At 54.7% G+C, this 134,629-nt stretch overlaps 2 protein-coding genes, 1 long non-coding RNA gene and 39 other non-coding genes across 46 annotated transcripts; 26 read left to right on the forward strand and 16 right to left on the reverse strand.

Moving 5' to 3' along the window:
- Positions 1-3,222: 3,222 nt before the first annotated feature.
- Positions 3,223-3,293, reverse strand: TRNAG-GCC (transfer RNA glycine (anticodon GCC)). The gene has a single exon. It is a non-coding gene; the product is annotated as a tRNA-Gly (tRNA).
- A 1,600-nt stretch (positions 3,294-4,893) lies between these two features.
- TRNAL-CAG (transfer RNA leucine (anticodon CAG)) lies at positions 4,894-4,976 on the reverse strand. The gene has a single exon. It is a non-coding gene; the product is annotated as a tRNA-Leu (tRNA).
- A 640-nt stretch (positions 4,977-5,616) lies between these two features.
- On the forward strand, positions 5,617-5,688 carry TRNAD-GUC (transfer RNA aspartic acid (anticodon GUC)). The gene has a single exon. It is a non-coding gene; the product is annotated as a tRNA-Asp (tRNA).
- Positions 5,689-6,449: 761 nt separating this feature from the next.
- TRNAG-UCC (transfer RNA glycine (anticodon UCC)) lies at positions 6,450-6,521 on the forward strand. The gene has a single exon. It is a non-coding gene; the product is annotated as a tRNA-Gly (tRNA).
- Positions 6,522-6,813: 292 nt separating this feature from the next.
- TRNAE-CUC (transfer RNA glutamic acid (anticodon CUC)) lies at positions 6,814-6,885 on the forward strand. The gene has a single exon. It is a non-coding gene; the product is annotated as a tRNA-Glu (tRNA).
- A 3,874-nt stretch (positions 6,886-10,759) lies between these two features.
- TRNAG-GCC (transfer RNA glycine (anticodon GCC)) lies at positions 10,760-10,830 on the reverse strand. Its single transcript has one exon. It is a non-coding gene; the product is annotated as a tRNA-Gly (tRNA).
- A 1,600-nt stretch (positions 10,831-12,430) lies between these two features.
- Positions 12,431-12,513, reverse strand: TRNAL-CAG (transfer RNA leucine (anticodon CAG)). Its single transcript has one exon. It is a non-coding gene; the product is annotated as a tRNA-Leu (tRNA).
- Positions 12,514-13,153: 640 nt separating this feature from the next.
- On the forward strand, positions 13,154-13,225 carry TRNAD-GUC (transfer RNA aspartic acid (anticodon GUC)). The gene has a single exon. It is a non-coding gene; the product is annotated as a tRNA-Asp (tRNA).
- A 761-nt stretch (positions 13,226-13,986) lies between these two features.
- TRNAG-UCC (transfer RNA glycine (anticodon UCC)) lies at positions 13,987-14,058 on the forward strand. Its single transcript has one exon. It is a non-coding gene; the product is annotated as a tRNA-Gly (tRNA).
- A 292-nt stretch (positions 14,059-14,350) lies between these two features.
- On the forward strand, positions 14,351-14,422 carry TRNAE-CUC (transfer RNA glutamic acid (anticodon CUC)). The gene has a single exon. It is a non-coding gene; the product is annotated as a tRNA-Glu (tRNA).
- A 3,828-nt stretch (positions 14,423-18,250) lies between these two features.
- On the reverse strand, positions 18,251-18,321 carry TRNAG-GCC (transfer RNA glycine (anticodon GCC)). Its single transcript has one exon. It is a non-coding gene; the product is annotated as a tRNA-Gly (tRNA).
- A 1,600-nt stretch (positions 18,322-19,921) lies between these two features.
- TRNAL-CAG (transfer RNA leucine (anticodon CAG)) lies at positions 19,922-20,004 on the reverse strand. Its single transcript has one exon. It is a non-coding gene; the product is annotated as a tRNA-Leu (tRNA).
- A 640-nt stretch (positions 20,005-20,644) lies between these two features.
- Positions 20,645-20,716, forward strand: TRNAD-GUC (transfer RNA aspartic acid (anticodon GUC)). The gene has a single exon. It is a non-coding gene; the product is annotated as a tRNA-Asp (tRNA).
- A 761-nt stretch (positions 20,717-21,477) lies between these two features.
- On the forward strand, positions 21,478-21,549 carry TRNAG-UCC (transfer RNA glycine (anticodon UCC)). Its single transcript has one exon. It is a non-coding gene; the product is annotated as a tRNA-Gly (tRNA).
- Positions 21,550-21,841: 292 nt separating this feature from the next.
- On the forward strand, positions 21,842-21,913 carry TRNAE-CUC (transfer RNA glutamic acid (anticodon CUC)). The gene has a single exon. It is a non-coding gene; the product is annotated as a tRNA-Glu (tRNA).
- Positions 21,914-25,739: 3,826 nt separating this feature from the next.
- On the reverse strand, positions 25,740-25,810 carry TRNAG-GCC (transfer RNA glycine (anticodon GCC)). Its single transcript has one exon. It is a non-coding gene; the product is annotated as a tRNA-Gly (tRNA).
- A 1,600-nt stretch (positions 25,811-27,410) lies between these two features.
- Positions 27,411-27,493, reverse strand: TRNAL-CAG (transfer RNA leucine (anticodon CAG)). Its single transcript has one exon. It is a non-coding gene; the product is annotated as a tRNA-Leu (tRNA).
- Positions 27,494-28,133: 640 nt separating this feature from the next.
- On the forward strand, positions 28,134-28,205 carry TRNAD-GUC (transfer RNA aspartic acid (anticodon GUC)). The gene has a single exon. It is a non-coding gene; the product is annotated as a tRNA-Asp (tRNA).
- A 761-nt stretch (positions 28,206-28,966) lies between these two features.
- On the forward strand, positions 28,967-29,038 carry TRNAG-UCC (transfer RNA glycine (anticodon UCC)). The gene has a single exon. It is a non-coding gene; the product is annotated as a tRNA-Gly (tRNA).
- A 292-nt stretch (positions 29,039-29,330) lies between these two features.
- On the forward strand, positions 29,331-29,402 carry TRNAE-CUC (transfer RNA glutamic acid (anticodon CUC)). Its single transcript has one exon. It is a non-coding gene; the product is annotated as a tRNA-Glu (tRNA).
- A 3,824-nt stretch (positions 29,403-33,226) lies between these two features.
- TRNAG-GCC (transfer RNA glycine (anticodon GCC)) lies at positions 33,227-33,297 on the reverse strand. The gene has a single exon. It is a non-coding gene; the product is annotated as a tRNA-Gly (tRNA).
- Positions 33,298-34,897: 1,600 nt separating this feature from the next.
- On the reverse strand, positions 34,898-34,980 carry TRNAL-CAG (transfer RNA leucine (anticodon CAG)). Its single transcript has one exon. It is a non-coding gene; the product is annotated as a tRNA-Leu (tRNA).
- A 640-nt stretch (positions 34,981-35,620) lies between these two features.
- On the forward strand, positions 35,621-35,692 carry TRNAD-GUC (transfer RNA aspartic acid (anticodon GUC)). Its single transcript has one exon. It is a non-coding gene; the product is annotated as a tRNA-Asp (tRNA).
- Positions 35,693-36,453: 761 nt separating this feature from the next.
- TRNAG-UCC (transfer RNA glycine (anticodon UCC)) lies at positions 36,454-36,525 on the forward strand. The gene has a single exon. It is a non-coding gene; the product is annotated as a tRNA-Gly (tRNA).
- A 292-nt stretch (positions 36,526-36,817) lies between these two features.
- On the forward strand, positions 36,818-36,889 carry TRNAE-CUC (transfer RNA glutamic acid (anticodon CUC)). The gene has a single exon. It is a non-coding gene; the product is annotated as a tRNA-Glu (tRNA).
- Positions 36,890-40,763: 3,874 nt separating this feature from the next.
- Positions 40,764-40,834, reverse strand: TRNAG-GCC (transfer RNA glycine (anticodon GCC)). The gene has a single exon. It is a non-coding gene; the product is annotated as a tRNA-Gly (tRNA).
- A 1,600-nt stretch (positions 40,835-42,434) lies between these two features.
- Positions 42,435-42,517, reverse strand: TRNAL-CAG (transfer RNA leucine (anticodon CAG)). The gene has a single exon. It is a non-coding gene; the product is annotated as a tRNA-Leu (tRNA).
- Positions 42,518-43,157: 640 nt separating this feature from the next.
- TRNAD-GUC (transfer RNA aspartic acid (anticodon GUC)) lies at positions 43,158-43,229 on the forward strand. Its single transcript has one exon. It is a non-coding gene; the product is annotated as a tRNA-Asp (tRNA).
- A 761-nt stretch (positions 43,230-43,990) lies between these two features.
- TRNAG-UCC (transfer RNA glycine (anticodon UCC)) lies at positions 43,991-44,062 on the forward strand. The gene has a single exon. It is a non-coding gene; the product is annotated as a tRNA-Gly (tRNA).
- Positions 44,063-44,354: 292 nt separating this feature from the next.
- TRNAE-CUC (transfer RNA glutamic acid (anticodon CUC)) lies at positions 44,355-44,426 on the forward strand. The gene has a single exon. It is a non-coding gene; the product is annotated as a tRNA-Glu (tRNA).
- Positions 44,427-49,925: 5,499 nt separating this feature from the next.
- TRNAL-CAG (transfer RNA leucine (anticodon CAG)) lies at positions 49,926-50,008 on the reverse strand. The gene has a single exon. It is a non-coding gene; the product is annotated as a tRNA-Leu (tRNA).
- A 640-nt stretch (positions 50,009-50,648) lies between these two features.
- On the forward strand, positions 50,649-50,720 carry TRNAD-GUC (transfer RNA aspartic acid (anticodon GUC)). Its single transcript has one exon. It is a non-coding gene; the product is annotated as a tRNA-Asp (tRNA).
- A 761-nt stretch (positions 50,721-51,481) lies between these two features.
- Positions 51,482-51,553, forward strand: TRNAG-UCC (transfer RNA glycine (anticodon UCC)). Its single transcript has one exon. It is a non-coding gene; the product is annotated as a tRNA-Gly (tRNA).
- Positions 51,554-51,845: 292 nt separating this feature from the next.
- On the forward strand, positions 51,846-51,917 carry TRNAE-CUC (transfer RNA glutamic acid (anticodon CUC)). Its single transcript has one exon. It is a non-coding gene; the product is annotated as a tRNA-Glu (tRNA).
- A 4,447-nt stretch (positions 51,918-56,364) lies between these two features.
- LOC135364698 (uncharacterized) lies at positions 56,365-64,846 on the forward strand. The gene is made up of 3 exons (XR_010412177.1): positions 56,365-57,821; positions 62,756-62,956; positions 63,985-64,846. It is a non-coding gene; the product is annotated as an uncharacterized LOC135364698 (long non-coding RNA).
- Positions 64,847-65,437: 591 nt separating this feature from the next.
- On the forward strand, positions 65,438-69,802 carry HSPA6 (heat shock protein family A (Hsp70) member 6). Its single transcript, XM_064593572.1, is given in 11 exon segments — positions 65,438-65,460; positions 67,313-67,481; positions 67,542-67,826; positions 67,829-67,880; positions 67,883-68,038; positions 68,041-68,172; positions 68,175-68,195; positions 68,198-68,254; positions 68,257-68,561; positions 68,563-68,617; positions 68,620-69,802. Coding segments are annotated over 11 exon segments (1,839 nt in total). The 3' UTR covers positions 69,204-69,802.
- Positions 66,912-66,982, reverse strand: TRNAG-GCC (transfer RNA glycine (anticodon GCC)). The gene has a single exon. It is a non-coding gene; the product is annotated as a tRNA-Gly (tRNA).
- Positions 69,803-73,926: 4,124 nt separating the features above from the next.
- Positions 73,927-74,009, reverse strand: TRNAL-CAG (transfer RNA leucine (anticodon CAG)). The gene has a single exon. It is a non-coding gene; the product is annotated as a tRNA-Leu (tRNA).
- A 578-nt stretch (positions 74,010-74,587) lies between these two features.
- TRNAG-UCC (transfer RNA glycine (anticodon UCC)) lies at positions 74,588-74,659 on the forward strand. Its single transcript has one exon. It is a non-coding gene; the product is annotated as a tRNA-Gly (tRNA).
- An 842-nt stretch (positions 74,660-75,501) lies between these two features.
- TRNAD-GUC (transfer RNA aspartic acid (anticodon GUC)) lies at positions 75,502-75,573 on the forward strand. The gene has a single exon. It is a non-coding gene; the product is annotated as a tRNA-Asp (tRNA).
- A 7,640-nt stretch (positions 75,574-83,213) lies between these two features.
- On the forward strand, positions 83,214-83,287 carry TRNAN-GUU (transfer RNA asparagine (anticodon GUU)). The gene has a single exon. It is a non-coding gene; the product is annotated as a tRNA-Asn (tRNA).
- Positions 83,288-85,664: 2,377 nt separating this feature from the next.
- Positions 85,665-91,295, reverse strand: LOC123845882 (low affinity immunoglobulin gamma Fc region receptor III-A-like). Of its 5 annotated transcripts, XM_045876779.3 has the most exons (6): positions 91,145-91,276; positions 90,437-90,484; positions 89,821-90,075; positions 87,704-87,820; positions 87,377-87,469; positions 85,665-86,207 (listed from the first exon to the last, which is right to left on the reverse strand). In XM_045876779.3, exons 1-6 carry the CDS (start codon positions 91,182-91,184, stop codon positions 86,032-86,034), a joined length of 729 nt encoding a protein of 242 aa, XP_045732735.1. In that variant the 5' UTR covers positions 91,185-91,276; the 3' UTR covers positions 85,665-86,031. The 5 variants fall into 5 exon arrangements, with proteins under 5 accessions (XP_045732735.1, XP_045732731.1, XP_045732734.1 ...); XM_045876775.3 differs by having other exon boundaries at positions 87,377-87,820; positions 90,437-90,457; positions 91,145-91,295; XM_045876778.3 differs by lacking the exon at positions 87,704-87,820 and having other exon boundaries at positions 87,377-87,631; positions 90,437-90,457; positions 91,145-91,291.
- Positions 91,296-134,629: the final 43,334 nt, after the last annotated feature.

The following is a 134,629-nucleotide window of genomic DNA, read 5'->3' on the forward strand; positions in this document are numbered from 1 at the left end:
CAGCTTCCCGGCCACCACGAGCAGAGAGCGGCACGGTTGCGCCGGGGATGTGGAGTTGGGAGAGCGAACGTGGACGCGTGCACGAAGCAGAACCGACGGGCAGTGCAGGAGAGACAGCAGGAAGATTCGGGAGGCCGGTGGGGAAAACCCAACAGCCAAGCAGGGGGAGGGGGTGGAGGCACACCGGAGACAGACGGTGGACTTGTAGCCAACAGGTTCTTGAAATCGCATCACCCATCCCTTGAGTCCCACGGCAAAGTGGCAAGCGTGTTCCCTGGAACGCCTTCCACCTCCCCCAGCCCCGACCGCCACCGCGCAGGCCCACGGCCGAGTTTGCCCGTTGAAGGTTTTCCCACTGGCGCCTTAGCCGACACCTAGCCAGGAGCTACTCCAGCCCTGTCTCCAGCCCTGTGCCCGTCGTCTTGTCCGGGTGCTCCTCCAGCTAAATCGCAGACCACGGTCTCCTTCCCAGAAACACTTGCACGCCTCTGTCCGCCACGGGTCTGCTGTCTGTTCAGAGATTGTCTCCTTCAGGAGCCCAAGCGGACAGCCCGTGCACCGGCCAAACCTGCCGCGGCACCACACTGGCTGGGTTGGGGCAAGGTCGTCCCAGCGGTGGAAAGGAGCCGCTGTGGGCAGCCGGGCGCTGACCATCACCACGGGAACTTCCCTCAGCGCCATTGCTTCTGTGGGTGTGTGGGTGTGTGTGTGTGTGTGTGTGTGTGGTGTGAGCGTGTGGGGGTGTGTCTGGGTGCGTGTGGGGTGTGTGTGGGGTGTGTGGGTGTGAGCGTGTGTGGGGGGGTGTGTGTGGAGCGTGTGTGGTGGGGGATGCCGCGGGATGAAGGTGTTTACTCACGTGGGTGGCCTCCCACGGGGGTCAGGGCATAGAGCGAGGAGGATCCCAGAAGGAGGGGAGGGCCGGGGGCAGCCCGGGTGTGTGGGTGGGGTGCCCGGCGCGGGGAGGTGTGGGGCTTGCGGGACCGGTCCAGAGTGCGGCTGGACAGTCGGGCAGGGTGTCTGCAGAGGCTTCGGTGGGGCGGGGGAAGAGCTCCTTCCCCGGCGCCATGCCAGGCATGGACGTGAGCACCTGTGCGGGAGGGTGAGCTCTGAGGTAGGGGAGGGGAGAGAGCACGAGTGTGCCTGAGGAGCGTGTGGGAGGCCGGGACTGCCAGCCGAGAATGTGAGCGATGGGGGTGGGGGGTGGGTGGGAGGGGTCCAGCCTGGAGGCTGGCAGGAGCTGCGCGTGGCAAGTGCTGGGGAGCGGGCCCCGGTGCAAGAGAGCTGGAGGCCCCCGTGGCGGGACAGGACCGTGGCGGAGGAGGTGCGCGGGGGGAGACTGCTGTGCGGTGCTGCAAGGTGGTCAGGCCAAGGGGTGGGGTGTGGGGGGCGTGGGTGGGAAGCAGGCCGGCGGGCAGGCCGAAGGGAGACACAGAGAGAGGGCGGGCCCGGGTCTAGGAGCCGTCCCAACGGGGTGAGGGATTCCACCGCCCCCGAGACTTCGATCACCTGTCATCGGGACAGCCAGTCATGCGTCAGGGGGCGTCCTGGGCTTGAGATTCAGAGAGGCCAAAGGGACAAATGCCACACAGGATCATTGACCAGTGAGGACTTGGAGAGGAGGGGGCGTGCAGGCAGGGGAACCGTGAGGGGATGTTGGGGCAGGAGGGGCTGGTGGGGCTGGAGGTGCAGGCTGTGCTGGTGCTTGTGTTGCTGGTGGAGGACGACTTGGTGCTGCTGCTGCTGGTGCTGGGGGTTGACCTCGGTGCTCTTGGTGCCGGTGCGCGGGCTGCTGTGGCGATGGTGTGCACGGTCCCGGTGGCGGCGGCGGTGGTGATGGACTCCAGGAGTGTTGGCGATGGTGCCCGACGCGGTGTGGTGATGGTGGACTTGGTGGTGGAGCTGGTGTTGGTGGAGCTGGTGGAGTTGGTGGAGGTGGTGGCGGGGGTGGCGGGGGTGGCGGGGGTGGCGGGGGTGGTGATCGTGGAGGACTTCGGTACCGTTGGCAATGATGCCCATGCTGCTGAGCTGGCGGTGGACTTGGTCCTGCTGGTGATGGTGGTGGTGGTGGTGGTGGAGGTGGCGGTGGTGGTGGTGGAGCTGGTGGTGGTGGCGGTGGTGGCGGGGGTGGTGGGGGTGGTGATCGTGGAGGACTTCGGTACTGTTGGCAATGATGCCCATGCTGGTGAGCTGGCGGTGGACTTGGTCCTGCTGGTGATGGTGGTGGTGCTGGTGCTGGAGGTGGCGGTGGTGGTGGAGTTGTTGGTGGTGGCGATGTTGGAGGTGGCGGTGTTGGTGATGGTGGAGGTGGCGGTGGTGGCGGTGGGGGTGGGGGTGGTGATCGTGGAGGACTTCGGTACCGTTGGCAATGATGCCAAGCTGGTGCGCTGGTGGCGGACTTGGTCCTGCTGGTGATCGTGGTGGTGGACTTGGTGGTGGACTTGGTGGTGGGGTGGGTGGTGCTGATGGTGGAGAACTTCCCTGCTCTGGGCGATGGTGCCCGACGCGGTGTGGTGATGGAGGACTGGTGGTGGTGGTGGTGGTGGCGGCGGAGGGGGAGACTGGTGCTGCTGGTGCTAGTGCTGGCGCGGGCGTTGGTGGACCTGGTGTTGGCGGGGGTCCTAGCGTGGCAGGAGCGGCGGAGTTGGAAGGCCACTGCGGCCAAGCGGGGCCTCAAGAGACTATAGGGCGCGCGTCGGGAGCATGTGGTGCCATGCATCGGGTCTTCCTGGTGCAGCCCAGTGAGTTTGTGAGGGTCCCTGGAGGAGAATGGGACGGATCAGGGCTCGGGGTGGCAACTTGGTTGCCCCTGGTTGTGCAAAGAGAGGAGGACTCTGGCAGTGTGGGTAGAGTGAGACCGGGAGGGAGGAACCGTGATGAAAGGCGTGGAGGTGGGGCGCGGCCCCGTGGGCTCTGGTGCGGCGCGGCGCCGTGCGGGTGTGTGGTGGTGCGGGGGAGCCTCGCTGGAAGGGAAGCGGGTGAGCGAAGCGGGGTGCTCAGGGTCCTGAAGAGAAAAGGGGCAAGGGAGGCGTGTGGGCGGGCCAGGGGCCTCGGGCGCTGGGTGGAGTTTGGTCCGCTGGGCGAGAGAGACGGAGAGGAAGGGCAGGGGCGGGCTCCGGCCTGGTCCGGAGCGGAGCTGGTTTAGGCCAGGCGCCTTGAGCGTGGGCCAGAGGAAGCCGGGGGGCGCGCTGGGGCTGCAGGGCCGGCCAAAAGGGGACGGCGCGCTGCATGGGCCGGGAATCGAACCCGGGCCTCCCGCGTGGCAGGCGAGAATTCTACCACTGAACCACCCATGCACCGATGGCGCCGCTCCCCAGACGGCTTCCCCAGCGGCGCTCCCCAGCGGCGGCCAGACCCGGGTCCGGGCCTGTTCGGAGCATCGGCTTCGTTTGAGCAGGAGGCGGACGCGCGGTGTGGGACAGAGGCTCCAGGCACGTCCCGAGCCCTAGCGAGCGGCGCAGGCGGGCCGAGCGCGGCGGGGACGCACGCCGGCCGACTAGGCTCCTGCGGTGCTTTCTCCTCGGTCGAGGGCCGCGGCGAGACGCTGCCCTGCCGGGGTGGCCAGGGGCAGCCGGGAGCCGGACCCAGGCTGGCCAGCGCCCGAATCCCACCCAGCGCGGGGGAGGCTGTGGCAGGCGCGGCTGAGCACGGCCGTGGCCTTCCGCGGCTCCTCTCAGCCGCCACCCAAAGCCCCTTTGGCCGAGGGCTTCCTGGCCGGGGCAGAGGGTGCGAGGGCGGGCGGGGCGGCGGACCGGAGCTCCGGTTGTGTGCGCACGTGCGGTGCCGTGGGGTGGGCTGTCGCGGGGTGGGGTGTGTGGGTGTGGGTGTGGGCGGGCGCGTGTGTCGTGTGTAGGAGATGGAGGCCCCGTAGCGCCGCCGGCGCCGCCGAGTAGCCGCTCAGGCCAGGAGAGCGAAGCGAGGTGTGTGAGCTCGGGCGCGCAGCGCTCCCTCGGGGGCCAGCTCGGCGGGGGGGCGGGGGGCGTGGGGAGGGCGGCGGTGGTTGTGAGGCAAGAGCGCGACCTTGGCTGGCGGGAGCGCTCCGGCAGAGTGGCTGCTGGCTAGCTGGCCGACAGCGCGGTGAGGGAGCGCGCTGGGGTCCTCGGGTCCCGGCCGGGCAGCGGCTGCCGGCGCGGAGATGCGCTGGGGCGCCCAGGTGGGTGGCCTGGGGATCCAGGGCTTCCTTGGGCTCAGCGCTCACGGGAGCCACCTGCCCGGGCTGGACTCCCGGGCCAGGCCCACTGAAGGGAGGGCCCTGTCGTGGGCCGGCGAGCAGGTGGCTGGGCAGCCTGGGTCCCGGGAGGGAGGCAGGCAGGTGTGGGCAGGGTAAAGCGTCATCAAGGTGGCAAATCGTCGTGGGCACCTCGGGCCACCTGAGGAGGGTGTGGAGAGAAGGGAATGGGGGCCGGCGGAAAGGACGGACGGGCTCTCTGTGGGACGGTGTGCTCCTGGTGGCGGGAGTGCACGGCTCTGAGAGCGAGGCGCTCTTCAGCAGGCACCAGTCTGGTGGAGAACGGAATGCGGAGGGCTTTGGGCATTTGCGCCGCCGGCTGGTCTGCAGGGGGCCGCGGGAGTGGAGCGGGAGCGGGAGCCCGAGGGAGGAAGGAAGGAAAACGCAGCCCCCGGAAAGCAGGTGAGGAGAGACGTGCTGCCAAGTGGCCCAGGCCTGCGGGGGTGGGCGTGGGATCGGGCGGGAAAGGCGCGTGACCTGGTGGGGGAGGGCGTGTGTGCGCCAAGCCTGGGGCCAGGAGCGTCGAGGCGTCAGGGCTCGGCACTGGGCCCTTTGTGCTAGGGCGCAAGGCCGGAGCGGCGGGCCAGGCAGGAGCGGGCTTGCGATAGGGCGTGGCTCCAGGCCCGCCGGGGTCCGGTGCCCTGGTGGGGCGGGCCAAAAGGTGGGCGTGTCAGGAGTGGGATTCGAACCCACGCCTCCAGGGGAGACTGCGACCTGAACGCAGCGCCTTAGACCGCTCGGCCATCCTGACGGCGGGCCTGGGCGCGTCGCCGCTCGCCTGGCTGGGACCCGGCGCGAACGCTGGCGGCGGCTGGCGGCTGTGTGGGCGCGCAAGGGACGGGACGCGCGCCCCGGCCGACCAGGAGCAGCGCCAGCCGCCTCGCCTGGCGCCGCGCCCGCCGCGGCCGCCGCCGTCGCCGCCGCCTCGCCCCGCGCCGCCCCGCCCCCTCGCACATCGCGGCCCCGCACCCAGAGACCGGCGTCGGCCCAGCCTGTCTGGCCGCCGCCGCCGCCCCCCACCCCCCACCCCCCACCCCCACTAGGTCCTCGCCGCCCTCCCTCCTCCGCCCCTGCCCATCCGGGGCGCCCGTCCTCCTGCTCGCATCCTTGCTTGCCCGCTCGGGCCTCTTCTCCCTGCGCGATCCGCGCCGGGCAGGCCCTAGGCGCCGGCGCACTCGGAGTGTTCCGCGCCGTCCGGGTCCGGGGCCCGGGCCTGGGGTCCACTCCGAGTCGGGCTGGGAGGGCTGCTGTGCGGGCTGGCGCGGTTGGTTTGGGGTCCGGTCGGGTGTGGCACGTGGCGGGCGCCTGCGTAAGGCAGGGCGTCGAGGGCAGGGGTAGGCGTGGGCGGGCAGGCGGAGAGGGGGCGGGCGCCCGGGTGGCCGCCGCCGCCGTCCTCGTTAGTATAGTGGTGAGTATCCCCGCCTGTCACGCGGGAGACCGGGGTTCGATTCCCCGACGGGGAGGCAAGACGCCCTTTTTGGTCGCCGGCGCCACCGCCGCTCTGTCCAAACGCTTGCCCCCAGGGCCCTTCTCCTCCCTCGCGCGTCCGGCGAGAAGCGCGGGGCGACGACGGGTGCCCGGCTTGCCCACCGTCGAGCGCCCCCACCCCTTTGCCTTCCTCGTGACCCCGGGCGCGCGCGCGCGCGCGTGCGGGGTCACCACGGCCCAGCCAGGGCCTCCTGTCGTGCCCCCGGCGCCTGACGAGTGACTGGCCGCAACGGGCTCCTCGGCGACGCGACGCTGCCCGGTGCTGGATGGGCGCGGGGGACGGGGTGGGCGGCGGCTGGGTCGGGTCCTCTGTGGGTGCGGGATGTGGCCTCGCCGGGCACTCCGCGGAGAAGGGCCCGGGCGAGCGGGTCGCCGGAGGGCAGCGTGTCTCGCGGGGCGGGGAATGCCCGGCCGGCAGCCGAGGGCCGGGGGAGCGGCACGGCGGCCAGAGCGCCCCCCAGAGGCGGGCGGCGGGCGGTCGGGCCTGCGGAGCCGCACAGCGGCGTCGTGCTGGCGGGGCTGGGCCTGGCGCTGGGGCTGCGGCTGGGGCTGGGGCTGGCGCTGGGGCTGCGGCTGGGGCTGGGGCGGCCGCTGCTGGCGCCTGCGGCAGCGCAGAGCTGCCGACCGGCGGCACGTCGGGGCAGGGCGGCGCCAGGCGGCCCAGGCGGCGGCGAGAAGGCGTGAAGGCGCCTCTGCGAAGCGTGCGCCGGCGTCTCGGGGCGGCCGGGGCTGTGCAGCGTTGGTGGTATAGTGGTGAGCATAGCTGCCTTCCAAGCAGTTGACCCGGGTTCGATTCCCGGCCAACGCAGCTGGCCAACCTTTTGCACGGCTCCAGGGCCCTCGTGCCCAGGCCCGATGGGAGCCGGGAGCCGGGAGCCGAGAGCCCGGAGCCGGAGCGTGGCCCGAGGCTGAGCGCGTGTGTGAGGGAGGGAAGGAGGTGCGCAGCGTTTTGAGGGTGCTGCCGGCAGGGCGGGTGGGTTGGTAGGGCGGGCGGGCGGCTGGCCGTGGCCAGGCAGGGGCCTTGGAGCCAAAGCGGAGGCGACGGGGTGGTCTGGAGGCGCTGCGCCCAGGGCGCGCGGGCCAGGCGCAGAGCCCGACGCTCCCTGGTGGTCTAGTGGTTAGGATTCGGCGCTCTCACCGCCGCGGCCCGGGTTCGATTCCCGGTCAGGGAAGCCTTTCTTCTTCCTCTCGGCCTCCCGACCTCTCCCCAGCGCATCCGCACCCCTTTTAGCCGAAGCTGGCTGGCTTCTCCCTTGCCTCGCGGCTAGCCCCACGGCCTCGGGGCCCAGACAAGGCCAGGCGCACGGCCGAGCCCAAGCCTTGCCCTGTCGCCTCGGCCAGCCCAACCCTTTTGGCCTCGCCAGCGGGCCGGCCGCCCAACGGCAGCGCGTCGGCGCCTCGCCTGGGCGCTCGCATGGCTCCCCCTCTTCCTCCGTCCCAAACCCGAGAGGCCGCGCGCACGCGCGCGCGCGATACCCTCTGTCCTCACGCGGGGCCACCCACAGACGCCCGCACGTCCGGCCACCGCAGGGGCTTGGACTCTCCGGCTGCACTGCTGCCGCCAGGAGAAACCCCGCCACCCCTGACAAGCCACCCCTTGCTCCTTCCGGAGGTGCTACTGAGTGCTGACGGTGCGGGGAAGCGGGCCGGGGGGGTGGGGGGTCGGAGGGGGAAGAGGTCGGGGCAGGGTGAGCGATCTGCCTCTTTGCGTCGGGACACCTGCTGGAGCCCCTGGTCCCTTCCCTCGCCCTCGGGCCAGCCACCGCTCGGTCCAGCTTCCCGGCCACCACGAGCAGAGAGCGGCACGGTTGCGCCGGGGATGTGGAGTTGGGAGAGCGAACGTGGACGCGTGCACGAAGCAGAACCGACGGGCAGTGCAGGAGAGACAGCAGGAAGATTCGGGAGGCCGGTGGGGAAAACCCAACAGCCAAGCAGGGGGAGGGCGTGGAGGCACACCGGAGACAGACGGTGGACTTGTAGCCAACAGGTTCTTGAAATCGCATCACCCATCCCTTGAGTCCCACGGCAAAGTGGCAAGCGTGTTCCCTGGAACGCCTTCCACCTCCCCCAGCCCCGACCGCCACCGCGCAGGCCCACGGCCGAGTTTGCCCGTTGAAGGTTTTCCCACTGGCGCCTTAGCCGACACCTAGCCAGGAGCTACTCCAGCCCTGTCTCCAGCCCTGTGCCCGTCGTCTTGTCCGGGTGCTCCTCCAGCTAAATCGCAGACCACGGTCTCCTTCCCAGAAACACTTGCACGCCTCTGTCCGCCACGGGTCTGCTGTCTGTTCAGAGATTGTCTCCTTCAGGAGCCCAAGCGGACAGCCCGTGCACCGGCCAAACCTGCCGCGGCACCACACTGGCTGGGTTGGGGCAAGGTCGTCCCAGCGGTGGAAAGGAGCCGCTGTGGGCAGCCGGGCGCTGACCATCACCACGGGAACTTCCCTCAGCGCCATTGCTTCTGTGGGTGTGTGGGTGTGTGTGTGTGTGTGTGTGTGGTGTGAGCGTGTGGGGGTGTGTCTGGATGCGTGTGGGGTGTGTGTGGGGTGTGTGGGTGTGAGCGTGTGTGGGGGGGTGTGTGTGGAGCGTGTGTGGTGGGGGATGCCGCGGGATGAAGGTGTTTACTCACGTGGGTGGCCTCCCACGGGGGTCAGGGCATAGAGCGAGGAGGATCCCAGAAGGAGGGGAGGGCCGGGGGCAGCCCGGGTGTGTGGGTGGGGTGCCCGGCGCGGGGAGGTGTGGGGCTTGCGGGACCGGTCCAGAGTGCGGCTGGACAGTCGGGCAGGGTGTCTGCAGAGGCTTCGGTGGGGCGGGGGAAGAGCTCCTTCCCCGGCGCCATGCCAGGCATGGACGTGAGCACCTGTGCGGGAGGGTGAGCTCTGAGGTAGGGGAGGGGAGAGAGCACGAGTGTGCCTGAGGAGCGTGTGGGAGGCCGGGACTGCCAGCCGAGAATGTGAGCGATGGGGGTGGGGGGTGGGTGGGAGGGGTCCAGCCTGGAGGCTGGCAGGAGCTGCGCGTGGCAAGTGCTGGGGAGCGGGCCCCGGTGCAAGAGAGCTGGAGGCCCCCGTGGCGGGACAGGACCGTGGCGGAGGAGGTGCGCGGGGGGAGACTGCTGTGCGGTGCTGCAAGGTGGTCAGGCCAAGGGGTGGGGTGTGGGGGGCGTGGGTGGGAAGCAGGCCGGCGGGCAGGCCGAAGGGAGACACAGAGAGAGGGCGGGCCCGGGTCTAGGAGCCGTCCCAACGGGGTGAGGGATTCCACCGCCCCCGAGACTTCGATCACCTGTCATCGGGACAGCCAGTCATGCGTCAGGGGGCGTCCTGGGCTTGAGATTCAGAGAGGCCAAAGGGACAAATGCCACACAGGATCATTGACCAGTGAGGACTTGGAGAGGAGGGGGCGTGCAGGCAGGGGAACCGTGAGGGGATGTTGGGGCAGGAGGGGCTGGTGGGGCTGGAGGTGCAGGCTGTGCTGGTGCTTGTGTTGCTGGTGGAGGACGACTTGGTGCTGCTGCTGCTGGTGCTGGGGGTTGACCTCGGTGCTCTTGGTGCCGGTGCGCGGGCTGCTGTGGCGATGGTGTGCACGGTCCCGGTGGCGGCGGCGGTGGTGATGGACTCCAGGAGTGTTGGCGATGGTGCCCGACGCGGTGTGGTGATGGTGGACTTGGTGGTGGAGCTGGTGTTGGTGGAGCTGGTGGAGTTGGTGGAGGTGGTGGCGGGGGTGGCGGGGGTGGCGGGGGTGGCGGGGGTGGTGATCGTGGAGGACTTCGGTACCGTTGGCAATGATGCCCATGCTGCTGAGCTGGCGGTGGACTTGGTCCTGCTGGTGATGGTGGTGGTGGTGGTGGTGGAGGTGGCGGTGGTGGTGGTGGAGCTGGTGGTGGTGGCGGTGGTGGCGGGGGTGGTGGGGGTGGTGATCGTGGAGGACTTCGGTACTGTTGGCAATGATGCCCATGCTGGTGAGCTGGCGGTGGACTTGGTCCTGCTGGTGATGGTGGTGGTGCTGGTGCTGGAGGTGGCGGTGGTGGTGGAGTTGTTGTTGGTGGTGGTGGTGGTGGCGATGGTCGAGGTGGCGGTGGTGGTGGAGTTGTTGGTGGTGGCGATGTTGGAGGTGGCGGTGGTGGTGATGGTGGAGGTGGCGGTGGTGGCGGTGGGGGTGGGGGTGGTGATCGTGGAGGACTTCGGTACCGTTGGCAATGATGCCAAGCTGGTGCGCTGGTGGCGGACTTGGTCCTGCTGGTGATCGTGGTGGTGGACTTGGTGGTGGACTTGGTGGTGGGGTGGGTGGTGCTGATGGTGGAGAACTTCCCTGCTCTGGGCGATGGTGCCCGACGCGGTGTGGTGATGGAGGACTGGTGGTGGTGGTGGTGGTGGCGGCGGAGGGGGAGACTGGTGCTGCTGGTGCTAGTGCTGGCGCGGGCGTTGGTGGACCTGGTGTTGGCGGGGGTCCTAGCGTGGCAGGAGCGGCGGAGTTGGAAGGCCACTGCGGCCAAGCGGGGCCTCAAGAGACTATAGGGCGCGCGTCGGGAGCATGTGGTGCCATGCATCGGGTCTTCCTGGTGCAGCCCAGTGAGTTTGTGAGGGTCCCTGGAGGAGAATGGGACGGATCAGGGCTCGGGGTGGCAACTTGGTTGCCCCTGGTTGTGCAAAGAGAGGAGGACTCTGGCAGTGTGGGTAGAGTGAGACCGGGAGGGAGGAACCGTGATGAAAGGCGTGGAGGTGGGGCGCGGCCCCGTGGGCTCTGGTGCGGCGCGGCGCCGTGCGGGTGTGTGGTGGTGCGGGGGAGCCTCGCTGGAAGGGAAGCGGGTGAGCGAAGCGGGGTGCTCAGGGTCCTGAAGAGAAAAGGGGCAAGGGAGGCGTGTGGGCGGGCCAGGGGCCTCGGGCGCTGGGTGGAGTTTGGTCCGCTGGGCGAGAGAGACGGAGAGGAAGGGCAGGGGCGGGCTCCGGCCTGGTCCGGAGCGGAGCTGGTTTAGGCCAGGCGCCTTGAGCGTGGGCCAGAGGAAGCCGGGGGGCGCGCTGGGGCTGCAGGGCCGGCCAAAAGGGGACGGCGCGCTGCATGGGCCGGGAATCGAACCCGGGCCTCCCGCGTGGCAGGCGAGAATTCTACCACTGAACCACCCATGCACCGATGGCGCCGCTCCCCAGACGGCTTCCCCAGCGGCGCTCCCCAGCGGCGGCCAGACCCGGGTCCGGGCCTGTTCGGAGCATCGGCTTCGTTTGAGCAGGAGGCGGACGCGCGGTGTGGGACAGAGGCTCCAGGCACGTCCCGAGCCCTAGCGAGCGGCGCAGACGGGCCGAGCGCGGCGGGGACGCACGCCGGCCGACTAGGCTCCTGCGGTGCTTTCTCCTCGGTCGAGGGCCGCGGCGAGACGCTGCCCTGCCGGGGTGGCCAGGGGCAGCCGGGAGCCGGACCCAGGCTGGCCAGCGCCCGAATCCCACCCAGCGCGGGGGAGGCTGTGGCAGGCGCGGCTGAGCACGGCCGTGGCCTTCCGCGGCTCCTCTCAGCCGCCACCCAAAGCCCCTTTGGCCGAGGGCTTCCTGGCCGGGGCAGAGGGTGCGAGGGCGGGCGGGGCGGCGGACCGGAGCTCCGGTTGTGTGCGCACGTGCGGTGCCGTGGGGTGGGCTGTCGCGGGGTGGGGTGTGTGGGTGTGGGTGTGGGCGGGCGCGTGTGTCGTGTGTAGGAGATGGAGGCCCCGTAGCGCCGCCGGCGCCGCCGAGTAGCCGCTCAGGCCAGGAGAGCGAAGCGAGGTGTGTGAGCTCGGGCGCGCAGCGCTCCCTCGGGGGCCAGCTCGGCGGGGGGGCGGGGGGCGTGGGGAGGGCGGCGGTGGTTGTGAGGCAAGAGCGCGACCTTGGCTGGCGGGAGCGCTCCGGCAGAGTGGCTGCTGGCTAGCTGGCCGACAGCGCGGTGAGGGAGCGCGCTGGGGTCCTCGGGTCCCGGCCGGGCAGCGGCTGCCGGCGCGGAGATGCGCTGGGGCGCCCAGGTGGGTGGCCTGGGGATCCAGGGCTTCCTTGGGCTCAGCGCTCACGGGAGCCACCTGCCCGGGCTGGACTCCCGGGCCAGGCCCACTGAAGGGAGGGCCCTGTCGTGGGCCGGCGAGCAGGTGGCTGGGCAGCCTGGGTCCCGGGAGGGAGGCAGGCAGGTGTGGGCAGGGTAAAGCGTCATCAAGGTGGCAAATCGTCGTGGGCACCTCGGGCCACCTGAGGAGGGTGTGGAGAGAAGGGAATGGGGGCCGGCGGAAAGGACGGACGGGCTCTCTGTGGGACGGTGTGCTCCTGGTGGCGGGAGTGCACGGCTCTGAGAGCGAGGCGCTCTTCAGCAGGCACCAGTCTGGTGGAGAACGGAATGCGGAGGGCTTTGGGCATTTGCGCCGCCGGCTGGTCTGCAGGGGGCCGCGGGAGTGGAGCGGGAGCGGGAGCCCGAGGGAGGAAGGAAGGAAAACGCAGCCCCCGGAAAGCAGGTGAGGAGAGACGTGCTGCCAAGTGGCCCAGGCCTGCGGGGGTGGGCGTGGGATCGGGCGGGAAAGGCGCGTGACCTGGTGGGGGAGGGCGTGTGTGCGCCAAGCCTGGGGCCAGGAGCGTCGAGGCGTCAGGGCTCGGCACTGGGCCCTTTGTGCTAGGGCGCAAGGCCGGAGCGGCGGGCCAGGCAGGAGCGGGCTTGCGATAGGGCGTGGCTCCAGGCCCGCCGGGGTCCGGTGCCCTGGTGGGGCGGGCCAAAAGGTGGGCGTGTCAGGAGTGGGATTCGAACCCACGCCTCCAGGGGAGACTGCGACCTGAACGCAGCGCCTTAGACCGCTCGGCCATCCTGACGGCGGGCCTGGGCGCGTCGCCGCTCGCCTGGCTGGGACCCGGCGCGAACGCTGGCGGCGGCTGGCGGCTGTGTGGGCGCGCAAGGGACGGGACGCGCGCCCCGGCCGACCAGGAGCAGCGCCAGCCGCCTCGCCTGGCGCCGCGCCCGCCGCGGCCGCCGCCGTCGCCGCCGCCTCGCCCCGCGCCGCCCCGCCCCCTCGCACATCGCGGCCCCGCACCCAGAGACCGGCGTCGGCCCAGCCTGTCTGGCCGCCGCCGCCGCCCCCCACCCCCCACCCCCCACCCCCACTAGGTCCTCGCCGCCCTCCCTCCTCCGCCCCTGCCCATCCGGGGCGCCCGTCCTCCTGCTCGCATCCTTGCTTGCCCGCTCGGGCCTCTTCTCCCTGCGCGATCCGCGCCGGGCAGGCCCTAGGCGCCGGCGCACTCGGAGTGTTCCGCGCCGTCCGGGTCCGGGGCCCGGGCCTGGGGTCCACTCCGAGTCGGGCTGGGAGGGCTGCTGTGCGGGCTGGCGCGGTTGGTTTGGGGTCCGGTCGGGTGTGGCACGTGGCGGGCGCCTGCGTAAGGCAGGGCGTCGAGGGCAGGGGTAGGCGTGGGCGGGCAGGCGGAGAGGGGGCGGGCGCCCGGGTGGCCGCCGCCGCCGTCCTCGTTAGTATAGTGGTGAGTATCCCCGCCTGTCACGCGGGAGACCGGGGTTCGATTCCCCGACGGGGAGGCAAGACGCCCTTTTTGGTCGCCGGCGCCACCGCCGCTCTGTCCAAACGCTTGCCCCCAGGGCCCTTCTCCTCCCTCGCGCGTCCGGCGAGAAGCGCGGGGCGACGACGGGTGCCCGGCTTGCCCACCGTCGAGCGCCCCCACCCCTTTGCCTTCCTCGTGACCCCGGGCGCGCGCGCGCGCGCGTGCGGGGTCACCACGGCCCAGCCAGGGCCTCCTGTCGTGCCCCCGGCGCCTGACGAGTGACTGGCCGCAACGGGCTCCTCGGCGACGCGACGCTGCCCGGTGCTGGATGGGCGCGGGGGACGGGGTGGGCGGCGGCTGGGTCGGGTCCTCTGTGGGTGCGGGATGTGGCCTCGCCGGGCACTCCGCGGAGAAGGGCCCGGGCGAGCGGGTCGCCGGAGGGCAGCGTGTCTCGCGGGGCGGGGAATGCCCGGCCGGCAGCCGAGGGCCGGGGGAGCGGCACGGCGGCCAGAGCGCCCCCCAGAGGCGGGCGGCGGGCGGTCGGGCCTGCGGAGCCGCACAGCGGCGTCGTGCTGGCGGGGCTGGGCCTGGCGCTGGGGCTGCGGCTGGGGCTGGGGCTGGCGCTGGGGCTGCGGCTGGGGCTGGGGCGGCCGCTGCTGGCGCCTGCGGCAGCGCAGAGCTGCCGACCGGCGGCACGTCGGGGCAGGGCGGCGCCAGGCGGCCCAGGCGGCGGCGAGAAGGCGTGAAGGCGCCTCTGCGAAGCGTGCGCCGGCGTCTCGGGGCGGCCGGGGCTGTGCAGCGTTGGTGGTATAGTGGTGAGCATAGCTGCCTTCCAAGCAGTTGACCCGGGTTCGATTCCCGGCCAACGCAGCTGGCCAACCTTTTGCACGGCTCCAGGGCCCTCGTGCCCAGGCCCGATGGGAGCCGGGAGCCGGGAGCCGAGAGCCCGGAGCCGGAGCGTGGCCCGAGGCTGAGCGCGTGTGTGAGGGAGGGAAGGAGGTGCGCAGCGTTTTGAGGGTGCTGCCGGCAGGGCGGGTGGGTTGGTAGGGCGGGCGGGCGGCTGGCCGTGGCCAGGCAGGGGCCTTGGAGCCAAAGCGGAGGCGACGGGGTGGTCTGGAGGCGCTGCGCCCAGGGCGCGCGGGCCAGGCGCAGAGCCCGACGCTCCCTGGTGGTCTAGTGGTTAGGATTCGGCGCTCTCACCGCCGCGGCCCGGGTTCGATTCCCGGTCAGGGAAGCCTTTCTTCTTCCTCTCGGCCTCCCGACCTCTCCCCAGCGCATCCGCACCCCTTTTAGCCGAAGCTGGCTGGCTTCTCCCTTGCCTCGCGGCTAGCCCCACGGCCTCGGGGCCCAGACAAGGCCAGGCGCACGGCCGAGCCCAAGCCTTGCCCTGTCGCCTCGGCCAGCCCAACCCTTTTGGCCTCGCCAGCGGGCCGGCCGCCCAACGGCAGCGCGTCGGCGCCTCGCCTGGGCGCTCGCATGGCTCCCCCTCTTCCTCCGTCCCAAACCCGAGAGGCCGCGCGCACGCGCGCGCGCGCGCGCGATACCCTCTGTCCTCACGCGGGGCCACCCACAGACGCCCGCACGTCCGGCCACCGCAGGGGCTTGGACTCTCCGGCTGCACTGCTGCCGCCAGGAGAAACCCCGCCACCCCTGACAAGCCACCCCTTGCTCCTTCCGGAGGTGCTACTGAGTGCTGACGGTGCGGGGAAGCGGGCCGGGGGGGTGGGGGGTCGGAGGGGGAAGAGGTCGGGGCAGGGTGAGCGATCTGCCTCTTTGCGTCGGGACACCTGCTGGAGCCCCTGGTCCCTTCCCTCGCCCTCGGGCCAGCCACCGCTCGGTCCAGCTTCCCGGCCACCACGAGCAGAGAGCGGCACGGTTGCGCCGGGGATGTGGAGTTGGGAGAGCGAACGTGGACGCGTGCACGAAGCAGAACCGACGGGCAGTGCAGGAGAGACAGCAGGAAGATTCGGGAGGCCGGTGGGGAAAACCCAACAGCCAAGCAGGGGGAGGGGGTGGAGGCACACCGGAGACAGACGGTGGACTTGTAGCCAACAGGTTCTTGAAATCGCATCACCCATCCCTTGAGTCCCACGGCAAAGTGGCAAGCGTGTTCCCTGGAACGCCTTCCACCTCCCCCAGCCCCGACCGCCACCGCGCAGGCCCACGGCCGAGTTTGCCCGTTGAAGGTTTTCCCACTGGCGCCTTAGCCGACACCTAGCCAGGAGCTACTCCAGCCCTGTCTCCAGCCCTGTGCCCGTCGTCTTGTCCGGGTGCTCCTCCAGCTAAATCGCAGACCACGGTCTCCTTCCCAGAAACACTTGCACGCCTCTGTCCGCCACGGGTCTGCTGTCTGTTCAGAGATTGTCTCCTTCAGGAGCCCAAGCGGACAGCCCGTGCACCGGCCAAACCTGCCGCGGCACCACACTGGCTGGGTTGGGGCAAGGTCGTCCCAGCGGTGGAAAGGAGCCGCTGTGGGCAGCCGGGCGCTGACCATCACCACGGGAACTTCCCTCAGCGCCATTGCTTCTGTGGGTGTGTGGGTGTGTGTGTGTGTGTGTGTGTGTGGTGTGAGCGTGTGGGGGTGTGTCTGGGTGCGTGTGGGGTGTGTGTGGGGTGTGTGGGTGTGAGCGTGTGTGGGGGGGTGTGTGTGGAGCGTGTGTGGTGGGGGATGCCGCGGGATGAAGGTGTTTACTCACGTGGGTGGCCTCCCACGGGGGTCAGGGCATAGAGCGAGGAGGATCCCAGAAGGAGGGGAGGGCCGGGGGCAGCCCGGGTGTGTGGGTGGGGTGCCCGGCGCGGGGAGGTGTGGGGCTTGCGGGACCGGTCCAGAGTGCGGCTGGACAGTCGGGCAGGGTGTCTGCAGAGGCTTCGGTGGGGCGGGGGAAGAGCTCCTTCCCCGGCGCCATGCCAGGCATGGACGTGAGCACCTGTGCGGGAGGGTGAGCTCTGAGGTAGGGGAGGGGAGAGAGCACGAGTGTGCCTGAGGAGCGTGTGGGAGGCCGGGACTGCCAGCCGAGAATGTGAGCGATGGGGGTGGGGGGTGGGTGGGAGGGGTCCAGCCTGGAGGCTGGCAGGAGCTGCGCGTGGCAAGTGCTGGGGAGCGGGCCCCGGTGCAAGAGAGCTGGAGGCCCCCGTGGCGGGACAGGACCGTGGCGGAGGAGGTGCGCGGGGGGAGACTGCTGTGCGGTGCTGCAAGGTGGTCAGGCCAAGGGGTGGGGTGTGGGGGGCGTGGGTGGGAAGCAGGCCGGCGGGCAGGCCGAAGGGAGACACAGAGAGAGGGCGGGCCCGGGTCTAGGAGCCGTCCCAACGGGGTGAGGGATTCCACCGCCCCCGAGACTTCGATCACCTGTCATCGGGACAGCCAGTCATGCGTCAGGGGGCGTCCTGGGCTTGAGATTCAGAGAGGCCAAAGGGACAAATGCCACACAGGATCATTGACCAGTGAGGACTTGGAGAGGAGGGGGCGTGCAGGCAGGGGAACCGTGAGGGGATGTTGGGGCAGGAGGGGCTGGTGGGGCTGGAGGTGCAGGCTGTGCTGGTGCTTGTGTTGCTGGTGGAGGACGACTTGGTGCTGCTGCTGCTGGTGCTGGGGGTTGACCTCGGTGCTCTTGGTGCCGGTGCGCGGGCTGCTGTGGCGATGGTGTGCACGGTCCCGGTGGCGGCGGCGGTGGTGATGGACTCCAGGAGTGTTGGCGATGGTGCCCGACGCGGTGTGGTGATGGTGGACTTGGTGGTGGAGCTGGTGTTGGTGGAGCTGGTGGAGTTGGTGGAGGTGGTGGCGGGGGTGGCGGGGGTGGCGGGGGTGGCGGGGGTGGTGATCGTGGAGGACTTCGGTACCGTTGGCAATGATGCCCATGCTGCTGAGCTGGCGGTGGACTTGGTCCTGCTGGTGATGGTGGTGGTGGTGGTGGTGGAGGTGGCGGTGGTGGTGGTGGAGCTGGTGGTGGTGGCGGTGGTGGCGGGGGTGGTGGGGGTGGTGATCGTGGAGGACTTCGGTACTGTTGGCAATGATGCCCATGCTGGTGAGCTGGCGGTGGACTTGGTCCTGCTGGTGATGGTGGTGGTGCTGGTGCTGGAGGTGGCGGTGGTGGTGGAGTTGTTGGTGGTGGCGATGTTGGAGGTGGCGGTGTTGGTGATGGTGGAGGTGGCGGTGGTGGCGGTGGGGGTGGGGGTGGTGATCGTGGAGGACTTCGGTACCGTTGGCAATGATGCCAAGCTGGTGCGCTGGTGGCGGACTTGGTCCTGCTGGTGATCGTGGTGGTGGACTTGGTGGTGGACTTGGTGGTGGGGTGGGTGGTGCTGATGGTGGAGAACTTCCCTGCTCTGGGCGATGGTGCCCGACGCGGTGTGGTGATGGAGGACTGGTGGTGGTGGTGGTGGTGGCGGCGGAGGGGGAGACTGGTGCTGCTGGTGCTAGTGCTGGCGCGGGCGTTGGTGGACCTGGTGTTGGCGGGGGTCCTAGCGTGGCAGGAGCGGCGGAGTTGGAAGGCCACTGCGGCCAAGCGGGGCCTCAAGAGACTATAGGGCGCGCGTCGGGAGCATGTGGTGCCATGCATCGGGTCTTCCTGGTGCAGCCCAGTGAGTTTGTGAGGGTCCCTGGAGGAGAATGGGACGGATCAGGGCTCGGGGTGGCAACTTGGTTGCCCCTGGTTGTGCAAAGAGAGGAGGACTCTGGCAGTGTGGGTAGAGTGAGACCGGGAGGGAGGAACCGTGATGAAAGGCGTGGAGGTGGGGCGCGGCCCCGTGGGCTCTGGTGCGGCGCGGCGCCGTGCGGGTGTGTGGTGGTGCGGGGGAGCCTCGCTGGAAGGGAAGCGGGTGAGCGAAGCGGGGTGCTCAGGGTCCTGAAGAGAAAAGGGGCAAGGGAGGCGTGTGGGCGGGCCAGGGGCCTCGGGCGCTGGGTGGAGTTTGGTCCGCTGGGCGAGAGAGACGGAGAGGAAGGGCAGGGGCGGGCTCCGGCCTGGTCCGGAGCGGAGCTGGTTTAGGCCAGGCGCCTTGAGCGTGGGCCAGAGGAAGCCGGGGGGCGCGCTGGGGCTGCAGGGCCGGCCAAAAGGGGACGGCGCGCTGCATGGGCCGGGAATCGAACCCGGGCCTCCCGCGTGGCAGGCGAGAATTCTACCACTGAACCACCCATGCACCGATGGCGCCGCTCCCCAGACGGCTTCCCCAGCGGCGCTCCCCAGCGGCGGCCAGACCCGGGTCCGGGCCTGTTCGGAGCATCGGCTTCGTTTGAGCAGGAGGCGGACGCGCGGTGTGGGACAGAGGCTCCAGGCACGTCCCGAGCCCTAGCGAGCGGCGCAGACGGGCCGAGCGCGGCGGGGACGCACGCCGGCCGACTAGGCTCCTGCGGTGCTTTCTCCTCGGTCGAGGGCCGCGGCGAGACGCTGCCCTGCCGGGGTGGCCAGGGGCAGCCGGGAGCCGGACCCAGGCTGGCCAGCGCCCGAATCCCACCCAGCGCGGGGGAGGCTGTGGCAGGCGCGGCTGAGCACGGCCGTGGCCTTCCGCGGCTCCTCTCAGCCGCCACCCAAAGCCCCTTTGGCCGAGGGCTTCCTGGCCGGGGCAGAGGGTGCGAGGGCGGGCGGGGCGGCGGACCGGAGCTCCGGTTGTGTGCGCACGTGCGGTGCCGTGGGGTGGGCTGTCGCGGGGTGGGGTGTGTGGGTGTGGGTGTGGGCGGGCGCGTGTGTCGTGTGTAGGAGATGGAGGCCCCGTAGCGCCGCCGGCGCCGCCGAGTAGCCGCTCAGGCCAGGAGAGCGAAGCGAGGTGTGTGAGCTCGGGCGCGCAGCGCTCCCTCGGGGGCCAGCTCGGCGGGGGGGCGGGGGGCGTGGGGAGGGCGGCGGTGGTTGTGAGGCAAGAGCGCGACCTTGGCTGGCGGGAGCGCTCCGGCAGAGTGGCTGCTGGCTAGCTGGCCGACAGCGCGGTGAGGGAGCGCGCTGGGGTCCTCGGGTCCCGGCCGGGCAGCGGCTGCCGGCGCGGAGATGCGCTGGGGCGCCCAGGTGGGTGGCCTGGGGATCCAGGGCTTCCTTGGGCTCAGCGCTCACGGGAGCCACCTGCCCGGGCTGGACTCCCGGGCCAGGCCCACTGAAGGGAGGGCCCTGTCGTGGGCCGGCGAGCAGGTGGCTGGGCAGCCTGGGTCCCGGGAGGGAGGCAGGCAGGTGTGGGCAGGGTAAAGCGTCATCAAGGTGGCAAATCGTCGTGGGCACCTCGGGCCACCTGAGGAGGGTGTGGAGAGAAGGGAATGGGGGCCGGCGGAAAGGACGGACGGGCTCTCTGTGGGACGGTGTGCTCCTGGTGGCGGGAGTGCACGGCTCTGAGAGCGAGGCGCTCTTCAGCAGGCACCAGTCTGGTGGAGAACGGAATGCGGAGGGCTTTGGGCATTTGCGCCGCCGGCTGGTCTGCAGGGGGCCGCGGGAGTGGAGCGGGAGCGGGAGCCCGAGGGAGGAAGGAAGGAAAACGCAGCCCCCGGAAAGCAGGTGAGGAGAGACGTGCTGCCAAGTGGCCCAGGCCTGCGGGGGTGGGCGTGGGATCGGGCGGGAAAGGCGCGTGACCTGGTGGGGGAGGGCGTGTGTGCGCCAAGCCTGGGGCCAGGAGCGTCGAGGCGTCAGGGCTCGGCACTGGGCCCTTTGTGCTAGGGCGCAAGGCCGGAGCGGCGGGCCAGGCAGGAGCGGGCTTGCGATAGGGCGTGGCTCCAGGCCCGCCGGGGTCCGGTGCCCTGGTGGGGCGGGCCAAAAGGTGGGCGTGTCAGGAGTGGGATTCGAACCCACGCCTCCAGGGGAGACTGCGACCTGAACGCAGCGCCTTAGACCGCTCGGCCATCCTGACGGCGGGCCTGGGCGCGTCGCCGCTCGCCTGGCTGGGACCCGGCGCGAACGCTGGCGGCGGCTGGCGGCTGTGTGGGCGCGCAAGGGACGGGACGCGCGCCCCGGCCGACCAGGAGCAGCGCCAGCCGCCTCGCCTGGCGCCGCGCCCGCCGCGGCCGCCGCCGTCGCCGCCGCCTCGCCCCGCGCCGCCCCGCCCCCTCGCACATCGCGGCCCCGCACCCAGAGACCGGCGTCGGCCCAGCCTGTCTGGCCGCCGCCGCCGCCCCCCACCCCCCACCCCCCACCCCCACTAGGTCCTCGCCGCCCTCCCTCCTCCGCCCCTGCCCATCCGGGGCGCCCGTCCTCCTGCTCGCATCCTTGCTTGCCCGCTCGGGCCTCTTCTCCCTGCGCGATCCGCGCCGGGCAGGCCCTAGGCGCCGGCGCACTCGGAGTGTTCCGCGCCGTCCGGGTCCGGGGCCCGGGCCTGGGGTCCACTCCGAGTCGGGCTGGGAGGGCTGCTGTGCGGGCTGGCGCGGTTGGTTTGGGGTCCGGTCGGGTGTGGCACGTGGCGGGCGCCTGCGTAAGGCAGGGCGTCGAGGGCAGGGGTAGGCGTGGGCGGGCAGGCGGAGAGGGGGCGGGCGCCCGGGTGGCCGCCGCCGCCGTCCTCGTTAGTATAGTGGTGAGTATCCCCGCCTGTCACGCGGGAGACCGGGGTTCGATTCCCCGACGGGGAGGCAAGACGCCCTTTTTGGTCGCCGGCGCCACCGCCGCTCTGTCCAAACGCTTGCCCCCAGGGCCCTTCTCCTCCCTCGCGCGTCCGGCGAGAAGCGCGGGGCGACGACGGGTGCCCGGCTTGCCCACCGTCGAGCGCCCCCACCCCTTTGCCTTCCTCGTGACCCCGGGCGCGCGCGCGCGCGCGTGCGGGGTCACCACGGCCCAGCCAGGGCCTCCTGTCGTGCCCCCGGCGCCTGACGAGTGACTGGCCGCAACGGGCTCCTCGGCGACGCGACGCTGCCCGGTGCTGGATGGGCGCGGGGGACGGGGTGGGCGGCGGCTGGGTCGGGTCCTCTGTGGGTGCGGGATGTGGCCTCGCCGGGCACTCCGCGGAGAAGGGCCCGGGCGAGCGGGTCGCCGGAGGGCAGCGTGTCTCGCGGGGCGGGGAATGCCCGGCCGGCAGCCGAGGGCCGGGGGAGCGGCACGGCGGCCAGAGCGCCCCCCAGAGGCGGGCGGCGGGCGGTCGGGCCTGCGGAGCCGCACAGCGGCGTCGTGCTGGCGGGGCTGGGCCTGGCGCTGGGGCTGCGGCTGGGGCTGGGGCTGGCGCTGGGGCTGCGGCTGGGGCTGGGGCGGCCGCTGCTGGCGCCTGCGGCAGCGCAGAGCTGCCGACCGGCGGCACGTCGGGGCAGGGCGGCGCCAGGCGGCCCAGGCGGCGGCGAGAAGGCGTGAAGGCGCCTCTGCGAAGCGTGCGCCGGCGTCTCGGGGCGGCCGGGGCTGTGCAGCGTTGGTGGTATAGTGGTGAGCATAGCTGCCTTCCAAGCAGTTGACCCGGGTTCGATTCCCGGCCAACGCAGCTGGCCAACCTTTTGCACGGCTCCAGGGCCCTCGTGCCCAGGCCCGATGGGAGCCGGGAGCCGGGAGCCGAGAGCCCGGAGCCGGAGCGTGGCCCGAGGCTGAGCGCGTGTGTGAGGGAGGGAAGGAGGTGCGCAGCGTTTTGAGGGTGCTGCCGGCAGGGCGGGTGGGTTGGTAGGGCGGGCGGGCGGCTGGCCGTGGCCAGGCAGGGGCCTTGGAGCCAAAGCGGAGGCGACGGGGTGGTCTGGAGGCGCTGCGCCCAGGGCGCGCGGGCCAGGCGCAGAGCCCGACGCTCCCTGGTGGTCTAGTGGTTAGGATTCGGCGCTCTCACCGCCGCGGCCCGGGTTCGATTCCCGGTCAGGGAAGCCTTTCTTCTTCCTCTCGGCCTCCCGACCTCTCCCCAGCGCATCCGCACCCCTTTTAGCCGAAGCTGGCTGGCTTCTCCCTTGCCTCGCGGCTAGCCCCACGGCCTCGGGGCCCAGACAAGGCCAGGCGCACGGCCGAGCCCAAGCCTTGCCCTGTCGCCTCGGCCAGCCCAACCCTTTTGGCCTCGCCAGCGGGCCGGCCGCCCAACGGCAGCGCGTCGGCGCCTCGCCTGGGCGCTCGCATGGCTCCCCCTCTTCCTCCGTCCCAAACCCGAGAGGCCGCGCGCACGCGCGCGCGCGCGCGCTACCCTCTGTCCTCACGCGGGGCCACCCACAGACGCCCGCACGTCCGGCCACCGCAGGGGCTTGGACTCTCCGGCTGCACTGCTGCCGCCAGGAGAAACCCCGCCACCCCTGACAAGCCACCCCTTGCTCCTTCCGGAGGTGCTACTGAGTGCTGACGGTGCGGGGAAGCGGGCCGGGGGGGTGGGGGGTCGGAGGGGGAAGAGGTCGGGGCAGGGTGAGCGATCTGCCTCTTTGCGTCGGGACACCTGCTGGAGCCCCTGGTCCCTTCCCTCGCCCTCGGGCCAGCCACCGCTCGGTCCAGCTTCCCGGCCACCACGAGCAGAGAGCGGCACGGTTGCGCCGGGGATGTGGAGTTGGGAGAGCGAACGTGGACGCGTGCACGAAGCAGAACCGACGGGCAGTGCAGGAGAGACAGCAGGAAGATTCGGGAGGCCGGTGGGGAAAACCCAACAGCCAAGCAGGGGGAGGGGGTGGAGGCACACCGGAGACAGACGGTGGACTTGTAGCCAACAGGTTCTTGAAATCGCATCACCCATCCCTTGAGTCCCACGGCAAAGTGGCAAGCGTGTTCCCTGGAACGCCTTCCACCTCCCCCAGCCCCGACCGCCACCGCGCAGGCCCACGGCCGAGTTTGCCCGTTGAAGGTTTTCCCACTGGCGCCTTAGCCGACACCTAGCCAGGAGCTACTCCAGCCCTGTCTCCAGCCCTGTGCCCGTCGTCTTGTCCGGGTGCTCCTCCAGCTAAATCGCAGACCACGGTCTCCTTCCCAGAAACACTTGCACGCCTCTGTCCGCCACGGGTCTGCTGTCTGTTCAGAGATTGTCTCCTTCAGGAGCCCAAGCGGACAGCCCGTGCACCGGCCAAACCTGCCGCGGCACCACACTGGCTGGGTTGGGGCAAGGTCGTCCCAGCGGTGGAAAGGAGCCGCTGTGGGCAGCCGGGCGCTGACCATCACCACGGGAACTTCCCTCAGCGCCATTGCTTCTGTGGGTGTGTGGGTGTGTGTGTGTGTGTGTGTGTGTGGTGTGAGCGTGTGGGGGTGTGTCTGGGTGCGTGTGGGGTGTGTGTGGGGTGTGTGGGTGTGAGCGTGTGTGGGGGGGTGTGTGTGGAGCGTGTGTGGTGGGGGATGCCGCGGGATGAAGGTGTTTACTCACGTGGGTGGCCTCCCACGGGGGTCAGGGCATAGAGCGAGGAGGATCCCAGAAGGAGGGGAGGGCCGGGGGCAGCCCGGGTGTGTGGGTGGGGTGCCCGGCGCGGGGAGGTGTGGGGCTTGCGGGACCGGTCCAGAGTGCGGCTGGACAGTCGGGCAGGGTGTCTGCAGAGGCTTCGGTGGGGCGGGGGAAGAGCTCCTTCCCCGGCGCCATGCCAGGCATGGACGTGAGCACCTGTGCGGGAGGGTGAGCTCTGAGGTAGGGGAGGGGAGAGAGCACGAGTGTGCCTGAGGAGCGTGTGGGAGGCCGGGACTGCCAGCCGAGAATGTGAGCGATGGGGGTGGGGGGTGGGTGGGAGGGGTCCAGCCTGGAGGCTGGCAGGAGCTGCGCGTGGCAAGTGCTGGGGAGCGGGCCCCGGTGCAAGAGAGCTGGAGGCCCCCGTGGCGGGACAGGACCGTGGCGGAGGAGGTGCGCGGGGGGAGACTGCTGTGCGGTGCTGCAAGGTGGTCAGGCCAAGGGGTGGGGTGTGGGGGGCGTGGGTGGGAAGCAGGCCGGCGGGCAGGCCGAAGGGAGACACAGAGAGAGGGCGGGCCCGGGTCTAGGAGCCGTCCCAACGGGGTGAGGGATTCCACCGCCCCCGAGACTTCGATCACCTGTCATCGGGACAGCCAGTCATGCGTCAGGGGGCGTCCTGGGCTTGAGATTCAGAGAGGCCAAAGGGACAAATGCCACACAGGATCATTGACCAGTGAGGACTTGGAGAGGAGGGGGCGTGCAGGCAGGGGAACCGTGAGGGGATGTTGGGGCAGGAGGGGCTGGTGGGGCTGGAGGTGCAGGCTGTGCTGGTGCTTGTGTTGCTGGTGGAGGACGACTTGGTGCTGCTGCTGCTGGTGCTGGGGGTTGACCTCGGTGCTCTTGGTGCCGGTGCGCGGGCTGCTGTGGCGATGGTGTGCACGGTCCCGGTGGCGGCGGCGGTGGTGATGGACTCCAGGAGTGTTGGCGATGGTGCCCGACGCGGTGTGGTGATGGTGGACTTGGTGGTGGAGCTGGTGTTGGTGGAGCTGGTGGAGTTGGTGGAGGTGGTGGCGGGGGTGGCGGGGGTGGCGGGGGTGGCGGGGGTGGTGATCGTGGAGGACTTCGGTACCGTTGGCAATGATGCCCATGCTGCTGAGCTGGCGGTGGACTTGGTCCTGCTGGTGATGGTGGTGGTGGTGGTGGTGGAGGTGGCGGTGGTGGTGGTGGAGCTGGTGGTGGTGGCGGTGGTGGCGGGGGTGGTGGGGGTGGTGATCGTGGAGGACTTCGGTACTGTTGGCAATGATGCCCATGCTGGTGAGCTGGCGGTGGACTTGGTCCTGCTGGTGATGGTGGTGGTGCTGGTGCTGGAGGTGGCGGTGGTGGTGGAGTTGTTGGTGGTGGCGATGTTGGAGGTGGCGGTGTTGGTGATGGTGGAGGTGGCGGTGGTGGCGGTGGGGGTGGGGGTGGTGATCGTGGAGGACTTCGGTACCGTTGGCAATGATGCCAAGCTGGTGCGCTGGTGGCGGACTTGGTCCTGCTGGTGATCGTGGTGGTGGACTTGGTGGTGGACTTGGTGGTGGGGTGGGTGGTGCTGATGGTGGAGAACTTCCCTGCTCTGGGCGATGGTGCCCGACGCGGTGTGGTGATGGAGGACTGGTGGTGGTGGTGGTGGTGGCGGCGGAGGGGGAGACTGGTGCTGCTGGTGCTAGTGCTGGCGCGGGCGTTGGTGGACCTGGTGTTGGCGGGGGTCCTAGCGTGGCAGGAGCGGCGGAGTTGGAAGGCCACTGCGGCCAAGCGGGGCCTCAAGAGACTATAGGGCGCGCGTCGGGAGCATGTGGTGCCATGCATCGGGTCTTCCTGGTGCAGCCCAGTGAGTTTGTGAGGGTCCCTGGAGGAGAATGGGACGGATCAGGGCTCGGGGTGGCAACTTGGTTGCCCCTGGTTGTGCAAAGAGAGGAGGACTCTGGCAGTGTGGGTAGAGTGAGACCGGGAGGGAGGAACCGTGATGAAAGGCGTGGAGGTGGGGCGCGGCCCCGTGGGCTCTGGTGCGGCGCGGCGCCGTGCGGGTGTGTGGTGGTGCGGGGGAGCCTCGCTGGAAGGGAAGCGGGTGAGCGAAGTGGGGTGCTCAGGGTCCTGAAGAGAAAAGGGGCAAGGGAGGCGTGTGGGCGGGCCAGGGGCCTCGGGCGCTGGGTGGAGTTTGGTCCGCTGGGCGAGAGAGACGGAGAGGAAGGGCAGGGGCGGGCTCCGGCCTGGTCCGGAGCGGAGCTGGTTTAGGCCAGGCGCCTTGAGCGTGGGCCAGAGGAAGCCGGGGGGCGCGCTGGGGCTGCAGGGCCGGCCAAAAGGGGACGGCGCGCTGCATGGGCCGGGAATCGAACCCGGGCCTCCCGCGTGGCAGGCGAGAATTCTACCACTGAACCACCCATGCACCGATGGCGCCGCTCCCCAGACGGCTTCCCCAGCGGCGCTCCCCAGCGGCGGCCAGACCCGGGTCCGGGCCTGTTCGGAGCATCGGCTTCGTTTGAGCAGGAGGCGGACGCGCGGTGTGGGACAGAGGCTCCAGGCACGTCCCGAGCCCTAGCGAGCGGCGCAGGCGGGCCGAGCGCGGCGGGGACGCACGCCGGCCGACTAGGCTCCTGCGGTGCTTTCTCCTCGGTCGAGGGCCGCGGCGAGACGCTGCCCTGCCGGGGTGGCCAGGGGCAGCCGGGAGCCGGACCCAGGCTGGCCAGCGCCCGAATCCCACCCAGCGCGGGGGAGGCTGTGGCAGGCGCGGCTGAGCACGGCCGTGGCCTTCCGCGGCTCCTCTCAGCCGCCACCCAAAGCCCCTTTGGCCGAGGGCTTCCTGGCCGGGGCAGAGGGTGCGAGGGCGGGCGGGGCGGCGGACCGGAGCTCCGGTTGTGTGCGCACGTGCGGTGCCGTGGGGTGGGCTGTCGCGGGGTGGGGTGTGTGGGTGTGGGTGTGGGCGGGCGCGTGTGTCGTGTGTAGGAGATGGAGGCCCCGTAGCGCCGCCGGCGCCGCCGAGTAGCCGCTCAGGCCAGGAGAGCGAAGCGAGGTGTGTGAGCTCGGGCGCGCAGCGCTCCCTCGGGGGCCAGCTCGGCGGGGGGGCGGGGGGCGTGGGGAGGGCGGCGGTGGTTGTGAGGCAAGAGCGCGACCTTGGCTGGCGGGAGCGCTCCGGCAGAGTGGCTGCTGGCTAGCTGGCCGACAGCGCGGTGAGGGAGCGCGCTGGGGTCCTCGGGTCCCGGCCGGGCAGCGGCTGCCGGCGCGGAGATGCGCTGGGGCGCCCAGGTGGGTGGCCTGGGGATCCAGGGCTTCCTTGGGCTCAGCGCTCACGGGAGCCACCTGCCCGGGCTGGACTCCCGGGCCAGGCCCACTGAAGGGAGGGCCCTGTCGTGGGCCGGCGAGCAGGTGGCTGGGCAGCCTGGGTCCCGGGAGGGAGGCAGGCAGGTGTGGGCAGGGTAAAGCGTCATCAAGGTGGCAAATCGTCGTGGGCACCTCGGGCCACCTGAGGAGGGTGTGGAGAGAAGGGAATGGGGGCCGGCGGAAAGGACGGACGGGCTCTCTGTGGGACGGTGTGCTCCTGGTGGCGGGAGTGCACGGCTCTGAGAGCGAGGCGCTCTTCAGCAGGCACCAGTCTGGTGGAGAACGGAATGCGGAGGGCTTTGGGCATTTGCGCCGCCGGCTGGTCTGCAGGGGGCCGCGGGAGTGGAGCGGGAGCGGGAGCCCGAGGGAGGAAGGAAGGAAAACGCAGCCCCCGGAAAGCAGGTGAGGAGAGACGTGCTGCCAAGTGGCCCAGGCCTGCGGGGGTGGGCGTGGGATCGGGCGGGAAAGGCGCGTGACCTGGTGGGGGAGGGCGTGTGTGCGCCAAGCCTGGGGCCAGGAGCGTCGAGGCGTCAGGGCTCGGCACTGGGCCCTTTGTGCTAGGGCGCAAGGCCGGAGCGGCGGGCCAGGCAGGAGCGGGCTTGCGATAGGGCGTGGCTCCAGGCCCGCCGGGGTCCGGTGCCCTGGTGGGGCGGGCCAAAAGGTGGGCGTGTCAGGAGTGGGATTCGAACCCACGCCTCCAGGGGAGACTGCGACCTGAACGCAGCGCCTTAGACCGCTCGGCCATCCTGACGGCGGGCCTGGGCGCGTCGCCGCTCGCCTGGCTGGGACCCGGCGCGAACGCTGGCGGCGGCTGGCGGCTGTGTGGGCGCGCAAGGGACGGGACGCGCGCCCCGGCCGACCAGGAGCAGCGCCAGCCGCCTCGCCTGGCGCCGCGCCCGCCGCGGCCGCCGCCGTCGCCGCCGCCTCGCCCCGCGCCGCCCCGCCCCCTCGCACATCGCGGCCCCGCACCCAGAGACCGGCGTCGGCCCAGCCTGTCTGGCCGCCGCCGCCCCCCCCCACCCCCCACCCCCCACCCCCACTAGGTCCTCGCCGCCCTCCCTCCTCCGCCCCTGCCCATCCGGGGCGCCCGTCCTCCTGCTCGCATCCTTGCTTGCCCGCTCGGGCCTCTTCTCCCTGCGCGATCCGCGCCGGGCAGGCCCTAGGCGCCGGCGCACTCGGAGTGTTCCGCGCCGTCCGGGTCCGGGGCCCGGGCCTGGGGTCCACTCCGAGTCGGGCTGGGAGGGCTGCTGTGCGGGCTGGCGCGGTTGGTTTGGGGTCCGGTCGGGTGTGGCACGTGGCGGGCGCCTGCGTAAGGCAGGGCGTCGAGGGCAGGGGTAGGCGTGGGCGGGCAGGCGGAGAGGGGTCGGGCGCCCGGGTGGCCGCCGCCGCCGTCCTCGTTAGTATAGTGGTGAGTATCCCCGCCTGTCACGCGGGAGACCGGGGTTCGATTCCCCGACGGGGAGGCAAGACGCCCTTTTTGGTCGCCGGCGCCACCGCCGCTCTGTCCAAACGCTTGCCCCCAGGGCCCTTCTCCTCCCTCGCGCGTCCGGCGAGAAGCGCGGGGCGACGACGGGTGCCCGGCTTGCCCACCGTCGAGCGCCCCCACCCCTTTGCCTTCCTCGTGACCCCGGGCGCGCGCGCGCGCGCGTGCGGGGTCACCACGGCCCAGCCAGGGCCTCCTGTCGTGCCCCCGGCGCCTGACGAGTGACTGGCCGCAACGGGCTCCTCGGCGACGCGACGCTGCCCGGTGCTGGATGGGCGCGGGGGACGGGGTGGGCGGCGGCTGGGTCGGGTCCTCTGTGGGTGCGGGATGTGGCCTCGCCGGGCACTCCGCGGAGAAGGGCCCGGGCGAGCGGGTCGCCGGAGGGCAGCGTGTCTCGCGGGGCGGGGAATGCCCGGCCGGCAGCCGAGGGCCGGGGGAGCGGCACGGCGGCCAGAGCGCCCCCCAGAGGCGGGCGGCGGGCGGTCGGGCCTGCGGAGCCGCACAGCGGCGTCGTGCTGGCGGGGCTGGGCCTGGCGCTGGGGCTGGGGCTGGGGCTGGGGCTGGCGCTGGGGCTGCGGCTGGGGCTGGGGCGGCCGCTGCTGGCGCCTGCGGCAGCGCAGAGCTGCCGACCGGCGGCACGTCGGGGCAGGGCGTCGCCAGGCGGCCCAGGCGGCGGCGAGAAGGCGTGAAGGCGCCTCTGCGAAGCGTGCGCCGGCGTCTCGGGGCGGCCGGGGCTGTGCAGCGTTGGTGGTATAGTGGTGAGCATAGCTGCCTTCCAAGCAGTTGACCCGGGTTCGATTCCCGGCCAACGCAGCTGGCCAACCTTTTGCACGGCTCCAGGGCCCTCGTGCCCAGGCCCGATGGGAGCCGGGAGCCGGGAGCCGAGAGCCCGGAGCCGGAGCGTGGCCCGAGGCTGAGCGCGTGTGTGAGGGAGGGAAGGAGGTGCGCAGCGTTTTGAGGGTGCTGCCGGCAGGGCGGGTGGGTTGGTAGGGCGGGCGGGCGGCTGGCCGTGGCCAGGCAGGGGCCTTGGAGCCAAAGCGGAGGCGACGGGGTGGTCTGGAGGCGCTGCGCCCAGGGCGCGCGGGCCAGGCGCAGAGCCCGACGCTCCCTGGTGGTCTAGTGGTTAGGATTCGGCGCTCTCACCGCCGCGGCCCGGGTTCGATTCCCGGTCAGGGAAGCCTTTCTTCTTCCTCTCGGCCTCCCGACCTCTCCCCAGCGCATCCGCACCCCTTTTAGCCGAAGCTGGCTGGCTTCTCCCTTGCCTCGCGGCTAGCCCCACGGCCTCGGGGCCCAGACAAGGCCAGGCGCACGGCCGAGCCCAAGCCTTGCCCTGTCGCCTCGGCCAGCCCAACCCTTTTGGCCTCGCCAGCGGGCCGGCCGCCCAACGGCAGCGCGTCGGCGCCTCGCCTGGGCGCTCGCATGGCTCCCCCTCTTCCTCCGTCCCAAACCCGAGAGGCCGCGCGCACGCGCGCGCGCGCGATACCCTCTGTCCTCACGCGGGGCCACCCACAGACGCCCGCACGTCCGGCCACCGCAGGGGCTTGGACTCTCCGGCTGCACTGCTGCCGCCAGGAGAAACCCCGCCACCCCTGACAAGCCACCCCTTGCTCCTTCCGGAGGTGCTACTGAGTGCTGACGGTGCGGGGAAGCGGGCCGGGGGGGTGGGGGGTCGGAGGGGGAAGAGGTCGGGGCAGGGTGAGCGATCTGCCTCTTTGCGTCGGGACACCTGCTGGAGCCCCTGGTCCCTTCCCTCGCCCTCGGGCCAGCCACCGCTCGGTCCAGCTTCCCGGCCACCACGAGCAGAGAGCGGCACGGTTGCGCCGGGGATGTGGAGTTGGGAGAGCGAACGTGGACGCGTGCACGAAGCAGAACCGACGGGCAGTGCAGGAGAGACAGCAGGAAGATTCGGGAGGCCGGTGGGGAAAACCCAACAGCCAAGCAGGGGGAGGGGGTGGAGGCACACCGGAGACAGACGGTGGACTTGTAGCCAACAGGTTCTTGAAATCGCATCACCCATCCCTTGAGTCCCACGGCAAAGTGGCAAGCGTGTTCCCTGGAACGCCTTCCACCTCCCCCAGCCCCGACCGCCACCGCGCAGGCCCACGGCCGAGTTTGCCCGTTGAAGGTTTTCCCACTGGCGCCTTAGCCGACACCTAGCCAGGAGCTACTCCAGCCCTGTCTCCAGCCCTGTGCCCGTCGTCTTGTCCGGGTGCTCCTCCAGCTAAATCGCAGACCACGGTCTCCTTCCCAGAAACACTTGCACGCCTCTGTCCGCCACGGGTCTGCTGTCTGTTCAGAGATTGTCTCCTTCAGGAGCCCAAGCGGACAGCCCGTGCACCGGCCAAACCTGCCGCGGCACCACACTGGCTGGGTTGGGGCAAGGTCGTCCCAGCGGTGGAAAGGAGCCGCTGTGGGCAGCCGGGCGCTGACCATCACCACGGGAACTTCCCTCAGCGCCATTGCTTCTGTGGGTGTGTGGGTGTGTGTGTGTGTGTGTGTGTGTGGTGTGAGCGTGTGGGGGTGTGTCTGGGTGCGTGTGGGGTGTGTGTGGGGTGTGTGGGTGTGAGCGTGTGTGGGGGGGTGTGTGTGGAGCGTGTGTGGTGGGGGATGCCGCGGGATGAAGGTGTTTACTCACGTGGGTGGCCTCCCACGGGGGTCAGGGCATAGAGCGAGGAGGATCCCAGAAGGAGGGGAGGGCCGGGGGCAGCCCGGGTGTGTGGGTGGGGTGCCCGGCGCGGGGAGGTGTGGGGCTTGCGGGACCGGTCCAGAGTGCGGCTGGACAGTCGGGCAGGGTGTCTGCAGAGGCTTCGGTGGGGCGGGGGAAGAGCTCCTTCCCCGGCGCCATGCCAGGCATGGACGTGAGCACCTGTGCGGGAGGGTGAGCTCTGAGGTAGGGGAGGGGAGAGAGCACGAGTGTGCCTGAGGAGCGTGTGGGAGGCCGGGACTGCCAGCCGAGAATGTGAGCGATGGGGGTGGGGGGTGGGTGGGAGGGGTCCAGCCTGGAGGCTGGCAGGAGCTGCGCGTGGCAAGTGCTGGGGAGCGGGCCCCGGTGCAAGAGAGCTGGAGGCCCCCGTGGCGGGACAGGACCGTGGCGGAGGAGGTGCGCGGGGGGAGACTGCTGTGCGGTGCTGCAAGGTGGTCAGGCCAAGGGGTGGGGTGTGGGGGGCGTGGGTGGGAAGCAGGCCGGCGGGCAGGCCGAAGGGAGACACAGAGAGAGGGCGGGCCCGGGTCTAGGAGCCGTCCCAACGGGGTGAGGGATTCCACCGCCCCCGAGACTTCGATCACCTGTCATCGGGACAGCCAGTCATGCGTCAGGGGGCGTCCTGGGCTTGAGATTCAGAGAGGCCAAAGGGACAAATGCCACACAGGATCATTGACCAGTGAGGACTTGGAGAGGAGGGGGCGTGCAGGCAGGGGAACCGTGAGGGGATGTTGGGGCAGGAGGGGCTGGTGGGGCTGGAGGTGCAGGCTGTGCTGGTGCTTGTGTTGCTGGTGGAGGACGACTTGGTGCTGCTGCTGCTGGTGCTGGGGGTTGACCTCGGTGCTCTTGGTGCCGGTGCGCGGGCTGCTGTGGCGATGGTGTGCACGGTCCCGGTGGCGGCGGCGGTGGTGATGGACTCCAGGAGTGTTGGCGATGGTGCCCGACGCGGTGTGGTGATGGTGGACTTGGTGGTGGAGCTGGTGTTGGTGGAGCTGGTGGAGTTGGTGGAGGTGGTGGCGGGGGTGGCGGGGGTGGCGGGGGTGGCGGGGGTGGTGATCGTGGAGGACTTCGGTACCGTTGGCAATGATGCCCATGCTGCTGAGCTGGCGGTGGACTTGGTCCTGCTGGTGATGGTGGTGGTGGTGGTGGTGGAGGTGGCGGTGGTGGTGGTGGAGCTGGTGGTGGTGGCGGTGGTGGCGGGGGTGGTGGGGGTGGTGATCGTGGAGGACTTCGGTACTGTTGGCAATGATGCCCATGCTGGTGAGCTGGCGGTGGACTTGGTCCTGCTGGTGATGGTGGTGGTGCTGGTGCTGGAGGTGGCGGTGGTGGTGGAGTTGTTGGTGGTGGCGATGTTGGAGGTGGCGGTGTTGGTGATGGTGGAGGTGGCGGTGGTGGCGGTGGGGGTGGGGGTGGTGATCGTGGAGGACTTCGGTACCGTTGGCAATGATGCCAAGCTGGTGCGCTGGTGGCGGACTTGGTCCTGCTGGTGATCGTGGTGGTGGACTTGGTGGTGGACTTGGTGGTGGGGTGGGTGGTGCTGATGGTGGAGAACTTCCCTGCTCTGGGCGATGGTGCCCGACGCGGTGTGGTGATGGAGGACTGGTGGTGGTGGTGGTGGTGGCGGCGGAGGGGGAGACTGGTGCTGCTGGTGCTAGTGCTGGCGCGGGCGTTGGTGGACCTGGTGTTGGCGGGGGTCCTAGCGTGGCAGGAGCGGCGGAGTTGGAAGGCCACTGCGGCCAAGCGGGGCCTCAAGAGACTATAGGGCGCGCGTCGGGAGCATGTGGTGCCATGCATCGGGTCTTCCTGGTGCAGCCCAGTGAGTTTGTGAGGGTCCCTGGAGGAGAATGGGACGGATCAGGGCTCGGGGTGGCAACTTGGTTGCCCCTGGTTGTGCAAAGAGAGGAGGACTCTGGCAGTGTGGGTAGAGTGAGACCGGGAGGGAGGAACCGTGATGAAAGGCGTGGAGGTGGGGCGCGGCCCCGTGGGCTCTGGTGCGGCGCGGCGCCGTGCGGGTGTGTGGTGGTGCGGGGGAGCCTCGCTGGAAGGGAAGCGGGTGAGCGAAGCGGGGTGCTCAGGGTCCTGAAGAGAAAAGGGGCAAGGGAGGCGTGTGGGCGGGCCAGGGGCCTCGGGCGCTGGGTGGAGTTTGGTCCGCTGGGCGAGAGAGACGGAGAGGAAGGGCAGGGGCGGGCTCCGGCCTGGTCCGGAGCGGAGCTGGTTTAGGCCAGGCGCCTTGAGCGTGGGCCAGAGGAAGCCGGGGGGCGCGCTGGGGCTGCAGGGCCGGCCAAAAGGGGACGGCGCGCTGCATGGGCCGGGAATCGAACCCGGGCCTCCCGCGTGGCAGGCGAGAATTCTACCACTGAACCACCCATGCACCGATGGCGCCGCTCCCCAGACGGCTTCCCCAGCGGCGCTCCCCAGCGGCGGCCAGACCCGGGTCCGGGCCTGTTCGGAGCATCGGCTTCGTTTGAGCAGGAGGCGGACGCGCGGTGTGGGACAGAGGCTCCAGGCACGTCCCGAGCCCTAGCGAGCGGCGCAGGCGGGCCGAGCGCGGCGGGGACGCACGCCGGCCGACTAGGCTCCTGCGGTGCTTTCTCCTCGGTCGAGGGCCGCGGCGAGACGCTGCCCTGCCGGGGTGGCCAGGGGCAGCCGGGAGCCGGACCCAGGCTGGCCAGCGCCCGAATCCCACCCAGCGCGGGGGAGGCTGTGGCAGGCGCGGCTGAGCACGGCCGTGGCCTTCCGCGGCTCCTCTCAGCCGCCACCCAAAGCCCCTTTGGCCGAGGGCTTCCTGGCCGGGGCAGAGGGTGCGAGGGCGGGCGGGGCGGCGGACCGGAGCTCCGGTTGTGTGCGCACGTGCGGTGCCGTGGGGTGGGCTGTCGCGGGGTGGGGTGTGTGGGTGTGGGTGTGGGCGGGCGCGTGTGTCGTGTGTAGGAGATGGAGGCCCCGTAGCGCCGCCGGCGCCGCCGAGTAGCCGCTCAGGCCAGGAGAGCGAAGCGAGGTGTGTGAGCTCGGGCGCGCAGCGCTCCCTCGGGGGCCAGCTCGGCGGGGGGGCGGGGGGCGTGGGGAGGGCGGCGGTGGTTGTGAGGCAAGAGCGCGACCTTGGCTGGCGGGAGCGCTCCGGCAGAGTGGCTGCTGGCTAGCTGGCCGACAGCGCGGTGAGGGAGCGCGCTGGGGTCCTCGGGTCCCGGCCGGGCAGCGGCTGCCGGCGCGGAGATGCGCTGGGGCGCCCAGGTGGGTGGCCTGGGGATCCAGGGCTTCCTTGGGCTCAGCGCTCACGGGAGCCACCTGCCCGGGCTGGACTCCCGGGCCAGGCCCACTGAAGGGAGGGCCCTGTCGTGGGCCGGCGAGCAGGTGGCTGGGCAGCCTGGGTCCCGGGAGGGAGGCAGGCAGGTGTGGGCAGGGTAAAGCGTCATCAAGGTGGCAAATCGTCGTGGGCACCTCGGGCCACCTGAGGAGGGTGTGGAGAGAAGGGAATGGGGGCCGGCGGAAAGGACGGACGGGCTCTCTGTGGGACGGTGTGCTCCTGGTGGCGGGAGTGCACGGCTCTGAGAGCGAGGCGCTCTTCAGCAGGCACCAGTCTGGTGGAGAACGGAATGCGGAGGGCTTTGGGCATTTGCGCCGCCGGCTGGTCTGCAGGGGGCCGCGGGAGTGGAGCGGGAGCGGGAGCCCGAGGGAGGAAGGAAGGAAAACGCAGCCCCCGGAAAGCAGGTGAGGAGAGACGTGCTGCCAAGTGGCCCAGGCCTGCGGGGGTGGGCGTGGGATCGGGCGGGAAAGGCGCGTGACCTGGTGGGGGAGGGCGTGTGTGCGCCAAGCCTGGGGCCAGGAGCGTCGAGGCGTCAGGGCTCGGCACTGGGCCCTTTGTGCTAGGGCGCAAGGCCGGAGCGGCGGGCCAGGCAGGAGCGGGCTTGCGATAGGGCGTGGCTCCAGGCCCGCCGGGGTCCGGTGCCCTGGTGGGGCGGGCCAAAAGGTGGGCGTGTCAGGAGTGGGATTCGAACCCACGCCTCCAGGGGAGACTGCGACCTGAACGCAGCGCCTTAGACCGCTCGGCCATCCTGACGGCGGGCCTGGGCGCGTCGCCGCTCGCCTGGCTGGGACCCGGCGCGAACGCTGGCGGCGGCTGGCGGCTGTGTGGGCGCGCAAGGGACGGGACGCGCGCCCCGGCCGACCAGGAGCAGCGCCAGCCGCCTCGCCTGGCGCCGCGCCCGCCGCGGCCGCCGCCGTCGCCGCCGCCTCGCCCCGCGCCGCCCCGCCCCCTCGCACATCGCGGCCCCGCACCCAGAGACCGGCGTCGGCCCAGCCTGTCTGGCCGCCGCCGCCGCCCCCCACCCCCCACCCCCCACCCCCACTAGGTCCTCGCCGCCCTCCCTCCTCCGCCCCTGCCCATCCGGGGCGCCCGTCCTCCTGCTCGCATCCTTGCTTGCCCGCTCGGGCCTCTTCTCCCTGCGCGATCCGCGCCGGGCAGGCCCTAGGCGCCGGCGCACTCGGAGTGTTCCGCGCCGTCCGGGTCCGGGGCCCGGGCCTGGGGTCCACTCCGAGTCGGGCTGGGAGGGCTGCTGTGCGGGCTGGCGCGGTTGGTTTGGGGTCCGGTCGGGTGTGGCACGTGGCGGGCGCCTGCGTAAGGCAGGGCGTCGAGGGCAGGGGTAGGCGTGGGCGGGCAGGCGGAGAGGGGGCGGGCGCCCGGGTGGCCGCCGCCGCCGTCCTCGTTAGTATAGTGGTGAGTATCCCCGCCTGTCACGCGGGAGACCGGGGTTCGATTCCCCGACGGGGAGGCAAGACGCCCTTTTTGGTCGCCGGCGCCACCGCCGCTCTGTCCAAACGCTTGCCCCCAGGGCCCTTCTCCTCCCTCGCGCGTCCGGCGAGAAGCGCGGGGCGACGACGGGTGCCCGGCTTGCCCACCGTCGAGCGCCCCCACCCCTTTGCCTTCCTCGTGACCCCGGGCGCGCGCGCGCGCGCGTGCGGGGTCACCACGGCCCAGCCAGGGCCTCCTGTCGTGCCCCCGGCGCCTGACGAGTGACTGGCCGCAACGGGCTCCTCGGCGACGCGACGCTGCCCGGTGCTGGATGGGCGCGGGGGACGGGGTGGGCGGCGGCTGGGTCGGGTCCTCTGTGGGTGCGGGATGTGGCCTCGCCGGGCACTCCGCGGAGAAGGGCCCGGGCGAGCGGGTCGCCGGAGGGCAGCGTGTCTCGCGGGGCGGGGAATGCCCGGCCGGCAGCCGAGGGCCGGGGGAGCGGCACGGCGGCCAGAGCGCCCCCCAGAGGCGGGCGGCGGGCGGTCGGGCCTGCGGAGCCGCACAGCGGCGTCGTGCTGGCGGGGCTGGGCCTGGCGCTGGGGCTGCGGCTGGGGCTGGGGCTGGCGCTGGGGCTGCGGCTGGGGCTGGGGCGGCCGCTGCTGGCGCCTGCGGCAGCGCAGAGCTGCCGACCGGCGGCACGTCGGGGCAGGGCGGCGCCAGGCGGCCCAGGCGGCGGCGAGAAGGCGTGAAGGCGCCTCTGCGAAGCGTGCGCCGGCGTCTCGGGGCGGCCGGGGCTGTGCAGCGTTGGTGGTATAGTGGTGAGCATAGCTGCCTTCCAAGCAGTTGACCCGGGTTCGATTCCCGGCCAACGCAGCTGGCCAACCTTTTGCACGGCTCCAGGGCCCTCGTGCCCAGGCCCGATGGGAGCCGGGAGCCGGGAGCCGAGAGCCCGGAGCCGGAGCGTGGCCCGAGGCTGAGCGCGTGTGTGAGGGAGGGAAGGAGGTGCGCAGCGTTTTGAGGGTGCTGCCGGCAGGGCGGGTGGGTTGGTAGGGCGGGCGGGCGGCTGGCCGTGGCCAGGCAGGGGCCTTGGAGCCAAAGCGGAGGCGACGGGGTGGTCTGGAGGCGCTGCGCCCAGGGCGCGCGGGCCAGGCGCAGAGCCCGACGCTCCCTGGTGGTCTAGTGGTTAGGATTCGGCGCTCTCACCGCCGCGGCCCGGGTTCGATTCCCGGTCAGGGAAGCCTTTCTTCTTCCTCTCGGCCTCCCGACCTCTCCCCAGCGCATCCGCACCCCTTTTAGCCGAAGCTGGCTGGCTTCTCCCTTGCCTCGCGGCTAGCCCCACGGCCTCGGGGCCCAGACAAGGCCAGGCGCACGGCCGAGCCCAAGCCTTGCCCTGTCGCCTCGGCCAGCCCAACCCTTTTGGCCTCGCCAGCGGGCCGGCCGCCCAACGGCAGCGCGTCGGCGCCTCGCCTGGGCGCTCGCATGGCTCCCCCTCTTCCTCCGTCCCAAACCCGAGAGGCCGCGCGCACGCGCGCGCGCGATACCCTCTGTCCTCACGCGGGGCCACCCACAGACGCCCGCACGTCCGGCCACCGCAGGGGCTTGGACTCTCCGGCTGCACTGCTGCCGCCAGGAGAAACCCCGCCACCCCTGACAAGCCACCCCTTGCTCCTTCCGGAGGTGCTACTGAGTGCTGACGGTGCGGGGAAGCGGGCCGGGGGGGTGGGGGGTCGGAGGGGGAAGAGGTCGGGGCAGGGTGAGCGATCTGCCTCTTTGCGTCGGGACACCTGCTGGAGCCCCTGGTCCCTTCCCTCGCCCTCGGGCCAGCCACCGCTCGGTCCAGCTTCCCGGCCACCACGAGCAGAGAGCGGCACGGTTGCGCCGGGGATGTGGAGTTGGGAGAGCGAACGTGGACGCGTGCACGAAGCAGAACCGACGGGCAGTGCAGGAGAGACAGCAGGAAGATTCGGGAGGCCGGTGGGGAAAACCCAACAGCCAAGCAGGGGGAGGGCGTGGAGGCACACCGGAGACAGACGGTGGACTTGTAGCCAACAGGTTCTTGAAATCGCATCACCCATCCCTTGAGTCCCACGGCAAAGTGGCAAGCGTGTTCCCTGGAACGCCTTCCACCTCCCCCAGCCCCGACCGCCACCGCGCAGGCCCACGGCCGAGTTTGCCCGTTGAAGGTTTTCCCACTGGCGCCTTAGCCGACACCTAGCCAGGAGCTACTCCAGCCCTGTCTCCAGCCCTGTGCCCGTCGTCTTGTCCGGGTGCTCCTCCAGCTAAATCGCAGACCACGGTCTCCTTCCCAGAAACACTTGCACGCCTCTGTCCGCCACGGGTCTGCTGTCTGTTCAGAGATTGTCTCCTTCAGGAGCCCAAGCGGACAGCCCGTGCACCGGCCAAACCTGCCGCGGCACCACACTGGCTGGGTTGGGGCAAGGTCGTCCCAGCGGTGGAAAGGAGCCGCTGTGGGCAGCCGGGCGCTGACCATCACCACGGGAACTTCCCTCAGCGCCATTGCTTCTGTGGGTGTGTGGGTGTGTGTGTGTGTGTGTGTGTGGTGTGAGCGTGTGGGGGTGTGTCTGGATGCGTGTGGGGTGTGTGTGGGGTGTGTGGGTGTGAGCGTGTGTGGGGGGGTGTGTGTGGAGCGTGTGTGGTGGGGGATGCCGCGGGATGAAGGTGTTTACTCACGTGGGTGGCCTCCCACGGGGGTCAGGGCATAGAGCGAGGAGGATCCCAGAAGGAGGGGAGGGCCGGGGGCAGCCCGGGTGTGTGGGTGGGGTGCCCGGCGCGGGGAGGTGTGGGGCTTGCGGGACCGGTCCAGAGTGCGGCTGGACAGTCGGGCAGGGTGTCTGCAGAGGCTTCGGTGGGGCGGGGGAAGAGCTCCTTCCCCGGCGCCATGCCAGGCATGGACGTGAGCACCTGTGCGGGAGGGTGAGCTCTGAGGTAGGGGAGGGGAGAGAGCACGAGTGTGCCTGAGGAGCGTGTGGGAGGCCGGGACTGCCAGCCGAGAATGTGAGCGATGGGGGTGGGGGGTGGGTGGGAGGGGTCCAGCCTGGAGGCTGGCAGGAGCTGCGCGTGGCAAGTGCTGGGGAGCGGGCCCCGGTGCAAGAGAGCTGGAGGCCCCCGTGGCGGGACAGGACCGTGGCGGAGGAGGTGCGCGGGGGGAGACTGCTGTGCGGTGCTGCAAGGTGGTCAGGCCAAGGGGTGGGGTGTGGGGGGCGTGGGTGGGAAGCAGGCCGGCGGGCAGGCCGAAGGGAGACACAGAGAGAGGGCGGGCCCGGGTCTAGGAGCCGTCCCAACGGGGTGAGGGATTCCACCGCCCCCGAGACTTCGATCACCTGTCATCGGGACAGCCAGTCATGCGTCAGGGGGCGTCCTGGGCTTGAGATTCAGAGAGGCCAAAGGGACAAATGCCACACAGGATCATTGACCAGTGAGGACTTGGAGAGGAGGGGGCGTGCAGGCAGGGGAACCGTGAGGGGATGTTGGGGCAGGAGGGGCTGGTGGGGCTGGAGGTGCAGGCTGTGCTGGTGCTTGTGTTGCTGGTGGAGGACGACTTGGTGCTGCTGCTGCTGGTGCTGGGGGTTGACCTCGGTGCTCTTGGTGCCGGTGCGCGGGCTGCTGTGGCGATGGTGTGCACGGTCCCGGTGGCGGCGGCGGTGGTGATGGACTCCAGGAGTGTTGGCGATGGTGCCCGACGCGGTGTGGTGATGGTGGACTTGGTGGTGGAGCTGGTGTTGGTGGAGCTGGTGGAGTTGGTGGAGGTGGTGGCGGGGGTGGCGGGGGTGGCGGGGGTGGCGGGGGTGGTGATCGTGGAGGACTTCGGTACCGTTGGCAATGATGCCCATGCTGCTGAGCTGGCGGTGGACTTGGTCCTGCTGGTGATGGTGGTGGTGGTGGTGGTGGAGGTGGCGGTGGTGGTGGTGGAGCTGGTGGTGGTGGCGGTGGTGGCGGGGGTGGTGGGGGTGGTGATCGTGGAGGACTTCGGTACTGTTGGCAATGATGCCCATGCTGGTGAGCTGGCGGTGGACTTGGTCCTGCTGGTGATGGTGGTGGTGCTGGTGCTGGAGGTGGCGGTGGTGGTGGAGTTGTTGTTGGTGGTGGTGGTGGTGGCGATGGTCGAGGTGGCGGTGGTGGTGGAGTTGTTGGTGGTGGCGATGTTGGAGGTGGCGGTGGTGGTGATGGTGGAGGTGGCGGTGGTGGCGGTGGGGGTGGGGGTGGTGATCGTGGAGGACTTCGGTACCGTTGGCAATGATGCCAAGCTGGTGCGCTGGTGGCGGACTTGGTCCTGCTGGTGATCGTGGTGGTGGACTTGGTGGTGGACTTGGTGGTGGGGTGGGTGGTGCTGATGGTGGAGAACTTCCCTGCTCTGGGCGATGGTGCCCGACGCGGTGTGGTGATGGAGGACTGGTGGTGGTGGTGGTGGTGGCGGCGGAGGGGGAGACTGGTGCTGCTGGTGCTAGTGCTGGCGCGGGCGTTGGTGGACCTGGTGTTGGCGGGGGTCCTAGCGTGGCAGGAGCGGCGGAGTTGGAAGGCCACTGCGGCCAAGCGGGGCCTCAAGAGACTATAGGGCGCGCGTCGGGAGCATGTGGTGCCATGCATCGGGTCTTCCTGGTGCAGCCCAGTGAGTTTGTGAGGGTCCCTGGAGGAGAATGGGACGGATCAGGGCTCGGGGTGGCAACTTGGTTGCCCCTGGTTGTGCAAAGAGAGGAGGACTCTGGCAGTGTGGGTAGAGTGAGACCGGGAGGGAGGAACCGTGATGAAAGGCGTGGAGGTGGGGCGCGGCCCCGTGGGCTCTGGTGCGGCGCGGCGCCGTGCGGGTGTGTGGTGGTGCGGGGGAGCCTCGCTGGAAGGGAAGCGGGTGAGCGAAGCGGGGTGCTCAGGGTCCTGAAGAGAAAAGGGGCAAGGGAGGCGTGTGGGCGGGCCAGGGGCCTCGGGCGCTGGGTGGAGTTTGGTCCGCTGGGCGAGAGAGACGGAGAGGAAGGGCAGGGGCGGGCTCCGGCCTGGTCCGGAGCGGAGCTGGTTTAGGCCAGGCGCCTTGAGCGTGGGCCAGAGGAAGCCGGGGGGCGCGCTGGGGCTGCAGGGCCGGCCAAAAGGGGACGGCGCGCTGCATGGGCCGGGAATCGAACCCGGGCCTCCCGCGTGGCAGGCGAGAATTCTACCACTGAACCACCCATGCACCGATGGCGCCGCTCCCCAGACGGCTTCCCCAGCGGCGCTCCCCAGCGGCGGCCAGACCCGGGTCCGGGCCTGTTCGGAGCATCGGCTTCGTTTGAGCAGGAGGCGGACGCGCGGTGTGGGACAGAGGCTCCAGGCACGTCCCGAGCCCTAGCGAGCGGCGCAGACGGGCCGAGCGCGGCGGGGACGCACGCCGGCCGACTAGGCTCCTGCGGTGCTTTCTCCTCGGTCGAGGGCCGCGGCGAGACGCTGCCCTGCCGGGGTGGCCAGGGGCAGCCGGGAGCCGGACCCAGGCTGGCCAGCGCCCGAATCCCACCCAGCGCGGGGGAGGCTGTGGCAGGCGCGGCTGAGCACGGCCGTGGCCTTCCGCGGCTCCTCTCAGCCGCCACCCAAAGCCCCTTTGGCCGAGGGCTTCCTGGCCGGGGCAGAGGGTGCGAGGGCGGGCGGGGCGGCGGACCGGAGCTCCGGTTGTGTGCGCACGTGCGGTGCCGTGGGGTGGGCTGTCGCGGGGTGGGGTGTGTGGGTGTGGGTGTGGGCGGGCGCGTGTGTCGTGTGTAGGAGATGGAGGCCCCGTAGCGCCGCCGGCGCCGCCGAGTAGCCGCTCAGGCCAGGAGAGCGAAGCGAGGTGTGTGAGCTCGGGCGCGCAGCGCTCCCTCGGGGGCCAGCTCGGCGGGGGGGCGGGGGGCGTGGGGAGGGCGGCGGTGGTTGTGAGGCAAGAGCGCGACCTTGGCTGGCGGGAGCGCTCCGGCAGAGTGGCTGCTGGCTAGCTGGCCGACAGCGCGGTGAGGGAGCGCGCTGGGGTCCTCGGGTCCCGGCCGGGCAGCGGCTGCCGGCGCGGAGATGCGCTGGGGCGCCCAGGTGGGTGGCCTGGGGATCCAGGGCTTCCTTGGGCTCAGCGCTCACGGGAGCCACCTGCCCGGGCTGGACTCCCGGGCCAGGCCCACTGAAGGGAGGGCCCTGTCGTGGGCCGGCGAGCAGGTGGCTGGGCAGCCTGGGTCCCGGGAGGGAGGCAGGCAGGTGTGGGCAGGGTAAAGCGTCATCAAGGTGGCAAATCGTCGTGGGCACCTCGGGCCACCTGAGGAGGGTGTGGAGAGAAGGGAATGGGGGCCGGCGGAAAGGACGGACGGGCTCTCTGTGGGACGGTGTGCTCCTGGTGGCGGGAGTGCACGGCTCTGAGAGCGAGGCGCTCTTCAGCAGGCACCAGTCTGGTGGAGAACGGAATGCGGAGGGCTTTGGGCATTTGCGCCGCCGGCTGGTCTGCAGGGGGCCGCGGGAGTGGAGCGGGAGCGGGAGCCCGAGGGAGGAAGGAAGGAAAACGCAGCCCCCGGAAAGCAGGTGAGGAGAGACGTGCTGCCAAGTGGCCCAGGCCTGCGGGGGTGGGCGTGGGATCGGGCGGGAAAGGCGCGTGACCTGGTGGGGGAGGGCGTGTGTGCGCCAAGCCTGGGGCCAGGAGCGTCGAGGCGTCAGGGCTCGGCACTGGGCCCTTTGTGCTAGGGCGCAAGGCCGGAGCGGCGGGCCAGGCAGGAGCGGGCTTGCGATAGGGCGTGGCTCCAGGCCCGCCGGGGTCCGGTGCCCTGGTGGGGCGGGCCAAAAGGTGGGCGTGTCAGGAGTGGGATTCGAACCCACGCCTCCAGGGGAGACTGCGACCTGAACGCAGCGCCTTAGACCGCTCGGCCATCCTGACGGCGGGCCTGGGCGCGTCGCCGCTCGCCTGGCTGGGACCCGGCGCGAACGCTGGCGGCGGCTGGCGGCTGTGTGGGCGCGCAAGGGACGGGACGCGCGCCCCGGCCGACCAGGAGCAGCGCCAGCCGCCTCGCCTGGCGCCGCGCCCGCCGCGGCCGCCGCCGTCGCCGCCGCCTCGCCCCGCGCCGCCCCGCCCCCTCGCACATCGCGGCCCCGCACCCAGAGACCGGCGTCGGCCCAGCCTGTCTGGCCGCCGCCGCCGCCCCCCACCCCCCACCCCCCACCCCCACTAGGTCCTCGCCGCCCTCCCTCCTCCGCCCCTGCCCATCCGGGGCGCCCGTCCTCCTGCTCGCATCCTTGCTTGCCCGCTCGGGCCTCTTCTCCCTGCGCGATCCGCGCCGGGCAGGCCCTAGGCGCCGGCGCACTCGGAGTGTTCCGCGCCGTCCGGGTCCGGGGCCCGGGCCTGGGGTCCACTCCGAGTCGGGCTGGGAGGGCTGCTGTGCGGGCTGGCGCGGTTGGTTTGGGGTCCGGTCGGGTGTGGCACGTGGCGGGCGCCTGCGTAAGGCAGGGCGTCGAGGGCAGGGGTAGGCGTGGGCGGGCAGGCGGAGAGGGGGCGGGCGCCCGGGTGGCCGCCGCCGCCGTCCTCGTTAGTATAGTGGTGAGTATCCCCGCCTGTCACGCGGGAGACCGGGGTTCGATTCCCCGACGGGGAGGCAAGACGCCCTTTTTGGTCGCCGGCGCCACCGCCGCTCTGTCCAAACGCTTGCCCCCAGGGCCCTTCTCCTCCCTCGCGCGTCCGGCGAGAAGCGCGGGGCGACGACGGGTGCCCGGCTTGCCCACCGTCGAGCGCCCCCACCCCTTTGCCTTCCTCGTGACCCCGGGCGCGCGCGCGCGCGCGTGCGGGGTCACCACGGCCCAGCCAGGGCCTCCTGTCGTGCCCCCGGCGCCTGACGAGTGACTGGCCGCAACGGGCTCCTCGGCGACGCGACGCTGCCCGGTGCTGGATGGGCGCGGGGGACGGGGTGGGCGGCGGCTGGGTCGGGTCCTCTGTGGGTGCGGGATGTGGCCTCGCCGGGCACTCCGCGGAGAAGGGCCCGGGCGAGCGGGTCGCCGGAGGGCAGCGTGTCTCGCGGGGCGGGGAATGCCCGGCCGGCAGCCGAGGGCCGGGGGAGCGGCACGGCGGCCAGAGCGCCCCCCAGAGGCGGGCGGCGGGCGGTCGGGCCTGCGGAGCCGCACAGCGGCGTCGTGCTGGCGGGGCTGGGCCTGGCGCTGGGGCTGCGGCTGGGGCTGGGGCTGGCGCTGGGGCTGCGGCTGGGGCTGGGGCGGCCGCTGCTGGCGCCTGCGGCAGCGCAGAGCTGCCGACCGGCGGCACGTCGGGGCAGGGCGGCGCCAGGCGGCCCAGGCGGCGGCGAGAAGGCGTGAAGGCGCCTCTGCGAAGCGTGCGCCGGCGTCTCGGGGCGGCCGGGGCTGTGCAGCGTTGGTGGTATAGTGGTGAGCATAGCTGCCTTCCAAGCAGTTGACCCGGGTTCGATTCCCGGCCAACGCAGCTGGCCAACCTTTTGCACGGCTCCAGGGCCCTCGTGCCCAGGCCCGATGGGAGCCGGGAGCCGGGAGCCGAGAGCCCGGAGCCGGAGCGTGGCCCGAGGCTGAGCGCGTGTGTGAGGGAGGGAAGGAGGTGCGCAGCGTTTTGAGGGTGCTGCCGGCAGGGCGGGTGGGTTGGTAGGGCGGGCGGGCGGCTGGCCGTGGCCAGGCAGGGGCCTTGGAGCCAAAGCGGAGGCGACGGGGTGGTCTGGAGGCGCTGCGCCCAGGGCGCGCGGGCCAGGCGCAGAGCCCGACGCTCCCTGGTGGTCTAGTGGTTAGGATTCGGCGCTCTCACCGCCGCGGCCCGGGTTCGATTCCCGGTCAGGGAAGCCTTTCTTCTTCCTCTCGGCCTCCCGACCTCTCCCCAGCGCATCCGCACCCCTTTTAGCCGAAGCTGGCTGGCTTCTCCCTTGCCTCGCGGCTAGCCCCACGGCCTCGGGGCCCAGACAAGGCCAGGCGCACGGCCGAGCCCAAGCCTTGCCCTGTCGCCTCGGCCAGCCCAACCCTTTTGGCCTCGCCAGCGGGCCGGCCGCCCAACGGCAGCGCGTCGGCGCCTCGCCTGGGCGCTCGCATGGCTCCCCCTCTTCCTCCGTCCCAAACCCGAGAGGCCGCGCGCACGCGCGCGCGCGCGCGCGATACCCTCTGTCCTCACGCGGGGCCACCCACAGACGCCCGCACGTCCGGCCACCGCAGGGGCTTGGACTCTCCGGCTGCACTGCTGCCGCCAGGAGAAACCCCGCCACCCCTGACAAGCCACCCCTTGCTCCTTCCGGAGGTGCTACTGAGTGCTGACGGTGCGGGGAAGCGGGCCGGGGGGGTGGGGGGTCGGAGGGGGAAGAGGTCGGGGCAGGGTGAGCGATCTGCCTCTTTGCGTCGGGACACCTGCTGGAGCCCCTGGTCCCTTCCCTCGCCCTCGGGCCAGCCACCGCTCGGTCCAGCTTCCCGGCCACCACGAGCAGAGAGCGGCACGGTTGCGCCGGGGATGTGGAGTTGGGAGAGCGAACGTGGACGCGTGCACGAAGCAGAACCGACGGGCAGTGCAGGAGAGACAGCAGGAAGATTCGGGAGGCCGGTGGGGAAAACCCAACAGCCAAGCAGGGGGAGGGGGTGGAGGCACACCGGAGACAGACGGTGGACTTGTAGCCAACAGGTTCTTGAAATCGCATCACCCATCCCTTGAGTCCCACGGCAAAGTGGCAAGCGTGTTCCCTGGAACGCCTTCCACCTCCCCCAGCCCCGACCGCCACCGCGCAGGCCCACGGCCGAGTTTGCCCGTTGAAGGTTTTCCCACTGGCGCCTTAGCCGACACCTAGCCAGGAGCTACTCCAGCCCTGTCTCCAGCCCTGTGCCCGTCGTCTTGTCCGGGTGCTCCTCCAGCTAAATCGCAGACCACGGTCTCCTTCCCAGAAACACTTGCACGCCTCTGTCCGCCACGGGTCTGCTGTCTGTTCAGAGATTGTCTCCTTCAGGAGCCCAAGCGGACAGCCCGTGCACCGGCCAAACCTGCCGCGGCACCACACTGGCTGGGTTGGGGCAAGGTCGTCCCAGCGGTGGAAAGGAGCCGCTGTGGGCAGCCGGGCGCTGACCATCACCACGGGAACTTCCCTCAGCGCCATTGCTTCTGTGGGTGTGTGGGTGTGTGTGTGTGTGTGTGTGTGTGGTGTGAGCGTGTGGGGGTGTGTCTGGGTGCGTGTGGGGTGTGTGTGGGGTGTGTGGGTGTGAGCGTGTGTGGGGGGGTGTGTGTGGAGCGTGTGTGGTGGGGGATGCCGCGGGATGAAGGTGTTTACTCACGTGGGTGGCCTCCCACGGGGGTCAGGGCATAGAGCGAGGAGGATCCCAGAAGGAGGGGAGGGCCGGGGGCAGCCCGGGTGTGTGGGTGGGGTGCCCGGCGCGGGGAGGTGTGGGGCTTGCGGGACCGGTCCAGAGTGCGGCTGGACAGTCGGGCAGGGTGTCTGCAGAGGCTTCGGTGGGGCGGGGGAAGAGCTCCTTCCCCGGCGCCATGCCAGGCATGGACGTGAGCACCTGTGCGGGAGGGTGAGCTCTGAGGTAGGGGAGGGGAGAGAGCACGAGTGTGCCTGAGGAGCGTGTGGGAGGCCGGGACTGCCAGCCGAGAATGTGAGCGATGGGGGTGGGGGGTGGGTGGGAGGGGTCCAGCCTGGAGGCTGGCAGGAGCTGCGCGTGGCAAGTGCTGGGGAGCGGGCCCCGGTGCAAGAGAGCTGGAGGCCCCCGTGGCGGGACAGGACCGTGGCGGAGGAGGTGCGCGGGGGGAGACTGCTGTGCGGTGCTGCAAGGTGGTCAGGCCAAGGGGTGGGGTGTGGGGGGCGTGGGTGGGAAGCAGGCCGGCGGGCAGGCCGAAGGGAGACACAGAGAGAGGGCGGGCCCGGGTCTAGGAGCCGTCCCAACGGGGTGAGGGATTCCACCGCCCCCGAGACTTCGATCACCTGTCATCGGGACAGCCAGTCATGCGTCAGGGGGCGTCCTGGGCTTGAGATTCAGAGAGGCCAAAGGGACAAATGCCACACAGGATCATTGACCAGTGAGGACTTGGAGAGGAGGGGGCGTGCAGGCAGGGGAACCGTGAGGGGATGTTGGGGCAGGAGGGGCTGGTGGGGCTGGAGGTGCAGGCTGTGCTGGTGCTTGTGTTGCTGGTGGAGGACGACTTGGTGCTGCTGCTGCTGGTGCTGGGGGTTGACCTCGGTGCTCTTGGTGCCGGTGCGCGGGCTGCTGTGGCGATGGTGTGCACGGTCCCGGTGGCGGCGGCGGTGGTGATGGACTCCAGGAGTGTTGGCGATGGTGCCCGACGCGGTGTGGTGATGGTGGACTTGGTGGTGGAGCTGGTGTTGGTGGAGCTGGTGGAGTTGGTGGAGGTGGTGGCGGGGGTGGCGGGGGTGGCGGGGGTGGCGGGGGTGGTGATCGTGGAGGACTTCGGTACCGTTGGCAATGATGCCCATGCTGCTGAGCTGGCGGTGGACTTGGTCCTGCTGGTGATGGTGGTGGTGGTGGTGGTGGAGGTGGCGGTGGTGGTGGTGGAGCTGGTGGTGGTGGCGGTGGTGGCGGGGGTGGTGGGGGTGGTGATCGTGGAGGACTTCGGTACTGTTGGCAATGATGCCCATGCTGGTGAGCTGGCGGTGGACTTGGTCCTGCTGGTGATGGTGGTGGTGCTGGTGCTGGAGGTGGCGGTGGTGGTGGAGTTGTTGGTGGTGGCGATGTTGGAGGTGGCGGTGTTGGTGATGGTGGAGGTGGCGGTGGTGGCGGTGGGGGTGGGGGTGGTGATCGTGGAGGACTTCGGTACCGTTGGCAATGATGCCAAGCTGGTGCGCTGGTGGCGGACTTGGTCCTGCTGGTGATCGTGGTGGTGGACTTGGTGGTGGACTTGGTGGTGGGGTGGGTGGTGCTGATGGTGGAGAACTTCCCTGCTCTGGGCGATGGTGCCCGACGCGGTGTGGTGATGGAGGACTGGTGGTGGTGGTGGTGGTGGCGGCGGAGGGGGAGACTGGTGCTGCTGGTGCTAGTGCTGGCGCGGGCGTTGGTGGACCTGGTGTTGGCGGGGGTCCTAGCGTGGCAGGAGCGGCGGAGTTGGAAGGCCACTGCGGCCAAGCGGGGCCTCAAGAGACTATAGGGCGCGCGTCGGGAGCATGTGGTGCCATGCATCGGGTCTTCCTGGTGCAGCCCAGTGAGTTTGTGAGGGTCCCTGGAGGAGAATGGGACGGATCAGGGCTCGGGGTGGCAACTTGGTTGCCCCTGGTTGTGCAAAGAGAGGAGGACTCTGGCAGTGTGGGTAGAGTGAGACCGGGAGGGAGGAACCGTGATGAAAGGCGTGGAGGTGGGGCGCGGCCCCGTGGGCTCTGGTGCGGCGCGGCGCCGTGCGGGTGTGTGGTGGTGCGGGGGAGCCTCGCTGGAAGGGAAGCGGGTGAGCGAAGCGGGGTGCTCAGGGTCCTGAAGAGAAAAGGGGCAAGGGAGGCGTGTGGGCGGGCCAGGGGCCTCGGGCGCTGGGTGGAGTTTGGTCCGCTGGGCGAGAGAGACGGAGAGGAAGGGCAGGGGCGGGCTCCGGCCTGGTCCGGAGCGGAGCTGGTTTAGGCCAGGCGCCTTGAGCGTGGGCCAGAGGAAGCCGGGGGGCGCGCTGGGGCTGCAGGGCCGGCCAAAAGGGGACGGCGCGCTGCATGGGCCGGGAATCGAACCCGGGCCTCCCGCGTGGCAGGCGAGAATTCTACCACTGAACCACCCATGCACCGATGGCGCCGCTCCCCAGACGGCTTCCCCAGCGGCGCTCCCCAGCGGCGGCCAGACCCGGGTCCGGGCCTGTTCGGAGCATCGGCTTCGTTTGAGCAGGAGGCGGACGCGCGGTGTGGGACAGAGGCTCCAGGCACGTCCCGAGCCCTAGCGAGCGGCGCAGACGGGCCGAGCGCGGCGGGGACGCACGCCGGCCGACTAGGCTCCTGCGGTGCTTTCTCCTCGGTCGAGGGCCGCGGCGAGACGCTGCCCTGCCGGGGTGGCCAGGGGCAGCCGGGAGCCGGACCCAGGCTGGCCAGCGCCCGAATCCCACCCAGCGCGGGGGAGGCTGTGGCAGGCGCGGCTGAGCACGGCCGTGGCCTTCCGCGGCTCCTCTCAGCCGCCACCCAAAGCCCCTTTGGCCGAGGGCTTCCTGGCCGGGGCAGAGGGTGCGAGGGCGGGCGGGGCGGCGGACCGGAGCTCCGGTTGTGTGCGCACGTGCGGTGCCGTGGGGTGGGCTGTCGCGGGGTGGGGTGTGTGGGTGTGGGTGTGGGCGGGCGCGTGTGTCGTGTGTAGGAGATGGAGGCCCCGTAGCGCCGCCGGCGCCGCCGAGTAGCCGCTCAGGCCAGGAGAGCGAAGCGAGGTGTGTGAGCTCGGGCGCGCAGCGCTCCCTCGGGGGCCAGCTCGGCGGGGGGGCGGGGGGCGTGGGGAGGGCGGCGGTGGTTGTGAGGCAAGAGCGCGACCTTGGCTGGCGGGAGCGCTCCGGCAGAGTGGCTGCTGGCTAGCTGGCCGACAGCGCGGTGAGGGAGCGCGCTGGGGTCCTCGGGTCCCGGCCGGGCAGCGGCTGCCGGCGCGGAGATGCGCTGGGGCGCCCAGGTGGGTGGCCTGGGGATCCAGGGCTTCCTTGGGCTCAGCGCTCACGGGAGCCACCTGCCCGGGCTGGACTCCCGGGCCAGGCCCACTGAAGGGAGGGCCCTGTCGTGGGCCGGCGAGCAGGTGGCTGGGCAGCCTGGGTCCCGGGAGGGAGGCAGGCAGGTGTGGGCAGGGTAAAGCGTCATCAAGGTGGCAAATCGTCGTGGGCACCTCGGGCCACCTGAGGAGGGTGTGGAGAGAAGGGAATGGGGGCCGGCGGAAAGGACGGACGGGCTCTCTGTGGGACGGTGTGCTCCTGGTGGCGGGAGTGCACGGCTCTGAGAGCGAGGCGCTCTTCAGCAGGCACCAGTCTGGTGGAGAACGGAATGCGGAGGGCTTTGGGCATTTGCGCCGCCGGCTGGTCTGCAGGGGGCCGCGGGAGTGGAGCGGGAGCGGGAGCCCGAGGGAGGAAGGAAGGAAAACGCAGCCCCCGGAAAGCAGGTGAGGAGAGACGTGCTGCCAAGTGGCCCAGGCCTGCGGGGGTGGGCGTGGGATCGGGCGGGAAAGGCGCGTGACCTGGTGGGGGAGGGCGTGTGTGCGCCAAGCCTGGGGCCAGGAGCGTCGAGGCGTCAGGGCTCGGCACTGGGCCCTTTGTGCTAGGGCGCAAGGCCGGAGCGGCGGGCCAGGCAGGAGCGGGCTTGCGATAGGGCGTGGCTCCAGGCCCGCCGGGGTCCGGTGCCCTGGTGGGGCGGGCCAAAAGGTGGGCGTGTCAGGAGTGGGATTCGAACCCACGCCTCCAGGGGAGACTGCGACCTGAACGCAGCGCCTTAGACCGCTCGGCCATCCTGACGGCGGGCCTGGGCGCGTCGCCGCTCGCCTGGCTGGGACCCGGCGCGAACGCTGGCGGCGGCTGGCGGCTGTGTGGGCGCGCAAGGGACGGGACGCGCGCCCCGGCCGACCAGGAGCAGCGCCAGCCGCCTCGCCTGGCGCCGCGCCCGCCGCGGCCGCCGCCGTCGCCGCCGCCTCGCCCCGCGCCGCCCCGCCCCCTCGCACATCGCGGCCCCGCACCCAGAGACCGGCGTCGGCCCAGCCTGTCTGGCCGCCGCCGCCGCCCCCCACCCCCCACCCCCCACCCCCACTAGGTCCTCGCCGCCCTCCCTCCTCCGCCCCTGCCCATCCGGGGCGCCCGTCCTCCTGCTCGCATCCTTGCTTGCCCGCTCGGGCCTCTTCTCCCTGCGCGATCCGCGCCGGGCAGGCCCTAGGCGCCGGCGCACTCGGAGTGTTCCGCGCCGTCCGGGTCCGGGGCCCGGGCCTGGGGTCCACTCCGAGTCGGGCTGGGAGGGCTGCTGTGCGGGCTGGCGCGGTTGGTTTGGGGTCCGGTCGGGTGTGGCACGTGGCGGGCGCCTGCGTAAGGCAGGGCGTCGAGGGCAGGGGTAGGCGTGGGCGGGCAGGCGGAGAGGGGGCGGGCGCCCGGGTGGCCGCCGCCGCCGTCCTCGTTAGTATAGTGGTGAGTATCCCCGCCTGTCACGCGGGAGACCGGGGTTCGATTCCCCGACGGGGAGGCAAGACGCCCTTTTTGGTCGCCGGCGCCACCGCCGCTCTGTCCAAACGCTTGCCCCCAGGGCCCTTCTCCTCCCTCGCGCGTCCGGCGAGAAGCGCGGGGCGACGACGGGTGCCCGGCTTGCCCACCGTCGAGCGCCCCCACCCCTTTGCCTTCCTCGTGACCCCGGGCGCGCGCGCGCGCGCGTGCGGGGTCACCACGGCCCAGCCAGGGCCTCCTGTCGTGCCCCCGGCGCCTGACGAGTGACTGGCCGCAACGGGCTCCTCGGCGACGCGACGCTGCCCGGTGCTGGATGGGCGCGGGGGACGGGGTGGGCGGCGGCTGGGTCGGGTCCTCTGTGGGTGCGGGATGTGGCCTCGCCGGGCACTCCGCGGAGAAGGGCCCGGGCGAGCGGGTCGCCGGAGGGCAGCGTGTCTCGCGGGGCGGGGAATGCCCGGCCGGCAGCCGAGGGCCGGGGGAGCGGCACGGCGGCCAGAGCGCCCCCCAGAGGCGGGCGGCGGGCGGTCGGGCCTGCGGAGCCGCACAGCGGCGTCGTGCTGGCGGGGCTGGGCCTGGCGCTGGGGCTGCGGCTGGGGCTGGGGCTGGCGCTGGGGCTGCGGCTGGGGCTGGGGCGGCCGCTGCTGGCGCCTGCGGCAGCGCAGAGCTGCCGACCGGCGGCACGTCGGGGCAGGGCGGCGCCAGGCGGCCCAGGCGGCGGCGAGAAGGCGTGAAGGCGCCTCTGCGAAGCGTGCGCCGGCGTCTCGGGGCGGCCGGGGCTGTGCAGCGTTGGTGGTATAGTGGTGAGCATAGCTGCCTTCCAAGCAGTTGACCCGGGTTCGATTCCCGGCCAACGCAGCTGGCCAACCTTTTGCACGGCTCCAGGGCCCTCGTGCCCAGGCCCGATGGGAGCCGGGAGCCGGGAGCCGAGAGCCCGGAGCCGGAGCGTGGCCCGAGGCTGAGCGCGTGTGTGAGGGAGGGAAGGAGGTGCGCAGCGTTTTGAGGGTGCTGCCGGCAGGGCGGGTGGGTTGGTAGGGCGGGCGGGCGGCTGGCCGTGGCCAGGCAGGGGCCTTGGAGCCAAAGCGGAGGCGACGGGGTGGTCTGGAGGCGCTGCGCCCAGGGCGCGCGGGCCAGGCGCAGAGCCCGACGCTCCCTGGTGGTCTAGTGGTTAGGATTCGGCGCTCTCACCGCCGCGGCCCGGGTTCGATTCCCGGTCAGGGAAGCCTTTCTTCTTCCTCTCGGCCTCCCGACCTCTCCCCAGCGCATCCGCACCCCTTTTAGCCGAAGCTGGCTGGCTTCTCCCTTGCCTCGCGGCTAGCCCCACGGCCTCGGGGCCCAGACAAGGCCAGGCGCACGGCCGAGCCCAAGCCTTGCCCTGTCGCCTCGGCCAGCCCAACCCTTTTGGCCTCGCCAGCGGGCCGGCCGCCCAACGGCAGCGCGTCGGCGCCTCGCCTGGGCGCTCGCATGGCTCCCCCTCTTCCTCCGTCCCAAACCCGAGAGGCCGCGCGCACGCGCGCGCGCGCGCGCTACCCTCTGTCCTCACGCGGGGCCACCCACAGACGCCCGCACGTCCGGCCACCGCAGGGGCTTGGACTCTCCGGCTGCACTGCTGCCGCCAGGAGAAACCCCGCCACCCCTGACAAGCCACCCCTTGCTCCTTCCGGAGGTGCTACTGAGTGCTGACGGTGCGGGGAAGCGGGCCGGGGGGGTGGGGGGTCGGAGGGGGAAGAGGTCGGGGCAGGGTGAGCGATCTGCCTCTTTGCGTCGGGACACCTGCTGGAGCCCCTGGTCCCTTCCCTCGCCCTCGGGCCAGCCACCGCTCGGTCCAGCTTCCCGGCCACCACGAGCAGAGAGCGGCACGGTTGCGCCGGGTTGTGGAGTTGGTAGAGCGAACGTGGACGCGTGCACGAAGCAGAACCGACGGGCAGTGCAGGAGAGACAGCAGGAAGATTCGGGAGGCCGGTGGGGAAAACCCAACAGCCAAGCAGGGGGAGGGGGTGGAGGCACACCGGAGACAGACGGTGGACTTGTAGCCAACAGGTTCTTGAAATCGCATCACCCATCCCTTGAGTCCCACGGCAAAGTGGCAAGCGTGTTCCCTGGAACGCCTTCCACCTCCCCCAGCCCCGACCGCCACCGCGCAGGCCCACGGCCGAGTTTGCCCGTTGAAGGTTTTCCCACTGGCGCCTTAGCCGACACCTAGCCAGGAGCTACTCCAACCTCTCTTTCCAGTCCTTTAACAGGCTTCCTCCTTGGAACCTGCTGAGGTTTTCCTATGAAAAGTGCAGGTTACAGTGAAAGAGGTACATAGAAAATGTCTGGAACGTGGGTATTAAGGCACATTTGATTTTTATTTTGCAAAAATCCAGGGAATCCTGGGAGGAAGGAAAAGCTAGTGGGATGTAAGAAAGATTTTTTCTTAGAACTTTAGCAGGGCATTGCCCTAGTGTCATCTTTATTTCGGGTTTAATTGAAGACTGTGAGAGAATAAATTTTTCTTGTTTTATGGCCCTCAATGTGTAATTTGTTATGACGGTCAGGGGAAAGCAATGTAATCCTGTAACTACCATTCTTGTTTTAGAATTAAGTTTCTATCATATCTTCCATCACATGTTGTTCTATATAACCATACTTCTTAGTTGTCATATTTTTTCTTTATCACATATTATCAGTATTTTCATGGATGCTTGTTTGGCTCATTATCGCATGCAACTCTTGATATTAGTTTCATGAGTTCAACCCTCACCCTGGTCATAGATGTTACTTTAAAAAATAATATTTTTGGTACCTGAATGGCTCAGTCAAATGTCTGCCTTCCGCTCAGGTCATAATCCCAGGTTCCTAGGATGGACCCCAGTATCCTCTTCTTCCTCTCACTCCCCCTGCTTGTGCTCGCTCTCTCTCTGAAATACGTTTAAAAAATAAAAAATAAAATAAAATAAAACCCTCCAATGAGAGGTGCCTTCCCTCTACCTCTGGAGGAAGGGGACTTCTTTGTCTCTCAAGGCAAAGGGACATAGAGAAGAATGTGAATATTTGCAATATTTGAATGTAGTATTGGTGATGATGGGGGAAATGGTCAATATCATTCAATTTTAGGGAATCAGATAATCAAAATTTTCAGAGGAAACTTCAGATCTATCTGAATTTTTAATGTGTTTATCGTCTGTCCACAGTTCTACTGTAGTAATTTATCTTAATATTTGCACTAGTGGGTAAAAGTGTATGTTGATTCATTTATTATCTGTATTCTTGAAAAGTAGGGAATATTTTACATGATCATAGCTAAGAGCCTGTTTCTGAAACACAGAACACAATGTAGCTATTTAAAAGAGTGAGGAAATAAGTACACATGTCAGTTCTTCTTTTGTGGTGTCAGCTGCTAAGACCCTTTCTAACGATCACCACCTCCTGGTTTCCAAAGTGGCCACAATCCTTCCCCACACTCTATGGGGGTTTGTATGTGTGAATAACAGCATGTAGCCGTAATGTAAAGATGTCACTTCCAAGATTAGGTTAGAAAATACTGTGGCTTCCATCTTGGGCTCTCTCTCTCTCTGTCTCTTTCTCTCTCATAACCTTTGGAGGAAGCCAGTTAACATTGTGTGATGATGCACACACAGGCTATGGAGTGGCCCAAAGAGAGAGGAACGAAGGCTATTTGAGCAACCACCCCAATGAGCTCTGCATTGGGTCCTCCATTCCAGTTGAGGCTTCAGGTGACTGCAGGCCCAGTCGACAGCTTGACGGCAACTTCATAAGGACCGTGATCAGATCCATGAAGCTAAGTTGCTGCTGGCTTTCTGACTCCAGAAACTGTGACAGAATAAATGTTTCTTGTTTTAAGCTGCCAAGTTTTGGAGTAATGTAACATGGACTCCGTTTATAATAATATATAATTTATCCAAAGATAGCTCATACAAATAGGATGTTAAAAAAGTAAATTGTAGGGGTAACTGGGTGGCTCAGTCAGTTAAGTGGCTGACTCTTTAGGCTCAGTTCATGGTCTCAGGGTTGTGAGATCAAGCCCGGAGTGGACTCCAAGCTCTGTGGGGAGGTCTGCTTGAGATTCTTTCCCTCTCTCTGCCCCTCCCCGCACTCATGCACACTCTCTCTCTCTCAAATAAATGTCTTAAAAAAAGTAAATTGTAGAATAGTAAAATCTTATTATAATATGAAAAATGATAAATTTATGATAAATTATGAAAAATTATAAATCATCATTTTCATATAAACTTCTGAAATTCAAAACATAGTAATATGGTGAATAGGAGCTTATGTCATTTGTCCTACAGTATTATTTGAATGTTTTTACAAGTAATTCTTTAAATTGATGTATAATTGAGCTTTATTGATGTATAATTGACATACAATAATATGTACACCTTTAAAGTGCACTATTTGATAAGTTCTAACATATAGAACCATCACTACCATCAAGATAATGAACATAGGTTCACCCCGAAACTTTTCCTCATGCCCCTCTGTAATCACCTCCTTCTTGTCCCTTCCAGGCAACAGTTGATTTGCTTCCTATCACCATTGCGTAGTTTTGTTTTCCAGAGCATGCTGTCTAATACAATGTCTGTGAGGGGCGCCTGGGTGGCTCAGTTGGTTAAGCCTGCCTTCAGCTCAGGTCATCATCCCAGGGTCCTGGGATCAGGATCGAGCCCTGCGTTGAGCCCCCTGCTCAGCAGGGAGCTTGCTTCTCCCTCTCCCTCTGCCTGCCACTCCCCCCTGGCCGTGCTCTCTCTCTCTGCCAAATAAATAAAATATTTTAAAAAATAGAATTTCTGTGATTCTAAGAAGTTTTATATTTGTATTTTGTAGCTATTGAGCACTTGAAAAGAGGCTTGTCCAAATTGAAGAATCCTGTAGGTGTAAAATATACACTGAATTTCAAAGACTTAATATGAAAGCAGGAGTGTAAAACATCTCTATATTTTTATCCTGATTACGTATTGAAATAATACTATAGTGGATATATTGGGTATTATGGATTGAATTGTGTCCCCTCAAAATTCATGTATTGAAGTCCTAACTTCCAGTACCTCAGAACGTGAGCTTATTTGGCAATAGGATGTCTGTTTGCTATGTAATTAGTTAGGATGAGGTCATCCTGGAGTAGAGTGAGCTGCTAATATGGACTAGCGTCCATATTAAAAGGGGAAATTCAAAGACACAGACACACTCACGTGGGAAGAACACCAGGTAGAGTTTAGAGCTATGCTGCCACAAGCCAAGGAACTATCAGAAGCTGGGAAAGAGGCCTGAAACAGATCCTTTCCTAGTGCCTTCAGAGGGAGCATGGCTCCGCTGACACTTTGATCTGACTTCTGGCCTCTGAAAGTATGAAACAATAAATTTATGTTGGTTAAGCCACTTGGTTCATGGTACTTTGTTATGGCAGCCATTGAAAACTAATACATTGGGTTAAATAAAATATATTATTAAATTAATTTTATCTGTCTCGAAGAAGGCCCTGACTCTTCCCTCTTCAAATACTCTGCAGAACAGATGTATGCATTTCTGAAAAATCTTGCAATCCCATTTTATTTTAGTTTTATTTTTTTAGATTTATTTATTTATTTGACAGAGAAAGAGACAGCGAGAGAGAGAGAGAGAGAGAGAGAGAGAGAGAGAGAACACAAGCAGAGGGAGTGGGAGAGGGAGAAGCAGACCTCCTGCAGAGCAGGGAGCATGATGCGGGCTCCATCCCAGGATCCTGGGATCATGACCTGAGCCAAAGGCAGACGCTTAACAACTGAGCCACCCAGGTGCCCCTTGCAATCCCATTTTAAAGAAAAACAACAAGCATATTCCTTATTGGTGGCATAGCGGCTAAGGTGGTGTAGACCCTTCCACGGTTAAGGCAATGAAAATGGAATCAAGCCCCCCACATCAGTGATAAAACAAATACCTGTTCCGGCCCCCACAGCTCTGGAGAGTGTATTGTGGCCCCATGAGGAGCTGTGATGAGAACATGTGATGAGAATTATAGTGGGGGTGGACTGTAGCACAAAAATCTGGAAGAGTAAATAATTTGACTTTTTCTCTGATTTTGGTGGGGGAGGGCATGAAGAAGAAAATAGCTTATCCAATCATCAAAAGGAATGAGGTGAGCCCTCAGTGAAATTGTAAGTTAATCGCTTTTTATTTCCATCCTTCCATGCCTTCCCTGAGCCCCCTCTACCTCTCACTGGCCCACTCCCTCATTGCTGTGCATTCCCAGCGCTGGGTCTTTGTCTCCTGTGACCAACTACCAGCCTGAGAAGCTGATTCTCCCCATGGTATTACTGACTGTCCTCAACTAGAGAAGAAAGTTGATTACAAGAAAACAAAACCCAGTCAGACTAGATGAAATACAGGTGTACCATAAACCTATGAGAGGAAATCTCAAAGATCTTCAAAGACAGGGAAAAAAGGATGACGTCAGCAGACTGAAAGTGAAACAGGAAGTGGGTTCGGGAAGCCAGAATTGGAAGACAGGACCGCTCTTCTATGCTTTTCTTCTCCATTTCTCTCCAATTTTGTGGGAAACAGAACACCACAACGACCACTGGCGCATGTTCACTCAGACTCCGAGATCTCTGAGAAAACTCAAGATCTCAGGGTTAAAAATAACCCGAAAGGATCAGAGTGAAATGCCCTTGGGATGTGTGTGGTCTGTTCTAAAGTACACAGCAGAAGATGTTTTGTAGACAGGAAGCCAGCTGTAAAAAGCGCACTGTGCACTCCCTTCTTTGTTCTCTTATCCTGTGTTAAGGTCCGAGTACAATGGTGTTTACAATTAATTGATCACAGCCAGTTACAGATTTCTTTATTCCTTCTCCACTCCCACTGCTTCACTTAACTAATCCTGTTTACACGGAGGAATGTGCCTTACTATGCCCCTGCTGTAAATCATTATAGATCTATATCGCTGTAGAAGGTATATAAGAGTATGGAAACTAAACCTCAGCACCTCGGGCTGTTTGGTCGGGGTCTCCCTGTGCTTCCGTATACTGTCGTCTCTTTTTCTCAGTTCCTTCGCCACCCAGGTCCCCGACTCTCTGAGGTCGACAAGTGGCGCCCGAACAGGGACCTGAAGCCCCCGTCGAGGAGTGATCGGCCAGCGCTAGGAACCGTAAGTAGGAAAGTTTATTACAGGGTTATGGGGGAATCAAATTCGAAAACATCAGGTTTTGCTGCATTAATACATCATTTTCTTAAAGAATATGGAGCTAAAGTTACTAAGCAGCACATAGAAAAATGTTTGGAAACAGTAGTTGAATATAATCCTTGGTTTCCGGAAGAAGGCTCCTTAGATGAAGAGACTTGGGTCCGAGTGAAAAATAATGTCTTGAGGGCTATGAGACAGGGTCAAACGATTCCTCTTGATTTTTGGCCCATTTGGGCTTTAGTACGAGTGGTGATCAATACTATGGAAACTGGGGATAAGTTATCCCCGGCTGAAGTTGCTAGAGAAACTACCAACTCTTTACATACATATGAATTAGACAATGAGACTTTAGAAAAGGCTAAGACTGAAAGTAAAAAAATTTTCACGGCTTCACAGTCCCGGCCGTCACCCACGGCCCCTCCACTTTTAACGGAGGACCCCACCGAAGATGATCAACCTCCCTCCACAGTAGATTTATTCCCTCTCAAACGATCCTCTCTACCTCTCTCACCCCTCGAAAAGGAACTCCGACAGCAAGGGACTAATGATTTGTTTATGGCTTTCCCCATAGACTGAACACAGGTTGTTGGTCCTGTCTATGAGGGATTACATTTAAATACCTTAAGGGAACTAAAGAAGGCTTGCCACTTGTATGGACCCACAGCCCCTTATACTATAGAGATTTTGAAAACTTGGGCAAATTCTGGGGTGTGGTTCCCTTATGATTGGCATATGGTTGCATGGGCTTGCCTTAAGCCACAGGATTTATTGCAATGGAAAATGTGGTTATTGGATGCTGCCTATATGAAAGCCCGGGCGAATCGGGCTAACCCAGCAGCCATGCATCATATTTCTTTTGTTTGAGAGAGAGAGAATGAGAGAGAGGGAGTACATGAGAGGGGGGAGGGTCAGAGGGAGAAGCAGACGCCCTGCCGAGCAGGGAGCCCGATGCAGGACTCGATCCCGGGACTCCAGGATCATGACCTGAGCCGAAGGCAGTCGCTTAACCAACTGAGCCACCCAGGCGCCCATCATATTTCTTTTGAAATGCTCACTGGCTCTGGCCCCTTTTCAGATGTTCGAGAGCAGCTGGTTAACACTCTGCCTGCAGCCACAGAGCAGGTATCTGAAATTGCCCTCGGAGCCTGGGAAAAGCTAACCCCTTCAGGGGAAGTGGGGCAAAGCTATATAAAAATTATGCAAGGGCCTACAGAAGCATATACTGATTTTATTTCTCGGCTTGAAATGGCTATTGGCCGCCAAGTTGATAGTAAACCTGCCAAAGAGCACTTGCTAAGACAGCTTGCTTTTGAAAATGCTAATGAGGACTGCCAAGCTGCCATCCGGCCACATAGAGAAACAGAAGGTATTCTCGATTATCTTCGTCTATGTAGAAATATTGGCACTTTTACACATCAAGCTTCAATAGCCTCCCTTCAACTCATGGCCCCTTCCGATAGAAAAATTGCAGGACTTAGAGCAAATTATTCAAGAGCAATTGCAGGCAGGACATACAGAGCCTTCGCAATCTCCTTGGAACTCTCCTGTTTTTGTTATCAGAAAGAAATCAGGCAAATGGAGGCTCTTAATGGACCTTCGGAACGTTAATGCCATCATGGAGCCTCTGGGTGCCTTGCAGCCTGGGCTACCTACTCCTACAGCCATTCTCAAACAATGGCCATTGATAATAATAGATCTTAAGGATTGTTTCTATACCATAGCCATTCATCCTGACGATAAGGAGAAGTTTGCCTTTTCTGTTCCAAGCACTAAGAACAAGGAACCAATGAGACGATATCACTGGACAGTTTTACCACAAGGCATGACTAATTCTCCTACCAAGTGTCAGTATTCTGTTGGCCAGGTCCTCAGACCTGTAAGAGATCATTATCCTCAATCCTATATCATTCATTATATGGATGATATTTTACTAGCGTCACAAACTGAAATTGAATTACAAAATGTGTATCAGGCCACTTCCCAACATTTGACTTCCGCCGGCCTCATAATAGTCCCGGAGAAGATCCAAACAACTACTCCGGCTTCTTATCTAGGCACTGTGGTTGGTAGAACCACAGTGAAACCTCAAACAATGTAAATTCGTAGGGATATGCTCCTTACTCTTAATGATTTTCAGAAACTCCTAGGAGACATTAACTGGATTCGCCCTCTCCTGGGGATTCCAACTTATAAATCACAAAATTTATTTAACACTTTACAAGGTGATTCTGCTTTCGATAGTCCTCGCACTCTATCCTCAGAGGCAGAGGCCGAACTGCAGTTTGTTGAGGAGCGATTAAAAACTCCCTTTGCTTACAGGTATGATGACTCTCTCCCCCTGCTGCTTCTTATTTTCCCTACCCCTCATTCTCCAACTGGTGTCTTAGCGCAAGAAGACAAACCTCTCGAATGGGTGACTTTACATACAAAAACTTCTCGAACTGTTACTCCATATCTATCTCTTGTAGCTTCACTCATTCTCCAAGGATGAAAGTGTTCTATTCAAATTCTAGGTTTTGACCCAGCACTCATTGTTTTACCTATCTCTTCCACATCTTTTAAGGAAGTCCTTCCCTTCTCTACTGATCTGCAGATATCTCTTGCTGATTATACTGGGCGCATAGGTTGCCACTCTCCCTCAGGTAAACTATGGGACTTCCTAAAGCGCACTGCCTGGGTTATAAATCGTGTGGTTAGTAAGGTTCCAGTCCCCTCAGCTCCTACATACTTTATTGATGGCTCCTCTTCCGGGCGCGCTGGAGTCTGGGGCCCTGCTCTTCAGCGCTCCATAAAAACCCCTTACACTTCTGCTCAACAAGTCGAACTTGCAGCTTTATTGTTCTTATTACAGAATGTTCATCATCCTGTAAATATCGTATCTGATTCCGCCTACGTAGTTAGCATTGTTGCGCCTTTAGAAACAGCTCTCATTTCCACAACTCACTCTATCATTAACCCTTTGCTTCAGGAATTACAATTAGAAATTCAATCTCGAGCTCACCCTTTGTTCATTACTCATCCACTCTCATTCTAACCTCCCTGGAACTCTTACACAAGGGAATCAATCTGCTGATTTACTGGCTACTCCTATCTTTTAAACTCCACAGGCAGAACATACCCATCTTCATACCAATGCCAGCTGCCTTCATTCGCACTATAAAATACCCTTGCGTTCTGCCAGGCAGATTGTCTCTTCCTGTCCTGTTTGTCAACCTCTACATTTAACTGAGCATCCTGCGGGCATCAATTCCAGAGGCACAGCTCCTGATTGTATTTGGCAAACGGACGTTACTCATTTCCCACCTTTCGGACGTCTCTCGTATACTCATGTTACAATAGACACCTTTTCAGGATTTCTTCATGCTACTCCATTGATGGGAGAAAAGGCTGGGCATGTTATTTCTCATTTGCTTGAATGTTCTGCTATTATGGGATTACCCACTTGTATCAAGACAGACAATGGCCCAGCATATACTAGCAAAAAAGTATGAGAATTCCTTGCAAAATGGCAAATACAGCATATCACAGGTATTCCTTGTAATCCTCAAGGACAAGCTGTAGTAGAAAGGGCGCATGGCACCATTAAAAAACAACTCCGTAAAATTATATCTAAAAAGAAAGGGGGAATCTCCCCTTGAGATATCATGACACAAACCGTATTCATTTTAAATTTTTTAAATTTACCCCAAGGAGAACCATATACCAGAGCTGACAAACATTTCTCGTCAGCCTCAATCTCAACTCAGGACGCACCCGTGTGGATAAAAAATGAGGAAAATAATTGGTTGCCCGGAAAATTAATGACCCGAGGCCCTGGTTATGCTGGTGTCATTCCAGATGGATCCAGTCGAGCAATTTGGATACCTCTTCGGAACATCTGGCCCAGGTTCCCGACTCTCAGAGGTCGACACAATTTCAACCAGTTCTCTCATTTTCTCTTGCACTCTCGCTCTCTCCCCTTTCCGTCCTCCCTTCCTTCGCCTCTCCTTCTCTCAGATGGCTTGCTTTATTTTTACATGACCTAACGTGTCTGACTTGACGTGACCTTTCAATTAAGTACCTGCCATCATCTACCTGAAGTGTTTGCACCTCAGTTAATTTCAAAGTCTGATTAGTCATTGGTGATTCTGTGAACTCCGTCCTCCTTGGGTAATGATAGATCCCAGCCTGACCTGGGGCAGGAGGAGAGTGAAGGGGTTAGGAGAGGGCTTTTCCCACGTGACAGACCTAGGGCTGCCCCTTCTAGCTGTGAGCAGGGTGCTGGAAGTGGGGCATGCATGTCAGGTATCTGCAGACATGATCTATTGGAAATAGACACTAACATTACCTATTTTTTCCCTGGGTTGTGACTACTGTATCTGGATGTATCATGAAAAATAATGTAAAAATTATATACTTGTAATTTCATAAATGCTAGAGGGATCATCGCCATTAAGGATGAGATGATTTTTTACTTTCACTTTTTTTACTTCTTAGTTCTACAGATGCAGCTATTATATATGTGAATTTAAATATGTGGTTCACATTGCATTTCTGTTGGACAGGTCGCTGTGGAGATATACTTAGCAACAAATTTATCCTCTCAGGTTTACCAGGAAGCTGTTTCTTCTCCTAACCCTCTATCTGGTGATGCGGATCTACTCCACATCCTTAGTAAATACGGAAAGTCCATCTCTATTTAGCGAACAGCAACTGGTATGGCCTTTGATATTCACCCAGAACACTCTCCAACTTACCTGTATTGTTGTTAAAACATGCAGCCCATTGACAATACTTGAGATAGGCAGATTGTAACATTCCCCAAGATTCTGAATCTTCTTTAACATGTGGAAGTTCCTCCCTTATCTTTACTTCCCCTGACCCCAAGGTATATAATCACTTGCTCCTCATAATCCCAGGGCAGCAGGGAGAGAAGCTCTTCCCGCCCGCGGGTCCTGTCCCCGCGCTTTAATAAAACCACCATTTTGTACCGAAGACGTCTCAAGAATTCTTTCATGGCTGTTGGCTCTGGACCCCACAAACAACACACCAGCATTCAAAAAACCTACATCATAGTCATGAGGAGGAATTTCCAGGACAGACAACAGCGCAGCTAACAGGTGACACAAGTGGGAAAGTTTATTGCAAGGTGGGGGAGGGGAGAGGGAGAGAAAGTATGGGATGTGTGCCCTGGGGGGGGTGTCTATCTTTCATTGACAGTTGTTAACTAGGCAGAATATTCATTACTTGGGGAAGGAAACAGGTTTTCGAACTTTTTCTTCCTTGTTTGGTCAGGGGTTTCCTCTCATGGCATCCGCCATCTTGGGCCTGTCTGGTTTGATCTGGCTTCCAGTGAAGGGCTGCCAGGACAGGCCTCTGACCTTCCCAATAGTTGGCCATGGCTTCCTCGCTGCTGCTTCCTGGTCTCCTGTTAGAACTTAACTGCCTAAGCTAACACACTGACTGCTTTTGTTTCCCACAGTCATTCGGCCTGATTAAAACTTTCTTTCCCTTCACCTGAGGGAACCCATCTTGTTTGTTAGCTGCTGCTAATTATTGGGGTCTTTTGTTCTCACTCGTGTTGGTCAGTGAATACCACCCAGTCCTGAGCTCAGAGGAAGTGGAGAGTGAATCTGCTGATATAGTCTGAATTTCCCAGTTCAGTGTTTTCCAAAAGCTGTTCGCCAGTCACACAACTCCTTGAGAGGCTTTTCGGAATGAAGGGTTCCGTGGTAAAAATAATGCAGAACATTCTGCTATGCTGTTCCTTTCCTTGTATATTCATAATGCCCATTAAAGGCTCCAAGAAGCCCTATTGCAAAGAAAACTTTTAAACTAAGTTTTATAAGGCATTTGCCAAAGCTAGGTAACCACAGGATCTTTTTTCCTCTGTAACTTGTATCAATGTCCCTCAGAACAGATGTGCCCAAGGTCACCCTTTAGGAAATGCTGATCCAGTGCTTTATTTGGAAAGACAGATGAAGAGACTCTCTGAAGACTTCCTGGGCTACCTGGCTGCTCTTGGCCTTGGCCTTAGCCCCTGGCTTGGGTGACTTCACAAAGGCTCCCCACAGGGGACCTGACTGTTTATTCCAAATTTGTGCCTTAACAACCATCATTTTCCCCATCCCTCTGCATTTCCTATTAGGTCTGGCAATCCTGTTCATCTTTCCACCTGGGTATCCAATCACCTTCTGCTTGGTGATGGGACTCCTGTTTGCTGTGGACACGGGGCCATCTTTGTGTAGAGAGACCTTCAAAGCTCAAAGAGAGCCTGGATGAACTGCAAAGTCAAATGGAGCCAGGGGCCTCTGGGCAAATAGCCTTTCTTGCCAAGGTAGGACCGCAGTGGCGGCAGCAACCTCTGGTCCAGCCACAGTTTTCCTCCCCCCGCAGTCCCTCTCCACAGTGATCTGGCTAAAGAGCCTCCAACCATCCTTTAGCCTCCAAGGAAAACAAGGGGCCTGTGATCTCCAGAGCTAAATTGTCATAGGCCCCACCCTCACTGGATTTCTGAAGGTCAAGGCACAGAGTCAGCCCAGCCAGCTCTATAAGGACTCATAGCAAATGTGTTTTCACATATCCCAGAGGAAGGCTCCTCAAATACATGGAAACTCAGTAAATTCTGCTTCTATTTTCAAAATAAGTCCAGCAAGCTGACAACTAGCACCTTGGTCCAAGGCATTATCATCTCTCACTTGGATTACTACAATCAGCACCTGACTGGCCCCCCTAAGCTCACCCTTGCTACCCTAAAGTCTATTCTCACCACAACAGCCAAAGTGGTCCTTCTAAAATGTGTGTTGTAGGGGCACCTGGCTGGCTCAGTCGTTAAGCATCTGCCTTCGGCTCAGGTCATGATCCCAGGGTCCTGGGATCAAGCCCTGCATCGGGCTTCCTGCTCTGAGGGAAGCCTGCTTCTTCCTCTCCCACTCCCCCTGCTTGTGTTCCCTCTCTCACTGTGTCTCTCTCTGTCAAATAAATAAATAAAATCTTAAAAATAAATAAATAAAATGTGTGTTGTATTTGTCACTTCTTTGCCTAACGCTAAGCAATAGCTTCTCCTTGCACTTGAGAGTAAAAGCTAAAGCTTTGCAATGTTCTACAAGGTGTTACATGATCTTGCTCCTCTCTTGCTCTTCCTTGAACGCACCAATTATCCTTCCTTTCAGGGCTTATGTAACTTCTGTTGATATCCACATCACGCTTCATCATGGTCTTGACTCAAATGTCACCTTATCATGAGGTCTCCTTGATCATTCACCATAACCCCACTCCCTCACCATCTCCGTCTCCCGTTTTATTTTCCCTCATTATACTCAATACCAGTTGACGTACCATATGTTCATTTGTTTGTTTATTGCCTGACTACCCCTCTTATCAGAATGTGAGCTCCAGGAAAGCCAGGCCTTTGTTTTGTTCACTGCCATACTTAGAGTGTAGGTCAGTGTCTGGCACGTGATAAAGCACTCAAATATTTGTGGGATGAGTAAATTCTTTAGCATTTGAAATCAGAATTTTAAACCTAGAAAGTCCTTATGAATGACGTAGTTTAATCTCCTCATTTTAAAATTGAGGAAGTTATTGCCCAGATGGTCGAAATGACTCGTTCAAGGATATACAGGTAGTTGGCGTTAGAAACCTTTACATATACAGTTTTGGATTGTACTATACATTTTGCTTTAAAATTTGGCTTTTGAACTCAATATTGGGTCATGAGCTTCCATCCACTTCATAACGTCCATTTAAGTTATCACTTTAAAATCTGTTCTACTTAAGTTACTCAAGCTAAGTTACTAAACATAAGTGGATATATTTAAGTGTGTGTATGAAGTTAGCACTGCAACATACGATCCTCTATATTGGAACATTTCTGAATTAAAAAGTAAAGAAATGAAAGACTTCGGAAGAGCGCCTGTGTGGTTAATGTCCAGGTATGGAGGTGCTTGCTTTAGCTATCCCTAGAATTCTTGGGGGTGGGGGGATGGGTGGGGCTTTGAGCTGCCCAGGGCTGGGAGAGAATGTTGGAGGAGCCTGGAGAAGACAGTCTCTGAACAGGCCAGGGCACAGATCCAAGGCCAGGCCACCTTTCCTCCTGAGGTGAGGACCCTTCTCTTGCAGGTTCTCGGCTAAAATGTCCCAAATGTGATACCCAGGCCTTGCTGGCCTAATCTCTTAAGAGTGAATGAATTTAAAGCGGACAACTCCTCTTTCTTCTGGGGCTACAAAATAGGTGACTTCTTTTTGAGGATGGTTTGATTTTCCACTGTGAAGTCATTCATTGCACACTTCTTCAAACATTCCCTTTTTTCCTGGACCCATCACCAGGACTGATCCCAGTATAGCTGATCTCTCCAGCAGCAAACTTTGGCAGCTCCTTCTCACCGGTACAGAGGGAGAGGGTTGACCAAGAAACCCAGTCCAGAAGCCAGGCTGACCTCTGCATCTTGACTCCTGCCTCCCTCTTCAAAGGCTCCCTGAGCTTCCAGAAGGGTTCTCAAGCCCTCTGAGAGGAAAATAGCCACTTATGGAGCACGGGTTTTTGTTTCTCCTTTTAAAAATTGGTTTCCTTTGAATTACACAAAAGTCAACTTTAAGTTCCTTTAATAAACTACTGAAGTTTAATGTATCACATTCATGCATCACACACTCTTACATACTGCCCTGGTCAGTGTAGCAGGGAGTGTCTCTGCCTGCCCCCTGGGAGACTCAGGTTCCACTCCCCAACGGGCAAATGACAAGGACATTTTGTTTTCTTTCCTCCACTTCCACACTCATGTCTCCGAAAAGTCTCCTCCTTTTGGCATACTGTGCTTTTCCAGCCGGCCTCTGGGACAATGCCCCTTGGGGACACGAGCGGGGCATCAGGGACAGGTCTCAAGAGCAGGGTATTTCCACCACAGCTCAGGCGCCGCCTCCTTCCAGGCCCCCCGCTCCTCAGAGGGAAGTGACTCGGTAAAGAAGGGGGACCAAACAAAAGGCTTCAGCTAGCTGGTTTCTTTTAGTTCAGTGTCACAAATCCAAGAATGGAGAAGGACTTAGTTCAAACAAGTGTGCGACATAAAAGCATTAGGCTGCATTGGCCGGGAATCGAACCCGGGCCTCCCGCGTGGCAGGCGAGAATTCTACCACTGAACCACCAATGCTCACGCCATGCCCCCTCCTGGCGCCATCCTTTAACTTCATATGCTTCCCTAGCTCCGTTCCACCGCGGGAACCCGGTCCTTGCTGAGTCACCCTTTAGAAAGTAGAGCCTTTAGAGTTCAAGAAAGAAAAACGTGACGACTCAGAAAAGAACGACAATAAAAAAGGCTACAGGAAGTCCTGGCTCGGAGGCCGCGGCTCCTTTCGCACAGAGCCACGCGCCTTCGGCTTCCGCGGCTGCAGGCGTCGGACCCGCCCTCTTGAACCGTCCAGGGCGAGCCTTTGTTCTCTCCGGGCGTTGGGCCTTCAGTGGCTTCCCACCGCGCTTGCAGCCCGCCGGGAGGAGCCGGACTTTCCCCGCCGCTGAGCCAGACGCGGGTGGCCGGCAGGCGGCGCGGCGGCGGGGAACGACAGGCTCGTGGAGGCCGCGCCTCGCGGCCCCGAGTCCCGCGTCCCGGGAGCGCGAGAAGCCCGAGCGACAGCCGCCCCAGCGAAGTGGCGGTGGGCACGGACCCGGGCTCCACGCGCTCGTGCGTGGGCGTGCGGCACGCGCCCCGCTAGGTGGCCTTCCCCGACCCCGCGCCGCTAGGGTGCGGGCAGCCGAGAGCCCCGCGCACCGCCCGCTTGGACGCCACGAGGCTGACGGCGCGCAGGTTCGCGAAGCCCCGAATCACCGGCCCTTGCGCGGGGCGAGGGAGGACGGCGAGGCCTGGGTGCGCGTGTCCTGCCACCCCGAGGAGGTCTCGTCCACTGTGCCGGACCAGGGGGAGGAGGCAGTGCGCCTGCTTCAAGGACTCGAGGCGCCAGGCCACCAATGACGCGGGTGCCATCGCGGGGCGCCACCCCGGCTGCGGATCATCAACAAGCCCACGGCGGCCGCCCTCGCCAACCGGCTGACCCGCGGGGCGCCAGAGAGCAAAATGTGCTCATTTTCGCCCTGGGTGGGAGCACCCTCGCCGTAAGGGTCCTCACTATGGACGCCCGTGTCTTCCAGACGTCTGAGGCCTGGGTGCGGGAGGTCAGGGGGCACGTGGCGCTCTCACAGGCCAACTGTGAGATCGTTCCCTGTTGGGGGGCGTGGGCTTCTACACGTCCATCACTCGAGCCTGCTTCGAGGAGCTGAGCTTGGTTGTTTTGCGCAGCGCCTTGGACTGGGTGGAGAAGGCCCTGCGGGATGCCAAGCTGGAGAAGGCCGGATGCATGACATTGTCCTAGTGGACGGGACTTCTTTGGGGGCAGGGAGCTGAACAAGAGCATGAACCCCGATGAGGCTGTGGCTATGGGGCTGCTGCGTAGGTGGCTGTGTTGATGGGGGATGAGTGTGAGAAAGTGCAGGATCTCCTGCTGCTGGACATGGCTCCCCCGTCCCTGGGGCTGGAGACAGCAGGTGGGGTGATGACCACGCTGATCCAGAAGAATGCCACCATCCCTATCCAACGGACCCAGACTTTCACCACCTACTCAGACAACCAGCCTGGGGTCCTGACCCAGGTGTCTGAGAGTGAGGGGGCCATTAACAGGGACAATCATCTGCTGGGGCACTTTGAGCTCATAGGAATCCCTCCTACAGCACATGGAGTTCCCCCAGATCAAGGAGACCTTTGACATTGATGCCAATGGCATCCTGAGTGTGCAGCTGTCAGGAGCCCAGAGAAGGCTAACAAGATCACCATCACCAACGACAAGGGCCGGCTGAGCAAAGAGGACGTTGAGAGGATGGTTTGGGAGGCTGAGCAGCACAAGGCTGAGGATGAGGCCCAGAGGGACAGAGTGGTTGCCCAGAACTCCCTAGAGGCCAGTGTCTTCCATGCGAAGGGCTCGGGGCAGGAGGAAAGCCTTAGAGACAAGATTTCCAAAGAGGACAGGCACAGGGTACAAGACAAGCGTCAGGGAGTTCTTGCCTGGCTGGAGCACAACCAGTTGGCAGAGAAGGAGGAGTATGAGCATCAGAAGAGGGAGCTGGAGCAAATCTGTCACCTCTATTTATTTGAGAGAGAGAGAATGAGAGACAGAGAGCATGAGAGGGAGGAGGGTCAGAGGGAGAAGCAGACTCCCTGCCGAGCAGAGAGCCCGATGCGGGACTCGATCCAGGGACTCCAGGATCATGACCTGAGCCGAAGGCAGTCGCTCAACCAACTGAGCCACCCAGGTGCCCCTGTCACCTCACCTTCTCCAGGCCTCTGGAGGGCCTCGTGTCCCTGGGGGTGGTCGTTGTGGAGCTGAAGCTGGCCAGGGAACCCCCAGTAGAGCCCTGAGGTGGATGGAATGGCCCCTTCTGACAAGTCCTCTGTGACATAAGGGCTGGGCTTGTGCGCCTTCTAGACTGTCTTCTGTGATCTGGCTGTGAACCCCAGGAATGGGGGTAGAGGGGAATCTTCCACCCAAACCAGGAGCTTTCTTCGCAGTGTGTTGTATAATTGAGGTCTGTGTCATTTCACTCTAAAAAATCCCCTTCTCCCATTTCAGACAGGCAGAAGTATTTATTATTATTATTATTATTATTATTATTATTAAATATATTATTTATTTATGAGAGAGAGAGAAAGAGCATGAGCCAGGGGAGGGGCAGAGGGAGAGGGAGAAGCAGGCTCCCCACTGAGCAGGGAGCCCCACACAGGGCTCAGTCCCAGGACTCTGAGATCATGACCTGAGCCAAGGGCAGATGCTCAACTGACTGAGCCACCCAGGCGCCCCCAGAAGTAATTATTATTAACATTTGTGTGGCACTTCAACATCGCTTTTACCTACTTTTTTTTTGTTACTTGCATGTATGGATTTTGTTAATATATGTGGATTTTGTGAAATACAGATCTAAATAAACTTTTAAAACTCCTCCTTAGTTTTCATTCCAACCAATTAAATATATAAAGAGGCAAGGCTTTCGGAAGCAGAAAATGTTGGGGTCGCTATTGAAGGACGGTTATGAAGAGAACTTGCAACCCTGTGTGTGTGATTTCCACAGAAGGAAACAGGGTAAGGAGAGTTTAAGGCAGAAACGTTGAGACTAGTAAAATCTAAGGGCTGATAGGAGACAGCTGTGAGTTATCAGGGGAAGAATGAAGGAGATAAGAGTCAGAAACATGGAGAATGGAGAGAAACTAAGTCCTGGCAAGGTTCGCATGTGTGACCCTAAGATAAAAAATTCCGTATTGGGATTCTAGTTTAGTTTGTCTAGTGTCCTAATACTCTGAGAAATAATTTATATGCTAATTAGCTGTCACTAAGCAAGTGACCTTATCCATTGTTCTTTCAGAGAACAAACCCCAGTCTGGACTCTGGAGATGTAGTTTCTCCTGACTCTGGAGAGAGTACATGGAGCGGTGTGATTAAAGTCACTGTTGATCTTATGTGTGTGAGAGGAATAGCATGGGCCCATCTGGTTTCTGCTGATGGGCCCTAGAGTGATGATGATGATGATGATGATGATGATGATGATGATAGTAATTAATAATAATAATAATAATGACAGCCGTGTATCATAGTGACAGTATTGGAACCAGACTGCTTAGGTTTTCAGCTCTGTTCCTTTATATATGGTGTGAGTTAAACTCTCTGAGGTTTGGTTGCACTTTCTGTATGGGAGGGTGATGAAATAGGACCTATCTCAGGGTTGCCAAGAGGGTTCAATTAATTAATGTACATAAGAAGTGATGAAGAATGTTAGGCATATAGCATATGAGCACAAATAGTAGCTATTACTAATTATCTTGGTTGACTAATTATCTACGTAGCAGGTACCTGACACGCATAATCTAATTTAATCCCCACTGCAACATCACAGGGTAGTAGCTCTTTTGGAGCATGAGGATTCTGAGGTTCAGAGAGGTTAAACACTTTACTCAAGGTCACACAGCGATTAAGTGTGTGTGGGTGGAATTGAGAACCCTGTCCTGCCTGATTCCGGAGCTTCTGCGTTGTCACCTCACAGAGAGGCCGCAACTCTATTATCAGAACTTCCCCCAGATGTTGTGAAATTGGATATGTTATTCCTGTAGGACACAGTTGGATGCTGAGCCCTGAGAGGAAAGTGTATATTTTATTGTATTATTTACATTATTCACTAAGTGAATATGTGCTTTTTATAGCAAATGACTGAAGCTGGGAAGTCTCCTCAGGCTCAGTTTTACTGCCAGTTAAGTAAATGACACTATGAGAGCAAGGGTAGACTTGCATGCGTTAGTTCCCAGTTAACCCAGTTCACACTCTATCTCTCCTGTGAGCAACGGAAGATGCATTTTTATCTCAGAGAGGCAGGTGGGTTTGGCTAGAGCGAGGCTACATTATCAGTAGCTAAGGTTGTCTCTAGTGGGTGGAGAGGGGGTTGCAGAGACAACTCCCCCTCCTGAACGTGTCATTTCACATTTTTAACTGCTCTTCTTTCCTTGCATCTGGCCTTCGTCCTGGGCATCCTGGTTTCACATTGAAGGAACCTACCCCCCAAAAGAGGACATCGAATACACATTCAATATTACACTTTCCCTTTCCTGAATTTCCTCCCAACTTCCAACATGGACCACCCCACCTGTTTGTACTTCCCAAGAGGAATGATGGTACTTGTGTTGTCTGGTGAACTGGTGAGACTGGGGCCTCGACCCAGCCAGACCCCAAGGATTTGCCAAAGGTTCTTGATCTTGTCACGCGAATGAATTCAAGGACAGACAACAAAGCACAGTGGACAAGTGACACAAGCGAGAAAGTTTATTAAAGTGAAAAGTACACTCTTGAGATATGAGAGCAGATATGAGAGTAGCCAAGTGAGAGAGAGGGAGGGAGGGAGGGAGAGAGCCATGTAAGCATGGGGTTGGGTTTCTTTTATTCACAGCTGTTAACTAGGGGGCAGAATATTTATTACTTGGGGCAGGAAGCAGGGTTTCAAGCTTTTTCTTCCTTATTTGGTTAGGGGTTTCCTGTCATGGCATCTGCCATCTTGGGCCTGTCTGGTTTGATCCGGCTTCTTGTGGAGGGCTGCCAGGACAGGCCTCTGACCTTCCAGTAGCTGGCCATGGCTTCCTCGCTGCTGGCTTCCGGGTCTCCTGTTGGAAACTAACTGCTTAAATCATAACACTCACAGGGTTTGCATAGTTTCTTAGCATTTCAACAACATATATCTCATTCTGTCTTTAAAAACTCATATAGGGTGTAAGAAGGAAAGTTCTCTTTTTTTTTTTTTAAGATTTTATTTATTTATTTGACAGAGAGACACAGCGAGAGAGGGAACAGAAGCAGGGGGAGTGGGAGAGGGAGAAGCAGGCTTCCTGCTGAGGAGGGAGCCAAATGTGGGGCTCGATCCCAGGACCCTGGGCTCATGACCTGAGCCGAAGGCAGATGCTTAATGACTGAGCCACCCAGGCGCCCCTAGACACAGTTTTTAATTTAACTTTTGATCTCGTGTTCTAAGCACAGTGTCTGACATATGTGAGTAAAAGGTGCCTTGGTGAGAAGGGAAAGGATATTCCAAGTTCAAGATCAACCTGTACAAAGGCACCTAAATTAGACAGACCAGGGCTTCTCAAGCTTTCATATGCACGTGCATCACCTGGAGATCTTACAAACTTTGGATTTGGTGGGTCTGAGGTGCGTCCTGCAATCTGCATTTCTAATAAACTCCTAGGCTCTCCTCTAAGCCTCCCAACAACTCTGTATAGGTTATACTGCAGGCAGACTTCCCAAGATCAAGGTCTAGTAAATAACAAAGAAGGCAGTTTGTTTGGCAAACTTTCCCTAATCCGACCTGAAGAATCCTTCCATCCTCACCATCCTCACACTTGTGAACCTCACATATTCAGCTTCTTCATCTTGACAATTCTATCCTCTTCCCAGAAGAGCAACAGGATTTTTTCATAACCAGTTCCTCCTACATCTGAAAGCATCTTCTTTGTGATCTTCAGGAAAAAGTAGCTCTTGCAACAACAAACTCCGCAAGTTTACCTTTTCTCTGTATTACTTTTCCTGATTTGTTCTATTGACTTCATTTCCTGGGTTTTGGTTACACAGCAAACGTACTGGATTAGAATTGGTGGTGGTGTTAGAGTCAGTAGCTGGTTGGGTTTTAATCCGGTTCCTGGATGCCAGCAAAGGAGTCAGGGTGAGCTGTCAGGAAAGTTAGATACCTAGCCTGGCAGCATTCCAAAATTAAAGCCACAAGAAAGCCAGATCAAACCAGACAGGCCCAAAACAAAGAAGGCCTGAGCCTGACCAAATCAGGGAGAAAAGTCCACAAACCCTGCTCCCAGAGAAATCTCCCCAACTAATAAATACTCTACCCCCTGGTTAACAACAGTCAATAAAAGAGAGAGACCCAAACCCTGGGCCCAGCTCTCTCTTTGGCACTCCGGCTCTCATATCCCTAGACTGCACGCTCTTTCTCTTTAATAAACTCTTCACTTTCACCGCTCAGCCATCGTCTGGGCCCTCCTTGAATTTTTCTCTTGCCACGAGACTAAGAGCCTCCAGTCACATCCGAGGGACTGGCTGAACCTCCGGGCCCAGGGGTCTCCCCCGTCCACCCTGCAACGGTAGGAGTGGGTGGCACAAGATGGTGGGAAATGTGAGGCCTACCAAAGTTAAACACTACGGTCTGAGCATTAGAAGACTCCCGCCGAGTTAGCAAATGAAGGGATCTGAGTTAAGAGCTTTTCCTTGTTCGGTCGGAGGAGAATTTGACATCTGCCTGCCCTAGTGTGCCAGGCACATAGAAAGGGCTCAAAATTTTTTTTCATAGTTAGGTATAGATCCCAACTGCTTCCGGTTTTCATAGACCAGTCTCCTGCCTACAATACAGAAAAAAATAGATTCAGTCCCATATTCACAGTGAAGCATAATATTCATAAATAGATACGCAGGACAAAAAGGTGGTGTTGATTAATCAATACTCCTTTCTCCATGAATTCAATTGTATTTGTTGGTGGGGAAAAAGTGAAGGAGAAAAAAAAAAAAAAAAGGGCTTTGTCAGAAGTGGGATTCGAACCCACGCCTCCAGGGGAGACTGCGACCTGAACGCAGCGCCTTAGACCGCTCGGCCATCCTGACATGACGGCCGGAGTTTTTCTTATTTCACTTTCAGATTACCCCACAGTGCTGTATCATGACGTCAAGTTCTATCGATGCTGCGTTTATTGCTTTAAATAAAACTAGAACTCTCCCTAGGCTCCTTGACAAAGTACGGAAAATAAAACTGTCTCTGACTCCTCCTTCCTAGTTCTCCACCATCCTAAACTGTAAAGATCCATTTTTCCTGGCGCCCTTTCCGGCCGGTCTCCCCTGGACCCTCAGCCAAATCGCTGGTACCGAATCCCACAGCCGGCGGACCCAGCGCTGGGGCGCGCCAAGCGGCGGGTCTGGGAGCGCGGATCAGATCAGGCGGCAGGGAAAATCCCCCAGCCACGCGCGGCTTCCGCCTTCCCGCCCGCCTCCTCCAACCCTCCACCCCAGCCGGCCCCCGTGACTGGCGGACCGATTAGGAGTAAGTTCGGGATCCATCCTCGCCAGAGGAAGGCTCCGTGTACCTCGGGAGCGTAGAACGCCACGGAGAAAAAAAAAAAAAAAAAAAAAAAATCCACGGCCTCCACTTTCCTTATGTATGGAATTCTAAAGACAGCGGAACGCTAGCGTTGGTGGTATAGTGGTGAGCATAGCTGCCTTCCAAGCAGTTGACCCGGGTTCGATTCCCGGCCAACGCAAGCCCTCCCTTTTCTTGGAAGAGCGCGCGGGGTGCTTTTTAAAAAGCTTGAACCCAAACTAGGAACTGCAGGCGCTGCTCTCTCGCGCCGGGGCTCGACCGTCGCTGCGGAGCCCCTCTCCCCGCCCCGCTGCGTTTGGGCGGTGGTCGACTCTGAACGCTTTCCTCTCCGCCGCTCCTTCCCGCCTGACTTTAAGCGCTTCGGTCTGCTCAGGATCCTACCCGGTCCCGGTCCCGAGTCTCCCCGGGCCCTGCGTGCAGGTGCGAGACGTCCTCGCCGGGGCCCTGCGCGTGACATTAGCGGGGGCGTTGGAGGAACTGCACTTGCAGGTCTACGTCAGTAAACAGATCAATTATTTGAAGTCAACAAATAGACCATTAAAAAAGATGCCCAATTTAGCTATCGGAGAAAGTTTAAGTACGCTCGGAGCAACTTGGGTATATGAATCCACTTTTTCAGCTGTAAACGTTATGAAATCGAAGTACCGATCAAGTTTGCAAATGAAAACTTAACGCCCGAGATGAAAAGTGCTGTCTGTGAGTGTACAATACACAGTGGTTTGAAAACTAAGTACGAAAAAGAATCTCTATATATTTTTATCTTAGCTGCATGTCGAAAACAATATTTTGGAAATCTTGGGTTACTTAAGATGTAGTCTTAAAATTATTACATGTTTCTTTTTAATGTGGCTGCGAGAAAATTTAAATGACACAGAGGGCTCTCATCATGTCAGTTTTGTAACGTGCCAGTCGGAACCATCAGCTATGTTTCGCAAAAGGAATTGTCCCGGCAACTTAGAAGTAACTTCCTAAACAATGATTTTGGCGTTGGCGATGCAGTTTTCCTCGTTAGTATAGTGGTGAGTATCCCCGCCTGTCACGCGGGAGACCGGGGTTCGATTCCCCGACGGGGAGACAGAAACGGCGCCTTTTTTTCCTCCTTTCCTTAGTCTACGTTCTCGCTTACCGCAGAAACAAAAGATATTCCTAAATAATTTTAGGTTCTCTCCATGAGCATGGTTGTCACCTGTGAATTTCTTGGATGATGGGCGGGAGCACCGGTAGGCACAGTTATTTTGACCCTGGTACCTTGCAAGGAGGTGTCCCTCTGATGTACCGCTGAAGAGGCCTGCTGCCACTGAGTGTAACTTCTCCCATGCCCATGATTTCTTGCTGCCCACTGGAAGAAAATTCCAGGCTCCAGGCTCCACCTTGAGCCCTGTATTCCAGATTTTCACTCTCCTTCTTGCCCTCTCCCACACCGACGACTGACCTCCTTTCTTTCTCCCGGGTATATTGCTATCCACCCGTGCCCAGCCCACGTTCTCAAAAGTTCGCGCTCTTTCTGCTGCCTTACTACAACCAAGGTGAGCAAACAGAAACGAGCTCTAGTCTGACAATCAGTAAGCAGCTGTTTGCTTTGGCGCAAGCCATTTTTCTCTGGGCTTCGGTTTCTTCATCTGTAACGGGGAGGAGCCAAGCTACAGTTTTTGAGACACTTTGGGGCTAAAGTCCTTTGAAGTAGTACCCTGCACTCACAGTTGGCTCATGCTTTAAAAAGATACTATTTTTCCTGAATATAAGGGTAAGATATAGTCCTTGTAGAAAATATGGGAGATAAGCAAACCACAAAGAGAGAAGAGGCATCCATATTTCCATCACCCAGGAAATCCCTATTAATATTTTGCTGTGTGTTTATCTCTTCCGCATTTTTTAAATGCAAAGCTGGAATCACATTGTGCATATCGTTTTTTAACCTACTTGAGTGTTTACTTAAAAATGTGAATATTTCTAAATTCATTAAATGTTAGTCCAAAACATTATTTTAATGGCTTCGTTGTGCTATATTAAGTGGCCACATCATCATTTCTTTAACGAATCTCCTGTTTTTAAGCATTTTTGTTCCCGCGGTGTTTTTCTGGCTCTTCTGGTGGGGCAGCTCTTGAAATCTCTGCTGGGTACTCTTTCACCCCCCAGCCATTACTTTCAGCATGGCCTCGGTGAAATCTGTGGTCGGTCCATACTCAGTTCAAGGGTGACCCAAAGATATGAGAGCTTGATTTGCAGATTTGGTTTTCCTGGATGAGACTATCTCTTTTCTGAGTTTGACTTCTTCAGTTTTCAGCCAGTCTGGAAGCCCAGTGCGTTGGGTATAGGACTAGTTTCCTGCATTCATTTACGCCCCTGAGTTTCCTGGTGAGTGCCCTCAGGATGAGGATCTCACCCATTGTGATTCCTTCTTCTGGGGCTTGAATGCTCTTTTATTGTCAATCTGATTTGATTGCTATCCAGTGCCTTACAGATTTTTAAAAAAAATATTTTGTCAGGAGTTTATAATTGTTATCTATGGAGTGGTTAGCACGACGCAAGCTCCTCCACCATGATGGAAAGTGAAACTGCTTTTTAATTTTATTCATAGTGTTTTTGAATTTCAGAAGTTTCTAATTTTTATGTAGTCAAATACTTTCCCTGGTAGTTTTTTTAACTTTTTTTTTTTCATATATAGAAAACTCCTTCCCACCCCAATATCAGATCAGTTTTTACCCCCTTTTCCTTATAGTAATTTTGTTTCCTTTTGCTTTTTGATATTATCCCTTTAATTCTTTTTGAAATTATTTTGAGATACAACATGGGGTAACTCTATAACTCTATTCCCATCCCTCCACCTGATGGTTCTCCATTCAATTCATTGAATAGCCCATCCCTCAACCACTGATTTGAAATGACATCATTGATGGCTACTAATCCATCCATCTCTCTCAAACAAAACAAAACACAAAGTCTGGGACATACTTCACTCCAGTCTCAGCTTGGATCCACAAGACAATGGTAAAACCAGAAGATATCAAGCTTCCTCTTGGATATTGTGAATGACTGGGAGTCAATGGCTTATGTATTTTTTTTTTTAATGCTGCTGTCCCTTCTTTTCTTGCTCATGTTTTTGATATTCAACTCTGTGAGTGATGTCCCACTCTGATTTCCAAGACCATTTTGACTCCATCTTGGATTATGAGCTGTTTATCATGAACCCAGTAGATTGCAAATTTTCTTTTAGATATCATGAATCCGTGGGATGGTATAAACTTTCCTCTGTTACACCGTTGGGGTCTTTTCTTTTTTTTTTTTTAAAGATTTTATTTATTTGAGAGAGAGAATGAGAGACAGAGAGCACGAGAGGGAAGAGGGTCAGAGGGAGAAGCAGACTCCCCGCCGAGCAGGGAGCCCGATGCGGGACTCGATTCCAGGACTCTGGGATCATGACCTGAGCCGAAGGCAGTCGCTTAACCAACTGAGCCACCCAGGCGCCCCCCGTTGGGGTCTTTTCCACAGGAATTTGGGAGGAGTTCAACACATGGACCTGGAGCCCTTCCCTCTCCCCACCCCCAGGCTGTCTTTTAAGAACAAAAACATGCACAGACCCTTGCCACAGTTTATCATAATACACACAACTGTAGCCCACGACAACATAGTTCTTCAGAGCTTTTCATCCCCTCATTCTCTAACAGTCCTATATTAGAGGCAGAAGTGGGAACATTACCTGCTTATATTTTAATATATTTAATTTGGTGTTGGTTTTATTTTATTTTATTTTTGCTTTTCAGTTTACTCCCTGTAGTGAATATGTGGATTGGTTTGCTCAACACCCATTCCAGTATCATTCTGGTTTGCTTTCCTGTGCTGTTGAGGCTGGGGAGCTAAAAAGGACATGTTCTAGATTCCTCTGAGGCTGGGTTTCTGGTTATGATTTAGGTTTCACCAACAGGATGTACTTCAGCGCGATTTTGATTTGTAACTGGGAGAGAAACAGAGATACAATTTTGGAGGTGTAAGTAGTGGCCAATGCAGCTTTGTTCTAGAGCAGAGACCGGAAACAGCAGAAGCTTTGTAATTTGCTTTGTAGCAGTTTTTGCTGGGTACTGTGGTAGCCCTGTATACAGAAGAGTTTTGGGAGTTATTCCTGAAAGTCAGCCTCGAGTCTGTTTCCTCAGTCTTCCTAATGCCTGGTGAATTATCTGTAGCCCTCAATAAATCCTTTTGTATTTAAATAAGCTAGAGTAGATGCTGTTGTTTGCGATTAAGAACGTTACTGGGCTCATCCTTGAATGAGAAGCAATCTAAGTAATCTATCTAGACCTGGTGTCTCTTTCTCCCAATAAGGAGCAACCCTCATTCTGGATTTTATGTGTATTCTTTCTTTGGCTTTTGTAATAGTTTCAGTACATGTGTATGTGTTATCAAATATATATATTATTTGGATTTTCATGCTTTTAAAATGTATGTAACTGGTACCAGATGGTACATAGTCTTTTGCAACTAGCTTTTTCCCTCCCCTTTTTACTAAGTATTATTTTTATAGGATTCATTTATATTGAGACACATACCCATGAATGGTATTCAGAAGATTTTATTATTTTTATTTTTTATTTTTTTAAAGATTTTATTTATTTTTTTTGACAGAGAGAGACATAGTGAGAGCAAGAACACAAGCAGGGGGAGTGGGAGAGGGAGAAGCAGGCTTCCTGCAGAGCAGGGAGCCCGATGCAGGGCTCGATCCCAGGACCCTGGGATCATGACCTGAGCGGAAGGCAGATGCTTAACGACTGAGCCACCCAGGCGCCCGGTATTCAGAAGATTTTAAACAGTTGCAGGATTATATATTTCAACTATTCCCTATTAGTCCTTAAGTAGATAGATGATAGATGGATAGATAGATGAATAGATAGATATGTGTGTTTATGTATCTCATAAGACTGATTTCCGGGTAATGTAAGTTGTAGTGCAAATACTGTGTCAACCTTCCAAATCATCTCCAAAATATTTGATTTTTAATAATTGTTGCTTTGTTTGCCACAGCTGTTACTAGCTAAAAGCTGCCTCTATCTGAGCCCTGGTTTAAAATGGGGAACTGCATCAACTTCCTGCAATTTCTTTCCAATAGGTTGATAGTCATTAGCTGACTTGTCTGAATAAGTTGAAATTGTTTTCCTAAAATTAGGAAAGGATGGGTATTAATGATACCGCATCCTTTGTCATCTGCTGTTGAACCAACAACAACTGTAACATATTTTTTCTAGTCTTTAAAATATTGTCTGTGGGGCATCTGGGTGGCTAAGTCAGTTGGGTGTCTGACTCTTGATTTTGGCTCTGGTGGTGATCATGGGGCTCTGAGCTCAGCAGGGAGTCTGCTTGGGATTCTCTCTCTCTCCCTCTCCTTCTGCCCTCCCCACACCCCTGCTCGCACTTTATTACTAAAACAATTATTAATGGTGGGAGGATGTTTGGAGTTTTAAAAAAAAAAGGACAACCTTGTCCCATGAATTGAAGTTAAAATACAATACAGTTGCGGAAAAGAGGCGCCTGCCCCTCAGTCACCCTTGAGTCCCACATTTCCCCCATGGTCCAGTCTGCCTCACAGCCTCCATCCTACCACAGGACGGCCACCAGTGCCAGCAGAGGCCACAACACCTGGCTGATGCTCTCAATGTGACCCATTACTGCCTGTCTGCTCTCTGTTATTTCCGGACTCTTGGTAGCAAGGTTGGGTGGAGGCTTCAGTTCCCACAAGTGGCCACAAGCAGGAGTGACTACAGAGTAGTATTGAGTGGTAGTGGGCAGCCACGGTCTTGGGGGGGCCAAATTGACACTAGGTTCTTGTTACCTGGACCAGGGTTCAGGTGGCCCCATCCTGGGAGACAAACAGGGACAGGGACCTATAACCAGGACTCAAAGTAGGTTGGCTTAAATTGGACCTGCAGGTTGGGAGGCCTTGGGTGGCCTCTGGGCAGTGCCCACGTAGAGTTTCCTAGAGTTGGCCAGCAGTGGTATGGGGACTGGCTTTTTGGGGTGTCCAGGGAGAGCCAAAGCAGACCCTAGAAGATGACTGTTTCTGAGGGGAAGTTAATTGTTATAGCCCTGCCCAATCAGCATGTAACTACCTGTACATTTCCCTCCTTGTAACAGGATTAACTGCATTCCAAAAGTTGCCTGTTGTTTGTTTGTTTTCTAACAGATATATTTAACAGAAAATACTGTTTAACGCATATGCTAAACACTGAAGGTTGGTATAGTGTTCCTTTTCCCTCGTGCACATGTAAAACCTTGAACAATCCACAATTCGGGTATGTTATATTTTTATTACTCTTCAATCTAAGTATTTTTCAATTTCCATTCAATTTCTCTTTGTTCCATGAGGTATTTAAAAAGCATGGGTTTTAAATTTTCCACATATATGAGGGTTTTATTTTTATTATTTTTTTATTTTTAAAGATTTTATTTATTTATTTGACAGAGAGACACACAGCGAGAGAGGGAACACAAGCAGGGGGAGTGGGAGAGGGAGAAGCAGGCTTCCTGCGGAGCAGGGAGCCTGATGTGGGGCTGGATCCCAGGACCCTGGGATCATGACCTGAGCCGAAGGCAGACGCTTAACGACTGAGCCACCCAGGCAGCCCTATATGAGGGTTTTAAAAGGTATTTTTTTGTAATTGATTTCTGAGTTAAATTGCATTATGTTCAAAGAATGTATTCTATATAGTGCCAATTCCATGATATATGTTAAGACTTGTTTTATGGCCTCATATAAAGTCAATTTTTATAAATGTTCTATATGCATTTGAGAAGAATGTATAACCAAAAATTATTGGTTGCAGAGTTGTAAATATATAATAAACCAAGCTTACTGTGTTCATATGTTTAATTTTTTTCCCTCTGTTTGACCTATCAAATGCTGAAAGTAGTATGTTGAATTCTCTCACCATAGAATTTGAAGATTCACTGTAAATGAATTTGTCAGTTTTCCCTTGTAGGTCAAATATTCCTGCTTTTATATTTTAATGCTGTTTTATTAGATACATGTAAGAGTTATTATATGTTCATCATGAGTTTAATCTTTTATTGCTATCTGGTGACCATCTCCATCCCTCATGATGCATCATTTCTTACACTTTATTTTGTCTGGTATTATATAGCTACATGCCAACTTTCTTTTTGTTAGACCATTCCTGGCATATCTTTTTTCCATTCTTTTTCATTCAATCCTTCTGTTTTTTTTTTTAATGTTTTAATGTCATTTTTGTAAAACAGGATAAAATAGAAAATACATTTTTAAAAAATCCACTTTAACTGGCAAATTTTCTCCATTTCTATACATAGTGATTACTGATATATTTGGATTTATTTCACCATCCCATTTTGTGCTATCTTTTTCATGCCTCAGTTTGTTTTTTGTTTTTTGTTTTTTTTGGCCTTCTTTCGGATTGCTGTTACGTGTCCATGCAAAGGGAAGCATAGGAAATGTATCTGTGTTTAGAATAAACTGGAAAGTAATTTTTAATTCCTGCTGCCAATCCAATAAAAGAGGTGAAGGCGAGAGTAGCGGTTCCTAAACTTGGACTTCTCAGATGAGTAAAATTTCCCCTAAAATGTTGGTGGTCAATATAGAGTTGCCAACTTTTTATTTTGCCAAGTTAGGAAATTTAGAAAACAACCACAGCCACAGCTGTCACCTATCGTCACCATAATTTTATAAAGTAAAGAACATTTAAAACCCACCTTTTAAAGTGTAAAAAAAAAAAGAAAGGGTAGTCTCAATGCAGAGATCATTTGGCGAACTTATCTGAGATACACACACACACACACACACACAATTGATGCCCATGCCCCTCTATCTGCATTAGTGTGTACGCTCATTTCACCCAACATCGTTGGAAACTTTGACCTGCACCTAAACTGGAGCAGAGGGCGGGGGTGTGGAAGGAGGAGGAGGTTCTGGGTGGGGGCTGGGGAGGGGCCTCCGGAACCAGTCACACACTGTGGGTGCCTGGGTGCGGCAAAGAACGGAGGTAGAGCGGTTGGGTGTGCCTGCGGCTGCGAAACGGGCCAAGAACCAAGAGAGGAGCTTCTCTCCAGGCAGGAGAGAAGAGGAGGCCCAGTCCTGACCAGGATCCCTGGCCTGATGATGTTGGATGCGGGGTCTCTGCCCTCGGATATTTAGATCCGGATATTTCGATGTGAAAGTCCTTCAGTCAGTGGCATTTAATAAACTCTATGTTCTGCCCGGGTGCCTAATACGCTAGAGGAAACCTTTCAAAACAGCTGGGGCTGGAGATTAGTCTCGGTCTATTAGGCTCCCTTGCTTAAACATGTCATTGTGCCGGGCAGGATCGGACACGTGATGCCGTATTTTAAATATTCACAATAACAAGCTGACACGGACACATAAATTGTCTAGATCAGCAAAAAAAAAAAAAAAAAAAAAAAAAAAAGTAGACTGTACTTTCCGGAGCAAACCCAAGGGAACTCGCGAGCCCACAGAGAGCCCTCGTTAAGGGCTTCCCCAGAGACCTCGGCGGCTCCGGCTTCTAGGCCTCGTCTGGGCGGACGCTGAGGCCGGTCCCAGGTCTGAGCAGGTGCCAGCGCGGGGCAAAGCCCTGCTCCGCTCGGGCCGCCCGGCGCGCGGGAAAGGCGCCAGCCCAGCCGGGTTTGGGGGCGCAGGAGGAAGCAGTACGAATGTTCTCTGCGGTGAACTGACTTGGCAGAGGCGCCGGCCCTCGCCTGTCTCTGTGGCGCAATCGGTTAGCGCGTTCGGCTGTTAACCGAAAGGTTGGTGGTTCGAGCCCACCCAGGGACGGTGGCTGAGCGTTTTGAGCCTGGGGTGTGTCTCGCGGGGCGCGGAAGCCGCGGAGGTCTGGGCGCTGCTGTCATGTCAGGCCCTCACTCTCCCGCCCCCCGGGTGTTCCCAGACGGTGGGTCTGCAAGATCCGCCCTGCGGTTGGTAGCAAGCCTTTTAGCGGCTTGATTTAGGTCCTACGGAAACTGCCCCGTGAAACCGAGTAAAATGTTTGCCGACCAAAGGAAGCAAGGACTGCTAAGCCAAAGATGAATTCGTTGGCACATCTGCCTGCTTTGCCTTTGCGCTTGGATTTCCTAACTCATCAAACAGTCGTGTCCGGAAACTGGGCCCCGAGTCATGCTGAGTCCTACTGCTTACCCGTGTCTGGAGAGAATGCCTTCTGGCTTTTCAGTAGGCACCTTCCTCCCCAGCCTCGCTGCCTTTCACGTCCTCACCACTTCCCCCTTGGGTCACTGCAGTAACTACCCGGCTTTCCAGGGGGGAGGGGGTTTTCCTGGCTTCAAACCGCGCCCCGCCCTTCTTTCCTCCACGTAGCTGCCAGAGAGGCTTCCTAAAATGCAGACTTGTTCTGCTTAAAATCCCTCAAAGGCTTGCTTGGCCGGCTGGGCGCTCCTTAGCCTGGAAGGCAGTGCCTTTCATGATCCGGCCCCTGAACTCGCTCCTCTCCCTCCCTGGCTCTTTACACTAGAAAACAGCTAAACTACTTTCTTGAGCCCTACTCTGGCTTTTGAATCTTTGCCTGGCAAACTTCTCTTCAGCGTCTGTCCCCCTTGCCTGGCAAACTGCTACTCATCCTTCACCACCACAAAACTAAGCCTCTTCTCTGCAGGCTGTTCTTCATTCCCTCGTCTGGGCTTTTCTCCCTAGAATGAAAACTCTTCTAGGAATGTCCCCATGTTGTTCATCTCTCTATCTTCAGCACCTAAGCCCAAGCTCGTGGCATCATAAGTACTAAATAGATGTGAGTTGAAGATTTTATTTATTTGTTTGAGAGAAAGATAGAGAGAGCATGAGAGTGGGGTGAGGGGCAGAGGGAGAAGCAGACCCCCAGCTGAGCAGGGAGTCTTTCCCCGAGCTTGATCCTGGACTCCTGGATCATGACCTGAGCCCAAGGCAGACATCCAACCAAGCCACCCAGGCCCCCTAGATGGGGGTTTCCCGATGCACTTGCCTCACGTCTGGATCTCATGTAATATTCAAACGTCAAGCTTGAATCATGTTGGCATGTAGCTCATAACTGACACCTAACTAACCTATACCTCTGTCCAGGCCCCTATCTCCTTCCTGGGGATGCCTTCTCCTGTCCACCACCTGCTCGGAACTAACTCTAACAGCCACCCACCCTCCCATCCCACACCACCTGTAAAAGTCCCCTTCACCAAGTTGTCTCAGCAAGATTGGTTGAGTCTGCAACTGGTTGATTCGTGTGAGCTGTGAGGATATGATTTCATTAACCCAAACTCATCCCTGGTAGAATTTCAGACAGCAGGAGGAAAAATGGATTTTACCATTCAGGTCATGGTTTTTCCATCTTTGGAGAGCAGCATGCAAGATCTTGTTCAATGCTTTATTGGAATCAAGAAATGCTCTGTTTAAAGCTTCTAATACAGAAAGACACAGCTAAGCTTTCTTCCACAAGCCACGCTCGTGACCCCACCCCCACTCCATCGTCACTGCCAGGCCGACAGATTTCAAAGTCTCAGAGTCTAACTCAGCAGAGTCGAGCACATTTAGCATCGCTTATCCAGCATTTGGTGGATGAATGATGTGAAGCTGGAGCTGGAGCTGTATTAAATACTGAAGCAGAAAGCTGGTCATAGTCCCTGCATCGCCTCTCTCTAATTCCTACTATCCTGGCCCACAAATGTCCTCATGTCCTGCCCATTGCCTCCTGAACAGCTGTTGTTGACTCTTTCCTGTCATGCTTTCTCGGTTCAGACCCAGAGCAAGCTCTGTTCACTGAGCTTGATCTGGGACAGCAATGTGGCTCTCCTTCCTATGGACACAGAGTTTGATCTGCTCGTTCTTTTCCAAGACCCTTCCATCCCCAACCCCTTTCCGGGAGCATTTTCTACTCATGACAGACATCAAGAGCGTTCATCATTAAATATTCACACAGCATCCCAGTTCTGACAGGGGCTCCCCTGAAAAATCAATTCTACATCACCCTGTGATTTTTCTGTACCTACACTACCGCTCACGTTCTAGGAAGACAGTCCAGGCAGGGGTTTGCCCTGGTCCGTCCTGGACTGCCTTGCTCTTTCTCAGCCACCCCCTTTTGCTGTCTCCCCTAGACCCTCAACAGCCCCCACAATCTATATGGAAGGGGCTTTAGGGTGGCAGCAACAGATGTAGACCACGACCCAGCTGGCCCTCGGCCATAATTCTTTTATTTACTTATCCAGTTATTTAAGAACAAGTTCATACATTGGGTCACCACCCACAGTCTACATTGTGGCTTTGCTGTGACAGACAGTAGGGCAGAGAAGGTATCTGGGTAGCTCTGAGACTTCAAGTCTGAGTACTGTGTCTACTCACTGGGGCTTCATGGTTGGCCCCCAGAGATCGCAGACCCTTCCTTTCCAGCAGAGACCAAGACAGAATGGAGTTGAGTGGAAGATCCTCAGCCCAGATCCTGAGGTGCGGTTTTCCTGCTGCTCCCAGAGCTGCCTGGTGGGGATGATGGGGTTGTGAATCCAGAAGGAGGCTCAAAGGTGCTGCTTTTATTACCCCCATTTGTCCTAAGGGCCCTGTTTCCAGGAGACTTTGCTGTTTTTCCAGCCCCTCATTGAGCTATGAAGGTCTCTCTGCACAGCAAAATACAGTCCCGTGTCCACTGCAAATAGAAGTACCATCACCAGGGAGAAAGGGATTTGGGGCCAATGTAGGAGTGGTAAGGTGGATGGAACTGCTGAACCTAATGGGAGAAGCAGAGGGATGAGAAAAATGACACTTGTTAAGGCAGAAATTTGGTGTCCAATTCTTTCCTTTTATCTAGTGGTTAAATAAATATAAAGGTCTGGGTCCCCTGGGTGGCTCAATTGGTAAGGTCTGCCTTCAGCTCAGGTCATGATCCCGGGGTCCTGGGATCGAGCCCCACATTGGGCTCCCTGCTCGGTGGGGAGCCTGCTTCTCCCTCTCCCTCTGCCTACACCTCCCCCTACTTGTACTCTCTCTCTCTGTCAAATAAATGAATAAAATCTTTTTTTTAAAGAGTTTATTTACTTATTTGACAGAGAGAGACACAGAGAGAGAGGGAACACAAGCAGGGGGAGTGGGAGAGGGAGAGGGAGAAGCAGGCTCCCGGCAGAGCAGAGAGCCCAATGCGGGGCTCGATCCCAGGACTCTGGGATCATGACCTGAGCCGAAGGCAGACGCTTAACGACTGAGCCACCCAGGTGCCCCTAAATGAATAAAATCTTTAAAAAAAGATAAAGGTCTGAATCTTTGGTGTGATCTTAGAGACACATTAACGCGCCCCCCCATTCTCCCCTCAGTTAGAGTTACTTCATCCGTAAGGTAGACTCAATAATGCCTATAACCTCCTAACATTGTGGTGAGGGGGTCACTGTGATGGTCAAACTGGGTGCATGGAAAGAAGCACTTAGCGGGGTGTCGAGCACACTGAAAGGTGCCCGATAAACGTCAACTCATCTTTGTTACAGAAGGGGAACTTGAGACTCAAAGAGACTAATGGTTTATGCACTGTTACATGATTAATGAGCAGCAGAACCGGGACCCAGTTTCCATGCCCTCTCTGTGAGCCAGTGAGGGGCGCCCACCAGGTTGGTTCTTGGCTAAGACTTGAGGCTTGGAGAGGAAAGGAGGGCAGTGAAGATGGGCTAGCACTCTAGGGACACATAACATTGTGGGTGTGGTGTGACTGGGGCAAGGAGGGACAGGTGTACTTATGGGGCAGGAAATGTGGCTTCTGTTCGTGCAGAGTCAATGACACCCCTCAGAACCCCTTGTAAAGAAGCCTGTGGAATATTCCAGAATCTCCTTTCCACTCATCTTCACAGTCTGAGTGCAGACTCCATCCATGCCCAGGGGGGTCTGGACCCTCGAGAGCTGTGCAGCTCTTACCTTGAATGATGATGTCCACAGGCTCTGAAGACTCGTTTCTCTTCCCAATAAGCCCCCTGCAGAAGTAGGAGCCACTGTGTTTGCTTGTTGCTGCTGGAATGTGGAAGTCAGAATTATTATAAGAAAACTTCTTGCTTTTTCCATTCTGGAAATATTGAACTTTCCATACGGGCTTGTTCTTCCAGCTGTGGCACCTCAGCCAAATGGGCTCCCCCTCCTGGAACACCTGCCGAGGCGTCCGGAGCAACAGCCAACCTGAAAGACACGGAGGCCACGGCCCGGGGGCCTCAGCAATCAGAGCCAAGACCTTGGGAAGGGGACACTCACCACCCAGATCCTGGGGCGCCATGGAGAGCCAGCCTGGGAGCCATCCCTGCAGAGCTTGCTTCGGGAAAAAGCCCACTGGGCCCTCAGGAGAACTCATGTCACACCAAGACTTTTTGTCTAATGGGGAAGAGGGACACACAAATCAAACCGTAAGGGTAGAACAGAGGGACTAAGGGAAGAGGTAGGGGGGAAGCCATCTGCAGGGTCCTTAGGGCTGCCCTGGGATTTGTTATGGCAAGTAAGGCTACAAGCAGCCACCATAAGTTCTAGGTCAAAGAGTAAAAATTGCATTTGAAAATGATGATTTGTGGGGTGCCTGGGTGTCTCAGTTGGCTGAGCGTCTGACTCTTGGATCCAGCTCGGGTCATGACCTCAGGGCCGTGGGATCGAGCCCAGCATCGGGCTCCATGCCCAGCAGAGTCTGCTGGAGATTGTCTCTCTCCCTCCCCCTCTACCCCTCCACCCACGCACTCATGAGCTCTCTTTCTTTCTCTCAATAAATAAATAATTTAAATCTTAAAAAAAAATGACGATTTGCTCCATTAAAGAAAGGTTGAGGGGTGCCTGGGTGGCTCAGTTGGTTAAGCGTCTGCCTTCGGCTCAGGTCATGATCCCGGGGTCCTGGGATCGAGCCCCGCATCGGGCTCTCTGCTCCGCGGGAAGCCTGCTTCTCCCTCTCCCGCTCTCCCTGCTTGTGTTCCCTCTCTTGCTGTGTCTCTATCTGTCATATAAATAAAATCTTTAAAAAAAAAAGATTATGATTATAAGAATACATATAGATAGTCTGGTGGCCTTTGGGCCAGTCTGTCCTGCCATGGACTTCATGAATGTCCATATGTACATCCATTCAGCGAAGATTTGGTTGAGCACTCACTAATGTACCAGGTGTTGTGCAGTCTGGGGTTACCCGCTGACGAAGACACATGATCCCTAACCTCAAAGAATTTGTAGACCCAACACAGAAAAACACATACGCAGAAATAATTCCAACACAGCGTGCTACAACAGGCAAAGAACAAAGGTCTCGAGGGCCAAAGAGAATGGCACAAAGAGGACTTCTCAGAGGAGGAGAAAGTGAAACGAGTCTTGAAAGATGATCGAGAGTTTTTCCTGGTGAAGTTAGTGCTCATGGTCACAGCTTAGTACAATCCTCATTGACGGGACTTCCAAAGCCAGGTTCTAGATCGAACTCCAGGGCAAACTAATAGCTCTCAGGATTGATTTTTCTAATAACCCATTTTATTTGGTCTAAGGTAGCCACGCCTCACCTAGCTAGGGAATAGACATTCCTCCCCGTAACTCCGTAGCATGAAGACTGTGTCAGCTACGTGGTGGTCAGAGGCTAAGGAGCCACGAAAGTCAGCTTCAGAGGCCTAGTTCTGTGAAACTCTTTGCAAGTCAGGCCCCCCTTCCCCTCCAGGCTCCTTCCACCTGTACACATGGTGACCCTGAGGCAGCCATTGAAGTAGCGTCAGGCTTGAGAGGGGACACTGCAGGTACTGGGCCAGGTGCTGTGATTCCAGGGACCGCGGGACATAGCCCTGCCTCTGACATCCTTCCCTCACCTGCTTCTGATGCCTGCATTCTGCAAACAATGCTAAAGACTTCCGTTCCATGACCCGTGTGCAGGCTGAACATGTCTCTATCCCCACTAGGAGGGTTACACTGAAGTTTAAGTTTGAGTGTGGCATTGATGGGGACAGGGTGGTAGATAGGACCCTGGGCCGTTTGGAAGGGTTTGGAGGGTCACTTAGGGCATTGTGCGCCTGAGAGTCAGATGGAGATGGGGGTCATAAAAACAGAATCATTAACTTATTCAATAAATATCAGTGAGCACTAACAGCATGGCCTGACCTTCAGGTGACACCATGCTCTTGGGTACGTTCTATGTGAATGGTGGTTGCTGGGACTGTGCCCTGCAGGGTCCTGGGTCCATCAGGCACCAGCTTTTGACATTTTGCCCAAGGCCTGCTTGGAGATAGGACTATGACTCTGGTATAATTCAGGGTGGCCACAGATCATCTCGTCTCAGTTTTAACCCCCAAGTCTCGGGTCTGCTCAAGTCTTCCGCTTCCACCCTCTATTGGCGAGTCCCCTCTTCCCCTTCGCCCACTCACCCACGTGGACTTCGAGCTGCACGGGGTCACTGAGTTCAGAGAGTCCCTTCCGGCACCTGTACTCGCCGCTGTCTTCAATCCTGGCGACTTTGATGAAGTAGCTGGTCTGATCTGAGATGAGGGTCCCATTGTGCAGCCACTGGGTGGAACTGTCCCCAAAGGGATCGGTCCCCTGGCACTTGAAAGTCACACTGTCCAACGTGAGGACCCTATTGTATGGAGGCTCCAGGACCACCACAGCCTTTGTGAGGTTTGCTAAGGAACCAAGAGAGGGTGGATTAGGGCAGGGAGCGGAGCGGGCCTTACACTAGCATTCCCGGGGAGGCTGAGAGCCAGAGCGAGCCCATTGCAAACCCACGCTTGGCGACTCCGCCTTGGTCAGTGACTCAGACTCAGAACATCTTGGCTTCAAGGCACTTAGCCCCATTTCTGGCCTCTCATTATCCTGAGGAAAATTAGCCAGAGAAGCCTAGGGCCAAGGCCGACTGTACTGGGGAAGTGCCCCCTGACAACCCCACACCAACTGTTTCCCACGTGGTGCGCGTTTCCCAGCGCCCCGTGGCTGTTCCACACTGCGTGCCTAGCTGGATCCATCGAGACCACAAAGCAAACTCACCAGCTTGTGTGCCAGCAGAAACTGCAAGACAAAAGGGCGAAACAAATGCTGAACAGAAGTGGAGATCAGGGGGCTGGAGTGTGGAAGGGGTGTAAATTCCCCTGCCAGCCCCTGCCTTGGGGGTCCCGTGTCGCCAAGAATCAAGGTATGTATGGTGGCTACCTTTCCCTCTGCCTGCCTTCTCGTCACCAGTGTCAACGTCTCCTGTCCTGCCTTCCACCCCCATCCCCGCTTTCAACACCACTCCCTTCCTCCTTAGTCCCTCTTCTCAAACTCCCAAAACAAGGGTACAGACTGAATTTCCCCGAATCAAGCCGGAGACACCACGTCAACCCAAGTCCTCCCACAAGGGTGGAAATCAGAAGTCTTGGAGGGGAACCCAGTGACGTCAGAACGGAAGGGACAGAACTTAGGGACCATCTATCTGGTCCATAGCCTTCAATTTACAGATAGGGAAACTGAGCCCCAGCAGGGTGAAGGAACAGAGACCTCCCAGTCCCCCTTCACTTCCTGGTTATGCCCAAATCAGAGCCTGCGTTCTCATCTCTAGCGCCTCAGGGGTTTGTCCTGGGAGCTCTATTGAGCGCTCTGCATGTGGTAAGGGGTCCTATTCCTTGGTAGGGGTCCTCTCCCCGGCCTGAAAAGTGGGCTCTGCTGAACCCCAGGGCATCTGGAGCTTCTCTCGCAGCCCAAGTGACTCTGACTTACCTAGGAGCAGCAGAGCCATTGAGGGTAGCAACCGCCTCATGCTGTCACATCAGAGCGAAGTCGCCGCAGATACACTGAGCCCTTACAGGCCGCAGGCAGCTCACTTGAAGAGAGGAAGTAAATAGTCTTTCCCCCACCCCCCAGCTCATTACTCTCTAGGTTCCTTTTCCCAGAACGTCATCTGATTTCTGAACCAGAATTCTGACAAATGAGCCCCATGATAGGGCAGGAAGGGGAAGAAAAAAGTCTGGAAGGAAGCTGAGGGGGCATGTCCCCCTTGGGGGTCCACATAGGTCTACAGGTGAGCATCTAGTGATCTCTAGAGGCTGTCAGAATGCAGCTGGTAAATCTCAAGATATTCCCCCCCCCCGCCGCCCCCCCGCCCCCCCCCCCCCCCCCCGTGGGTTTGGATCCACTCAGTGCCAAAGACAAGATAGCAGGACCCTGGGGATGAGACTCCAGAGGGAGAGCATTCACCAAGGGATCTCTGGTCCTACTTCTGAACTTGTCACTGCCCTGATTCCGCGGAATCCAGCTGGGACCTGCCTGCGCACATTGAAATCTTCAAACCGCTAGAAAGCATCCCTCCCCCCAGGGTTATCTCCACCATTATATTTTTCAAGATTCAAAATGCATTGCCTTGGGATCCGCAATGCACTTCTTAGCGTGAATTTGACCGTGAGATTCACACCCTCTGTTAAAGGAAACCCAGGCAGTGGGGGAGGAATGGAGCCCTGGGGGTGGGGGTGGGGATGTCACTGATTGGTTGCAGGGAAGGCAGAGAAGGAGGAATGGAGGGGAGGAGAGGACAGGAGCTCTTTACAATCAAACCACCATTACCAGGGCTGAGCTAAGTCACCGCAGCTCAAGTGAGCTCAGACCCTCGGGGACCCACCGGGCCTGGGCTGGCCTGGGCTCCTTACTGAAAAAGGTGGAGGTGCAGCGGCGGGGAAGCCATCAGACTGCGAACCTGTTCTGCGCTCCCTAGATGCACCCCTCTCCCCAACACATGCACCTCCGTATCCTCTCTCCCCCTCCCACTTTGTTTAAATCCAGGTCTCAGAGAATCAAATGGCTCTGCTTGGCAGTGCCACTGCCCCAGGGGGTTCCTGGACATCTGGGACAGGTCTCACTCGAAAAAGCCTTGGAAAAGGCCGGGAGGTGAGCAGCAGACAGGTGTGAGGTTTGGCAGCGGTAGAGGGGCGGCGGGGCGGGCACGGGTGCCTGCTGGCCACTGCTTGGGACCAGTGCCCCTGTCCATTCCAAAGTCATATAAAGACCACCTCTCAGGATTTTGTTTTGCTTTGTTTTGCTCCCAGTAGAGTTCATCGGTGCCCCCCTCCCACCCACCCGCCGCCTTCATGCACTCTTGCCGCAGCCCCTCCCCCACAGGCCCTGGGGCTTGATGTCTGGTTAGGGTCCACCCGGGACTCGAACCCCGCAGCCATTCTAGCGCTCCCTCTCAAGCGCCGCGTTCACACCTTGCAAAATCCAGACCAGCATCTGAAAACGTAAAGCCCCACACTATGCACTTCAGATGCTTCTCTGGGAAACCTAGGCCCGCAGAGTGCCCCCCTCTTCCCGGGGGTTGGGGGACTGTGGAAAGCTTCCGAGGTGAAGGGGGACCCCCCCCCCGCTCTCTGTTCTTCACAGTTCTGCGTGGTTTTCTCGCACGTGGCTCGCGGTTCGCGGCATTCACTTTAGTTTGCCTTCTTTGCAGTTCTGTTGTCTCCTCGGACTCATCTTCTGTCTGTGGTCTTCACGTGGAGGGAAGAATTGTTGGCTGCGGAGGATGGGCGATAGGAAGCAGGGAGCCCAGGAGGACCGCAAGAGTGGGGAGCACGCTGAAGGTTTTCATCAAGTGCTTACTGAGCCAGCCTCAGCTTGAGCCTGGGGCTGCAAGGGCTAATTTTAAGGGGTAGCTAGAACGCACAGTTTTCAAAGGACAGGTGGTCTTGGGATAGCTTATGCTGGAGTGTTCGTTTGTCTCCATGCTTGCCTTTTCTTTTCTCCCCTCATTGTTGTTTTTTCCTCTCTCCCTTCTTCTCTCCCCTTACTTGCCCTTCACAGTTGACATGCCAGCCACAGCACGAGGTTCTGCGATGACCAGGCCAGTTAGTTTTCATCCCCTGGTACTCACACTTGTGTAGGGGAGACCACCAGATAAGGGCCTGAAGTGCCAGAGGGACCCTGAGAGTATTTGCAAAATCCTGTTTGTGCACAAAGAAGGCACCTGTGGGAGGAGTCATGTGGGAGTGGATCACTTTAAATGTATCACAAAAGATAATTGTATGTTCAGCAGGAAGGTTTTGAGAGAAAGGCATTTCAGGCAAACAGGGAAGCATGAGCAAAGATGGGGTGAAATAGGCTGGCGTGTTTGCAGAGCTGGGTATAGCTCCACAAGATTTGTGAGAACCACAAAGGAGAAGCACAAGCTAAAAGGTTAAGGGTCGGGCGCCTGGGTGGCCAGTCGGTGGTTAAGCATCTGCCTTCGGCTCAGGTCATGATCCCAGGGTCCTGGGATCGAGCCCCGCATTGGGCTCCCTACTCTGCAGGAAGCCTGCTTCTCCCTCTCCCACTCCCCCTGCTTGTGTTCTTGCTCTCGCTATGTCTCTCTCTGTCAAAATAAATAAATAAAATCTTAAAAAAAAAAAAAAACGTGCAAGATGGGAGGTGAAGGCCTTCCCTGGTGATGCAAATGAAGTTGTGGCCCCTCCATCCCCTTACTCCTTTAAGAGCTTGTGCTTTTCCTTTGTAGTACTCATCAGACTTCGGTCAGGTCTTTGAGGGCAGGGAATCTGTTCCTCTTGTTTATATTGTATCCCCAGCATTTAGCACAGTGCCTAAAACATACTTGGCGCTCGATATCTATGGAGTGATCATGAAGGACTTTGTATGTCATCGTGAACAGTCTATACCTTCTTAGATTGCTTTCAGAATAATTTTTATAAAATGTAAAACCGATTATCAACATTTTAAGCTGGGGAATGACATGATCAGTTTTACGTTTTATAAAAATTACTCTGATAGAAGTCCAATAAATAAACTGGAAAGGAGAGAGATCGAAGGTGGCGAGAAGAGTTGGGAAGTTATTTTGACAGTCTAGCCAAGGGGAGATTCTCTGTTAAAGAGGTGGAAATGCAATGGAAGCCTCTAAGAGAGAGGTGAAGAAGGTAGAACGGACAGGATTTGGATGAGTGATTGGCTATGAGGGTAACAGAGAAGGAGCGGTCTGGGCAATGCACAGCTTTTTGATCTGGATGATGAGGAGGATGGTGGTACATTGCATGGACATAAGAAATAAAGGAAGAGGAACAGGCTTTGGGGGGGAGATAATGATCTCAGCTCTTGACCTTATTGAGTTGGAGGTAGTTGTGATTTCAGGTGAAGATTTCAAGTAGGCAGTTGGGCATATGGCCTGGGAACTCAGAAGCAGGTCTGGACAAAAGACAAGATTTAGGAGGCATCAACATGGTGTTTTAAACTTTTGATAAAAGCTTTAGTCCTTTTCCTAAGAAAAAATGCAAATAAATATACACATAAATTTCCCTATAATTTAAGAATTTCCATGTGAAGCCCATCCAGAGATCCTAGGTTCAGATATAATATGGGTAAGATCTCTCTATCTGAGTATTGAGTGAGAAAAAAGGGGACCTCCAGTGAGGGAAGGAAGTAGAGAAGATGGGAGGTGGGGTGGGAGAAGGGGAGCAATGACAGAAACTTGGCACACAGCAACTTTTGCAGAGTGTGAAAAGGAAGAACAGCTGACAAAGGAGATTGGGGAGGAGGGGTTAGAGAAGAGAGGAGAATAGGGAAGCCCAGGCCGCAGAGACTTTTAAGGAGGCAGAAGTCAACAGTATTAAGAGCTGTAGAAAGTTCAAGAAGTACTTTCAATGTGGTCTTCTGGGACCTATTCATGACCTTTGCCTGAACAATTTCAAGGGCTGTAGTTGGGGGACAAAAACTGATAACTTTTGGTTGAAGATTGAGTAGAAGTGAAAAAGTGTTCTCATGAATTACTACTCCTTCTGAGAATCTCCGTTATGAAGGCATCGTGGACCTTTGTCGAGGCTGTCCAGGGGCTTTGTCAGGGCTGTCGGGGATGTCGCCTTCGTATCAGCATCTCATTCTCCCTTGAGGAAGCCCCCACTGTGAGTAGTCTTAATAGAAAGTGGTGACTGGTTTCCGCTACATAAGCCAAGTGGGCCAGATCCCCCTTTCCCCTGCCTTGGGCCAGTGTTATGTGCTGAGCTGTGTCTCTCACAAATTTATATGTTGAAGTTCTAACCTCGAGTACCTCAGAATGTGACTTTATCTGGAGACAGAACCTTGGAAAGGACATTAAGTTAAGATGAAGTCATTAGGATGTGTCCTAATCCAATATGACTGGTGTCCCTACAAGAAGAGAAGATTAGGACACAGGCACAGAGGGAAGACCGTGGGAAGACAGAAAGAGAAGATGGCCGTCTACAAGCCAAGGAGAGAGGACTCAGAAAAAAACCAACCCTTGATCTCAGACTGTTAGCCTCCAGAACTGTGAGAAAATAAATTTCTGTTCTTCAAACCACCTGGTGTGTGGTACTTTGTTACATAGCAGCCTGAGCTGACTCAGACAGGAAGCCAAGGAGCAGACATATGATCTAGGCTTGGCCAACTTGTCTCTTCTGGAATGTTGAATCCCGAACAAGTGACACTTATTCACTTATAAGGGAGATTCATTCATAAGGGAAGGAGATGGTTGATGACTAGTCATCACAACAACAGGAGAGGATGACCTGCCTCCAGTTTCCACCCAGTAAATTCCTTTCCTTTCCTTAATATACCTAGAGTCTGAGACAGTTGCTTAGAGTCAAGAGCCCTGAGTGATACAGTAAGAAAGGAAAATCAGAAGATGGTAACTAGAGGGGATCAAGGAAAGAAAAGGAGATTTTGTTTTGTCTTAAGGGAGAGACTTGAACTTATCCACAGGTCATTTAACTTTTTTTTTTTTAATTTTATTTATTCATCTGAGACACAGAGATACAGACAGAAAGAGCACGAGCAGGGGGAGAGGCAGAGGCAGGGGGAGAGGCAGAGGCAGGGGGAGAGGCAGAGGCAGGGGGAGAGGCAGAGGCAGGGGGAGAGGCAGAGGCAGGGGGAGAGGCAGAGGGAGAGGGAGAGGCAGAAGCAGGCTCCCCACTGAGCCAGGAGCCCGAATGTGGGGCTCGATCCCAGGACCCTGGGATCATGACCTGAGCTGAAGGCAGACGCTTAACCATCTGAGCCACCCAGGTGCCCCGTCATTTAACTTTCTTAACAGCTACTATGGTGACTGACTTCACTCTCCACGGCAGCCTGCTAGTCAGAATGTTGGCGTAGGCAGTTAGGTGGGTTCTAACAGGAGACCTGGACGTCTGCAACGAGGAAGTCCCGGCCAGCTACGGGGAGAGTCAGAGGCCTTCCGGGAAGCCCTCCACCAGAGCCGGATCCGACCAGATAGGCCCTAGACTGCAGCGGATGCCATGACAGAAACCCCTGACCAATAAGGAAGAAAAAGTGCAAAACCCTGCTTCCTGCCCCAAAGTAATGAATATTCCATCCCCTAGTTAGCAACTCTCAAAAAAACACTAGAAACTCAACCCCAGAGGTGAGCAGCGGTATTTTGAGCTCACAGGCCCTCACATCTCGAAAGGGTACTTTTCACCTTAATCAACTTTCCCCCTTGTGTTGCTTTTCACTGTGCTGTGTCTATCCTTGAATTCTTTCTCTTGAGGAGACCAAGAAACTTTGGTGACATCTTTGGGACAGGCTGGGTCGAGGCCCCAGGGCCTGGGGTGTCCCCAGTTCACCTGGCAACAAGAACAGTTATAACCCCCCTCCCCCCCGCCGTGAATCAAGGGTAGGAGACACAGATCCATCTCTCTCTCTCTCTCTTTTTTTTCCAGATCCATCTCTTGGTAGAGAGAGTGTCAAAAATTTGTTGTCATGTGTCAATATTGCCACAACTAGCGACTTCAGTAACTTTTGGAGGATTTCCTGATCCTTTGAGGGTACGGCGATTAAAGTGAAATCTTTAAAATAGACAGTCTCTGTGGACATGTATGGGAGACTGTAAAATAGAGGGAAGGAAAGAATTTTCATCTTACCTGAGAACAATCACAGGAAGAAGGGAGATGGTTGGTATTAACTGGAAAGAAGAAAGCCATTACCATCGCTCCCTCCCTCCCTCTCTCCCAAGAGTTTGGATACAGTTATAGCCACCAGAAGGCGGTGTACCTCGTGGCACTTTCTTAGCTCAGCCCTGCAGTGCAATTGCCGAGATATCCAGGAAACAAGGACTTCTTGAACTCTGATCCATAGTAGCCTCTGAGTTCTCTGTAACTCAAAACTTGCCATGACTCAGTTGACTTAACAAGTATAATACGACGTACAATGAGGGGGTAACACTACCCAATATCCATCCTTCCTCCTTCCTAATACAGTGCTGATTTGATTCAGGAGCTTACGTCATCCCATATACAGAGGTGAATCCTGATTGGTCTAAGCCATGAGGGTATAGCATTCTCCTGGCTCTTTTTTTTTTTTTTAATTCTTATGTTAATCCCCATACATTACATCATTAGTTTTAGATGAAGTGTTCCATGATTCATTGTTTGTGCACAACACCCAGTGCTCCATGCAGAATGTGCCCTCCTCAATACCCATCACCAGGCTAACCCATCCTCCCACCCCCCTCCCCTCTAGAACCCTCAGTTTGTTTTTCAGAGTCCATCGTCTCTCATGGTTCGTCTACCCCTCCAATTTCCCCCGCTTCATTCTTCCCCTCCCGCTACCTTCTTCTTCTTCTTCTTTTTTTTTTCTTAACATATATTGCATTATTTGTTTCAGAGGTACAGATCTGAGATTCAACAGTCTTGCACAATTCACAGCGCTTACCAGAGCACATACCCTCCCCAGTGTCTATCACCCAGTCACCCCATCCCTCCCACCCCACCCCCCACTCCAACAACACTCAGTTTGTTTCCTGCGATTAACAATTCCTCATATCAGTGAGATCATATGATACATGTCTGTCTCTTTTTGACTTATTTCACTCAACATAATACCCTCCAGTTCCATCCACGTCGTTGCTGTAATTGCCTTTTAAAGGAAATATTCTGGGGCACCTGGGTGGCTCAGTCGTTAAGCATCTGCCTTCGGCTCAGGTCATGATGCCAGGGTCCTGGGATCGAGCCCCGCATCGGGCACCCTGCTCCGTGGGAAGCCTGCTTCTCCCTCTCCCACTCCCTCTGCTTGTGTTCCCTCTCTCGCTGTGTCTCTCTCTGTCAAATAAATAAATAAAATCTTAAAAAAAAATTTAAAGGAAATATTCTACTTGTTCAATTTAATAGCAAAATATAGTAATCTCTGAACTAGAAATACAATCGATATCAGAGTCATTTCATACAAAAGATTCACTGTTACACGTCCAGTAAAGTGAGGAAAAGGAACAGAAAAGGAAACCGGCAGAATCAAAGAGAAGGTGGGGGTGGGGGCAGAGAGTGAGACACAAGATATGCCATGGGAGCAGAAAGTAGAGAAAACCCTGGAAAAGTAAAAGGTAACAGGAAATGTACCTGGGTTCACAGACCCCAAGTCTCAAACATAGTTGGAAGATACACACAGCACAAGACACACACACAGAGGACTGGAAACAGACACACCTATGGTGACACATACAGGTGGTCATGGGGAAAGAGGAAAGTCAACTCCACACAACAGGAAGTCATAGATGCAAGGGGGGTGGGGAGAAAACAACACAGAAATAAAATTGGTTTTGTGGTGTGACTTTAAGTGACAGCCTGTTTACTTTGGCTGTGCTCATTAATATGATACAGCTTATTGACATAAAAGAGGGATCTAGAATTTTGATGCTCTCTGCTAGAGGGACTTATAAATGCCCTACCTTGTTATCCCCGTCAAAACACACTTATGAGTCCCCCCAGCCTTGCAACCATTTAAAGTTTCAAAAGAAGTGTGATGATTTGGTTTTGGGGAGGACGTTAGCCAAGGAGGAAGGAAATCCAGGTTTCGATTTCAGTAGGACTATTGCAAGCTGTCAAGTCACTTCTCTTCCCTAAACCCCTGTTTCTTCCTTCCTCAAGTGAGGTAATGATTATGTCTAGCTCCTTCTGTCTTAAATAGGCTGGCTCCCAATGGTAATTTCCAGACACTGCAGAATGCAGTAGCCTTTGTCTTTCAAAAATCCCAATGATGGCCATTCAGCAACTTTGGGGAACTAAAGGGATTTTCTAGCAGAGCTAGCAAGTGAGTTCCTCTAAGATGTAAAAATTAATCAGAAAGCCTGAACTCATGCTTTCACTCACATGCAAACTAGTCAGTACCCAGGAAAGTAAAAGGTAACACCAAAAGGAGGTTTAGAAAGGAGACGGAAAAACCGTTTTGTTTCGTTACTCAATGCCGTCCCTCTGGCGATGAGGGGGTTTGGAGGCCCCTCAGGAGTGTGAGCAGAACCCAGAACCAGCGCTGGAGATTTAGTCCTTGTCCCTCTCACCAGTGTTTGGTTGTTGTCTGCTTTTAACATTTTCTGTTTGCAAACATGCACATGAAGGGATAATATACTCTTGCCACTAAATAAGTAAAGCACTTCAGAAGTTAATGAACCAAAAGTGAAAATGACTCTTAATGACCTTTCTCCCTTCCTCAGGGGTAACCACTGAGAATGTTATGTCCTTCTAGAACTTGCGCTATGCATTCATATTCATGTAAACACATAACTATACATCTCTATATTCTGTTCATTTGTTGCTGATACTGTTTACATATTGTATACAGGATTTTCCTGCAACTTGATTTTTTTACAGTAATTCCACATACCCACAGGCACATGCTACTCAACATTTTTCACATTTTTTTCATTGGAGAAAAAGATGTGAAATACTTTCAAGGAACGTGTGGGAAGGAGGAGACAGTGTTACTCCTTTGACTTGGATTCTTAAAATGCTCGGGTCATTATCAGCACCAGAACAGAGGCTTTGTCCTGGAAGGAGGCGGCCTGCTCCACAGCTGTTTCTCCCTTCCTAACAGAACATGAGTTAGCTCAGATCGATGGAGGCCAGACCTCTTCCCAGCCTCAGGAAGTGACCTTTAGTTCATGTAAGTCAGAGTCATTTGGAAGGCTTGTTAAAGTACAAACTTGTGGGCCTCACTCAGATTTTCTGATTGTGGCGGGCCTGGGAATTTGCATGCATCCCTTCTTTCCTTTCTTTCAAGTTTATTTATGTATTTTTTTTTTAGTCATCTCCACACCCAACCTAGGGCTTGAACTCACGACCCTGAGATCAAGAGTCACAAACTCTACCAACTGAGCCAGCCAGGTGCCCTGAGTTTGCATTTCTAATAAGTTTCCAGGTGATGGTGATCCTGCTGGTCCCAGAACCCACTTTGAGAACCACTTCCCTTGCCAGAGAGAAGGAGACTCCCTGCTGAGGGTGGAGCCTGAAGCAGAGCTTGATCTCAAAACCCTGAGAACATGACCTGAACCGAAATCGAGAGTTGCTAAGTTTGACTGACTGAGCCTGCCAGGTGCCCCTCACATTCTTTTTATTAAGTTTGTAATTTTAATTCCAGTGTAATTAACTTAAGTGTTATATTAGTTTCAGGTGTACAATACAGTGATTTAACAATTCTATACATTACTCAGTGCTCATCAGGATACGTGTACTCTTCATCCCCCTCACCTCTCCCCACCCCCCCTCACTTCCCCTCTGGCGACCAGCAGTGCTCTCTATAGTTGAGAGTCTTGCTTGGTTTCCCTCATCCCTCATCCCTCTCCCTCCTTTGTTCGTTTGCTTTCACATTCTTTTTCTTAACCTTTGGTAACTTGATAGATGAGAAATGGGGTCTCATCATTTTAACTTTCATTTCTTTGATTACTAGTGTGTCTGAACACTTCCCATGTATTTTACTGGCTGCATTTCCTCTTTGATATTTCTATTAGACGGGAAGCACTTAAGACCTGGTGTCTGGCACACTTAGACATTTAAGGTCTGTTTAACCAAATGTCTTTGGATGTCTGTTGGTACCCCCGACCCTGCTTATTGCTCAGGACTCTATGTTTTTCACCTTACACTTGATCTTAGCTAAAAGGCAGAGAAGTGATCTATGTTTTCTTCCCTAATGGCTTGTATAATAAAAATACCTCTTTGGGGGGCATAATTAAAAATTTTTTTTTTTTTTGCAAAATCTGCAGTTGGTTGTTTATTTTGAGCTGATTTTAGTTTTGTATTACTCAGAAATTTAAAAGTTTTATGAAGATCTTTCCCTCCTTTTCACTACGCCCCCCAGGCTTAGAAATCTTTTTCTTTCTTGAAAGAATTTGATCACCGATCAGCTCTATTATACTCCAGGTGTCCTGTAGCTTGGTTCTTATGTCACCCTGTGATCCTTCTGAAATGTATATGTGAGTTTTGATGTTTGTCTAACAACTTGCTTTATTATGCTCCCTACTTTAAGAAAAAATTGTGGTGAGAAACACATAGCATAAATTTACCACCTTAACCATTTTACAGTGTATAGCAGTGTTTAATGTATTCACATTGCTATACAACAGATCTCTAGAATTTTCTCATCTTGCAACACTAAAACCCTATATCCACGAAACATTAATTCTCCTTCTCCTCTCTCCCAAGCCCTTAGCAACCATCTTTGTACTTCCTGATTCTATGGTTTTGACTTCCTTAGATACTTCTTTTGAGTGGAATTATACAGTATTTGTCCTTTTGTGACTGGTGTATTTTGCGTACTTTAATGTCCTTGAAGTTCATTCATGAGGTAGCATGTGAGAGGATTTCCCTCTTTTTTAAGGCTGCCTAATATTCTACTGAATGCGTATGTCACATTTTCTGTATGTATTTATCTCTTGATATATATTTATCTGGGCATTTGTGTTGTTTCCATGTCTTGGCTATTGTGAATGATGCTGCAAGGAACACGGGAGTGCGGATAAAACTTCACAATCCTGTTTTGAATTCTTTTGCTAAGGTGATGGTGGTTGGGTTGAGATACTCAGCAAGAACTAGCAAAATTAGATGTGGATTATGAAAAAGAGGAAGGAAGCCACTATGATACCCAGATTTCTGGCTTAGGAGGTACCATTTCCTAAGGTGGGAAATATGAAGGGAAGGAATTTAGCTGGGTTGGAGCTGGGGGTACATGATAAGTTCAGGTTTGGAGACTCTGGGTTTGAGGTGTCTGCAGGACATAACAGTGAGTGATTAGGATCAGCTGGATATCAGGAAGGAGACGGCTGGGCTAGAACCAGAGGCATAGACTCCAGCTGAATTGTGCTTTAGGAAATTAACTGGAAGCCATAGAAGTGATTCCTTTATTTGCTGAGGCCTCAAGGTAGATGTATTTCTAGTGACAAGAAGATAATTTTGAATCACTTAGAATCTCATTTATAGTTCTTCAAATGTTCTGGTGAAATATTTACTTGCTACTGAGCAAAGCAGCTTCACTCTCCTCAGAAGCAACCCTCAGCATGCTTGGCTTAGGACCATATTCCTACCCCCCAACCCTCGAATCTTTACCCTCGCTGGAGACCCATGCACTTGATACAGTGGACAAAGGACAGAGCAGGTCTGAGCGGGATCTAAGCTATATGAGCTGCAGACCTTAAATGTTGGATCTAACTCCTAGTTTTCTGCTACAACTTCAAATCCTACCCTCATCCCTAAGGACCCAAAACCAGAGTGCAGATGAATGAAAGCAAAACTATTTCTGAATGTCATTGTCTGACATCAAGAGTCATTCAAGCAGAAGAGCAGAGCAAGCGGCTTAAAGTAAGAGCGTTCTCAGGTTCTTCTTGCTCCTGAACCTGACTCATTCTTACTTCCCTAGTCCCTTAGACTGGCTGTTTTTTGTGTTAAACCACTCACTCAGATCTTTCTTTAGTTTTCTTTCTTTCTTCTTCTTCTTTTTAAAAATATTTTATTTATTTATTTATTTATTTGAGAGAGAGAGAGAGAGAGAACATGAGCGGTGGGAGGGGCAGAGGGAGAAGCAGACTCCCCACTGAAAAGGGAAGCCTGATGTGGGGCTCAATCCCAGGACCCCAGGATCATGACCTGAGCCACCCAGGCGCCCCTTTCTTTAGTTTTCTCCTGCAGCTGAGACTCACATTGCCCATTTTGTTTCGACAGAGGGCAGTAGAGAGCTGCCAACAGCTTACATTTCTAAGCTCAGAGAACATGTCCATTTACATTATCCCAATGTCCAGGTCCCAAAATATGGCACATCAGGCTTCATGTATTCATGAATGTGAGAGATCTTTGTGGAGGGAGGGAAGTCCCTGAAGAGTCAGCAACTTTTAGATGACTCCTCCTCTTGCAAATAACAGTTTAGCTATGTGCAACTCATGGAGGGCTTTATGAAAGAGTTTGGCCTTGAAGAATAAGTATGAGTTGGCAAAATAGCTTTGTTCACAGAAAATAGCATGGGCAAAAACATGGCAACATGTGGCAAATTTAGGGAACAACAAAAAGATAGGTATTAGTGGAGCACAGGACTGGGGTGGGGACAGCAGTGATAGATACGCTCTCAGACGCTATGTGCTACCCTGATGAGTATAGATGCCATCTTGAAGGGTTGAATATCATCCTGAAGACAATGGGAAGTCACTGAAGGACTTGGAGCAGGGTGGTAACTTGATCTGTTAGCCAATTTTGGTTTTGTTTTTAACTGAGGTGTATACTGGTATTATTTTAAATTTTAGCCCATCAGGTGGTATATGGCGATATCTCATTGTATTTTTAATTTGCATTTCCCTGGCAAGTAATAATTTTGGATATTTTTTCATGTGCTTATTTGGCCATTTGGATATTCTCTTCTGTGAGATGTCTGTTTAAATCTTTTGCTCACTTTTAATTGTGTTGTCTGTCTTCTTCCTGATTTGTAGGAGTTCCTTGTGGATTCTAGATATAAGACTCCTTTGTCAGATACACCTGTTACAAATATCTTCTCCTCGTTCATGGCTACTCATTTGTTAAATGATGTATTTTGATGAAAAAGCTTGATAAGTCTTTTTTAAAACAGTAGAGAAGATGGATTGGAAGGAAGGTCATGATCCCAGGGTCCCCTTATCAGGCTCCCAGCTCAGCGGGGAGTATGCTTCTCCCTTTCCTTGTGCCCCTTCCACCTACTTGTGTGCGCAAGTGCTCTCTCTCTCCTCTCACTCTCTTTTTATCAAATAAATAAATAAAATATTTTTAAAAATTATACTTTCTTTAGTAGTTGGAATAATTAAGTTCTAGTCTCTTATCAAGTTTGATGATTATAATACAATATTTCTATCTATATTCACTGTACTGTGCATTAGATCTCTAGGGCTTTTTTACTATTCTTTGTAAGTTTATACCCTTAAATAATATCTGTCCCAACCGCTGTCTCTGGATAACCACCATTGTACTGTTTTTATAAGTTTGACTTTTTAGAATTCCACATATAAATGATATCATACAGTACTTGTCTTTCTCTGTCTCACTTAGCATAATGTGCTCAAGGTCCATCCATGTTGTCACAAATGGCTGGATGTCCTCCTTTCTCATGGCTAAATATTATTCCATTGTGTGTGTGTGTGTGTGTGTGTGTGTAGCACATCTTTATCCCTTCATCCATTGATGGGCACTTCAGTTGTTACCATGTCTTGGCTATTGTGAATAATGCTGCAGTAAACATGGAAGTGCATGTATCTCTTCAAAATTCTTTTTTCATTTCTTTTGGGTATTTGGCCAGAAGTGGAATTGCTCAATCATATGGTAGATCTATTTTTAATTTTTTGAGGAACCTCCATATTGTTTTCCATAGTGGTTGAACCGATTCACATTCCCACCAACAGTGTATAAGTGTTCCCTTTTCTCCACATCCTCAGCAATACTTGTTATCTCTTGTCTTCTTGATGAAAGCCATTCTAACAGGTATAATGTGATATCTCTCTATAGTTTTGATTTGCATTTTCCTGATGATGAGTGATGGTGAGCATCTTTTCATGTCCCTGTTGGCTATTTGGGTATGTTCTCTGGAAAAATGTCTGTTTAGTTCTTCTGCCCATTTTTAAATCAGGTTGTTTGGGTTTTTTGTTTTGTTTTGTTTTTGCTCTTGAGTTGTATGAGTTATTTGTATATTTTGGGTATTAACCCCTTATCTGATATATAGTTTGCAAAATTTTTCTCCCATTTTGTGGGTTGCCTTTTATTTTGTCCATTGTTTCTTTTGCTGTACAAAAACTTTTATGTTTGATGCAGTCCCCAATTTGTTGAATTTTGCTTTTGTTGTTTGGGCTTTTGATGTCATATCCAAAAAATCATTGCCAAGGTCAATGTCGAGGAGCTTCTAAGTTTTCTTCTAGGAGTTTTATAGCATCAGATCTTACGATTAAGCCCTTGATCCATTTTGAGTTAATTTTTGGAAGTAGTGCAAGATAAGGGTCCAATTTCATCACTCTGCATCTGTTTGTCCAGTTTTCCCAGCACCATTTGTTGAAGATACTACCCTTTCTCCATTGGGTACTCTTGACTGTGTTGTCAAATATTAGTTGACCATACAAATAAAGGTTTAATTCTGGACTCTCTTGGTCTATGTATCTATTTTTGTACCAGTACCATACTGTTTTTATTACTGTAGCTTTGTAGTATAGTTTGAAATCAGGAAGTGTGATACTTCCAGTTTTGTTCTTTTTCCTCAGGATTGCTTTGGCTATTCAGGGACTTTTGTGGTTCTATACAAACTTTAGAATTTTTTTTTCTTTTTTAATTCCTGTGAAGAATGCCATTGGTATTTTGATGGGCATTGCTTTGAATCTGTACATGGCTTTGGGTAGTATGGACATTTTAACAATATTAATTCTCCTGATCCATGAACATGGGATGTCTTTCCATGTTTATGTCTTCTTTGATTTCTTCAGGAAAATCTTGTAGTTTTCGTTGAACAATCTTTCACTTCCTTTGTTAAATTTATTCCTAAGTATTTTGTTTTTGATGCTAATATGAATAGGATATTTTCCTTTATTTCTTTCTCAGATGTTTCATCATTGGTGTATAGAAATGCAACTAATTTCTGTATGTTGATTTCATATCCTGCAACTTTACTGAAATCATTGATAAGTTCAAATAGTTTTATGATTGATTATGAATTTGGCATGCTAATATTTTGTTGAGAATTTTTGTATCTATATTCATCAGGAATATTGGTCTATAGTTTTCTTGTGGTATTCTTATCTGGCTGGGTAATGCTGACCTTGTAGAATGAGTTTAGAAGTGTCTCCTCCTCCTCAACTTTTTGAAAGAGTTTGAGGATTGGAATTAAGTTCTTTGAATGTTTGGTAGAATTCTCCAGTGAAGTTGTCTGGTCCTTGGGTTTTCTGTGTAGGGAAGTTTTTGATTACTGATTCAATTTCTTTACTTGTTATTGATCTGTTCAGATTTACTACTTCTTCCTAATTTAGTCTTGGTAGTTTGTATGTTTCTAGAAATGTATCCATTTCTTCTAGGTTATCTAATTTGTTGGCATATAATTGTTCATAACAGTCTTTTATGGTCTTATATATGTCTGCAGTATCAGTTGCAATGTCTTTTTTATTTCTAATTTTATTTATTTGAGTATTTTCTCTCTTTTCTCTTGGTTAGTCTAGATAAAAGTTTGTTAATTTTGTTTATCTTTTTGAAGAACCAGCTGTTAGTTTCATTGATCCTTTCTACTGTTTTTCTGGTCTCTAGTTCATTTATTTCCACTCTGATCTTTATTATTTCCTTCCTTCTGCTAACTTTGGGCTTAATTTGTTCTTTTTATAATTCCTTGAGGTGTATAGTGAGTTCTTTATTTGAGACCTTTCTCATTTTTTAATATATGCATTTATTGCTATAAACTTTCCCCTCAAAACTGATTTTGCCACACCCCATAAGTTTTGATAATGGTGTATTTACATTTTCATTTGTCTCAAGATAAATTTTTACTTCCTTTTTGATTTCTTCTTTTACCCATTGTTTTTTAGAAGTGTGTTGCTTAATGTTTTATAATTGATACATCTCAAGGCTCTCCACATAAAATTACTTGAAAAGTGTCACCAGAGAGGGATGTATTTCTTGCTTTTATTTTGTTAATAAAATGATCAAATGCTCACTGAAAAAAAAAGTGTGTTGTTTAGTTTCTACATATTTGTAACTTCCCAATTTTTTTCAGTTGTTGATTTCTAGTTTCATTCCATTGTGGTCAGAAAAGATAGTTGGTATGGTTTCCGTCTTCTTAAATTTGCTGATTGTTTTGTGTCCTATCATATGATCTATCCTGCAGAATGTTCCATGTGCACTGGAGAAGAATGTGTATTTTAGTATTGGATGGAAAGTTCTGTATATACTTGTTAAATTAATTTGTTCTAGAGTATGGTTCAATTTCAAGTTTTCATTGTTGATTTTCTGTCTGGATGACCTCTCCATTGCCGACAGGGGGATATTGAGGTCCCCTACTCTTATTGTACTGTTGTCTATTTCTCTCTTTAGATCTGTTAGTATTTACTTAATATATTTTGGTGCTCCGATGTTGAGTGCATATATATTTATGATTGTTATGTATTCTTGTATTGACACTTTCATCCTTGTATAATGGCCTTCTTTGTCTCTTGTGAGTGTTTTTGGCTTGAAGTCTATTTCATCTGATGTAAGAATGGCTATGCCCACTTTTTTTTGGTTTCTACTTACATGCAATATCCTCTTCCATTTCTTCATTTTGAACCTCTATGTGTCTTTAGAGCTGAAATGAGTTTCCTGTAGGCAGCATATAGTCGGGTCTTTTTTTTTTTTTAAGATTTTATTTTTTTAAGTGATCTCTACACCCAGCTTGGGGCTTGAGCTCACAACCCCGAGATAAAAAGTAACATGCTCTACTGACTGAGCCAGGCAGGCACCCCAGGTCTTGTTTTTTAAAATCTATCTAGCCACTCTATACCTTTTGGTTGGTGAATTCAATCTAATTGTATTTAGAGTAATTATTGACATGTAAAGACACCACTGCCATCTATTGTTTGCCTTCTGGTTGTTTTGTATCCCCATTGTTCCATTCTTCCTGTTTCTGTGTAGAAATGGTGTATTTTAAAAGTCCTCATCCAGGGGTGCCTGGATGGCTCAGTCAGTTGGGCATCTGACTCTTGATTTCAGTTTAGGTCATGATCTCAGGGTCATGAGATCGAGCCCTGTGTTGGGCTCCATGCTCAGCACAGAGTCTGCTTGAGATTCTCTTTCTTCCCTCTCCCTCTGCCCCTCCTCTGCTGCTCATGCTCTCTCTCTCTTTCTCTCTAAAATAAATAAATAAGGGGCGCCTGGTTGGCTCAGTCATTAAGCGTCTGCCTTCAGCTCAGGTCAGGTCCTGGGATTGAGCCCCGCATCGGGCTCCCTGCTCTGCAGGAAGCCTGCTTCTCCCTCTCCCACTCCCCCTGCTTTTGTTCCCTCTCTCGCTGTGTCTCTATCTGACAAATAAATAAATAAATCTTAACAATAAATAAATAAATGAAAATGAATAAATAAGAAATAAAAGTCCAGCCATGCTCTGGTGGTAGGTTTTTCTATATGTTCTCATCACTATATATTCAGTTTGCAGTCTCTCCTATGCTAAGCTCTCACCACTGCATGATATTGGTATTTGTTTTCCCTGAGGCTATGTTGTTTGTAATATAAACATAATGTTAATTTTATGACCACCCTGAACATAAATGGTCCAAGCCTCTCTTAGCTACTGTGTTCTTCAGTGTTTTCTCACATTTACATTATTACTGCTTGATACTCAGACCTACCTTGTAACTAACCTGTAGATGTGTCCAAAATCAAAACCTCCCTTTTTTTTTTAAAGATTTTATTTATTTATTTGAGACAGAGAGAATGAGAGACAGAGAGCATGAGAGGGAGGAGGGTTAGAGGGAGAAGCAGACTCCCTGCTGAGCAGGGAGCCCGATGCGGGACTCGATCCCGGGACTCCAGGATCATGACCTGAGCCGAAGGCAGTCGCTTAACCAACTGAGCCACCCAGGCACCCCAAAATCAAAACCCTTTTGATGACATACTTTGACTCTACAATTAATAATCATTTTTTTCTAATATTCATACTTTCCCTCAATATTTGATTCAGTCATAAATCCGAAGTTCCTTTGTATTCTGCTAATACAGGTGAAAGATAGGATGTATTTGTGCTGTTTTTGTATCTGTCTCCTACATGCATCATCTCTTCCCCATTATACTAAGAATTCCTTAGGGCAGAGACTCTTGTCTCTTATTTCTTCATCTTCTCCTCCCACCCCCCACCCCACCTCTTTTATGAACATAATATCAACACAGGGTTAGAGTCCTGGGTATTGACTGAGTCACTCAGTTTCTAGTAAACACCCTTGGGCAAGTTATCCCTTGTTCAGCATTTGGTGTTATTGCTAGCCTCAGTATCATTTCCCTCCAGTGGTTCCAGAAGACTAGCTTCACTTCTGCAATTCTGCCAGGGCTCATGTTCACTCTAGCTTGCCCACCTGCTCTGCACCTTTGCCAGAGTAGAATCTTCTTCTGGACTTCTACTGACACTGGGGACCACAGGAAACAACAGATGATGAGCAGGCAACTACCACTATCTTATTCAAAATGACTTTTCCCAGTTTCTAGATGATAAACTAAAGCCCACAAGAGGTACTTTTCCTTAAGTCTCCTCAATGAACAACAAACACCTTTTATATTTGCAACTTCACTCAACTGCTATGGTCAAAAGAAGTTTTCATTTACATGCCTGTCCTTTCAGGATTTGTCCTTTCCTAGAAATCCTCCAATCAATGAATAAAAAGAATAAATTGTGAGACCTTTGTGTTGATAAGATTTGTTCCAAACTGAGTCTAGACCCACCACACTTCCATCTGTTTCTGATTCTTCATCCTCCAGTACTTCTGCTCTAGAGACCTCATTAAAGGGGTTCTCTGGCTCCAGACTTTTCTGCTTTCTGTCCAGGTGATGGCATACATCTTCCCTCCTGGCTCAGCGCCTGTTTAGCTCTTATGGTAAGTGATGTCTTAGTTCTCACCCTTCTGTTTGTTGCCCCAAAAGACAGCCTGCCTGGGTGTGATCTAGGATCCCAACTTTCTCTTGTTCCTAACAGGTTATGGAAAATTGGTCACCCTCAGGCTGGGAATCAACATTAGAGAAAGTTGAGTCTGGAGCCTGTACTGGGTAAAATTGGAAATGAGTGTAGGGGAGCAAAATTTTCATCCTAAAATGTGCCTCTTTGGCATGTGGATTATTTTTAGCAAATTACTTTTAAGAAACAGAAGGCTCAAGAAGAACTTTTGACCTTACACTAATTGCATAAAGGAATTTAGACAGAGGATCTTCTTCAGGAAGGGCACTATTACCATAGTTATCTATAGTAAAATATGAGCTAGATGTGGTAGACAGGGAGGAACTTAGCAAAGTCTGTCTGTTAAAATTCCTCCCTATGTCCCATTGTTTCTGTATAGTCCAACAGACATTTGTTTACCCAACATTTACTCTTTCTCATCTTTCTGTGAATTGGGTTCCTTCCTTTTGAAGTCCCAGACCCCTAACCCCTTCTCCTTAGCTCTGGATGGTGTACAAGCCTCAATGCCTGACTGCCTGGAGACTTCCTATTCTGATGGAGCCCCTGTATGAATGTAATTACATTGATTTTCTCCTGTTAATCTGTCTCATGTCAGTTTAGCTCTTAGCCCCATCAAAAGAATATTAGAGGGTAGAGGACTGTTTTTCCTTCCCCAACAGTTGGTGTCATTGGCAGAAAAAACTTTGACTGGACACTGTTCACCCAGGACTGCTGCAGCTGAGAGATCCTGGGACTTCTGATAAAACCTGAGCAGGTGAGACTTCTTACCAAGTCAGTCTTCTGGAAATCTGCCTGCAGGGTCTAATGGAGGTGTTAGTTGTAAGAGTACATTTTTTAAATCTAAATTTAAATTAGCAGAAGAAAATATTTGTGAAACTAGTTCCTTGGGTATAGCAACTTCGGTACGAATTTGTTGTAAGTACTTTTGTTGTCTCTTGATCCTTTTTTTCTCCCAGGGATGGTCATTGTTTTGTTTTGTCTACTTTATGATCAGTGAGAATATTCTCTGGTCTCCATCAGCTGGAGGGTGCATATGCTTCTGGCAGGCAGCTGAGACCCAAGTTTAGGGAATTAAATAAAAAAAGGGGCAGGGAGGTGGTGAACTTTCGGCGTGGTAAGTCACCCTACTCTGTTCAAAAAGAGGGAAAACACATGATTTCCTGTGTTTTGAAACAGCTGTTTAAAATAGAGCCCTTCATAGTACCACTTGTACTTTCTTGGACTATCTTTGGGAGTGAACTTTCTGGATCTTGTGAAGGCTGCATTTTTGGCACTCTCTTGTGGTATACCTCTCGCATCCTTGGTTAAGCCATAAAAAGGCTTTTTGGTTTAAGTCTCTTCTGAGATTAATATAAAATCCCACTCACCAATGGCCAGGGAGTCTGCTGTCCTTCTTCCTCTCCCTCTGCCCCTCTCCCCGCTTGTGCGCACTCGCATTCTCTCTCTCTCTCTCAAATAGATAAATAAAATCTTTTTAAAAAAAGTTGGATACCTGCATTATATTCAATGTTGGTAACTCTAATATATGTCTGTATTATTTAAACCAACAGACTTAAGGGTACCTGGCTGGTTCAATTGGTAGAGCATGCATCTCTTGATCTTGGGGTCATGACTTTGAGCCCCATGTTGGGCACAGAGATTGCTTTTTAAAAAAAGCTAACAAACTTAAGCTAACTTTTATTTTCTAAAAGTTATCCTAGATCCTAGAACTTGAAAAAATCTGGGTTAGTTTCTATTGTATTTCTGAGATTTAGAAATGGTTTATTTTTAAGTGCTTAATTTTAAGCCAATTAAATAGAACTCTTTTACAAATTAATTTTAGCAACACCATCCAAAGGTTAAAAAAAAACCCACCTAATCTATAATGTACATACCTTTAGACAAACAGAGAGCTCATAGTTTCTGTTTCAAAACAATATAAAACATACTAGCTTATAAATAATAGTTGGAATAAACTTAATTTTACTCACTCAGATGGCTGGCCTATTACTATTTGTAGAGAAAACTTTTAAGATGTGTATTTGTCCGTGGAAGTAATCTTAAGAAGGCTATGGTGTCAGGTTTGGGCACAAGAGCCTTTTATACAGTTTGTATTTTTAAAAAAGACTGTTTTTTCATTCTTTCTCTTTTTTTCTTTAGTCTTTGGTGAGTATGGGCATTATTTCAGATACTTCTGTTGTCAAAAACTGACCTCCGTGCTTCAGAGCCAAAACATAATGCAAAGACAGGGACTGGGTGTAAAGAAGGAAGATAGACTGCTTTGCTGGGCAAAGGAGGCTGCAGAAGACTACGGCCTTCAAAAACTGCAAGGCCCTGGAAGAAGGGGTGGGCGCACGTGGAAGGCGGCGGTTAATAGGAAAATATAGGATCTACAGGATCTAGCTGGTTTCCACAGGAATTGTGTTTGTGTTGCCAGCCTCCTTGGTCGTTTCCAGGGTGGTTCCAGGTTCCTGAGACAAAAGGCTAAGAAGGGAGGAGGGGAGGTTTGGGGCAGAGAGGGAAAAGGTTACTTTAAAACCGAGCTTTCCTGAGCATTAGTGCAGCCATTTTGATTTTTGTTCAACTTTATGCTTTTAAATGGTTTCATTTTCTGGGATGGTTACATTTCAAAGACATGGTAACATTTATATCTTCAAGGGACAGAAAAAGTATGACAGTTCCTCCAAGAAGGACTTTGGTTTCCTAAGGTCAATGATTTACAAAATCCTTTGAGATAAATAGGGAGAGTTGTAGGTTTGGTAAAAAGGAATAAATAGACTTTGGATTGCCTTTAGTGCTGCATTTTTTTTTTAGTTTTGCAAAGATTTGTAAGATAGGAACAGTAGCTCTCAATTTTTTTCTTTTCTTCTTAAGTGGAAGACAATTGTACTTCCAATACACTGATTTTTTACAATATCTGCAAATGTCTGAAGGCCAATAGGAAGGGGTCTAAGTGGGGATGTCTGGGTGGCTCAGTCGGTTAAGCATCTGCCTTCAGCTTGGGTCATGATCCCAGGGTTCTGGGATCAAGTCCTGCATCGGGCTTCAGGCTCTGCAGGGATCCTGCTTCTCCCCCTGCCTCTCTCTCTCTCTCTGTTTCTCATGAATAAATAAATAAAATCTTAAAAAAAAAAAAAAAGAAGGGGTCTGAGTGGATTTTGATTTTTGTTCTATGCCTAATTTCTGTTCTTCCATCTTATTAAGGGAGTCCCTTTGGCTGTTACACCGATAAGACAATTGTTCAGAATGAGAGGTCTCCAAAAATTTTTTTTCTTTCAAATATAGCCAGTTTAAAGAATCCATCATCTGGCCATTAGTGAGTAGGATTTTATATTAAGTTAAATCTCCACCCAAGGAGGAGCACAAGCCTCATTTACATAACATACCGTGTATATATAGGCATGTTTCCTTAAGGCACATGCATGACCTTATGCCTGCCTCTATATACGATGACAAGGCTTCCCTATCTAAATATTCATCCCAACTCCAAACAAAAGGAACTTGGGGAGTCAAGGCTTTGGAAGCCATTCCCCCTGATCTCCTTATTTGCTGCATACAAAAGTTTTCTTCGTGGGACAAATCAACCTGGCCCAGTTTCTGACTCACCAAGGAGGAACTCAGGTTGGTTTGCTTACAAGTTTACATTATCTCTGTTGCAAAATTTGTCGGCAAAAAATAATTCAGAGCAAACTGAGGGTTGCTGGAGTGGTGGGGAGGTGGGAGGGATGGGGTGGCTGGGTGATAGACACTGGGGAGGGTATGTGCTATGGTGAGTGCTGTGGATTGTGTAAGACTGTTGAATAACAGACCTGTACCCCTGAAACAAATCATACATTATATGTTTAAAAAAAAAAAAAAGAAGAAGAAGATAGCAGGAGGGGAAGGGTGAAGGGGGGGAAATCGGAGGGGGAGACAAACCATGAGAGACGATGGACTCTGAAAAACAAACTGAGGGTTCTAGCGGGGAGGGGGGTGGGAGGATGGGTTAGCCTGGTGATGGGTATTGAGGAGGGCACATTCTGCATGGAGCACTGGGTGTTATGCACAAACAATGAATCATGGAACACTACATCAAAAACTAATGATGTAATGTATGGTGATTAACATAATAAAAAAATAACTCAGAGCAAAATATAATGGTGGATTTTGTCTAATGTTTCATGAAGTTTTCATGGGTAATTTAAACATAATTATTGATAACCAGTAGAATAAATAGATGTAAGTAGAATAACAAGCTTTTAGGTGAACTTTTTTTTAGCAATAATTATGAGTGATGGTGTACATACTTAAAAATAGCTTCCCAAATCTCTTTGGTACTTAAAACCTTAAAGTTTTGCTAAGTTAAGTCAAATAATGGAAATTTATCAAATATCTAGATCATTTCTACGTAAGATAAAAAATGAAACATTAATTACTGAGCGTAGGTTTATCTACTTTTGCTCCTTTTACAGAGAAAGTAACGATAATTTTGGGTCTGTTAAAAAACATGTTTTGTACTTTATTGAAAGATTGTACTGTAGAGAATTGCATGTTTCTAGAAATTATGACATGTATTCATATATTTGCCAATCTAAGAATGCTGGTACAACAGTTCACAATTGCTGGCTACTTAGTTTTCACTAGAAATTAAAGTTTCTAAGGGTTAATTTTAAATAATATATGTGGTTAAAACTCCTAGAACTAATAAGGAAGCAACTCTGTATACAAGTAAAATAGGACATGTTTTGGGTAAGAAAATGTATGAGATATGGAGATGTTTTGGTTAAGGGAAAAGAAAGAAAATTTGTACTAAAGTAAAACTGGTTATGGGAAAGAGGAAAGGACAAAATCTGAATGTAAAAAAAAAATAGAAGTTGTAGAAGGTTTGTGGAAAAGAAATCTTTGAAAGTGAATTTTATATATGGTTAAGACTGGCTAAGATTGGAAGGGATTTAATTAAGTAAATGGGTTTTAATATCAAAAGTAAGCTGGTGCAGGGCGCCTGGGTGGCTCAGATGGTTAAGCGTCTGCCTTCGGCTCAGGTCATGATCCCAGGGTCCTGGAATCGAGTCCCACATTGGGCTCCCTGCTCAGTGGGGAGCCTGCTCCTCCCTCTCCCACTCCCCCTGCTTGTGTTCCCTCTCTCACTGTGTCTCTCTCTGTCAAATAAATAAATAAAATCTTTAAAAAAAAAAAAGTAAGCTGGTGCAAAATTAAAATTTGGTTTTTCTTTTTTCTAAGATTTTATTGTTTTTAATATGTATTTTTAAAGATTTATTTATTTGAGAGAGAGAGCACAAGGCATGCTTGAGCAGGGGGAGGGGAAAGGGAGAGGGAGAGAGAGAATCTCAAGCAGACTCCACGCTGAACAGGGAACCTGACTTGCGGCTTGATCTCACAACCCTGAGATAATGACCCTGAGATCATGACCTGAGCCGAAATCAAGAGTTGGACACTCAACCGATGGAGCCACCCAGGCACCCCTAAGATTTTATTTTTTAAGTCATCTCTATACCCAAGGTGGGGCTCAAACTTACAACCCACAATCCTGAGACCAAGAGTCCCATACTCAACCGACTGAGCCAGCCAGGCACCGCAAAATTTGGTTTGTCTGTTAAGGGGACAAAATTTTCTTGGACTATTGTTCTGCTCTTAATAAAAAGAGATTATGAAGGGGTTTTTTTTGCCTTTGAAGTAAGATGTCTAGAAAACAAAAATGTTGTGTTTATCAAAATAAGTTTTGGTGCTTCATGTTGTCTTAATCAGATCTTTGATTGCTTAAGAAAACCAAATCTTCTTAATAAGAGCTAAGTTTTCCCTTTTTACAGCCATTTAACATTTTGTGTTTGCCTGCAAAATCTTTGTCACCATGGTTAAATGGATAACTAAATATCATTAGTTATTACGTAGTGACCTATGATCCTATTTGACTAAGTGTTTTTAAACCTTTTTGATATATTTTTTCCCCAAAGTTTATTCATTTATTTTTAAGTAATCTCTACAACCAACACGGGGTTCAAACTCATGACCCCGAGATCAGGCATCACATGCTCTTCCAGCTGAGCCAGCCAGGTGCCCACCTTTTTGGTAGTTTTTGACAAACTTCCAAAAAATCAAATCCTAAATGAAGTTGTTTTTGTTTTTTTTTTAACCTCAAAATAACTGGGATTTTTCAGAGGGTCCTTGAAAAAAACAAAACAAAAGATTTGTTCTCGCTCCTTAAAAAAGAGAGATATCGAACTAATTAGGCTTATTTGATATGTTACATTACATGGAAAATATTGTCAAATAAGTGATGTGAACTTTCTTAGATGATGCTGTATGGGTAAATATTATTAATATAAATGTCCTAGAAATTGTATAAAATCCCTAAAATTATGATATGTGATATGATAGGTATATTATCAATCATAATTCTAGTTATTATCTTAAAATATTGTATGTCATGGAAATAACTACGGATCCTTAATAACTGCATTGTAATGCACTCTAATTAGACCATTAACCATACCATTTTTAAGTCTTTTATCATTTACAGACATTTATTTTTTTTACTCAGATGCTGCTTTTATGAAAGACTTCCTGCAAAAATGCTTCATCTTAAAGGAGACTCATGAAAAAGACTCTAAAAAGCATCTTTCTGATACCTTTAGGATCATAAAATTAACTGGGTAGACATTTCCAGAACTAATGGGAAAAAAATGGATTCAAGCAGAATAAGAATTAATTACATGGAACTGAATAAACTGAGGAGGATGATTATAACTTTTATGACTTTTTGTTTCAAATATTGCTGGTTCTTTAATCTGTTTTTCAGATATAAGGAAACTTTCCCTCTTAAGCTAACTATGACTTACAGCAATTTGGCAATTTGTACCTTTGTAAGCCGAATGGAAACATTGATCTTTTTCTCCCTACCGGACCCCTCCAGAATTTGGAAACTTCATGAGTATTCTTATTTTTATGGCAATACATTTATTTGCATATAAGAATCTAGTCTCCTTGCAACAGGATACAATTAGAAACATTCTTATATTGCCAAGGCTTTGACTGGAATGTCATCTTTTTTTTTTTTTTTTTTAGATTTTATTTATTTATTTGAGACAGAGAGAATGAGAGACAGAGAGCATGAGAGGGAGGAGGGTCAGAGGGAGAAGCAGACTCCCTGCCGAGCAGGGAGCCCGATGCGGGACTCGATCCCGGGACTCCAGGATCATGACCTGAGCCGAAGGCAGTTGCTTAACCAACTGAGCCACCCAGGCACCCCTGGAATGTCATCTTTGAGAGAGATGTGCATAGACTCAGAGATGGTCAGACAGCTTTAAGGCATGAAGACTAACTTGCTGGAGCCGGTATTGGAAATAATGCCCTGATAGCTTGCTTCCAGGGTTTCCAGCAACTTACCAGATAAGTAAAGAATGCCACTTCCTGGCAGGTGCAGGAATCTCAGGATCTTTCTAGGGCCTCAAGAAGAGAGGAATGAATTCAAATCTGTAGGTATTGCAAGTGAAGTCTGATAGGAAGTATATGGCTTGGTTTCTTAGCCTCAAGATTAAAAATTCAATTTGGAGATTCTTTTTTTTTTTTTAAAGATTTTATTTATTTATTTGTGAGAAAGAGGATGAGAGAGAGCACATGAGAGGGGGGAGGGTCAGAGGGAGAAGCAGACTCCCCGCCGAGCAGGGAGCCCGATGCGGGACTCAATCCAGGGACTCCGAGATCATGACCTGAGCCGAAGGCAGTCGCTTAACCAGCTGAGCCACCCAGGCGCCCAATTTTTGGAGATTCTTTATGAGAAGTGGTAGCAAAGCAGATATACGATTATATCTATACGATTAGCTGCCATTCTTGCTGTACTTATTGCAAGCAATCAGGCCAAGTTTGTTGAAAGTAGACTTATTTTGCAAAAAATTTGTCATACTCTGGTTACCTTTGCTAGAAATTAAGGTGATTATAGAGAGCAAAAATTGTTTCAGTAGCACACCTTTGTGATTATTCAATTCTAATACTGTTAATCGCAAACTGGACTAGATCCCGATTCTTCGAGTTTCCTCTAATGTCTGGCTACAACTCTGCAAACTAAGGTCTTCAATATATGTCTCACCCGTCTGACTTGAAATCATTGGGAAATAAAGCTGCTCTTTTTTCTGAAGCCCTACACACGAAATAGGAATGACTCAACATAAACTTTAGAGAAATGACCACATCAGCTCCTGTGTGGATGATCTTCTTGCCAGATTGCTGCTGCCTGCCTTCACTCCATCTAGAGATGCCTCAAGATGGACATCTAAAAATCGTCTCAACTGGTTGCCTTCAGAACTCAGAAACTGAGTTGATAATTTGCTCCAATCATGAACCATGGTTTTACTTTTATCTCCGTAAAAATGCCTTATTTAATGCCTGATTATTTGAACCATTGGCCTAACTTTGGGAACACACCTGCACCACTGCCTTCTGAAATGAGTTTAGCTGAACTGACCTTGTTGTTAGGACAAAGAGACTATTTCAGTAAGATGAAATAATCTACCAACTTAGCTTCTGGACAGATGTGGGAAACAAAAGCAGAGGAAAATTACTAAATTTCCTTACTTCCTGTTACTACCTACAGCCCATTGACTGTAATGGGCAGAGTGACATTTCTCTAGGAACTCAGCTGCTTCCATGTTAATACTTTGCTAAGCACAGAAGGCAACCTTTCAGGATCCTGCAAGTCTACTTTAACATAAAAATTCCTTTGGAAACTTCCTTTATCTCTACCCCCCCCAAAATATATATTGGCAATCATCCCCCGAGCATATGACCCACGAATATACATCTGATGGGTCTCATGACTAAGGTTTTATTAGACAGTAATAGATGACTTTTCCTAATAACACCTAGCCCTCAAGGTCCTGGAAACCTTGCTTCCAAAATTCCGTAGAGACTCACAATATCCCTAACTCCCTCCCAACTTGAAAGTATATAATAGGCCACTCTTCATGACTCCAGTGCAGTTCTTTCTGCCCACGGATCCTGTCCCCATGTTTTAATAAAGCCACCATTTTGCAACAAAAACATCTCAAGAATTCTTTCTTGGCCATCAGCTTCGAACCCTAACATCTTTCCTACATCATGGACTATGAAGTTTTGGGGGGAAGTTTCAAAGGTAGGACTGTGGGGAGCTAAATTCACCACCCAAAATGTGTCTCTGTGGCATGTGGATTATTTTAGGCTAATTAATTTAACAGAAAGCTCAAGGGGCACCTGGGTGGCTCAACCAGTTAAGCATCTGACTTTGGCTCAGGTCATCATCTCAGGGTCCTGAGATCAAGCCCCAGGTGGGGCTCATATTGGGCCCACAAGAGTCTCCCTCTCCCTTGCCCCAACCCCCAAGCCCCATCCCCTGCTATTACCATAGATAACTACAGTATAATATGAACTAGGGGTGGTAGTGAGGAATTTAGCAAAGTCTGTTTGTTAAAATTCCTCTCTATGACCCATTGCTTCTGTGTGGCCCAGCAAATATTTGTTTACCCAACATTTACTCATTTTCATTTTTATCTTTCTATGAATTGATTTCTTCTCTTTTAAGTCCCAGGCTCCTACCCCCTTCTCCTTAGATCTGGATGGCATATAAGTCTCAGTTGCCTATCTGCTGGGGGGCTTCCTGTTCTGATGGAGCCCCTGTATGAATGTAATTAAATTTTCTCCTGTTAATCTGTGTCATGTCAGTTTAACTCTTAGGCCAACCAAAAGACTGTTGTAGGGTAGAGGAAAATTTTCCCGCCCAATATGAGTCAATGCTTATTAACATATAGGTTAATGAATAGGAAGAGCTGGTTAGAATAAGAAGAACTCTTTATTGTATTTTATTATTTTATTTTATTTTTTTGAGAGCGAGCACATGCGTACTTGTGAAGGTTTGGGGAGAGAGAGAGAGAGAGAGAGAATCCTAAGTAGGCTCTACACCCAGCACAGAGCCCAACACAGGCTTGATCTCATGGCTCCAAGATCATGACCTGACCCAAAATCAAGAGTTGGACAACTAACCAACTGAGATACTTAGGTGCCCCCAAGCAAGAAGAAAAAAAATTTTTTTAATTGGGCAAATACTCTCAATTGTATTATTTCCTCACAACAAATTCATTACGAAATGTTAAGTTGTACCCAATGATGGAGAACACATGGGTTTAAATTAATTAGCTTTTTCTCTTTCTTCCTCTTGTACCTCTCAGTTTCCCCTTTCTCCTCCCAGACACAGATCTGGCGGTCACCAGCACTGGTGTGGGCCCCCCTCCATCATCATCACCACAGCTGCTGCTGGTCACACCTTGGTCTCTGGCAGGAGCAGGGTTTGCTGCGCTCTGGAAACCTGGGTGGCTGGCGAGTGACTCTGGGGCAGCTCTCCCCCATTGCATATTCACTGAAGACTCACACTCAGCGGTCTTCCTTAATAGAGGAACAAAAACAAGAAGAACTCTTAAAGAACACCTGGTTATTGGCAAAAGAATGGACAAATAGATCAATGGAACAGAATAGAGAGCCCAGAAATACACCCACATAAATATACTCAACTGAATTTTTGACAAAGAAGCAAAAGCCATATAATGAAGAAAAGACAGTCTTTTCAACAGATGGTGCTGGAACAACTGGACATCCACATACAAAGAAGTGAATCTAGCCACCAACCTTAAACCCTTCACAAAAATTAACTCAAAATGGATCATAGACCGGGGGCGCCTGGGTGGCTCAGTTGGTTAAGCAACTGCCTTCGGCTCAGGTCGTGATCCTGGAGTTCCGAGATCGAGCCCCGCATCGGGCTCCCTGCTCAGCAGGGAGTCTGCTTCTCCCTCTGCCCTCTTCCCTCTCGTGCTCTCTGTCTCTCATTCTCTCTCTCTCTCAAATAAATAAATAAAATCTTTAAAAAAAAAATGGATCATAGACCTAAACATAAAATGCAAAACTATAAAACTCCCAGAAGATAACAAAGAAGAAAAATCTAGATGACCTTGGATATGATAATGACTTTTACATATGACATCAGAAGTACGATCCATTAAAGAAATAATTGATATGCTGGGTTTTATTAAAATTAGTAACTTTTGCTCTGCAGATGATGTCAAGAGAATCAGAAGACAAGTCACAGACTGGGAGAAAATATTTGCAAGTCTTATCTGATGAAGAGCATCCTGTCCATCCTCTTCACTATGCTGAGGTCCAGAGAAACAAAATGCCTTGCCTAAGACCAGAGAGTGGCAAAAGTAGGTCTAAAATCGAGTCTTACCCCTCCCTTACTAACTTAGGTCCTTAGAGATAAATAGCCTTTGTTGTCTAAGCCCCTCACTTTGTCATGGGTCTTGGACTCCTGGGAAATAGCCCTGCTGTCATATTATTTCTCTCTCCTCTCATCAAAATTCTTCAACACTCTGCTGTTCTGAGAAAGGTAAACAAATGCATCCTCTGAAGTTAATGACCCACTTAGCTTAGGGCATTTGTATTTCTAAAATGTTGTTAAAGATGACAAAGTTTTAACACAAAGACATGAATTCCCAGAGGAAGTTTCCAGGCTGGTCTAGATGGTGATGCTAGTGTAGGACCTGGATGAGATACCTCAAACCAGAGTCTCCATACCTCAATCATTCTTTCTCCTCTCTTCTCTTCTGTGGTTGCTTTTCCTCCCTGACTTCCTCTTCTTTCGGGATCGGCAGCTGATAGTGGTGCTGCATGGGTGGCTCAGGTCTGGAGGAAGTGGCCGTAATGAGGAAACCCTAGAGAGAACTGATAGAACAATCACGGGAATCCACTAAAAGGGTGGTCATGGTGTTAAGAGGAAGAGAAACAAAACCCAACCAAGCAGAGAAAAGAGAAAAGAGCACCTCCGGAATCAAGTGGCTAGAATCTGAGAGCATCTGGAGCTGGAGACAATGGACTTTGTAGCAATAATTGGCCCTTTCCAAATTGGGTCCATAAACAATGTTCCTCATTGGAGTAGACGAGACTTTCCTGGTCTTTGTTTTTTTTTTTTTTTTTATTTTTTTATTGTTATGTTAATCCCCATACATTACATCATTAGTTTTAGATGTAGTGTTCCATGATTCAGTTTGTGCATAACACCCAGTGCTCCATGCAGAATGTGCCCTCCTCAATACCCACCACCAGGCTAACCCATCCTCCCACCCCCCTCCCCTCTAGAACCCTCAGTTTGTTTTTCAGAGTCCATCATCTCTCATGGTTCGTCTACCCCTCCGATTCCCCCCCTTCATTCTTCCCCTCCTGCTATCTTCTTCTTTTTTTTGCATTATTTGTTTCATAGGTACAGATCTGAGATTCAACAGTCTTGCACAATTCACAGCGCTTACCAGAGCACATACCCTCCCCAGTGTCTATCACCCAGTCACCCCATCCCTCCCACCCCCCCCACTCCAGCAACCCTCAGTTTGTTTCCTGTGATTAAGAATTCCTCATATCCGTGAGGTCATATGATACATGTCTTTCTCTGTTTGACTTATTTCGCTCAGCATAATACCCTCCAGTTCCATCCACGTCATTGCAAATGGCAAGATCTCATTCCTTTTGATGGCTGCATAATATTCCATTGTATATATATACCACATCTTCTTTATCCATTCATCTGTCGATGGACATCTTGGCTCTTTCCACAGTTTGGCTATTGTGGACATTGCTGCTATAAACATCGGGGTGCACGTACCCTTTCGGATCCCTACTTTTGTATCTTTGGGGTAAATACCCAGTAGTGCAATTGCTGGGTCACATGGTAGCTAGCTCTATTTTCAACTTTTTGAGGAACCTCCACACTGTTTTCCAGAGTGGCTGCACCAGCTTGCATTCCCACCGACAGTGTAGGAGGGTTCCCCTTTCTCCACATCCCTGCCAACATCTGTCATTTCCTGACTTGTTAATTTTAGCCATTCTGACTGGTGTGAGGTGGTATGTCATTGAGGTTTTGATTTGGATTTCCCTGATGCCAAGCGATGTTGAGCACTTTTTCATGTGTCTATTGGCCATTTGGATGTCTTCTTTGGAAAAATGTCTGTTCATGTCTTCTGCCCATTTCTTGATTGGACTCTTTGTTCTTTGGGTGTTGAGTTTGATAAGTTCTTTATAGATTTTGGATACTAGCCCTTTATCTGATATGTCATTTGCAAATATCTTCTCCCATTCTGTCGGTTGTCTTTTGGTTTTGTTGACTGTTTCTTTTGCTGTGCAAAAGCTTTTTATCTTGATGAAGTCCCAATAGTTCATTTTTGCTCTTGCTTCCCTTGCCTTTGGTGATGTTTCTAAGAAGAAGTTGCTGCAGCTGAGGTCGAAGAGGTTGCTGCCCGTGTTCTCCTTTAGGATTTTGATGGATTCCTGTCTCACATTGAAGTCTTTGAACCATTTTGAGTCTATTTTTGTGTGTGGTGTAAGGAAATGGTCCAGTTTCATTCTTCTGCATGTGGCTATCCAGTTTTCCCAACACCATTTGTTGAAGAGACTGTCTTTTTTCCACTGGACATTCTTTCCTGCTTTGTCAAAGATGAGTGGACCATAGAGTTGAGGGTCCATTTCTGGGCTCTCTCTTCTGTTCCATTGATCTATGTGTCTGTTTTTGTGCCAGTACCATACTGTCTTGATGATGACAGCTTTGTAATAGAGCTGGACGTCCGGAATTGTGATGCCGCCAGCCTTGCTTTTCTTTTTCAACATTCCTCTGGCTATTCGGGGTCTTTTCTGGTTCCATACAAATTTTAGGATTATTTGTTCCATTTCTTGAAAAAAGTGGATGGTATTTTGATGGGAATTGCATTGAATGTGTAGATTGCTCTAGGTAGCATTGACATCTTCACAATATTTGTTCTTCCAATCCATGAGCATGGAACGTTTTTCCATTTCTTTGTGTCTTCCTCAATTTCTTTCATGAGTATTTTATAGTTTTCTGAGTACAGATCCTTTGCCTCTTTGGTTAGATTTATTCCTAGGTATCTTATGGTTTTGGGTGCAATTGTAAATGGGATTGACTCCTTAATTTCTCTTCCTTCTGTCTTGTTGGTGTATAGGAATGCACTGACTTCTGTGCATTGATTTTATACCCTGCCACTTTACTGAATTCCTGTATGAGTTCTAGAAATTTTGGGGTGGAGTCTTTAGGGTTTTCCACATAAAGTATCATATCATCTGCAAAGAGTGAGAGTTTGACTTCTTTGCCGATTTGGATGCCTTTGATTTCTTTTTGTTGTCTGATTGCTGTGGCTAGGACTTCTAATACTATGTTGAATAGCAGTGGTGATAGTGGACATCCCTGCCGCGTTCCTGACCTTAGGGGGAAAGCTCTCAGTTTTTCCCCATTGAGAATGATATTCGCTGTAGGTTTTTCATAGATGGCTTTTATGATATTGAGGTATGTTTCCTCTATGCCTATACTCTGAAGAGTTTTGATCAAGAAAGGATGCTGTACTTTGTCAAATGCTTTTTCTGCATCTATTGAGAGGATCATATGGTTCTTGTTCTTTCTTTTGTTAATGTATTGTATCACGTTGATTGATTTGCGGATGTTGAACCAACCTTGCAGCCCAGGAATAAAGCCCACTTGGTCGTGGTGAATAATCCTTTTAATGTACAGTTGGATCCTATTGGCTAGTATTTTGGTGAGAATTTTTGCATCCATGTTCATCAGGGATATTGGTCTGTAATTCTCCTTTTTGATGGGGTCTTTGTCTGGTTTTGGGATCAAGGTAATGGTGGCCTCATAAAATGAGTTTGGAAGTTTTCCTTCCATTTCTATTTTTTGGAACAGTTTCAGAAGAATAGGTATTAATTCTTCTTTAAATGTTTGGTAGAATTCCCCTGGGAAGCCATCTGGCCCTGGGCTTTTGGTTTTTTTGGGAGATTTTTGATGACTGCTTCAATTTCCTTAGTGGTTATAGGTCTGTTCAGGTTTTCTATTTCTTCCTGGTTCAGTTTTGGTAGTTGATACATCTCTAGGAATGCATCCATCTCTTCCAGGTTATCTAATTTGCTGGCATAGAGTTGCTCATAATATGTTCTTATAATTGTTTGTATTTCTTTGGTGTTGGTTGTGATCTCTCCTCTTTCATTCATGATTTTGTTGATTTGGGTCATTTCTTTTTTCTTTTTGATAAGTCTGGCTAGGGGTTTATCAATCTTGTTAATTCTTTCAAAGAACCAGCTCCTAGTTTCATTGATCTGTTCTACTGTTCTTTTAGTTTCTATTTCATTGATTTCTGCTCTGATCTTTATGATTTCTCTTCTCCTGCTGGGTTTAGGCTTTATTTGCTGTTCTTTCTCCAGCTCCTTTAGGTGTAGGGTTAGGTTGTGTACTTGAGACCTTTCTCGTTTCTTGAGAAAGGCTTGTATTGCTATATACTTTCCTCTTAGGACTGCCTTTGCTGCATCCCAAAGATTTTGAATAGTTGTGTTTTCATTTTCGTTGGTTTCCATGAATTTTTTTTAATTCTTTAATTTCCTGGTTGACCCATTCATTCTTTAGTAGGATGCTCTTTAGCCTCCATGTATTTGAGTTCTTTCTGACTTTTCTCTTGTGATTGAGTTCTAGTTTCAAAGCATTGTGGTCTGAAAATAGGCAGGGAATGATCCCAATCTTTTGGTACCGGTTGAGACCTGATTTGTGACCCAGGATGTGATCTATTCTGGAGAATGTTCCATGGGCACTAGAGAAGAATGTGTATTCCGTTGCTTTGGACTGGAATGTTCTGAATATGTCTGTGAAGTCCATTTGGTCTAGTGTGTCATTTAAAGCCTTTATTTCCTTGTTGATCTTTTGCTTAGACAATCTGTCCATTTCAGTGAGGGGGGTGTTAAAGTCCCCCACTATTATTGTATTGTTGTTGATGTGTTTCTTTGCTTTTGTTATTAATTGCCTTATATAATTAGCTGCTCCCATGTTAGGGGCATAGATATTTACAATTGTTAGATCTTCTTGTTGGATAGACCCTTTAAGTAGGATATAGTGTCCTTCCTCATCTCTTATTACAGTCTTTGGTTTAAAATCGAATTTGTCTGATATAAGGATTGCCACCCCAGCTTTCTTTTGGTGTCCATTAGCATGGTAAATGGTTTTCCACCGCCTTACTTTCAATCTGGGGGTGTCTTTGGGTCTAAAATGAGTCTCTTGCAGACAGCATATCGATGGGTCTTGTTTTTTAATCCAATCTGATAGCCTATGTCTTTTGATTGGGGCATTTAGCCTATTTACATTCAGGGTAACTATTGAAAGATAGGAATTTAGTGCCATTGTATTGCCTCTAAGGTGACTGTTACTGTATATTGTCTGTGTTCCTTTCTGGTCTATGTTGCTTTTAGGGTCTCTCTTTGCTTAGAGGACTCCTTTCAAGATTTCTTGTAGGGCTGGTTTCGTGTTTGCAAATTCCTTTAGTTTTTGTTTGTCCTGGAAGCTTTTTATCTCTCCTTCTATTTTCAGTGACAGCCTAGCTGGATATAGTATTCTTGGCTGCATATTTTTCTCATTTAGTGCTCTGAATATATTCTGCCAGTCCTTTCTGGCCTGCCAGGTCTCTGTGGATAGGTCTGTTGCCAATCTAATGTTTCTACCATTGTAGGTTACAGATCTCTTCTCCCGAGCTGCTTTCAGGATTTTCTCTTTATCTCTGAGACTCGTAAGTTTTACTATTAGATGTCGGGGTGTTAACCTATTTTTATTGATTTTGAGAGGGGTTCCCTGTGCTTCCTGGATTTTGATGCCTGTTTCCTTCCCCAAATTAGGAAGTTCTCTACTATAATTTGCTCCATTAAAAAAAAGGAGAGAATGTGATCAGGCAGGGGAGTAGAAAAAAACTGTACACTAGAGATTTAGGGTATATTTTGATCTGTTAGAAGAAACTATCTCAAAATTTTAAAGAGAGAACAACTTATATATATATGCCAAAAATATGGGTAACTACTCTGAAGGGATAGAATATGACTCTAAAAATGAAAAATAAAAATATTTCTTTTAAAAAAAGAGATTGATAAGATGTTGGTTGAAAAAGGGAAAAAGAAAAACTCAAAAAGAAAAGAAAAAAGACAGTTAAAAAAATTAACTTTTAAAGACTAAAGAATCATGGTAAAAAAGCCATGATTTCTATGTGCAGTATTCCCGTAGTGCTGGAGTTCTGCCGTTCTCATTGATCGGTCAACTTGGTCTTGGCTGGCTGTTCTCGCTGATCTTCTGGGGAGGGGCCTGTTGCCGTGGTTTCCAAATGTCTCTGCCGGAGGCAGAATTGCCCGCCCTTGCCCCCTCCCGGCTGAGTCATCTGCTCGGGTTTGCTCTCCGGGGCTTTTGTTCCCTGCGAGCTTTCCGTACAGCGTTGGAGGCGGAGAGTGAAAATGGCGGCCTCCCAATCTCCGGCCCGGAGGAGCCGAGAACTCGGGGCCCCGCTCCTCAGGGAGCCCCCAGAGAAAAGCCGTCAGTCACTCCCGTCTCCCCGGTCTCCGGCCGCACCCCGTGCTCGCCCGGCCTGTGACCGCGCGTTTCTATCTCTGGCCCCCACCCCGGGTGGAGTCTCCAAACCCAGCAGATCCCTGCGCGACTCCCGCGTGGCTCCTCCCGGGGAAGAAGGTGAGTCTCCCCGGATCTGCCGCTTGTGGGGTCCCTGCTGGAGGAGCAGGGGCCCGACTGGGCCGCGGATCACGGTTTATGGCCACCCCGAGCTGAGAGCCCGCGCCTGGGCTCCGCCTCTGCAGCCGGCTTCCCTGCTCCGTTACCTGGGAGCTCTGCCGCACTCAGGCGCCCCCGGTCTTTTGTGACCCCGAGGGTCCTGAGACCACACTGTTCCGGAGGGTTCCACCCCCCGCTTAGCCACCAGAGTGACGTCCCTCGGCGGAGCAGACTTTTAAAAGTTCCGATTTTGTGCCCCGCGGCTCTATCACTTGCCAGAAGTGGCAGACGGAGGCCCCTCTCCCGCTGTCTATCCTTCCGAATATCGCCTTGGATTCACTTCTCTGCACATCCTTCCAGAAAGTGGTCGCTTTTCTGATGAGAGAGTTGTTGCTCTTCTTTTCTTCGATCTCCTGTTGAGTTCGTAGGTGTTCAGAATGGTTTGATCCCTATCCAGCTGAATTCCTCGGACCAGAGGAAATCCAGGTCTCCTACTCCTCCGCCATCTTGCTCGGCCCCCCTGGTCTTTTAATGACAGTAATGATGAAGACTAGATTTATGTGCGAGGTGGGTGTTTTTTTTTTTTTGGTTTGTTTTGTTTTTGTTTGTTTTTTTAAGATTTTACTTATTTATTTGTCAGAGAGAGAGAGAGAGAGCACAAGCTGGGGGAGCAGCAGGCAGAGGGGGAATCAGGCTTTTGGCTAAGCAAGGAGCCCCATGTGAGGCTTGATCCCAGAATCCTGGGATCATGACCTGAGCTGAAGACAGACTCAAAACTGACTGAGCCACCCAGGTTCCCTCTAGTTCTATGTTAAGCATTGTTAAGAACAAGACAACAAACCCAAAATGCTAAACCCCACATCATCAAACTGAGACTTAATCACTAATTGCCTGATCTGCATAAATTAGGTAATCTGCCTGATGACACCCTCCCCCCCACATCATCCCCCAAAGGAAAGCAATCTTGCCATAACCAATCTTCTTTTTGGCCTAGTATAACTTCCTTCTCTCTGCTCCCTTCTGCCTATAAAATCTTTCATTTTGTACAGCTCCTGGGAGCTCTTTTCTATCTGCTAGATTGGATGCCGCCCAATTAATCATTGAATAGAGCCAATAAGATCTTCAAAATTTACTCAGTTGAGTTTTGTTTTTTTAAACAACATTACTCATGGATTTTCCGATTTAATCTTAACATTATAAGGTAAGTGCTAATGCAATCTCCATTTTAAAGGTGAAACAACAGAGCTTTAAAAAGATGGATAAAACATCTAAGATTACAAGAAGTCTGCTTCTCCCTCTCTGCCCCTCCCCCATTTGTGTTCTCTCTCTCTCAAATAAATAAATAAAATCTTTAAAAAAAAAAGTGTGCCAAAAAAAAAAAAGTGTGCCTTTATACTTGTATCCGTTTTCTTTTAGAAACACCTCTTTGTATTTTGTTCTTTGGTCTTTTCCCAGCTGTGATGGGAAAGAGAGACTCCTATTTCTATAGAGAGACTCCTCTTTGGTTTTGTAGGGGAGGAGAATTAATTTTCACCCCTACCCTTCTAGGGTCTAGGCTGAGACACCACCCCCTCCTCAGTAACAAAAGACAGATTAACAGGAGGAAAAACAAACAGAATTTGAATAACATGAATACCTCTTGTATACATGGGAAATATCCAGGAAAACTGAGTGACTCCCCAAACGGCCCAAGCCATCACTTAAACATTATCTTCAGCGAAACACAAAAGAAAAAAAAATTTTTGGAAGGGGGAGGGGGAGCCAATTACAGGAGGTTATCAAGAAAAGCACAGTAAAAAGTAAAGTTCTTAGGCAGATTTAAGTCTACGCCTTCTCCATTGATAAGAGTTTCTTGTGATTCAGAGTCATCCTTCTCCTGGCACAGGGAGGGAGACTCCCCTTACAAATGGAGATTCCCTTATAAATGTAAATGTCCCTTACAGAAGGGCCACTCCTACTTGGTTTTCAGAACTTCTCTTGTGTCTGTGGTTACTTAAAAATAAGCAGCTCAACATAATGCTTATGCCAAAGAGGCATATTTTGGAATGGCATATTCTGCGCCCCTTCACAACAAATCACAAACAGCGGACTAGGCTTTTGCAAATAATGCAAATGCTTAAGCTACAGCCAGTGAAATGATTACCTGGCTTTGCTTCCACCTTTTCTCTATGGAAGTCTTCCCTGAAGCTTCTGTTGGTGGACCGCTCCTAACCACTTCCGGATTCCCCATTGAAATTGATTTTTGCTCAAATAAACTCTTAAAAAAATTTTAATGTGCCTCAGTTTATCTTTTAACTTTCTTCATGTACAAATGAGGATGGATATAGTTTACCTTCTGAAATTGTTGTATTAGAGATAATATATATAAAATGCCTCCTCTATAGTAAGCATTCATATGCTGACATAGTAACTATTAATTTGGGTCTCTTAATGTGTTAACTATATATTGCTCTATATTTTTGTTTTATTAAATGACAATGAAGGAACACGTTTGATGTCCTTTATTTTAGGGAGTCTGACATGTAGAGAAAGGGCTTCATTTGGTCCATTAAACTGAAGCATTGGAAATCAGGGAGAAGTTTGTAACAGGCAGAACTACGGGATCACCAGCATCATGGACCAAGTGTAGTCTTTGGTGGCAAACCCAATAATCATATAGGTTTCTCCCTTTGCAAGAGCTCCAGAAATACAGATGATAGCATTATGTTTCCAAGTGGCAAAAAGAGGAAGAAGAATGGCAAAACAGGTACAAAGGGGTGAATGGAATTCATGATGAGAGGGGAAGGGACCAGGATTCTTATGCCAATGTCTTGGGTAGAAGCAGTCGACTTCAGGATGTCAGCATCTTCTCATTCTAATGAGCTTGATTCTGAAGTCTGGCATTTGTACAGGACTAGTTGTCAGGTGGAGCCTTCCTCAGTTGTGAAATACACATTCAAATTTCAGTACTTTGTAATTTGGCAGCAGTGTCAGTGGTCAAGAATTCTTGGTAGTGTTCTTCCTATGAATCTCACTTTTGCTAAAGTGTTAGGGAGCCCTCCTGCTCAACAGCAAATGCCAACAGTTAAAACAAGAAATAAGCAAACCACTTAACTCATGCTCTACTAAAACCCATTGTGCTTATTTCGTATCTCACTTTCTTAAGGCAATGATGAAGATTTAACAATGACAGAACATCCCAACTGCCAGGCCAGAAAAGCCCTGGTAGCAACAGAATGCTTGGGAGACCACACCCCCTATCCGCCTACATCCCCTTCCTTCCCCGTGATCATGGGCTGAACACATACTGACTCCCGCCCATGTTCAGGTGCCCTCAGCCTGCTCTCTTGCACATACCACCCCCATCCCCAACCTCTCCTTAGAAAACTTTAGGCGTTCATCTTGTGGGCTAAGTGGTCAGTTGTGAAGGCTTGAGCCTGCCACCTCCCCTGGCTGCCAGCACCCAAAACAAATGTCTCCCTTTCTTTTTTCCAAAAACTCATCTTTTGAGTTATTGGCTTCTCTTGTGATGAGTTTATTGGACTTTGGCAATAGTATTGGCAAACCCAGCCAGAAACTATGATTTTGATTTGTCTAGTGGCTTCAGGATTTCCCTGGTTGGAGCAGGTGGCCAGGGTGGTGCACCAGGGCTTACTCGTTCATTCTTTGAGTTAGCAGCTGTGACCATGTGACAATGTTAGTGGCTCAGTAACAAAGGCATCAGACTAAAACTATAATAGCCGGTAAATGACAAGAGATTTCAAAGTGGCCATGGGTAAAGATCTGATGAGAGTTCATTCGATAAGAAAATGTAGTTATTTCTGTGGCAAAAAATAATTTAGGATAATAATTGGACAATGAGAGTATTGACAAATTTCTAGAACCTTTAAACAATTTCTGGAATCCTAAATCAGTAACATATATCCACACACATAAAACCTGCAAAGGCTTATCATCATTTCTTATTTTACAATGCTTCCCACATAATTTAACATACCAAATACACCTAATTAATTTAATATCTCTCCTTCACAAGGTGATAAATCCTTTGAGGTTTCCAGGGACCCTTTAGGAAACTCAAAGTTACTCTGAAATAAAAAAGACTCTATTTAGAATTTGATTTAGGAAAGTTGTCAGAATGGCAAAAGATTGGAACATTTGACTAAATAAAATCACAGATCATTTTAAATCAAATATGAAAGGTTACATAGTTGTGAGCAAAACTTAGCTCTTTTAATATTGAGAAGACTGGGTTTTCTTAAGTAATCAAAGACCTGATAAAAGACAACATGAAGCACAGGAAACTATTTGGTAAGACACAAAATCTTTGTTTTCCAGGTAGATTACCCAGAAGGTTAAAAAAAGAGAAACTTTCACAATCTCTTATCAAGAACAGACCAATATGGATGGACCTAGAGGATATGCTAAGTGAAATAAGTCAAACAAAAATATCATATGATTTCAATTATAAGTAGAATCTAAAAAACAAAACAAATGAACAAACAAACAGCAGAAACAGACCCATAAATACAGAGAACAAACTGGTGGTTGCCAGAGGCTGCGGGGGTGGTGGGGTTAGGCAAAATGGGGGAAAGGAAGTGGGAGGTACAGGCTTCCAGCTATGGAATGAATAAGTTATGGGTATGAAAGGTACAGCATAGGGAATATAGTCAATGGTATTGTAATAGTGTTGTATAGTGACTGATGATACTTCCATTTGTGGTGAGCATAGTGGAGTACAGAATTGTACAGATCACTATGTTGTATACCTGAAACTAATACAACATTGTGTGTCAACTATACTTCAATTAAAAAAAAGAGCAGACCAATAGTACAAGAAAATTCTGTCCTTCTGAAAGAGGCCTTCAGCCACCTCCATTTTGACCTCAAACTTTCTTTTTTTTTAAATTTAAACTCAATTAACATATAGTGTATTATTAGTTTCAGAGGTAGAGTTCAGTGATTCATCAGTCTTATAGAATACCCAGTGCTCATTGCATCAACGTGCCCTCCTTAATGTCCATCACCCAGTTACCCCCCACTCCCCTCCAGCAACCCTCAGTTTGTTTCCCATGATTAAGAGTCTTATGGTTTGTCTCCCTCTCTGATTTTGTCTTGTTTTATTTTTCCCTCCCTTCCCCTATGATCCTCTGTTTTATTTCTTAAATTCCACATATAAGTGAAATCATGATAATTGTCTTTCTCTGATTGACTTATTTCGCTTAGCATAATACCTTCCAGTTCTATCCACGTCAATGTAAATAGTAAGTATTCATCCTTTCTGATGGCTGAGTAATATTCCACTGTGTATATATATATACACCACATCATCTTTATCCATTCATCTGTCCATGGACATCTCAGCTCTTTCCATAGTTTGGCTATTGTGGACATTGCTGCTACAAACATTGGGTGCACGTACCCCTTCGGATAACTACATTTGTATCTTTGGGGTAGATACCTAGTAGTGCAATTGCTGGGTTGCAAGGTAGCTCTATTTTCAACTTTTTGAGGAATCTCCATACTGTTTTCCAGAGTGGCTGCACCAGCTTGCATTCCCACCAACAGTATAAGAGGATTCCCCTTTCTCTGCATCCTCGCTAACATCTGTCATTTCCTGACTTGTTAATTTTGGCCATTCTGACTGGTGTGAGGTGGTATCTCACTGAGGTTTTGATTTGTATTTCCCTGATGCTGAGTGATGTTGAGTATTTTTTCATGTGTCTGTTGGCCATTTGGATGTCTTCTTTGGAGAAATGTTTGTTCATCCTGCCCATTTCTTCATTGGATTATTTGTTCTTCGGGTGTTGAGTTTGGTAAGTTCTTTATAGATTTTGGATACTAGCCTTTTATTTGATAAGACATTTGCAAATATCTTCTCCCATTCTGTCAGTTGTCTTTTGGTTTTGTTGACTGTTTCCTTTGCTGTGCAGAAGCTTTTTATCTTGATGAAGTCCCAGTAGCTCATTTTTGCCTTTGTTTCCCTTGCCTTTGGAGACATGTCTTGCAAGAACTTTCTGTGGCTGAGGTTGAAGAGGTTGCTGCCTCTGTTCTCCTCAAGATTTTGATGGATTCCTATCTCACATTTAAGTCTTTCATCCATTTTGAGTCTATTTTTGTGTATGATGTAAGAAAATGGCCCAGTTTCATTCTTTGGCATGTGATTGTCCAATTTTCTCAACACCATTTGTTGAAGAGACTCTCTTTTTTCCATTGGATATTCTTTCTTGCTTTGTTGAAGATTAGTTGACCATAGAGTTGAGGGTCCATTTCTGGGCTCTCTATTGTGTTGCATTGATCTATGTGTCCATTTTTGTGCTGGTACCATACTGTCTTGATTACAGCTTTGTAATACAGCTTGAAGTCCGGCATTGTGATGCCACCAGCTTTGCTTTTCTTTTTCAACATTCCTTTGGCTATTTGGGGTCTTTTCTGGTTCCATACAAATTTTAGAATTATTTGTTCTACCTCTGTGAAAAAAGTTGATGGTATTTTGGTAAGGATTGCATTGAATGTATAGATTGCTCTAGGTAGCATAGACATTTTAACAATGTGTGTTCGTTCAATCCATGAGCATGGAACATTTTTCCATTTCTTTGAGTCTTCCTCTATTTCTTTCATGAGTGTTGTGTAGTTTTCAGAGTCCAGATCCTTTGCCTCTTTGGTTAGGTTTATTCCTAGGTATCTTACGGTTATTGGTGCAATTGTAAATGGGATTGACTCCTTATTTTCTCTTTCTTCTGTCTCATTGTTAGTGTATAGAAATGCAACTGATTTCTGTGCATTGATTTTATATCCTGCCA

This window comes from Mirounga angustirostris, unplaced genomic scaffold (genome assembly GCF_029215605.1).
Source record: "Mirounga angustirostris isolate CCGP_5_RB_7025 unplaced genomic scaffold, mMirAng1.0.hap1 SCAF_6, whole genome shotgun sequence".
Taxonomy (NCBI): Eukaryota; Metazoa; Chordata; class Mammalia; order Carnivora; family Phocidae; genus Mirounga; species Mirounga angustirostris.

What these genes read in the sequence shown, in the direction of transcription:
- LOC123845882 (XM_045876774.2), bottom strand. Translation starts at nt 91,184, where the DNA reads ATGAGGCGGTTGCTACCCTCAATGGCTCTGCTGCTCCTAG. An exon ending in AATGGCTCTGCTGCTCCTAG is followed by an intron (nt 90,485 to 91,144) that starts GTAAGTCAGAGT and finishes ACTTCTGTTCAG; the next exon opens with CATTTGTTTCGCCCTTTTGT. An exon ending in TTCTGCTGGCACACAAGCTG is followed by an intron (nt 90,076 to 90,436) that starts GTGAGTTTGCTT and finishes TTGGTTCCTTAG; the next exon opens with CAAACCTCACAAAGGCTGTG.